The sequence below is a fragment of the Tauraco erythrolophus genome, chromosome 26 (genome assembly GCF_009769465.1).
Source record: "Tauraco erythrolophus isolate bTauEry1 chromosome 26, bTauEry1.pri, whole genome shotgun sequence".
Lineage (NCBI taxonomy): Eukaryota > Metazoa > Chordata > Aves > Musophagiformes > Musophagidae > Tauraco > Tauraco erythrolophus.
In genome coordinates this window covers 4,176,117-4,311,865 of record NC_141490.1, presented here as the reverse complement: position 1 = coordinate 4,311,865, position 135,749 = coordinate 4,176,117, and the positions used below count along the sequence as shown (strand labels likewise).

The 135,749-nt window shown below is 44.6% G+C and overlaps 2 protein-coding genes across 10 annotated transcripts; one reads left to right on the top strand and one right to left on the bottom strand.

The window, feature by feature from the left end:
* Nucleotides 1–20,275: 20,275 nt before the first annotated feature.
* SCN3B (sodium voltage-gated channel beta subunit 3) lies at nucleotides 20,276–25,659 on the top strand. Its single transcript, XM_086626990.1, has 5 exons — nucleotides 20,276–20,330; nucleotides 21,891–22,054; nucleotides 23,621–23,846; nucleotides 24,882–25,020; nucleotides 25,596–25,659. Exons 1-5 carry the CDS (start codon nucleotides 20,276–20,278, stop codon nucleotides 25,657–25,659), a joined length of 648 nt encoding a protein of 215 aa, XP_086483116.1.
* A 10,159-nt stretch (nucleotides 25,660–35,818) lies between these two features.
* GRAMD1B (GRAM domain containing 1B) lies at nucleotides 35,819–125,133 on the bottom strand. 9 transcript variants are annotated; one of them, XM_086626808.1, is made up of 23 exons: nucleotides 124,772–125,133; nucleotides 111,669–111,746; nucleotides 67,644–67,854; nucleotides 66,074–66,094; nucleotides 62,743–62,766; nucleotides 60,238–60,258; nucleotides 59,125–59,148; nucleotides 51,798–51,900; nucleotides 50,799–50,902; nucleotides 50,546–50,641; nucleotides 50,011–50,091; nucleotides 47,709–47,824; nucleotides 47,063–47,276; nucleotides 46,187–46,376; nucleotides 45,682–45,825; nucleotides 44,896–45,014; nucleotides 43,432–43,574; nucleotides 42,655–42,758; nucleotides 42,050–42,253; nucleotides 41,733–41,823; nucleotides 39,773–39,880; nucleotides 36,589–36,706; nucleotides 35,819–35,908 (listed from the first exon to the last, which is right to left on the bottom strand). In XM_086626808.1, the coding sequence occupies exons 1-23, from the start codon at nucleotides 125,131–125,133 to the stop codon at nucleotides 35,819–35,821; spliced, it is 2,766 nt and encodes a 921-aa protein (XP_086482934.1). The 9 variants fall into 9 exon arrangements, with proteins under 9 accessions (XP_086482934.1, XP_086482937.1, XP_086482933.1 ...); XM_086626811.1 differs by having other exon boundaries at nucleotides 47,063–47,219; nucleotides 51,798–51,882; XM_086626807.1 differs by lacking the exons at nucleotides 59,125–59,148; nucleotides 62,743–62,766; nucleotides 66,074–66,094 and adding exons at nucleotides 38,320–38,337; nucleotides 39,560–39,584 and having other exon boundaries at nucleotides 36,589–36,745; nucleotides 39,768–39,880; nucleotides 47,063–47,219; nucleotides 51,798–51,882.
* Nucleotides 125,134–135,749: the final 10,616 nt, after the last annotated feature.

The following is a 135,749-nucleotide window of genomic DNA, read 5'->3' as shown; positions in this document are numbered from 1 at the left end:
TGTGATATTTCAGAGAATCTGTACGTATTTAATTTTTCATTTGTATTTCCTTCTGAAACTCTATCCTTTAGCAATAATGGTTGCATTTGTGTCCTGGAGTAAAACTCAGAGAAGGCCTCTGGGGTGAGAGAAGATGGTCTTGAAATAGTTCAAGGTGTTACACAACTGGGATGTTTGAGCCACAATATGAAATTGCAAATAGTATTTTACCTGTGGAATTTGAAAATCACATGGGTTTGTACACAGCCCAGAGCAGTGTGAAATCTTGCCCATAGAGACCTTGCACTCAGCCTTATACAAAAAATTCTTAGGGTCAAGAAAAACTTGTTTCATATTTGTCAAAGCCACGTGAAGGAGCTTGGCCAAGACTTCACGTCCTTACCACCCATGCCTCTGCTTTGGTCCCACACCATTCTTTGTACTTGCAACTGAGTGTCTCGCTTCAGAGTCGCACAGGCAGTCCGAGATGTTGCAGATGGGAGATGAGCAATTTGGAAGGCAAAATGCAGAACTAGAGAAAGTGCCAGTGCCATGACATAAAGCCTTTGCACTGTGAGCATAAGAAATTCACAGTGCCAATTCTCACCAGTTTCTAAAAGCCCAGCTGTTCTGGTTGTGCACTGGTAATGTCAGTTACTTGTGCTTCTGCCGCGATACAGAAAATCACGATGAGAAAACTCCCCTGCCGCTTAGGTCCATCTAGAGAAAGAGAAAGATTTACGTGCTGTAGGTCTGTGTGCGTGGAGTGGTGGCCATAAAGAGGGGAAGGAGCCTTTGCACTCACTTCAGAGCCTTCCACGAAGCCAGCATGAGCAAGGCACTCTGCCTCTGCCTGCACCGTTGCCATCACCTCCCCGGACACCAACGCCGAGCGTGTCCCCGTACGTGGGCAGAGTTTCACCTTGCGCTGTCAGTCGTGGGGCAGCTAATGCTGGAGGAAAATCCAGCCTTACCTTTCACCTGCTTTCCTCTTGGGAAAATGCCCTTGACTTTGATTTACTCTGGGTATTGTTAGACTGCTGCTGAGAACCAGTCCAACTGCTCATTCGATGCAAATTAGAATACAGCCAGTTAAGTAAGAAATATAGAAAGTTATTGGGTTTGGGCTTGGCTAGCAGTGAACTTGACAGGTTTTCACAGTCTGTCGGAATTTGGAAATGGCTCAGGATAGCACAGTTAATGTTTTGAACAGCTATTCTATCCACAAAGAATGACACAAGTTTTCTTAGGTACAAGATGTATTTAAGTGTTTTGTAGTCTTGTTTTAGTGAAGCGTTTGTATTTAACAGTTTTGAAATGTTTTCTTAAAGAGAAAACGTTAGCTGAGTTTAGATTTTTCCCTGTAGCTCCTCTCCTTGTATAAGTCAAGTCTGTGGTATCCGTTTTCACTGTGCTTAGCTTGAGGAAGGTCACAGGACTGGGCCTTTTTAGTGTCATACATTTGTAAAATGCCCCTAGTTAGTGAGTAGTAACACCTATGAGTTAGGGTTGGGTTTTTTTCCTCAGTAGATCTAATAATAATTGGCAAAGGAGGTCAGGAGTATCATCTCCACTTTACAGATGGGGAAACTGAGTCATGGAGAGGAAGTGACTTGTATGAGATCAAGCAGTAAATCCAGGGTCCCAGTTGAGTACTGTGTCAACCTGATACAGCGTCAAAGCCTCCTCCTAAGTGCATTTGCCTGTCCTGTATCCTGACCGCCACCTCAAGCACTGATGGAATAGGGTGGACTCAGCATTATTGTGTAGAGTGCTGCAGAGAGGTCCACTGCTTGCTGGGGGCCATCAGGCTTGCTAGGGCTTTTGCAGCCGGTGGTCCTCATGATCTGAAGGCTTCTGTAGTGAAATCAATACTGGCAGTAGGGTCCAGTGAAAGGATGAGAACTGAGTTATCTGCTTGCTTGATTTTTGTGTGTGTCCCTTCTCTGTATAATTTGTTTGATAACTGCAAAGCATAGTAAGATCTTCTAGTACAAAATTGCCTAGGATGGGATACAGCTCATCTAATTTAACTGAGGCTACGCTAGTCACTTGGGGTGTCTTTATAGCCAAAAGGAAGAAGGAAGCACCTCCAGACAGCAATTCATCTCATTCATGTTAGGCGTATATAAGATGATAATTACCCTGTAGAGCTATGCTGTTCTCTGCCTGAATAAAGGAGCTGCCTGGAAGAATACTTCGGGTGAAACGCCTAGCTTTTAGTGGAGATGAATCCTGTCCTTAGGAACAAATGCATATAGATGAGTCCAGATGACATGGTTTGAATATTAGAACAAGTGTTTCCCAAACTTGCACTCTTTGGATTTGGCTTTTGTGTACAGACACGTCTGAACTAGTCACAGATTTGAGTGTGCATAGTCCTTGGGCTTCCTTTTAACATATTTTGCTAAGAGTTGAGCTTCAGTCGGTCACACTGATTTGCCATGGAGAAATATTTGCTATTAATACTGATTTTTACCAAAAGAGGATCTTGCAAGTCCCGTCAAGTTTTGCTTCAAGAGTCAATTATTTTGAATGCATCTGAGGTGATATGATTTGTGAAAAAGCTAATTATGAAGGAAAGTCTCCCTAGGTCATTAAATCCATGTTCAGTATGCAAATTTTTACCATGAGTAAGTAGGTGGTGGCTGAGGTCTATTGAGCGCTACATGCAGGTAAGCACAATGTTAGTATAAGTAAGCAAATAAGCTGAAATAACCAGGCAATAGCATGTGCTTTGGGCAAGAGGGAAAATAATTGAGTCCTTCTGGTAGTGGATCTGACCCAAGTCCTTCCCAGGACACAGGAGAGTGTTCCTCTCCTGGGACTAATGCCATGGGCTCCATGTCTTTCTCTGGAATTGGAAGAGAGGAACCAAAAGTGAACAAAGTTATAGGAGATGCTCTGAATTTAATAAGGCAAAGGACTGTGAAATGCAGCGTATGCTGATGCTCTTGATAACCGTGTGAAAAGATTGACAAAGCAGGGGATAACTGGGATGTTCTGTCAAATGAGCTTTATTGTTTCTTGCTGCTGTGTAGCCTGACTGCAGACCTGGCCTTTCAGCACGACTATCAGGGCCATGTGAAGTGTCGAACCTGAGCTTCATGCTTTAGAAGTCAGTTTTGATGTGTTGTGATACCCTTATCCCAGGCACTTTCCAGGACAGCGTGAGGCAGATGGGGGTGTTATGGCATAACTATACCCTGCAACAGGAGGCAGGCAGGGCAGAGATGGCTGGGCTGCTGGCAAATGAGCTAGCTCCAGAGCTGGAAGGAGCATAATCACACCAGCACTGTGCTGGTGTTAATCAGCTCTGCTGTATCATAGCGGTAATTGGTATTTGCATAGCACTTTGCAAATATGAAAGCATTGATTAAATGCAAATGATAAATAGGTTGGCTTCCAGACTGCGTGTGTAGCTTGCCCTCTCAGCTAATTAGGCAGTTAGGCACTTGATATGAATGTAAAATAAAGAACTGAATCAAATATCTTTGTTACAGTTTGGTTCTGATTGGATGGGCTTATTCCTCTTCCAGTGTGGAGATGGGCTGTGAAACTGTTTGAGCTTAGAAAACTGTTTGTAGAGGAACGCGCAGCATTTTGGGATCTTGATTGCACGGGGTGCCCTAAAAGCCAGGGAAACAGCTGTGCTTCTGGTTTTACTTAATGTGAGCCATTGTGTGATGAGATTTACAGTGCTTTGCACCATAACGCTTTCCATCCTTGGTGTCAATGTGAATTTAAATTTGGGAATGCGCGTAGCTTAGTTAGTGGCTTGAGGTTTTATTGGACACTAGCCATGTGCTTTTTAGCAATAGTAAACTCTGTCTTCTCATGTAATTGTTTTAAATTGTAGTGCAATTTGGGCAGACAGCGCAGTATACACGGATAATACATTTGGGATGACTAGAAAAGTTCCAAAACATGTTTCTATCGCCTCATCTATGGAAACTGTAATCATGGCAAATTAAAATACATGAGTTAGTATTTTCTTCCTTGGAAGTGAAGTCAGATACTGCGATATTTTACATGCATGTAATAATACTCTCTTTTTAGCTATTTCAGAACCCTGTAACTGCTTGGCAAAATGAGGCTTTGTATTCACAGCATGCAGGAGTTTAGGTTACTGCATGATTTCAAAATATATTGCTCTAACATAATGTATTTTTAAATTAATAATTTCAGAAGTTTCCGAGCATCCATTCAAGAGAGCAGCTCCTTGGAACAACGTCTATTTTTATCGGGTTATTGCACAAAATCAGCATTTCATTCAAATATTACTGTCTTGCATTGTCATCCTAAAGCGTATTATTCAGCTGCTGAAGTGATACTACAAAATGACTATTATTTTATCACAAAGTGAATGCATGTGAAACCAAACATCAGAAAGGAAGAATTATATGCTGTGCTAGTAGGAAACAAAGACTAAAATACAATAATGAAACAGTTTTGCAAAGGACACCAAAGTTCAGAAAGGGAAACAACATCATAAAGAAAATCAGTCTTAATAAATTACTGATCCTGTGGGAACCGTCTTGTACTCTGAAAAGTAGTTCTGTGTTTTCCTTCTCACCAGAATGATTAATGGACTGATTCCACCAAAGGTAGCATGCTTAAGCAAAACGTAAGCACTAAAAAATGAAAGTTCAGTATTTTTGCAGCTGCCCATTGTGAAATTGGGTTCTCTAAGGAAGAGGCACAAATTAGAATACTTGTAAAGGAAGCTGGACCATGAAATAAAGCAGTTTAATTTTGATCCATCACAGAAAACTAGAAGCACATCAGAAAGATATATTATCCCCAGATAAGTTCCTTGCTTATGCCCTCTCCCCCAGAATCATCTCAGCTACCTTAGTCAGTTGACTGTGCAATTAAAATTAGGAGCCTAGCCACTGCAGTTTTTTTCCCCTCTGAGCAGAGACTTGCCCTACTGCATTTGATCTCCTGTTCTGAATTGCCCCTTACGGTTTTGTCTTTCTCCATGGACTCTGTGAAACCCAGTATAGCAACAGGGTAAGTTTATCTCTCACGGTGGTTTGAAGGTGCTGCTGGTCAGCACCCATTTCACGTTTCTTCTGACAAAAATACTGTCTGCCTTTGGACACGTTCCTGTTTGTTATCATCTGCCTGACAAGCTTTCATGATAAGTTGCTGTATGAATTGTGCCCCTCGCAAAAAAGCTTTAATCTAGTATAACATCAGGTTTGTTAGCTGGAAATAGTTTGTCCTACCCAATATTTGCGCATACTGTTTGCCAGTTAAAAATTCTGAAGGCTGATTCCCTTTTGCCATGTGTTGGAGTGTCACTGCTAAAACGTTCAGTGTATGAGAGAGGAAAGCCAGGCATGTGTCCGGAGTTTCTAGGGGGATCAACCCCATTCCCATTAGCTTTGACGTAGGCAGTGCTTTTAAGTCACACAGGGGCTTTTCAGCTCTCCAGCCTCCTGCAGGACGTGTCAGTGATGGCCTTTTGATCTACACAAACCCTTACTACCCACAAAAAACAAGTTGTAAATCAATACTTGAGAAGTATGAAATGAATTAATCCCTTTTGAAGCAGGTGGCACATAAAGGTCTATCAGGTACACTGTTCTGGATCAACATATGATTTACATATGCTTGTCTTCCTTACAGAGATGAGTCAGAAGCCAGAGTTTCAGTCCAGTGAGGAACTGAGTATCTATTTTAAGTTTCTATACATTCTTCATTTTTCCTGAGAGAGATATAGCAGGGACTGAACATCTTGGCCGATATCACTGATATCGCAAATGATAATGCGTGAGATGGAGAGTATCAGGAGAGTAAAAATCACAAGCCTAGACTGCAGCAAGCCAACCAGGTAACGGCTAAACATTGCCCACTTGCTGCGGGTAGTAGACTCTGCTTCCCCTGCGCCTGGCACTGTTCCCATCCCTTTGGTGTGGTGTTCTCTGTTTTGCACTTCCTGATGTCATTTCTCTTTTTATGTTTCTAGCCTATTGAACACTCTTTAGCTGGAGGTTTTGCTTTGTAAGGTGCTCTGTTCACACAATGCAATATATACCAGTCTCTCAGTAGTTATTTAGGATCTGAAGGTGGGTTCTGAGTCTTTGAAACTGCCCATTGTGTAATTTGATTGTCAAAACCACGGGAGCGCCGCCTGTGTAAAACATGTTTCTTGCAATTGTGTATCTGCCTTGGCCATGTGTGTGCTGTGACCGTGCAAAGTCTATTAGGTGGGCAGAGATCCTTTTGCAGGCATGATAAGCATGAATATGGATTTCCTTATGTGCATTTTTCCTGGATTTTTGCTTTAGCAAAAATTTGCTTTACCCTAATACTAGCATATTGGGCAGGAGAAGGAGCTTTCACTTTTGGATGTCACAGCATTGGTTGTGATTAATTCCTTTGCTTTTGTGAGACTGTGGGGTGTCGTTGCATTAGAAAGCATGTTTATGGAAATAATCCACTTATCAGGCCATGAACACGTTCTCTTTCTGCTAGACAGCAAATTAGTTCTTTCATTACCGAGAGAGGTAATAAGGGATATTCTAACCCAGATGAACAGGGAACGGCATGGCATAAAGCTGATAAGATCAGAAACAAAAGAAGAAGCTGGAGATGAAATATACCTTTATTGGAGAATGGCTGCAAAATACAAGTGATCTACTGCAGCAACTCATTCATCAAGGGAATTTGGCCTTGCCTCACTCTAATCTAAATTGAATCTAATTTAGATTCCAAGCAAGGGATGGGAATCCTTTCCTGAACCAAAACAAGCCCTGCCACCTCCTACTTTTTCATTACTCATTCCTTAATTTGTTTGGGTTTGTTATGTAGGACACTCAGGAAGAATAGCTTAAAGCTGTGTGTGCCTGTGTAAATCTGATGTTATAATCACTGCTTCGCTGTACATTGGGTTGATTTTTGATGCAGTTGCAGCACCCAGAGATGGTAACGTGTCTCTGCCTGGGGCCCCCAGGAATTTAGGCATGAACGTCTCTGTCTTCTTTCCTGAGCTTTGAATTCCTTGCACTGCTGCTTGACTTAGTCTGGGGGAGTCCACCATGGCCTTGAGCTCAAGCAGTTTCTCTGTTTTTTTCATTCTAAAAAATCAGCTCTGCTCATGCCTACCTACGTGCATCAATCAAAACTGTCCTGGAAGAAGGGACTTGGAAGATGATTTTCCTCATTTTTGAGATATCGTGCTTGCTGACCTACTTTCTATTCTTGCATTATAGGTTGATAAAGAACAAAACTAGTTCTAGCCTCCTAGTCTGTGTGTGTTTGGGAAAACTAGACGGCATAATTCCTTTCCCGAGGCTTGTCAGGGCTCCCAGCACCTGAACTGAAGTTCAGACTGTGCTCAGGGCCGTGGCAGCAAACTGTCTTTATTCAGTACTCTGTTGCCAATTAACTCTTAAAATGTGCGCCATATTTTTTCTGAGACTATTTCCTGAAGATTGAGAGTAGAGGAGATTTGGGCATTGATTCCAGTAGAGATTTCTGTAACATGGGGCATGTCAGGACGCTGCCTTGGAGCATGTCCCAAACCATAATGCTACCTCATTCATAATTTTCAGACTCCCTGCCTGATTCTTTGACATGTGCTCCTCAGAGTCTCGCCTCCCTTCCTCCTGGAAACCCATCCCAGTTCTCAGATGTTTGCTTCCCTGTGAATACTCCACTGCCTTACGGAAATCTTCTGTGATCCTGTGGGTATGTGCTCTGGTCACTGTCTCAGTGCCATAAATCTTGTCATACCTACATGTATAGTTCCCACACAATTAACTTGTCTCCTGCTGATTCTGAACATGCCTAGATCTGAACAAAACGGTGCATTGAGCAGGTTGTTACGCCCCAAGGGCAAAGAGGTTAGTTGCAAGTTCAGCACATGGACAAAACCTGCCTGCAAGCAGCAAGAGAGAGCACTGCTTTGGGGAATGGGAAAATTGAGTGGCTAAACAGGGATGGTGAGAGTGGCCTGGAGGAACTTTGGAGGGAAAGAGAATCAAGTGATGGGATTAGGCAGGGTATCAGGATGCCTCTTGAGAATTTGCTGGAAGAAAAAGCAAATTAATAATTTCCCTGCAGAGTTGAAGGTATGAAAAGGGTTAAATATTTACGCTGAACCAGAGTGTATGGAGTTTATATATCTGAAGTCCTAACTGACTTGAGTTTTCTGCCATCTCTATCTTCATGCTTATCAGAACTGCACGCCCTATCTGAGTATTGTTTGCCAGTTTGTAGGTGCCGGCCTCCTTATGGAAAGTATTCTAAGCCATGCGAGATGGGTGGGTGATAAAATGCTTACTAGCATCCAGCCGGTAATGGGAGTCAGGATTGTGGGAACGCTGCTTCCTTCCCGCTTCCGAGAACTGCACCAAAAACAACCGCCTGTGTCACATGTGAACTGCACTCCATACCGCTTCAGGCAAGGGCTGGGAAGCTTTGTTCTGGTTACAGTAGGAAATTCCAGTCGAAACCAAGACTGGGTTGGCCCCATTAGAGCAGGACATAGACAGCAAAATATCTCCTTTCCCAAGATTGCTTGCTTGGTGCTGAGGTGAGTATGGGGGTCTGCTATTTAATGCATCCAGCCACTTTTTGTGATCCAGTGATTGTGCTATCTTCTACAACTTGCTTTAGTGATGCCTTGTACTCTTTCCTGATTTTTTTCTCTCAAATTTTCTCTCGGCTGCTGCCCAACGCTTTGAAGCAGTTTAGTACATATGTATCTGATGATATTACCATTTTATTACATTTTGAGCTAAAAAAAATTTGCAGTTTGGTGTTCAGGGAGATTTTTCAGGAATAGAGACACCCCATGGAATAGCAGTTGGTGGAATTGAAACTGACTATGTTTTTCAAATTCTTAATAATTACAGGGAGGAGGATCAGCATAATTTTTTATGACCTTTTTTAACAAAGTGGTTTTAAAAATAATTTTTAAAATATTTTTTTATAATTATTTTTTTTAAAAAATTAAAAAAAAAAAAAAAGAAACTGACAGTCTTAGCACACAGCTGATGAGCTTTTCTGTGTGCTTCTATAGATGGCAGGTAGTACTTTCCATTGCTGAGCTCGAGTTCTGCTCCAGTAGGCTGGGCCAGAGAAGGTTGCTGTCTGAGAGCTGTTTGTGTGGGCTCTTCGCAGTGAGCCGTGAGGTCTTTTGTTTTCTGTGATAGTGTTTCCACGTGACTATGAAATGCTGCCACTCTCAGCTGAGTAGATCCTTTTAGTGACAATGCCAATACCCAGACCAAAACCTGAACAAGTTAAGGACATGGCTCTTTCTTGCAGCAGGGCGTTTGTCTTGTGTTGTGTTTTCCAAATGTAATTGCAAGACTTGAACCTTCCAAGCCAGTGAGACTAAAATAACACACAGGAAAATCCATACGCTGCTGGAAATGTTCCTGACTGCATTAGATCTTTCTTATCAAGCTAAGCCTCCATTTGGAAATGTGCCGTGGATTCCCAGGCTGCTGTTCAGTGTTGCTGTTTCATGTTTGAGTGTGAGGCATGGAATGTCTATCAAGTTGACTGATATTTCAAGCAGAACATTGAGTTAGTTTATAGAGAATCGTAGCTATTTGCATATTTAATAATTTACAAATCATTAAGTGCAAACGACTTAATGCCCTGAGAAGGAAAAAAGTATGGGAAGAGGAAGGAAAAAAACATGAAACGTTTCATTCTGAGATATCACCAAGAGGAAAGCTGATTTTATTGCTGGATTTCAGCCCGTCAAAGACTCTCCGAGGTTAAAAATGAAAAACTCGATTTAGTCTAGATTTACCAGCCTAGTGTTCGTTTTGCTCCCCCAATGCCTGCAGTGCTAGCAAACCAGCACAGCCATGTCACCAGCCTTTTCCGTGAGAAGAGCAGGCTCTTTTCACTGCCCACTTCTGTTCCTGCCTTTCGTGGTGTTCACTACTTCTTGTACAGAAGAACCACGAGGGAAGAGGACCTCGTGCTGTGTTGCTGCACTGTCTGCAGCTGCTTGTGGCATTATCTGGGTGAAGGGGATGCTGCTGTCACCGGCAGAGTAAGGCAAAAGCTCTCAGAACTCGGAGCAGAAGAGACTGTAAAGCTTTGCCTAGAAAGGGAAATGAGGTGAGAAGGATCTGCTGAGCAAGATGCTAAGGGAAGGAGAAAGACTGTACATTGCTAAACGAGCCCACATGCAATCATGGGACAACAATGAAGGTATGGGGGTCAGCCATGGGGCGGAGGCTCCAGGACCTGGTCATTAAAACAGGAAACAGGAAGCCAAGGGCCCTCACCTCAACCCCAGGTTTAATCTGTGGCCTTAAGCAAATCACTTCACCTTGATCTACCTCTGTTTCCCCTCTTGCTCACGGGAGGGAGGATCCGACACCTCATGGGTTCAGGTGTTAAAAGACTTCTTTATTTTACAGAGGGATGTGTCTACAGTACCCACTGAAATCAGAAGTAGGTGCAGAATTGACCCGACTGGTCTATATTGCCTTTCAGATTCTACATTTATGGACCCAAAGTAGCTGGGAAAGGAAAATCATTCTTAATACTCTGTTGCAGTTTAGCAGCACTCTGGCATTTTAGAGAAAGCACGTTTCTTTCTAAACTGACGTAAGCTTCCAGCTTCTGTTGAGTGTGTGAAATTTTATTTCTGCCTCAGAAATAGCTTCACGCTTGTGCCTTCAGTACATCACACTGATGTGCCTTATTTCTTCATTTCTTAAAGAAATAACCAATATTGATACTTATTTGTGTGTTGTTGCTCTTAGATGCTGGGAAAGGGTGGCAATGTCTGTGGTATGTGAGAAAAAGACTATTTATAGAACAAACAGCTCCTTTGTTAGGAAGTGTCATTCCTTGTACGATTTACATCAGGATGGGTGTAGGAGGAGGTGCTTGACAAAGACTATTGTCAAAGCACAGGGAGTTGCCCTCTGTAGTGAGCAATCCAAACCCCGCTGAGCACCTTGCACCATGGCTGTCTGGGAGCGTGGAGTAGCTGCCTAGGGAGAACAGTTGCATGCAGGTGATGAGGACAATCCTTGCCAGGCAAATAGAGTACGTGTAAGTGAGCTGACCGAGAACATCTGTCAAGGCTCTGTTTTGCAGGGCACAGCTCAGTTTTTAATGTAATGAAATTTCTGGCATAAGGCTGACGTATTTTATAGAAAAAGTTAATTCTGCCTCTCCCCCGAAGATTTTGTTCAAAGGTGCTTTTGACAAAAAGTGGACACCCCATCATCATTTGCTCACCATGCATGAGGGTTCGGAGCGGTCCCTGCTTCCCTCCACCTCCCAGCTGTTGTTCTGCTGATCCTGCACAGAGAAGCCCATAGACAGTCTTGATAATATAAAATGTCTTGGGGTTTTAGAATGAAAACTGCTCTTGCAAATATGTTTTTAATCAAAGATTGTTTACACTTCATGACAAAAGTATTAGCTAGCTGCTGTAGATGCACTGTAAGCATCCCGAGTGCGTGAATTATTAGGATTTAATAACTCATGTTCTGTTAGGGACTGGTGGCCATGTGTAGTGCCATTGGAATGGAAATGATCATGCCACTGCTTAGTGGGTCACATAAGTAGCCTTTCACCTCATTCTTACTGGGCATTTGTGACCATGCTTCCAACATAATCACTTTTATATAGAGGGACGTATATGTGTGTCTACGTGGAATATATGTGCATAGTGTTCTTTTGTATAGTGTTCTTTCTCCAATACGATCAGCATGACTCCTTAGAAAAAATCAGTTGTTATCACTGGATGATTGTACCCGAACAAGGATCCTATGATGCTGAATCTATACAAATATGAAAGAAAAAGAGATTATAGTCCAAGTGGTTTCCTGTTTTGATTGTTCAAGTGTATGCGTAAGAATAGCAATAAGGAAAATGTTATGTAAGTTGCAGATAAAACTTAATTCTTTTCAGAACAACAAGCTTCTCTCTCAAGTATGAGTAATAACAAATATTTATTTATTTATTTATTTATTTTTTAATAGGAAGTGATATGCATAATCATGGCCTTCAGGAAGCATTGTGCTGACGTTTTGTATTTCTGATTGCATGAGAGTGATTGGGGAGTGCACATCGAGAGTGTCCATTGTTCTTGAGTTGGACAGCCCCATCTCCAGAACTAGAAGGAAACTGTTTCTGTTTCCAAAGTAAGTACCATGCAAAAAGCTGGGTTTGGTTTTGTTTAGTTTTGAGGGTGGGCAGGTAATAATGGCACCTGACCATTAGGACCAAGAACACTTTTGAGCTTGATTCATCCTCCATACGTTGCTGGCAGTTGGCACTAATTTTTAGTCCTTGCCAATACACAGACAAGCTGATGACCTAGTTTCAGCTGACCTTGAAATTAGCAACCTCTGTGACCTTCAAGCAATTACATGACTCAGGTAGCTGGCTATCCTGTCTGCTGGCTGCGGACCTAAGGGTGCTTTTGTTATGCTCTGTTCAAGGACTGCTGGTGGAACTGTATTATTCCCTGTGCTTTCCAGCTTGACTGATCTCACAGATGTTTTTTAATTTCTTATTCTTTTATATATTTTAAAGAACTGGCTGATAGCTGTCAGAAACACAGAGGTCTGTACCTGATAACAGTTACAGATTCGTTCTTCTCAGAGCACTGTGTTTTTTATTTATGGCCAAACCAGCATTTTATATAGTCTGTGGTTTCTTGTAAAAAGTACTGACCTACTGTAGTTGGTTACTGCGTGCAATACAGTCTGGTTTTGTGTAGTGTCCTCTCTATCAGTGTGAAGTACCTGATCTTAAGAGGCACCGTGGAGCAAAGCGTAAGCGCCCAGCAGCGAGAGGGGGCAAGGGCAGGTAAGGCTTGCCGATAATGGTACATGAGTTGGCAAGGCACAGGCAAAGCAGAATGACAGAGAAAGTAAGGGTTCTGTGGCAGGGACAGGATTCGGGCAGGGCAGAGAGGTGAAGCAGGAGGAGTGAGGGAGAGGGGGGAGGCAAGGCAAGCATGTGGAGAGGGGCAGAGTTGGTACTGTATGCCAGGGCTCAGTCTGGAGAGGATTTTCTGCATCCCCCTCGCTTTTACTGTGTCACAGAAATCTAATTCTGAAGTCCGGATCAAGATTGTGAGTCACTTGAGTCCTTCATGGCCAAATGCTTTTAGAATTTGACCGGCACCAACGGAAGAGCTATTCTGTTGCAGCAGTTTCAGGGTTTTGCTAAATCAAGAACTTCAGATCTTTGAGGTGAAAGGAGAGTATTTACACTTGCACACAAAGTGTTAAGTATTGCAGTTGATTGAGTTACCGTGTGCAACTTTAATGTAGGTTTGCACCCCTGTTTTTCCTAAGAGAATTGATGTACTTCTGTAGAGTTTCACAGCAACTGGGGAAAAGGTGTGAGGGATATACATCATCTATTTGTAGATAAATTAAAGAGAGTTTTAATAGATAAATTACTTTGTTCAGTCACAAGCTGGGATGCAGAAGAACTCATGGTCCTTAAATCATGGGACAGAAAGGCTACACGGAGCTCTTAGTCCAGTGTTTGTGAAGTGTCTCATCTGTGATGGTGACTCTCTGAGGTGAATAATTAACAGCAATAACATCAGATGACGAGCGGATGCAGCTAGAAGGACGAGAACACAGAAACAGTGACACAGTTTCTCCAGCTGTAAGATCTGTGTTGCCTGAAAAATGTCTCTGAACAGAGGAGCTTGGCTTTGCCTCTGGCGATGCAGAGGGGACAGCGCGATCTGCTGGATCTGCAGGAACAGTGCCATTGTTTTCCAGGCGTGTTTCACCTCCTGCCCACAACACACACACACCCCCCTATGTGCACGCGTACACCAGCACGCACATTTGTGTTCTGTCTCTCCTCTTCCCCCTCTGCCCCTCCCTTGGGATTTAGCCATGTAATCTCTCCTTTCCTGTACAGTGTTTGGCTTCTGGATGGAAACCTATGATTACTCTAAATTTGTTTAGTTTTTTTCTTGTTGTTTCTTCGTTTAAAATTAATAAAACAGCTACTAAGAGTAAGCAAACTGTAGCCAGGAGAAGGTGCCTGCTTAGACAGTGAAGTGCTAGCAAGGAATTCTCTTTGAAAAATGGTGGGTTTGAAGGAGAAAGTGACATTTTAGAGATTCTAAGCTCTCTGTAATTTCTGCCATTTTACACAGCACCTTTGAATTTGACCAGAGAGATGTTCCCTGCTGTCAGAAGACAAAAGACCTTTCAATTCTGTCATATTGAAGCTGGAAAAACTGTTTCTCCTTTCTCCTGTGTGATGTCTAATGTATTACATATGTGCTTGTCGTTTTAGATGAAAGATGATGGCAGTTGTGCTACTAGGAGGAGAAAGTTGGAAACCTACAGATGGGAGGTGTAGAATATAGCCAAAGACCAAAAACATTTCTCTTTCGCAATGAGAGACTTGATTCTGCAAGATAATAAGCGTATCTGACCAAACATCTCCAGTACAAAAAAAGCGTCTTGGAATCCTTTATATTTCCTGGACTCCTGCGAAAACCAACTGCATTTGAGAAGTAGCCCAGAACTTTCCTCTAGTGGACTTGGAAACAAACTTAAAGGTATGTGCCTGTGTTTATTGACAGCTGGGAGGAGATTGAGCCTTGTTCACCGTTTAAGGAAAAAGCAGCAGCTAGCACTTCAATCCAGCCAAGGTATCCAATCCAGACAGTAACGATTGCTGAAAAGGCTTTTCTTTACAAAAATGCGATCGTTGCATGGTGCTAAAATAATTGATGCATTGGTGTATTTTACTAGCGGTAAGAATTCAGAAATTAAATGAGCAAATGTGAATGAATATGTGTGGCAATCTGACACGCTAATGGGTTTTCATCCACCACTGAAGTGAATGAGCTGAGGAGAGGCCTAAAAGCATATCCGTGAAAGTGCCACCTCATTAGACTCCAGATTGGTAAAACAGCACTTCAGTTACAGCACACAAAGGCTTGCCTATGTGCATATGCACTACTTGATTTTGTTGGCGTCGAGTCCCAGAAAACAATGCCCCAAAAGTACCTGGACCAACACCAGGGCTTAGAATTTCCAGGATGTATACAGTAACACACCTCTAAATATGGCCTGTATTAAAGGTCTGAAAAAAGGTGTTTATTTAGGTGCTGACCACAAAGTGTTAGCAACGTGCAGGAATGCAGCTCGGTGCGTTTCTTGGACGCAGAGGGGAGAATTTTCAGGCCAGCCTTCAGAGCGCACCTGCTGCTCCAAGGGATCCAGGTCCCCAGACCCTGCCGGTCCTTTGTGCACGCGCGGGCTTCGGCTTATGGGAGAGCGTTCTGCAGCTGAGGAAGTCTCTGTCTGACAGGGAGCACCGCTGTGGAAAGCATTAAAGGCTCACAAACAGCTCAGGCACTCTGCTGGGCAGGGCGGTTACTTCTTGATCACAGAGGGGAGGACTCTCTAATATCCACTCCTTCCCATTCTTAGTTTTGAAAGGATTTCTCCTTTCGCTTCTCAGAGCCAAGGATGAATAGAGGCATGTTGAACAGCCTGTGTTTTCTCTGGAGATAAGGATGGCAAGGGGACTGTGCCTTATGGATCCTCAGTGAAAGCAGAAAGGGAAAGCAGCCGGCATTAAAGGGTCAGAATAATGTCCATCCAGAATAGAGCCTGGGAAATCATTTGGCCTTTTCCACAGGCATGAGGGAAGCCTAGCCAAGCTCAGGTAACAGCAGTAAATCAAGAACATGCCCAGTCTGCACGTAGTGGGAAGAGGTCCTGCAGCATGTCTGGGACAGAAAAGAGAGCAGTTGTTCAGTATGGAGCATAGCTCTCAGGAATCATAAGGGTACGTGCATGGGGAACCGGGTTCTGTTACATTGCACGGGGAAATAAATCTGACCAAAAATGATGCAGAGCAAACGCAGGCAGGTATTTGTATAGAGAGAGCACGTGAGATAGCACAGTCGCTCTGGGAACCTGCTTCTGAAGAGCATTAACAGCAATCTACCACCTTGAATATTGGGGAGGGGAGGGTGAGAAGGGCATGCAACTGGGGCCAGGTGTGCCTGAGGACTGCAGACCTAGTGCCCAGCATTGGGAACTGTGCATCTGCTAGAAACGCAGGTCTGCACATGCAAAGCTGTGTGAAAAGCACAGCTGGAGCTGTCTGTAGTGTCGAGTGTACGATGGGGATCCAGATGCTGGCAGGTACATGGAGAATGCGTTTTAAAACTTGAGTGTGAAAAAGAGAAAACTGAATGAGCTTCTGTAACCCTCCAGGCAACCCTGTAAATGCAACTGGAGAAGCCTTCACTTGCCACAGATGTCTGCAGAATGCTTCTAAAGTGCGTGGGAAGGATGCCTACCTCTATTGAATCCAACGTTTTAAAATTGGTGTACGTTATCCTGTATGGCTTTTCTGCAAACCGTTACTGGTTTCATACTGGCTAGAGGCTGCTCTGTGGGAGCAGCAGCAAGGAAGGGCGAAGAGTGCTCTCTTCCTTTTCCTGCTTTTTCTTTCAGCACTTGTGCATCAGGGGATTGCACCGCTGCTATTTGGTTGTTGCACAGCTCTGGTGGCCTTGGGGCTGGGATGGTTCCTGATCCCAGTGTTGGGTATGTGTTGGCTCCTGACAGGAGGGGCTGTGCAAGGAACAAGCTTAGCTGATGTTTAGCTGCACAATAACGAGGACGTTTGCACTGAAGCGAGCTGATGTGGTTGCGGATGGCAGAGGAAGATGCCGAGATGGCTGTCGCGGGGAGGCCAGACACTCAGGTTTTGTGTTCCCACTCCCACAGCCTGGTTCAGGGACTGTAAGAGTGAGGGATCATGAGGGATCAGTGGGGGCATGGTGCACAAATTATTTTTATCTCCTTGTCTTGTTGTGCCTGTGCAAAAGCGCCAGCCTTTCTTCCTTTTTCTTTTTTCTTTTTTTTTTTTTGGTTCCTGTGAAGCATTAACTGGGTGGGTTGCCATAGCAACCCCCGCATGATAAGTTGGGCTGCTTTCTTGCAGCGTTCAAGATTTCTCTCTCTCAACATTCAGTTCCCTTCACCATTTCTCCTGGAGCACCAAAATGGCTGAGGGCTTCGTGGTGCCGAGCATCCCATGCTCTGCCTGTGCTCCAGCCTGTTCTCTGGAGGCATCAGGGCTGTGCCAGGGCAAGAAGGAGCAGCTGTGCACCCTTGCGCTGGATGGGCTTTGAAGAATGAGTGCTCTCCCATCTCTTTTGCAGCACACCAGGGCTGAAAATTGGAACAGGCTTCCAAGGTGGCATCCTGTTTATTTGCAAGTTTTCCTGAAGAGGGCTGGGCTGTGTTTGTCACATGTTCAATACAGGCACATGGAGACAGTGCGGTGGTTCCCAGCTAAGCCTAGATCATAGCAAGAATGGAAGTACCTTATACTTTATTCTAAAAACATACAGTATTCCCTGAAAAAGTCCAGATAAGTTTTTCTTAAAATACTAGCATAGATTCTGGCAGTTTAATAAACTGGACTCACTACAAGTATGAATTTCACATCACCTTTGGTTTTGTTTGTAGCATATGAAGCACACTCTAGGTGAAGAAATAAACTTCTCCAGAGCTGGGGGAGAAGGTGTGATCTCCATTTGCTTCTCTGGCCTGTGGCTTTTTGTGTTACAATCCACCCACATCCAAGCCCAGTTTCACCAGAGATTTTCCTCACCTCTGGGTCCGATTTCCCTTCTGTAAATAGCAGCTGGAACATGGGTCTAGCAGGAAGTGCTTGAGGTCTGTACATGAGTGATGCTGAGGGACAACTCGTTACTTCTTTAAGGTGTTTGTGACTGTAATTTAAAGTGGTTGGCGGGTGAGCTCTGGAGTGCCTGGGGTTAGAGGAGAAAAAAAAAGTCTTCTCTTTCTACCTGGGGGAGCACCAAGGCACCTGACGGCAGGGCTGTGCTAAGGCAGGAGTAGAAAGAGTGAAGGGTCAGTCAGTGGCTGCTGACCGAGCCAGTGTTGCAGAGCTGCTGCTTCCTCTTAATCCGCTCAGACGCTCTCTCCTCCCTGGCAGGATTCTCTGTAATAGATGTAATTAGAGCAGCCATAGCACAAACAGTACAGCTCTGCTGATCCGCGTTCTGTGTTTTCTGGCAGTGCACCTGGCTTCCTGAGAACAGACGTGATTTTCACTGTAGTTCATGAAGCAGGTGGTTGTCAAATGAGATAGCTGGGGACATTGTCCAGTAGTTCCTGAGTCTATAAAAAAACCCACCATCAGCACTCATCTGCCATCCATGGGCTGGATTGTTCTGGAAGAGTTAGGAGCAAATCCTGTGGCTTATCCTCCCCTTCCCTTTGTTGAGTTGTTGTGACTATAGCAAGGGGAAATAGGAGAAGAGCATTTGGCTCAATGTAGGAAGCCACATCCTTCCCTCGTCTCTAGGTATTGTGGCTGCCATTTTGTCTTCCTGTGGAGAAAAGCCAGATTTTATGATTTGGATATTGATGATAGATGGCTTCTAAGGGGGGAATTGGTAGTGTGCTGCTGGCATCTGCAGCCACCAACTTGCAAGCTGTTTGTCTCCATAGTCACGCCTGGCTCTTGGGGATACATTAAACAGGTGGTTTATTTGATTCGTTTGCTGGTAGAGTGCACAGTAACCCCAGTACACCTAGGAGCAGAGGAGGCAGTGGGTGAAACCTGACCGCCAGCACGTAGGGACTGTCATGGCTTTGGTTAGTCCTTGCTGTAATACTTCAGGGCTGCAAAGGTTTCAGTGGTCACAGCCAGATGTGGGCTGAACAGGGCAAAGTAACTGTCCAGTCAGTAAAATGAAGCAGAACAAGGAATTAGGAAGATGTCCTTAGCTGGGAATTACTTGAAGTTGTCACAGTAGGCTATGAAGGATGACGGGGAAGCAGTTGCTCTGTGTGTGTGTGGTTATTGGCAGATGATGAATGCAGTTTGCTGATACAAACACGATGAGATGATGTCTAGGAAAAGTGTTGGCTGTCTTTGTGTTCTCTGCCTGCTCCGCCTAAGCAGTGTAGGGACCAGACTGCCTGTGTGTCGGGAGGCCGCAGAGCTGTGGCAGTGACCACGGCCGGCAGCGTTGTGCCCAGCTGAGTCCGTGCGTGGCTGAAGGGCTCGAAGCTGGTGCTTTCTGAGGGCTGCAAATTTCCTGGTTGGGGTGGGTCTCGCCGTCTGTGCTCCGAGCCGCTGGCGTGCCGTTCTCTTATGGCGTAGTGCAGGTTTAATTCAGTAGATTGTGCTGTTTGTGGAGCTGACATCAGAGCAGAGCACGTTTTACAAGCACTTCATTTTCCCCTCTCTGTCCACTGTGACCTTCAAAGTTGGAGCAGCCCTTCAGGGCATGGTGGCCCTAGTCCAAGAAGAGAAAGCCCAGCCTGCCGCTGGCATTAAACTCCTGGGAATCAGACTGGAACATGAGGAGCGAGGATTTCCCAGTATTTCCAGCTGTGACCTTCAGAGCCAAGCAAACGTTAGTATTAAACTCATTACAGGCGGAGGCCTTTCTGTGACCCCGCATGGATAACTCTCCCCCCGCTGTCCCCCCTTGGCTTGTTTTTGGAAGCCAGACAAACGATGCTGAAATCCCCTCTCCAGCTCCTCTAGCCAAGCTGCCGCGTCCGTGCCGCCGGGAAGGAGGATGCCCGAGGGCTGAGCCCTGCCCCGGCTCCCGGTTAGCTGCCGGCACGGCGGGGACAGCCGACCCCCGAGCTCCTTCTCCGCTGCCGGGAGGAGCCCGGCGCCGGCGGAGGGAGGGAGGGGGAGGGAGGCGGCCGCGCATGCCCGCCGCGGGCCGTGCCCCCCGCCCGGGCCGGGCTGGGCTCCGCGCAGACGTTGCCGGCCGCGGCAGGCGGGGAAGCTGCGCCCCCGCGCAGAGATGCGCGCTGCCCCCGGCCGGGCCGGAGAACAAAGGGCCGCCGGCCGCTGCCCGCCGGCCCCGCGCCGCGCCGGGCCGCCCTGAGCCGCGCCGCGCCCGCAGCCACCTGCTGCTCCGCGCCCGGCGGCACCGGCACCTCCCGGCGCCTCCCGGCGGGAGCGGAGCTGTCCGGGGCCGCGGCCCTGTCCGTGGTGCTGCCGCCCGCTCCGGGGGAGCCCAGCCCGTGCCCGCATCCCGTGCCCGCATCCCGTGCCCGCATCCCGTGCCGCGGGGGAACGGCGCCCTCGGAGCCGAGTCAGCCCCCGGCTGCCGCCCACCCTCGGCTCCCTTCTCACCGGCAGATCCGAAGCCACAGGCGCGGAGCAGTCGGCAGCCCGAGGCATCCTGTTGCGCCGGGGTCCAGAGCGAGGAGCGGGGAAGCGGCGTGTTTCCGAAGGAGCCTCTGCCCAGGTTGAGATTCGCTCGTGGCTCAGAACAATGGCTGCACTGCCAAGGCTGGTTTGTGCATCTTCGGTCGTGTTGGTGGTCTGGGGTAGGTGCTTCCATTCCGTGTTGTCTTCAAGCCAGGTTCTCTGCCAATATCTGGTGCTTGCCTCTTGCAGGATGCTTCTTTAAAGCACTGCTTTTCCTAGCAATGTTCCGTTAACACTGTCATGAAGACCAGCCTTCGACGTGGCTTTTTTGTTTATGAGAGGAGAAGGAAATGATATTTGTGCAGAGTTAGTATTGATGTAACGGAGTTAACGTGAGCAGAGAAAATGTGTTAATGCTAAGTAGACCTACGGCACAAAGCGTGTGCTTTAATACGTGTGCAAGTTCTCTACTGTTTCCTGTTTTGAAATTTGCCATGTAATTTAACGTTTAGTTGCCTCAGGGAGGATGTGCAAACTGTTAAGCAGTGCATGTTAGTGCTAGTTTTCCATGCGGTCTATATAAACTGGAGTCAATAATTCCATGGTGATTACGGTTTTTCTTCTGCAACCCCGAAAAGGTTGGTTGGTTCTGCCAGCTCAGCTACGTTTGATGTGTACATATACATACAGTTCTGTGGGTGGGGGCGTATCCGCGTGCGTGGATCTGATTTAACTGGAGTAATGCATGATCCAGTAGCTTCTTCCCTTATTCCTCCCAGAAACTTGGTGCTACCTATGGAGCTGGCAGTATGGGAGAATTGGAATCTGGCTATGTCCAGGATCATTCCCGGGATAATACGGTGCTCAAGAGAGTGGGTTAATGGTATCTCAGAGGCTGAGGAGGAGGGAGCAGCCAGTAAAGTCAGCATCTTCAGTGAGCTAAACTCTAGGCTTTGGAGGCAGGTTTGGACAGACATGAACCCAGCATTGTTTAGCCCAGGGGACAAATGTCAGCAGGGATTTAGTCTGAGATGTTGTGCCGAAGCATTCCTTTTCTTACCAAGTATTTAGCGTCACAGACAATGATTTCTGGCTTGTTGGGGACAGCAGTATTTTAGAGTTGCCAGTGTTAGCTCAGATCTGATTGGAAGCGTTTTCAACAGGAATGCATGTAAAATCAATAACTCCTCCCGCTGCCAAATTTACTTTAGTCCAAGCCCCTTGGTTCCCAATACTGCTTACGAAACCTAGAAACAGGAAGGGTGGCAAATCCTCCCGGTTTGTTTTGAACACATTGCCAGATTAAAACATCGAGACCTTTTAACTTAGCACAAAGAGTGAGCCGTTCCCCCACGCTTGAATTCTGGGCTTTCTCTCACAACAGGCTGGAATTGCTACTGTAACAGGAGCACGCTCAGCATGCATGGGAGAGAATGAACAATGCCTCTGAAGTGGCATTAATTACTACAGGAAAAATTAAAGTTGTGGCAAAGCAGATGCTGGAGAGGTGGATCTGCATGAAGCGATCACCCTCTGTTAATTATTATGAATTATTTATATCTCAGAGAGAGAAGCTTGGTAAAACTTGACATTTGAGACTTATCTCTTGTCTGAGGGTGCTAGTAATGAATCAAACCGCTTTCCATTGGGGATGATGTGGTCATAAATGCCAAGTGTGGATAACTGATGTCTCTTTAATTCTGTCTTAATGCTTCTTCTCTGCTGCTCCTTTTTCCTAGCTGGTTTTTGTTCTGCAGTATGTGTTGAAGTTCCATCAGAGACAGAGGCTGTCCAAGGAACACACATGAAGCTACTCTGCATCTCCTGCATGAAGAGGGAAGAGGTTACAGCCAGCACGGTGGTGGAATGGTTCTACAGGCCGGAGGGTGGAAAAGATGAACCTGTATGTATGTTTAGTAGCTGAGCCCTCACTTTCATAGGTCTTATTGTGAAACGCAGCCCAGTGAACTCATGTGGGAGAAACCAAAAGGTATTTATGAGAGTGTAAGTTTGTCCTGAGGCAGGATCCCCAAGGAAGACTGTATAAGGGAAGGACAGAGACCCAAACATGAACAAAAGCTTTCTGCCACATTCTTATTTCAAGTCTATAGAAATGGTCAGCAGGCTGTTTTCATATCACGGAGGAGAGATGAACTTGGAATTCAGCTCCAAGCTGCAGATGGTCACAATTTCTGCAGCATTTTCACCCAGAGGTTCCACAGCACCAATTTTGAGCAGTAACTAAAAGGTCTTTTCCTCACTTAGCTGATTTTCTCGCTTGGGCACAGCATGAACACATGGCTGGAAAAGCTAGAATCTATTGTAGAGTTCAAACATTTGGGGTCATACATACATGAATGTCAATTTCGAGTTTCTTTCCTTGGATATGGAAAGTTTAGTACATAAGGAAATCAAGAAGAGAAACAGAAGTATGGAGTGGCACCTGGTACCCTTGGCCAAGTCTCCCTTCTTGGGATGCTTCTGAATCCCACAGCTGTTCTTTGGAGGTTAAATCGGGTTCTGATAAATCTGCAGGGCAGAACTTACTACTTTGTGCCTCAGAGAAAGCAGGGGTATCCTGACTGTGGGAAGATCCCTGTGAGTTGTTTTGGATCCCTGTCAGGAGAAGGTAAAATTTGTTTTCAGAGTGAATCAAAATGGAAATTGTACAGACAAGGGGCAACTGGAATTCAAGAAAGAAAGGTCAAATGGACAAATGCAGGCTGAGTGCACACGTTTCTTTCTAGCTATTTTATCTGAGTACGAAGCATTAGATCAGTGACTGCATTTTGTCACAACTGAGCAGGGCCAGGCAAGATGACAAATATTCTCCTACTGCCTGAGAACCAAAGGGACCATGCCAAGGAATGAGATGGGAATTCGTTTTCCATGACCTGAGTGACACATTTGCCAGTGGCAACCCAAAGAATGCTAATGAAAGTGAGCTGGGGTGGGCAGACTAATGATGGGGGGCTGTGGTCAGCCAGAAACTTGCAAGAGATGAGGCCAGCTAAGCTCTGTTCTTCTGATGCACCGTTTTCACCTCAGTTTCAGAGGAATATCCCAGGGCTTAGTGAAAATGACTGTTTGTCTTTGCTCTGTTTATTCTGTGGTTCCTTTTTAAGATGATCTTGCGCGCCATGACCAACAGGCCAGGCACGAAGACTGCAGGATCCTAGTTTTTACTTCCACTGCTGATCTTTGTGTCGTTGTCCACATGTTTGTCTGGTTTTCTGTGCCTTAGTTTTTCTACCTCTGTGATGGAGATAATTCACTTTTCTGTAAAGTAGTCTGAGATTTTGAGGCAAAGAATGATAGGCTATGAATAGCTGCTGTTACTAAGGAAGCTGTAGCCCAGAACATACATGTGTGTAGCTGGAGGATGATGTTGTTCCTTGCATAATGCCGTGGTGTTGTCCGAGATACAAGTCAGTGATTAATCAGAACATCCCTTCACATTTCCTCACAGATCTACGAGCACAGGAAAAGGAACCACGAATTTCCAAGCCGCTTCAGTGGTCGGTTACAGTGGAATGGGAGTAAAGACATGCAGGATGTATCCATCACTGTGTTAAATGTGACCTTGAACGATTCAGGCATCTACACCTGTAACATCACCCGGGAGTTTGAGTTCGAGATTCACCGACCTCTCTTTACAAGCTCCAGAAAGATCCACCTCACTGTGGTGGAGGAGGGTATGAAGAATCAGCAGAACGTGTGTTGTGCCTTAACTCGCCATGGGAGTTGTCATCCAGGGATATAGTTTGTTGTTACATTGCAGGAGAAAGGGGTGATTGAGCTGCCAGATAATCATGTCTGTCTTTGCCAGCAAGAAACGCTACGCAGGGTTCAGGAGGAAGGACCTGCGTTTTTTTTTGTCAGCTGCAGCCTCTTTTTAGGCTCAGAGTGGTCGTGTGAATGTGGGAAGGTAGAATAAGTTTGGCAGGCTGGGACAACAGCTGGGAACAGCTGGGCAGGCACAAAAAGCGAGCAGAGGTTTCCAGTCTCTCCACTCGCTTCTCCTCTGGTGGCTTGAGGATGCTACAGCACAGCCCTTGCCAGGGTTCCTGCAGCGTCTGCCTCCCTGCTTCCACCCCCTCCCTCTTGGAACGACTCACTCTCCATTTTGATTTCAGTCTTTTGCTTCCACCCTCTCCCAATCTCTCCTTCCCTTTGCAGTGCTCCTGCACTGTTCTGTCCCTTCCTCTTGGTTTTGCTCAGTTCAGTGCTGAAATCCTGGCTTGTTAGAAACAGTGGGAATTCTGCTGTTCTCTTCAGAGAGGGACAAGGGCTTTTAGCCCTCATCTTTTTCTGCTGTGTCTTCCCTTCCCTTCTTCCCCACAAGCATCTCTGTGTTTTGATCTTTTTCAAATCACTGGCGGCATAACGCAGGTAACACCAGCGAGTGGGATGCACAAAGAGAGTGTGAAGGTGAGATAGGCTGACAGTGAGCGATTGTATGAATGTGTGGGTGGCAGAGAATGCAAGACACATGCCAGCCTGTGCATGTTTGATTCCACTGGAAACACGCAGTGGGATCACTGCTGCCATATCCTGTTGGCAGCCTCGCCTGTTCCCTCGTCTTCCACCCCCTCACAGCGTAGTGGCACCTGGGTATCTCTGGCAAGGTGGGTTAGGAAGGATGACATGAGGGTGGAAAGTGTCAGTGGAGCTGTTGTGCTCCAATAGCTGCATGTAAATGATCAGAGATTATTTTGTTTTCCTAACAGCTGGAGAAGACTTCACCTCGGTCATCTCTGAAATTATGATGTATATTCTGCTGGTCTTCCTCACCTTGTGGCTACTGATAGAAATGATCTATTGCTACAGGAAAGTCTCTAAGGCAGAGGAGGCTGCCCAGGAAAATGCGTAAGTGCGAAACTTCTCCAGATGCAAGCTGTTCTGCCAAGGTTCTTCAGATGTCTCAGTCCAGATCAGACTGCAAGAAGACTGTACTTGTGCAGTGTCTAGCTGATGTTTGCTGTGTCTGAAATCGTTGCAGTGTTCAGGAGTACCAAAAGAGGCAGCGTGTGTGCGCAAAGCACCGGGTAGGGAGTGTGGCCACAGGGCACAGTGTAGTTTGACCTGTGTAGAGATGCTCTCCTGGAAGGCCTGCTCTCAGAGATCTGACTCACAGATGCAGGTGACGCAGCAGAGATGTTCCGATTTTTATACTGGCCCATTCCCATCTTTCTACAGACTTGGCTTGGATAAGGGTGCTGGTTGTACATGGTAGGAAGGCTGTATGCATAGGGTTTTACAGTAGGGAAGACTCAGTGTCTTCTCCCAACTATGCTGAGGAGAGCTTCCCACTGCGAGCATCTTCTACAGGTGGCATTTGTTAACCTCTAGGCACTCAATGTCTCTGTAAGGGTGAAATGGACCCAAACTTTTTTGCAGTGTAGCACTTGAGGTTATGCTTTCCTCCTTTCCTCCAACTACAGGACAGACTATCTTGCGATTCCATCAGAAAACAAGGAAAACTGTGCTGTGCCTGTGGAGGAATAGCAGAGAGGAGTCAGCAGAACGAACGACACCAAGGTAGGAGACGAGGAAACAGTGAATTGCTGCTTGCATCTGCCAACCTTTCAGCCTCACCACAGTGGGTTATGTGTGCATGGGACTGGAGAAGAGGCAGATGGGAGACTCCTGGAGCCTGGCTGTGCTCCTTCTCTGGAGCTTCCCCAGTGACCTTAGAAGCAACATAGGTATCTTTAGGTGGTGGTTGTACTAATATCGCTTCAAACCTCTAAACAATACACACATTCATCTTCAGGCCACGGTGTAATTACTCTTCCTTTGCTCATTCCTGTGGAGTTGGGAATAGTCACTGTCCCTCGAGGGTGGGGAGCTCTGCTCAGGAGGAAATATAAGGGCACTGTCTCCAAAGGAAGCATCTGCTAGGAAGGACTTTGTGTGCAAAAGACCGAAATCTAGATCTTTTAAAGCCTTGTTCCCATCCTGTCGGTTATCATGCTAATTATACCACGATCCTCACTTCAGTACGGCCAAATGACTCCAAGAGGAATTCTCTGAATTGCAGGGGCTCTGAAGACAGAAGGACCACGCCATGCCAGCCAGGTTTGAAGGGGAGCTCTGCGCCGTCGGGAGGAAATATGGGGAAGTGTAAATTCTCTTCCATTTGCCTTGGACTCTGTACAGCCTTGACTTTGGCCTCATGACTCCATCCTGAGCTGCCAGCCCATTTGCTAAAGGACTCTTCTTTTTGAAGCATGCTGAGCAAAGGGCACAGGGGTGTGGGCAGCACCGCTCCTTCCCAAGTTTCAGTCCCATCATCACGTTAATGGCTTTGTAAATGTTAAGTGTCATTTCTTAGCTGCTGTCACCACCGCCTTTATTTGCTAAATATGCTAGTTCTCCATTGCAGAGGTAAAGGGTATGTATGTCATGTTACTCTGACCTGCAGGACTGGGAATGAGGTCATCTTTGGGTGATGTTCCACTGTACGGTACAGCCCAAGCAGTCTTATCAGTGTTAAACCAGGAAGGATTGAATTAATTAGTTGTAGCTCGGTAAGTTGCTCTGGACTTTGGGTTTGCTGGTGCGCAGGCAGAGTAGGACGAGGACAGTAATGCATTAGAATTGTTGAAAATGTGTAGTAGGAAGGATGAGTCCTTGTGCCATATTCAAACTTATTTCTGAAGGAGGGAAACTGAGGATACAGATCCTGAGGTACTCCTACTTTGGGAGGCAGTATGACGTAAGTACAAGAATCCCCTGTTACCCCTCCCCTTTTGTTTAGCAAGTGTCAAAATTCTTAGTTCCTTCCATTTACCTTGCATAGCAGGTTTACTCCTCGAGCACGCAGAGACACAGTGGTAGGAGTAACGTGCGGAGCCGTGTTCTGCAACCACAACAGGCAAGCCAATAGGACAAGGTATGCAGCAAACCTGTTCCTGGGGAAACCCCCGAAAGGAAGACAGCCTGATGCAAGCAGGCAAGCAAAGTAAATAGAACGCACAGCCCTCGCAGGAAAAGGACGCGCAGCTTTGTAACATGGTAGGACTTTTTATAGTGGGGTATAGTGTGGCACCACCTAGAGGAATAGAGAGAAAACGCTTTTCTTTTCCTAATTAATCGTAACTCTTTCTTGTGATCGTTAGTCACTGGCTTAAATAGTCGATAATCATCAGAAGTGACCCACGGCTGCAAAGGAATCACGCTGTAAATTCAGTGTTTCCTATGCAAACTTACCTTTTCAATTGTAGTGGAGTAAGCACAGCAAAATTTGTTTTCTGGCCTCAAATGTAGATCAGTTGAGCTCAACAACTAGGATTACAAGGAGAAAAAAAGGTGGGAAACATTGGCTGGAGTGGAACTGTACCTTAGAACAAAATGGGGAAGGTTTGTTTTTTCAGATAGCAGATGTTGTTACAACCCTGCTGCAATGGAGCCTACACTGCTTGCAAGAGTGGACAAGTTTTGCTACACTGACCGCTTCTAAATAGTTATAAAGTGCTTGTGAATTAAGGCATGCTTCCCACCTGTGGAATTTCCTCTGCTTTGTTCTGCTGCTTTTTATGTGTTGCTAAAATCACCGGAATTACTCCATTTGTAAGTCAGGCCCAGGCCAGATTTCTATCTGGCAGTTGTTCAAAATTCCTTTTTTAGAGTGGGTGCCGACTTCAGTAAACTACGACAGTGTAATCTTCACAGTAGGATCGCTCTCAAGTCCAGAGCGGAGTTTGGTGGCCTGAGCACATTTTCCAGATGAAGCACGCTTGTAGTCTGGGCACCGATTCCTTACAACCTAATACCCAAAAGGGGAAAAAGCAGCTCCTCTTCTGATTCATTTGGATGTCTTCATTGTCCCTAGGCCAACTTGCCTGGCTTCAGGGCAATTTTGGGCATAACCCTAGCTCTAAACCCACAGCAACAGAGGAGGGACTAGATTGTGACTCAGAGTTTCTGTCACTGACCACGGCATTGACGCCCACGGTGATTTTTAGGTAAGGACACGTAACCTCTCTCCTACTTCAACTCTGCTCCTCAGTCCCCGTGAAGCATTGATAACCCTCTGGTGTCACAATGCTAAGGCAAAAACAGAGTAAACCGAGGACTTCTCGAGAGCTACCTCGGGTGGTAAAGAAGGGCCATCCTGCACCCTCGGGTATTTTACGTGCATCTTCTTAAGATGCTTTTTTTTGGACACATCTTTCACTTTTCCAGTTCCTGCAGACAGATACAACTATTGCCCTGTGTTGTTCTAGGTAGGAGGAAATGGTGTGTAAATTTTGCTCGAGATTCTCCTAGAGGAAAAAAAAAAAAAATAAAAATTGGGATTTTTCAAGGGTGGTGTTAAAGGCAGGCTGTGTCCTGGAAGAGATGATCGTGGTTGGCCTCTGAAAAGACTCCCTCTGTATTTGGCAATGAGAGAAGAGACCTTAGAATAGGCAGGATAATAAAAAGAACAAAGCACTCACGAGTCGCTCTGTTTGTTTGATAGATTTTTTTCTTTTAATTTATACCGTACTTCCATTGTACTAGCTACTTTACATGAAGTTTTGGCTGCACAGCCTTCACAATTCCTAGGTTCTAGCAGGTAAGTTCCATTATCGTTTAATCGCGTTTTGCGCACAGCGCAAAGTTTACGACAGTTAGACAACTCCTAAAACAAAACCGCGGTTCCTCCCCCACCCCACCCCACCCCAGAGTTCACATCAGCGCTACGGGCGCAGCAGCCTTGGCCAACAGCCCCCCGCTTCCCAGGCTCCGGTGGCGAAATCCAGAAGGGATGATTGTGCGACCCATCCCCGTTCCTTGCTGACACGAGGCGGTCCCCGTTAATTTGCAGCTACGCACAGCAATGGGGGTGTTGCAGGATCCAGGGCCTCAGGTGGGGAGAACACGCTCCAGGTTTTTAGCAGCTTTATCCAGCCCTGGAGCATGCGATGGGAGATGAACCACCGCGAGAACGGGAACGTCCCAGAGGTGCCACAGCCACACGATGCCAGTCCTGGGCGGTTGTAACGCTGCCAACGGTTCTGCTGCTCCTCCCTCCCCCCGAGCGCATCGGCCGAGAGCCAGGTTAGTGCTTCTGAATCCGTTAAGTGCTATCACAAGGGAGGTGGGCTGTCAAAGGTGGGGAATGTGGCACAGGCTCTGCCTCTTTGCTGGATAAAGTTGCCATTTCACGACAGCTGCTCTCCCAAATCCTTACGCCACTGGGGCAGTTTGGGCTGAAACTGAGACGTGACCGAACGGCTCTAGAACCTGAGCTCCACATGGGTTTTATTCCTTAAGTGTTCTCGGAGTTTGGGTTGGGGAAGGTGGCCGTTTAACGTTAGCAATGGAATTGGCCTAAATGAGTGAGGTAACAGAAGCGGCCAGAGGAGGTACCTCCCTGAGCCATGTGCAAATATAATTCCTTCAGCAGAAGGAAGTCCTTTTCCCTACTGAAAAAAAATAAAACACATTCACTTAAAGAGCATACAGACTGCGGCAAGGAAAGGCAAGCAGGGACGGCACCAGGTCAGTCCATCTATGACAAAGGGAATGATTGTCCGGCAGCAAAGGTGTGAGAGGGGAGGGAAAAGCCATAGCAAGCACTGCACAATGTGTGTGGGAGAGGAGGGCATGGCACACCACGAAGCCATGCTGAGTTAAGCACATGCTGTCTGGCTAGATCGGGACATAATCGGCAGTCCATCAAGACACGAGGAGATTATTTGGCCAGTGTGCACATCTAGAAAGAGGAAGGTATTATGGCACAGAGAGACTTCGTGCTGTAGAGACTGCAAAGCATAGAGAGATCGGAGAATGCCAGGCAGGGGGAACGGGCCAAAAAGTCAGCACAGTCACGTCTCCAAAACTACACTGACCCAGACGTTTTGTGAGCCACTTACCAGAGATGCTTTGGCTTATGTTTCGAGTACAGCTTTAAGCAAGTCCCTGCTGGGTATTTTACCTAGTGCTGAGACCATCTGAAAAGACTAAGCCAGAGTCCACATGACTGCGCCACGAAACACATCAGTGGCAGCAAGCCTGGCAGAGATCCTGTCGGAAAGATCTCCTGGAGTTCAGCAGGTAGTGCAGAAAGCACAGGTCTGTCGAGCTGTGGGACGGTAGCAGCTGCCTTGACAAACGTGGCAGAATTGCCCCCCCCCCGAGCCAGGCACTGCATTTGTTACTGACAGTGTTTTTCCACATACTGTGGAGCCAGAAAGTCTCACCTCTAAATTAGGAAGTGGTTCGCTTCTCTCCTGGTTGGGAAGAGCAGATGTTAACCCACAGAGTGTGACCTGGTCAAAATGGCGAGTTCAGTACACGTAACAAATGCTGCAAGGACGTTCCATGGAGAAGTCCTCTTGGGAGCGTAGCTTCTCCACACCGATGGCAGGAGTACTCAATGTTTTTGCCACGCGCTATGACTGAGCCCCACTGCAGACAGAGCCCCTTCCTAGAGATGGTGTACCCCTGGCTACCAGCCTTCACAGATCAGTTCTTCAAAGGCATCATGCTGGCTTTATGCTAACTGCTCACGTAAATGAACCCAAGGGGAAGACAAGTCCCAAATGCTCCTAGTAGCACGGAAAGACTCATCTAACTAGCCAGGAGCAATTCACTGCCCTGAAACATCTGCCACTAACCTCTGTTTTGCAGCACTGGTGTTTTTAGGGTTGGAGACAATTTCCACCACTCTTAGTGCTGAATGATGTGAAAGCTGCAGGCTGCCCTCTTTCTCCTCTATTTAGGTGCCTTAGGATCACTGAAAGATGATGGAAATACATGTCTGAGGAGGCAAAGCTACCAGGAAAGGGAGAGGGATTAAGACCACGTGACATACAGCGTACTGTATTAACCAAAATCTGCGTGTTTGCACACCCTTCTGGTTAGCATTTTGGACATGCAGAAAGCCAAAGTGGGAGGTTTGCAAGTGTGTCTTTCACTCAGCCTTGGTGTATTGCGGGTGCCTTCCCGCTGCCTTTATATTTGCACAGCAGTGACTGCAGAGCATATCCAAAAGGTCTCATTTCAAGTACAGACGAGAAGTGTCTCCAGCCACTACGTGGAAAACGGATTTCTACCTCCTTGTATAAAGGTAGGAAAAAGCATCTTATGTAGGCTACGTGGTTTAGTGCTGAGGAGACAAGCAGAATAAAAACTCGTTCCTGTCTCCACCCAGGGGAGCTGAAAGTAATGAGGTCTGAGTGATAACGCAGTTCAGCGTGCGAGGCTTTCTGAGAGGGGATACGGCAATGCACGCGTCGTTATTTCAGAGGCAGTTTTGTGCTGGGGCTTTAAATCCAGCAAAGCTTCGTGCTTTGAAACCTTGCGTTTTGCAATATAAGGTCATATTTATCATAAAGGCATGTTGCATACCTCTTAGGTTTCTCTTTGTTAGATCTAAAGTAGGCAAGGGGGGTCAGGTGGTTGTATGGCAGTGTATAAACTGTGTCTAAGTGCATCCTCTATGTCAGCAGCGTAATTGAGATACGTTAGGGGAGATCAAAGTTGTGTCTTTTTTCCTCTTCTCCCAAAGGACTTAAGGGAGCCAGAAAGGATTTATGCAGAAGTTAGTATCAGTTAATGTCAATTAACATCAAAGCTTTCTGACTGAAGCATACCTTGGATGATGGGTTCGTTGTTGAGCACCCAAAAAGCATGGTTGTCCAGTCAATTCATAGCTAAGCTCCTATTCTTGCCTTTCTTTTAAGTGGAATGTGCAGACCCAGCAATGCCACCGTCTTGGGCACATGCTTCTGATGTTACCACCTGAAATAACCTGTGTCTTCTGGTCCTTTGTAGACTTTACACGCAGCTGCCGCACTAGATACGTTTGGTATCTACTTTCTGATTCCGTAGCATTTATCCAGGTCTCAAATTCACTTGGAGCTGGTCTCAAATGCCGTAACCCAAATGCCTCTTTTAACGTAAGCATCAGAAGGCATGCATTTATCAGAAGCAAGATTGTACCAAGCTAGGATTAGCCAGTATATTCTTCTCCCGTATGAACAGGTGAGATACGCAAACTGGCAAATTGGAGCCTTCTGTCCCTTCTTCTCCCTCCTCCCAATAGGTAGCATCTTACTTGGCAAGAATTAGGCTGCTAGCCGTTGGCATTAGTTGGCATGTTTGGCTGGAGAATTGCTTTTTTCAAAATCTCTCTTTCATAGCTGTTCAGATTCTGCAAATCCAAACCCAGCTGCGCTCACCTGGCAGATCAGCAGAGGCAGAAGAGTCAGAGAGGGCTTGGTGGGCAAACGTGTCTGCGAGGCACTACAAAGAAAACTGCCACTGGTGTGAGATTTCTGGCACAGGTAAGCAAGACAGAAGTGAAACCCTGACATGGAAGCCAAGCTACGACTTGGCTCTGCCTGCCTAGGGACAGCAGAAGTACGATCCCTGTAATGTTATTCAGGTTGCTCGGCCTTGCTCCTAGAAAGCATTGCTAATTTCTCTAGGAAATGTCATAAACTGACGGGTCCAAAATTGTGTATGGCTGCAAAAGGAATTATCTGTCGATTTGGACTCAACTGCAGTAGCAGGTGATTCTATTGTCGCTCTGTAAAGGAAGGCATCTAGGTGAAAACATGCTGAGGTTTTGTTTAAGCTCTCACCTTTCGTGCCATAGTGGATTTTGCCTTGAGAAAAAGACCTTGCTTTTTTGTTATTACTACTGTGATAAATTAAAAGGCAATTAAAGATCATGAATCCTATCAAGCTCCAAGCCAGTCTTACTGCCGAGTGGCAAAAAGAAAGTAAATAACTAGGAATCAGAAAAAGAAACCTAAGGCCTCAAAGAGAAACTTTCCTCAGTCTGAAGGGCACTGCATGTACAAGGTTCTGTTTGCTGACTGCCATCCTTCTGCTCTTCATGGAAGGATTTAACACGGCTCTGTGTCGGGATGTACGTCAAACGTGAAACCCAGTTAACGTGCGGGCAGAACGATCGTTAGTGCTTGAGATTGTTACAGCTGCCTCTGCGTGGCCTTGCACTAATTTAACAGAGCCGGGGCAATTCTGTCTCTAAGGGCAAGCCCAAGGAAGCCACGTCAGTGGGAACGTCCCAAACCTAACGTGACGGCAATCTGGAAGAATGCTGGAGAGGAAGAAGGATGCACGGATGAGCGGACCTATTTCTTGCCTCCGTAACTAGCAAGAGAATGTGAAATAGGTAAGAAACCAACTCTGATCACTAGCGTTTACTTCTGACACTCTTGGACAGGTGAGTTTCCCTGCCTTTCTCTGGGTTATGTCTGTCTATATATGAAACCCTCCCAGCCAGGTGGCAGAGTCCTCACATTCCAGGCTTCTGTCTCACGATGTAGCTTTTTTCTCTTCTGGCATGGGCAAGGTGGCAAGCACAGGACTTCCTCTCCATCTTCCTTCTTGATGCTTGGAATTAAATTCTGGAAAAGGGAAAGATGGGCAGCAGGGGATTTTTGTAATTGTGGGAGTGACTAATGGGGAAAGAGGACTCCTGGCTAGCGTGGCAAGTCACAGTGGGAAGTCGAGGCCCTCCTGTCCCGAGATGAGCCGCAGAATGCCCTTCCCAGGCACTAGCACCTCAGTTTCATTGTACAGTAGCCATTTCAGCAGCCTCCCTGGAAAAGGTCAGGGAGCAGTACAGTAGTCAGCAGCATTAAATCAAATAAATAGTCATAAATACACATTACTCTCTAGTTGCCGAGGCATGGTTTTCCCAATCGTACCTTGCTTCTTCACACGCTTAAAAGTCTTTTTGATAACCCGTCTTCATCCACGCTCTTTCAAATGTGAGTCTTCTGCGGGACACGTTGTGTTTAGCACTTGGTCATGAAAATTGTAGGCGGGTTGGGCAAAATCAGTGGGTTACTTCTACCTACGTTACCTTTCCCTAATTGGAATGCACAAGCGGGAGGGGTTTCCTTAGACTCCACTTTGTCACCCAGCTGTGCGGATGAGAGTTTCTGGTACAGAGATACGAAGACCAGTTACTCACCCTTATGTCCCCTGTTCTTTCAGTGCTCATTGGAGCTAGAACCGCACCGTTTGCCTAGAGGGGATACGCAGATGACACCCTCCTGCTGTTCAAAAGGTGGAAAAATCCTGGTGTTGAACAAGGTGGAGAGAGAGTGCCTTACATGTCACCTAACCTAAATCTACCTGGCTAGGTAAGGTGAAAAAGCATTTATTATACATTCAAACAAGCACCCTGCATCCCAACCAGTCACCGTGGTGTTTGGTACAACGCACAGTGCAGCGTCGCTACCCGTCTTCCTTGTTTGGCTGCTAATGGGAGCCAGAATTATCCCCCAGAACAGTGGAAATGCATATTGTCTTTGTAATGCAGCTCTACCACTCAACTTGCTTACAGAGCAAACGCTTCACTACCCAGCTTAGGAGAGATCCCAGTAAGCTTCTTCACACCATGGACACCCCTCCAGATCTATCCTGCCACCCACTGACAGTCCTTTTTTAATTTTATTTTCTGTTTTGGTCCCCATGACCCTTCCTAATCTCTCCTGGATTTTGGAGGCCTTGTTGCTACATAGATGCAATCATGTAAATATCCCAGTGAAGGAAAGGAAGTTGTTCTTTTTCTCCCTAATGTTTTCCGACAGAGTTTATAAGACAAGGTAAGGGCTAGGCAGTATGAGCAGAATGGTGTCAGAGATCAGGGGCAGGAGGGAAATTTGCTGAGCAGAGTAGCAGGAGCAGTTGCAAATAAATAATACTAGTTTTGGTTTTAAGTTGGGGTACTCTCCCTCTCACAGGAAGTCGCACGGGTAGTAGCCCTTTCAGCACCGATGTAGAACTTCAGCACAGGGATGGCTTAACGGCAGGGGCCCAAGCACATAGAAAGCAGAGAACTACAGAAAATGTAAAGGGGACACTGTCAAAGGGAATGGAAGTGTGCTTTCTGCAGTGGGGGCTCTCCTCCATCCACACACCTTGTAGGCAGATACTCCCCTCCCCACTATCTCCTTGGCTATTAATGCAGTATGAATTACAGGAGGCGGCGACCTAAGGGTTTGGAGAAAGCGTTTCAGCTCACTGACATTCTGTGCTTTGCTCTCTGAACCAGGCTGGCCAGCGTGACAGCAAATTGCATTTCTGCTCCAAGAAGTATAGAAGGTGATTGCCAGTGAGATCTGCTCTCTACAGACCTACAGCAATTCTTCCGGAGGCCTCCTCTCCAAACGTGGAATAGTTTTATAAGGGATTGATGGCGATTGCCAAAACCTCTCTGCCCTGAAGCCAGCAAGGTAAGAAAGTTGACAGTGTCTCCTTTGTACGTACAGATAAATATAGTCAATCGGGACCTTCATGCACAGGGAGGGGTGGGGGGGCACTCACTCTGATGCTTCCCTTTGAAACAACAAAAACAAAACGGACAGACAGACAAACAAACAGCTAGGAATATTACAGAGAGTGATGCATGGGCCCAGGGGAGCACACTTAGGCACACCCCTAAGCACATCTCGGTGCTGGGAGAGCACAGCCCTCACACACACACACACCACACTACCATCGAGACGCTCCATTTCAGCCAGTGTTGGAGGTCAATCCTTCCTCTTGATACATAGGCTTTTTTTTTTCCTCTTAAAATCTGTATATAATATATATATTTATATTCTGTATATATATATATTTATATATATTTATATATCCTATTTACACATATTGCACACCGTCCTCTGGCCTCCTGCATTCCTGCCTGTTAGTGGAAACGTTTCCGTTTCTCCTCTGGATCTGACCCGAAGTCCCGGGACCCGATGCCATTCTGAAGATTTATTAGTGAATCCTTCATCTGCAAGACAAGAAATTTCTCCACTGTGATGCCACCCCGAGAGGTAAGAACGCTTTGGGATTGCCTTCCCCATTGGTGCCTCCTTCTTCCATGTAAAGTATCGATACCATAATCATCTGTTTTTCAGGAGCGGCACGTCAGGTTGGGATACACTAATGGGTACTGAGAAGACGGGAGCCCGTGAGAGACCATTCTCCAACAGAGAAGGGAAAAGCAGAACGAGGTATGGGGTGAGCAGCTCTCTCCACAGGGAAGAACACCTTTAAGTTACAAACTATGTTCTAAGCAGCCTGGTGCACAACCTGCTCTTCAGGCAGCGGATACCCAAAGCCCTGGCTTTGTGCTCCTAAGGGCCCACACGGAGCGCTTTCCCTTCATCCATGCAAGCTACGTGTGAATCTGGGGTCGAGGTTAAAAAGTTTGCTTTCCAAACTGGGATGCCAGAGACTAGATATAAGATCTGCTAATACCAGGTTTCTGGCCCTTTAGAATTCTCTCCTTGGCGTGCATGGACGGACACCTATGAGGTGTCAGAAGACTCATCTAAAGGGAGCTGGTAGCGGAGGTGATGCATCTGGCGGACTACAATGGAACCGGGTAAGGCTAAAGGATTGCAAGAGGGTGGCTGGCAGGACACAGTGACCCTCTAGTCACAGTGCTAACTGGCCACGTGGTCTCACCTGGTCTAGAAGCATCACCGAGGATTTGATGATCTCACGCCATTTTTGTAGCTCTGAGTCATGATACTTCTGTTGAGATTCTAGTAACTGGGCCCATTCTGTCTGAGACTGGGGCAACCTGTTAGGCAGAATATGAGCGAGAGTGAATGTAGGGAACCTGAAGTCAAGGGGAGGCATGTAGATTGTATCAGGTTTTCCTGAGCAAAAGTGCTGTTAAATGTGCTTAGTATTTTCCTAAATTGGATACCAATGTTATTGTGCCATAACCCCTGGTAAGTAATTAATAGCAAAGATGTGCTTTTTGCAGAAGGTGGTGTAGTGTGAGTGGAACCAAGCAGGCATTTGCCAGAGAGGAATGCGAGGACAGAAGGCAGGGTGCTCTCCTTGCCTGGGAGACGTGTATACTGAAAGATGGCACCATGGCCATCAAGAGGGAACAATGCAACGTAACGTGGGACAGGTGGCCCTATACAGCTTCTGTGTTTTGTATTTTCCAGACATGCTGTCAGTCTTTATTGAACACAAGGCTTTACTCTGAGTAAGAGCAGCACTGGTGCTCTTTTTAATTGCAGGTACATGCAGGGATCACTCCCTTCCCAATTAATCCTCCAGAATAAGGCTGGAGGCTGCTGAGTGGAGCAGAACCAGGACAGCTGCAAGCACTCCAGGTGCTGATGGAGGATCACCAGGACTGGCTGCCCAGAGCTGCCGCTCAGGGCCATGGGAGAGCCTCGGGCAGCCTGGTGAGGAGGTGGAGCCTGGCTGGCCAAGGCAAGAGGATAAATCTCCGGCGAGCAGAGTGACGTGACGAGGAGTGGAGCGATGGCAGTTTGCACAGCAGTTGGCGTCGGCAGGAAGGCGCAGCAGCAGCACCCCACTCTGCCTGTTTCTCCTCAGGTACAGGTCTTTACTTTTGCATGCCCTGGGCTAAGCCTTGCTGCTTTCTAACATAGCGAGAAGTCCTTCGTACTTGGTCTTCTGCTGGGCTCTACTGTTTTCTTCTAACACTCTATGATTCTTCTAACACAGCATAGACGTCTTTCCTCCTTTGTCTTCTGGTTGCTGCTTTCTAACATAGCTGAATCCCTCCTCTCAGGCTACAGTAGAAGTTTTCAAGCCTCCTTTACAGAAGTTCCTGTGTTAGCAAGAGCTCACCTACAGCTAGAACTCACTTCTTAAGTAAGCTCCTCCTTTCTTCCTGGCAATGTAATGGTCTAACTTGTTCCCCTCTTACCTGAGGAGAAATGAGCAGAGTAGGGTGCTGCTGCCAACTGCCATTGCTCCACTCCTCGCATCGCTCTGCTTGCCAGATATTTATCCTCTTGCCTTGGCCAGCCAGGCTCCACCTCCTCACCAGGCTGGCCGCTGCCCGAGGCTGTCCCATGGCCCTGAGTCGCAGCTCTGGGCAGCCAGTCCTGGTGATCCTCCATCAGCACCTGGAGTGCTTGCAGCTGCCCTGCTCAGCTGGCTCCAGACCTGGAGATAAAAACAAAGAAATGTTAATTAAGCATGACAATAAAAACCAACACAACTTGAAAACATGGACCCACTCCCCAAGGTCAATAACCCTAGTCTTTAATAAAGTAACACTGTACTGCTACTAACAAAGACTGCTTTCCTTGTCTAAGCGAGGATTGGTACACTTGGTTTGGGGGACTGCTGACTGCCCCTGATACAGATACAGAAGAGGAGGTCTTCGGAGCCTCCAACTGAGTGCACCTGGCCTTAGACCCAGCAGATGGGTTCAGTCTGCTTCCACAGCAATCACAGTTGCAGGGAGGGGGGAAATACAGCTACCCATATAATTCCAGTACATGCACATTACAAGAAGCATACAAACACCACATAAGCCCTATACTCAAAGACTATATTGTAGTGGTCCAAATATATATACCAAGAGCACCAGAGGAAGATAAAGCAGGCAAAATCACTTAATGTCTCTATCCATGGGAAAGTAGCAGGGCTATGATGAGGAAAATAGTAATTCCCTTCCCTAAATGAGGAGAAATGTGAAAGCCTGTAACGTGAAACAAATCATGCAAAAAAAAGTCGTCATCATCATGGTAGCATGAGGCTTATGGATACTTAAAGTCAAACCCAAGTTAGCAAGGGAATAACTGTGACTGCACAGAAGTACAGATAGAAAGGGGATGTTAGGGGGACAAAAACACCTTAGCAAAGTAGATTTGGGATGTCCTCAGCCTCTGAAAATAGAGGAGAGACTATGCAGGCACGATACCTAGCATTTACATACATTAAAAAGCTTTCACCTAAAAATGCCAGAAGGAATTAATTAAAACCAAAATCACTGGCTATCATTATAAACAAACAACTACGGGACATCAGGTCGCCACTGTACAAGCCATCTACAGAAAGGTGCTCTGGAGCACATCCTGGGAAATGGCAGGTCTGCCTTTGACCCTAGACAAGATAGAGGAGTTTATATAATTAAGATTGATCCCAACAATAAATTCAGTGTGGTTGGAAGCTGCCAGCCTTCTTTCTGCAAAAGGAAACGAGGAAGCACTGCCACACAGCCTACAACTTACATGTCTCAGCACACAAGTGGACACTATACTGAAATAGGATATCCAAAAGCCTTGGACAAGATTCCATGGTACCAATTGTTAAAGAAACTAAGTTAATCTGCAATCACACTCCACTACTTACCATACAGTACTGCCAGGGAACGCTTAGGTTGTTAAGTTGTGCCCTGTGTCCTCCTAGTGATCTCTTCCTTCCTCCCACACTCTACTGACTTGCTGATATCTGGACCCACACCTTTCAAAACACTTATCTAACAGCTGATTGTGTGTCACAGGCCCAAATTCTCCTCCGAGTACAAAGGGCTCTTTCTAAGATTTTTTTGCTTTTCATCAAAGGAGTGGAGGTGACAACCTTGGCCCAAGATTGCAAAACATTCGTACAGCACCCTCCATTACACGGGATGCTGGGAAGACACAGAGGTTGCCTTAACTCGCTGTCTTCTGCTGCAACTGTTCAGCAGTTTCCAATCTGGAAATGCTGATGGCCCCACAGATTCAGCTAACCACCTGCTTCATCTGTTTTTACACAAAAAGGAAGCAATCTACAAGAGAGCCCAGGGTTTGAAGTTGTGGGAAAGCCTCCAACATCCATAGGAAACAGGCAAGAAGAAGCAAAGACAAAGCAGCTGTGACAGTACCTTTCCTGTAGCCGCAAGCCCTGCCATGCTGTGAGCGTCTGCGTAGTATATTCCAACATCCAGAGTTTGTAGAACAGCATCATATTGAGAATGACCAGCAGCACCAGACTGGAAATAAAGAAAACAGTCAGTTTACTAGGAGCACTTCATAGCCCATTGCCTGCCAGTCACACCTGGGAAAACTCCCAAGGCTTTAGGAAGGTGTCTGGGGCCCAGGTCCACACTGTATGTGAGTGGGAATTTAATCTGAGTAAGGGCTGGGTGCTCAGAACCCAAAATTTCACCTCATCAGAGAAAATTGTGAGCAAGGAAGATGGACAGACAGAAAGGCAGGGATGACGGATCAGACAGAACAGGTTGGATGAGTGGATGTGCTGAATGCAGAGAAAGGGAGGGAAATGAGAGAGTAAAGAGGTAAAAAAAGAGAGAGACAGTACCTGAAACAGATCCTAATGGGAGCAGGGAAGAGAAAAGACGGAGCAGCTGCAGGTTAGAAATAGGCTGACACAGAACAGGAGAAACTGGGCTGAGCAGAGAAGGCTCATAGTGCAGAAGATACATGGTGGGGAGGAGGGAAGGAAGGAACAGTGGGAAGAGAGGCAAGAAGGACCAATATCTTTATCCTCACCGGGAAAAGGAAATGCAGAAAGGAGCTCAATTTGAAAAGTAACCTGAGCCTACAAACCTTCTGCCCACCTCACTAAAAGGTGGCTGGAGCTTAAGAAAAGAATGAGCCCAAGTTCTGCCGTTCCTCCAGGGCTAAGAGTATGCTTCTGTTTCCCGAAGTGATGAAAACACCTGCCACAGCTGGATTGCTCCTTTAGACTGTACTGCTTCATAGCAGCTGCCCAGCAATCGCTGCAGCACTAACACATGAAAGCTACTGTCAGCCCAGGAGGCAGAGAAACAGTAAATACACCTGCCATTAGGCTCAAACACTGAGCCACAGGGATACCAGAGGCCTGGAGCCCATTGGTACACATCCAGCCAAGACCAAGACTAGCAACTGTGAAAGGTGGTGGCAGAAAAGGGATCCAAACCAAACGTAGGTCTTGCTGCTGACTAGTGAAGTCATGCCAATCTCTCTTGCTTCATGTGTTTCTACTCTATTTTGCAGAAATCGTCTCTAAACGGTCCAGCTTCTTTCTGAGATGGTATCTCTCATCAAAATTGCTGCCCAGGACCAGCCCCTGAGTAGGTTTTGCCAGACCAGAGGAAAGAAGTAACAGACAAGACTCCTCATATACACCAAGCCCTGTTGTGATCGCACAGTAACTCCCAGAGAGCTCTGCAAGGTTGTCTTTCATGATAACAGCTAGTTTACTACTCCCTACTGGAAATGCTGTCCAATAGGGAGGCAGATTACAGTAAATTACTTCTTTTAAAATAAATAAAACAAACAAACAAACAAACAGTTTCTAGATATCATTGAAAATCTCTAAACTGAGTCCCTGAAATATAAAAGACTCTACTTGTTGAATTTTTTCTCTTTTAAGTATAGACTCCTCTCTCCTGGCACAGCTGCCCCTTGCCCTGCTTGCCACTATCGACATTGCCTGTGTCCCAGACAGTATAGCTGAGCTGCATTGAGGACTCCCAGAAACATGCAGGTCTGTGAAGCCTGTGTTTGGTTAAAACGAGGTCAAAACTGAGGGGAAAGGAGAGACTTTGATAAAGTAACATCTAGAACCTACAGAGGAACATCAGTGGCCAGCTAAGTACTGGCAAAAGCTGGGATCAAGCCAGACAGAACAGGTCATGGGGCATTTGGGGGAAATTTTAATTCATTCTTTTCTGCCTGTCGTTGCTTCTCTCTCCTCTGTGCTGTGTGAAGTTTGGGACCAGAGGGGAATATGGGAGAAGAAAAACTGGCACAGGGGAGCACAGAACACCAGAAATACAAAAGGACCAGAGTTGTTAAAGGCTGACTGTGAAGGAAAGAAAAAAAGAAAACACTTACACAAAACTGATGACAAGGAGCAGCTTGGAGACACTCTGCAGGTGGAAGCCGCTGGGGCCCTCCTCAGGGATGTGCCGTGTCTGAGTGGAACCTGAGGAGACAGATGCATTTAGGCTAGGAAATGCTGTCCAACAGGGAGGCCAACCCTTTTCCTTCTATCCACGCCTCCATCTCACAAAAACAATCATAAAACATCCTCCTTGCCCTGGAAAGCCCTGGCCCCTCTTCCTATTAACCCTCCATGAGCGAAGCTCCAGTTGTTCTCCAGAGGCGCCCAGCACTCCATCCCCAGGTGTGAGGGGTCTGCAGTTCCTTACCTGCCACATGCTTGATTCGATGTGCAACCTCCTCGTCCGTGGGGGTGGTGACGGGACTCAGCACCTCCTCCAAGTGTGGCACCCGCAGATGGGCATGGGCCCGTTTCCTCCGGCGCACGGTCGATTGCTTGCTCACTTTGTCTTTGGGGGATTGTCTGTGGACCTCAGCCAGGTACGTGCTCTCGGTTTTGGTCAGTTCACTCTCTGCAGAGACAGCAAGGGAAAACATTTAATAGAAGTGGCGCTGGCCGTGCAGAGATATAGAAGTGAGCCCTCTAACGGCACAGCTGCTGGACCAAGCAAGTTGGCAGGGTCCAAGAGCCCATGCCCGAGGACACACTACACATCCCTTACACACCTTTTGCCAAACTCTGACCCCAGACTGCCTGCACTCCTGCCAGAGAGCAGGATTTGCTGATCTAATTAATTCCAGCAAGTGCTACCAATGCAGTGGTATAACTTTGGCTGGCTCCTTTCAAAAGCCGCTCCAGCCCAGTCGGCTGGCAGCAGGTATCACACACTGTCATGCTGCCCGCTTGCAGGGAGGCATGCATAAATGGCCGTTTGTGGGTCGTTACTGCAGCTCCAGTCATTGCCACTCTTACCCAAATGACGGAAATAATCTTCTAGGCCACTCCAAAAATTCTTCTCAATGAAGGACTTCACCAGCCCCCAAGGCTGTTTCCTGTAACGTAACTCTGTGGAAACCCTATGTGAAGAAAGGAAAGTCATTCTCCCAATTTTATTTCCTGAAGGCAATGTCAATTCACAATCCTTTGTCAGTGTAAACATGAGAAACAATCCTGCGCACTGTCATTTCTGGAATGGTCTCAGCCCTTTGTGTTTCTCGAGGAGAAGCACTGCATGAAAAGTCCTTCCAAAGGCAGTGGCAGGAAGCCCTCAAGAGAGCCTCCCCCAAGAGGATTCCCAAGACCTTCAGTCATGTGGCAGGCAGACATTTAGATTACTTAAAGAAGTTGAACACAAAGGCCTATAACTCTGCCTGACACCAAATTCCTCTGCTTGTCCCCCAAGCGCATCTCAGAGGCACAGCCCCTGGAAGTATGTCCTGTTTCTTATCACATGTAGTTGATAGTGTGTGACAACTGGCCCTGCAAACCACTGCTTCCAAGAAGGGGGCAAGAAAAGTCAATAAATCCTCTCCCTGGCTCAGCTGTAACTCCTCTGCATCAAGTCTATTGTTTGCTCAATGTCACCACAGTAGGCAGCTGCCCCTACAGCAACTCTTGGTGATAAAAAGTGTTCTGGCAACAGGACAAAGAAATAAGGCTAAGTTCTCCCCAACCCCTTTGAACACACCGAACAGCAGACCTCCCTCCCAAAGGTGACATCAGTAAAGCTTCATCCCACAAGAAGTGTACCTGAGTCGGCTTTTGTTTCTGGCAACACGAGTCAACGTGTAGCGGTTAATAGTGTAGAAGTAATCGTTGTAGGGGATGTCGTGAGTTAGCACCTCTGCATCTATGACGTAGCACTCGCTTTCTTGGCTGGCCTTGTACATTGTCTGCATAAAAGACAGCATGCAAGGCAACCATTAGTCTGCTTAGAACATGGCTCCGATAGACCGGCACCTTCACTAGCACTTCACAAAACCAACTCTACCACAGATAAGAGACCACGCCCATGCCCGAGCCCCATCAGCAATTTTTCTGTCAACAGATCACCTTTGAGGGAAAGCATACTCAAGTGTTTCACGCAGATGTTTCCCAAGGGCATATTTCAAGAGGGGCATTCAGATCCAGCAGCTCAGCCTCCAGCATTTTGTATCACAGATGTAGTTACGTACAATGCCATGTGAGGACCAGTTCTTTGGGACCTTTGCAAGTGTCACTTCTTTTCACTAAATTGATATCTGGCATGTCAGGGAGCAACATGATCTAAAATGAGAGGTGGCCCTGCTTTGAGCAGAGGTCCTTTCCAGCGTAAATTACTCTCCAGTTCTCAATGCTGTAAAAACATGTCAATTACTCTTTTTTAAGCTCTTCTGATCTGCTTCTAGTGGTTGACCCCAAACTCAGAACAAAATAGGCCGCGTCCTTGCTTGCCTGAAACTGTACTGTTCCCTTTACCCATCACTTTGCTCGCCCCTTTTCTTATCTTCCGTGTGCACAGTCTCTGCTCTGAACAGCACGCTTCATCCCATCCTTACAAGGTACACCTTGCTGCTGGGATCTCCTCTCCCTGAAATGTAGTGCTCAGACATCCCACCTTTTCTTGGCTCCCTCTTAGTATTCCCTCAAGCTAACTCTCAGTATTTACCTTTGGCCACCTGAACATATCTCTGGACACGGAAGGAGGCTCTTCCTCCCTCTATAGCTGCAGCCCCTACTTAGATACAGCTAGCCTGGCTCTTCCCAGTGCATTGCAGATGCTCCCCTTTTTTACCTCTTTAAACGGGCCATCTAATTGTCCTCACCAGTAATAAAAAAGCCTGGACATCTCTATCATAGAGCTGTGAGAAGGAATGACGGTATCTGACCTTCTTGTTCCTTCCTGCTCAGGAATAACACCTGATGGACTGACCACAGCTCAAAAACACCAGCATGGGTGACAGACACAGTTAGAACGTGCTGACTTGTTTACAAACTCATCTGCTTTTGCTGAAAAATTTGTGGTGCTTTTCTTGCAACGCAATCCAGTGCAAGTGTAAGATTAGCTACTCACATTTGCAGTGATACTGGGTTGCAAGTTGATACAAGAAAAACGTGTAAAGGAAAACGGATAGGAAGAACAAAAACATGCAAAGCAGCATGCCCAAGACGAGAAAGAAGATCAAGAGTCTGTTTCTCTGCAAAGCGTGACAGCCCTGCTGCCCTTTCACATACCTGCGTCTCAGTGACAGTGGCAGTTTTGGGGGCGAGAGGGTTGGTGAGGGTAATGGTATACAAGATCACCCTGGTCTGATTGCCATTTTCTTCCTTCTTCCAGGGATGAAAGATAATATCTGAGAGGACAAAACAACATTCCATTCAAGTAATTGGAGAGGGATCTCGGGTCAGTTCCCTAGGGAAAGGCATAGCCAAATAACCAAGCTCAGGACGGTATCTCCTTCCCCTTGGAAAGCTTGGCTGCCAAAGCAGTAGAGCTCAAATGAGTGTGAAAGAAAGGTCTCCTGTACTAAATGTGACTACTTTCCCCTTTTTCAAGTGCAGGTAAAAGGGGAGAGGCTAGGGACATGTGTCCTTCAACAAAACTACAGTTACAGGGAAAGGAGGACTACAGTGTGCCAAGGGACACTCTTGGCATCATCAACTGCACAGTCTGTGCCAGTGTCTGGTGTGGAGCTAGAAGAGCTTTTTCCTCACACTGTTAACCCTTGATCACAGCATCAGGCCTTAGCTGATGTTAAAAAGTAAGAGAGTCTGCTTCTTCCATAAACCTAGATCCAGCCCTTAGAAAATAAAACTAGATAGCCAAACAGGGCTGGTTCTACCTGCTTTTGATTACTGTTGGTACAGACTACAGCTGTCCCAAGATCTGCTCACAATATTACTCAGTCCCTCTATCATGAGGCCAAGCTACACCTCCAAGGCATGTGCCAAGACCTTCCTCTGTACCTTGCAGGGAACGCAGCCTCCGTCAGTGACTGGGTTTTACCACCAGCAGCTTACCAGAGAACCGGCGCTGTTCCATGAAGTCCCTCTGGAACTGGGAGTCCGTGAAAAGCAAGTCGTACAGTTTGTCCACACTGAAGTTGAACACTTCGTTCACATACTGACGGCCGTTCAGGTCCTCGTAAAAGGCTTGGACTTCCCCTGTGGGGAAATAAGCCCACAAGCCCCAGCCGTGATCCTCCGTGCCAACATCAGAGGCTGTGCTTTCACAGCACCAGGACCTTAGTATTTTATTTTGTGAAGAAGAAACCCAAAGGAGGTACTTCTAACCCTTTTCCTCCACTGATCCCACGACTACATAGTTGGAACGTCGAAAGGGTAATTAACTACATCGGTTATTTTAGGGTCATCCTTCCAAATACCCCACACATTCACCTTCCACGGCCCAGGATAGAAATTTTTGCATCTTCTGAACTCTTAAGGTCCAGAAATTCAATATTTCCCGCTCCAGTCCCCCACTGGAAAGGGTAGGAGAAGGATGAGACAGCCCTTCCCTGCATACCTTCATCATGGGTCTCTGACGAGTCACTGAGCTCAGTGGGAATGTCCTCGTTGTCATTGAAGTCCAGGGAAGGGGAGTTCACGGGGCCAATGATTTCTATCTTTTCTCCCATGATATTTGTAATGCCAAGGTCTTTTTCCACAGGACTTTCCGCCACTGCCTCCTCCTCTTCCGGTAGCACTCCATCAAACTGCAGCAAGGAGAGAGCAAAATGAGGGCAAGATCAGCACATGGAAATCGGAGGTTATTTCTGAAAACTTTACATCTGTGGGCCAATTTTCAAACCTTTGAACATTTGGCCTTGATGTGTCTGGAAATTAAATAATACAGAGAGGAGGAAGGTTACCGTATGGTGTTTGTAAAACACATGGGCATATTAGATCACCTCCTCTCAAAGAACCACACACAGTTCAAGCTTGAGACATACACGAGGCGTTTTGTTTGTTCAGACCAGCACACAAACAATACTGGTTTTGCCCCCAAACAAGCCCTACACAGCTAGAAAAATCTGAGGTTATATCTAAACAAGGTCTGCTTTGCCGTAATACTGTGAGGGCACGCACCGTTTCCGAGGGAGTAACTGAAGGCAGAGAAGAAATTATAACCCTTTTATCTCCAACACTCCATTTCTTTTCACCTGAAAGTATAGAAAGGAAAACGCCCTTGCTGCTGAGAGTCCCAGTTTACTGGCTTTTGGGACGGGCATGCTTTGCTCACTTTTCTTGGCCAAACGCCACGCTCACAGATATCACTGACTCGAGGACTGTGGTCAGCTGCCGTGGAAAAGGAGCTGCAGGTTAGACAGTTACCTTGTACCTTCGAGGATCTCGGAGAAAAGGACTACTGCTCCCACCGCAAGGGAGGACAAACGCTTACCGAGGCTGGCGCTTCACTGCTTCCCGTAGATGTCAGCGTGCTGGCAGTGACAGATTTCTTCGGCAGCTGAGGGCTAGCTTCTGGCTTGGCCTCCATGCTGCTTTTTGAGGAGCTGTCGTTGACTTCATTCTCTTCCACGGGGATTTCTTCACAGTAGCTGAGACGCCACAGAGAACACAGGTTTTTATGCTTACCCCTCTCAGTACAGCTACAACTGGACACACAGAGCAAGTAAGAATACTTCTATGAAGTTTCCAGTCTGGCCGGAAGCAGAAATGGCTCAGTGCAGGGAAAATCAAGCCCAAACTTTTCAAGTGTTTATAAACAGACTGACAAGCATCAGCACCTTCTGACCACGTAACACGCTTGACTGGCCTTGTGACTGCGATGCTTGGGCATTTACAGAATTGCTCACCTAGCTCAGCAAGTAGAGAGGCAGGCATTTCAGTCCCTACCAGCTTGCACAAGGAAATGGTGCACTTTCAGCTTTTTAGACATTACACATTTAAGGGCAAACATTCAGCCACAACCCAGAATCTCTCACCACGGACAAACAGCAGTTTGAGGTATGCAATATATCAGGACTCCTGCTCTCCTGAGGGCATCTTTTCTTTATCACAAGCAGATTTTACTCCTCCTCACTCACCCCATTGTGTTGAAGTCATCATCAGGAGGCACATAGTCTTCATCATCACTGGTTAGACCCAGCTCGTTCCCATAACACTGGTGGACAAAGTGCCAGAGCTCCTTTGGACAGAGAGGCTAAAAGAGGGAACAGAGAACACCACATGTTTTCACCTGAGAATATTAAAATACAATGAATTTTTGGAACTATCATTGTCAGGAATAACACACTTGTTGCCCTGAAAGTAGAAGTGAGAGATTCTGACAAAGCCCAGGGAGGTGAGATGGGAGGTGAGAGAGAGCCTTCCGATGGGCTCACCTCTTCTGAATTCCAGTGATGCTACAAAGTGGATTGTGTGTTACTGGCAGGCTGGCCCAGCTCCACGCTGGCTAAGGGCTGCAGGCGTATGTATCCTTTATGCCAAGCTGGCTTAGAGATTGCCCCCATCAAACAATAAGATGCCCTTTCACCAAGCCCAGGTTCTGCCCTAAAATCCAAATTTGTTATTTCTCCGTGACACAATCCCACATTACTTAAGAGCATAAGAAAGCCAACACGAGGCTACACCCAGAGCAGCACACAAAATGAGATCTCTCACTACTACAATGCTGCGCATGTAATAATGTAAGCAGTAAACCTGCATTTCCCTCCACACGTGTTTTCCCTGCCTCTTCTGCTGTGCCTCCACTTAATGTCTCCTACTATACCAAACTCCAGCATCTTGCAAGGATTTTTCCTCTCCAAGTTTGTTTAAATTAAAGCTGCCTAAAGAATTACAGCTGCAGGGAAAATGATCTAAAACAGCAACAAAGAAAAACATTTCCTGTTGCAGTTTAAAACCAAAAAGAGTTTGTCTCACCAAATACTATTGTGAAAAGCTTGTATATACTTCCAGCTAAAAAGAGAAAATAAATTATCAAGACTGTTCACAAAAGCTCAGCTTTTTAGGGATGCAGGTCAGCTGATTACCATATGACTGCGTTCTGAGGTTCTCGAGAAATGGGGCAGGAGAACTTGTGACTTAAATATGTGGTACAGGGATGAAAGGGGATGGATTTTTTTTACCCATGAGAAATTTACGAGCAATGACAAAGATTTCTTGGTAATGAAGGAAAACAAAGCCAGTGAACTTTTTCTGAGTTGCTGGCTCCAACTTCTTCCCATAGTTACTGCATGGCATAAGGCAGGAAATTTTTAATCTAGCTCCCAAAAGTAGCAATCAAAAGCATGGGAAAAAAAACTAACGTGAAACTTTTATCCAGAAAAACATCTAACTCTGTTTCACCTTCTTACCACATGCACTCTCCAGAAAAACATCTAACTGTTTCACCTTCTTACCACATGCACTCTAACTCACATGTCTTAGCAGGAAAAATGGGCTAGGCTCTTTCTCCCTCTCTCTTGCCAGGCATGGATCCTACATTTGGAAAAAGAGCTCTGGAAGTGCTTCCTGCCTTTATCACTCCACTTCTCAGTTCCCATTTGCTTTGACCTTGAAACCAAGGGCACTGAATTTTGTTAGGAACTTCAAAAGGCTGATCAAATTACAGCATACGGTAGCAACACAAGCTGCTCAAGCCAAAGTGATCCTTTTGAATACTAAATACTACTCCAATTTTCAGGACAGGGTATTCTGGGTGCTTAAGCCTTCCAGAACGGTATGAACTCAAGCCAGAACATCTCAAAATGCTCGTAGCACTGTAAGATCAGTTCATGAGTCTTACTCCTGCAGTGAGGCCAGAAACACTTAACAGGCTGTGGAACAGATACTCGGATGAAATATAGGATATATGGGGCCTCTGGCATAGCAGGTGCACATCCCCGCTTTATTTTAAAATCCAACCCACTGAGCCCTTACCCAGTGCACCCCGCACCTACCATTGTTCTCATTTGGTTTTGGGATGTCCTCAACACATGCTCTTTTGCTGTCCTATCTTGAACTCTACACTTCCAAAGCACAGACTTACCAAGAGCTTTGCCTGTGCAGTGAGCTATTGCTCTTGCATTTTCGACTGCTTTAGTCTGGGCTGTTTCACTTGAATTACAGACCTCAAAAAAACTCCTTCCTGAGGCACATGCTCCCACACATCAGCAGAGAAAAAGTGGCATCTGCTCTGTGTGCAAGACATGCCTGTATGTAGACAGAATTCCATGTGAAAAGAGAGAATTGCACCTGCAGTGACGTACCTGCTCTGCCTAAACACATGTGCTTACTGCCCCTACATCTTTTTATTCATATACACTAGTCACAGGTATTATCTTTCTGCATATATTCATCACTTCCTTTTCATCCCACCCCAACATTAGGTGCTGGTCTCTGTACCTTGTCAAGGAGAGCATTCTGCCAGAGTCTGAACATCATCATGTACGTCCTGTCTCGAGCCCCAAAGGAAGTAAAAAAGTGCTGAATGGGAAGAGACAAAGAGAAACATCAGTTCAGAAAAGGCCAAAGAGAAGAAGAAGAGACAAGCCTGTTTGGATCACTTTCCAGCTACAGTTCACAGAGGGACTAAGCAAGCTATACAGCACAGTGCTCAGTTCTTGGACACGGACTGAAGCTCATGGAGGCTTCACAGAGAGGCTGAGTGCCTCTCACCCAAGGGAGCAAGTCTGAGCACAGAAACAGTTCTGTTAGAGATGTGCTACTATATAACCCAGATCTTCTACCTGGCCCCACACAAGCTACATGTGTTCCAGACTTAGCTCAAGCCCAAGGGCTGCAGAAGTTCTGCACGCTTCTTCCCAGGCCCCAGGTAGCACAAGCAGTCAGTTTGGAAAAATCCTGCAACACACCTATATTCCCCTGTCCCTGACAGTCGTAAGGCGTGGCCCCAGAGGTGGAGGCTTCAAGGATGTACCTTTTCAGTGTCAGTGCAAACTTGGATGGCATTAGGAATGAGCCGTGCTGTTTTTTCCTTGGTCATCGAGCAGATATCCTTCAAGCGAACTGTCAGCTACAGTCAGAGCCATGCAGGAAGGGGAAGGTAGAAAAAGAACACGGGTAAAGAGAGACACTGGTGAGAAAGACAATGGAAAGAGTGCTTTTAAAGCAACGTCAGCAAATACGCTGACATAAAACACATGCTCAATGCAGCAGTCTGACAGCCTTACCAGTGTCTCCCAACGGAAGATGTTGCTGTAAAAGCAGATCCAGTTTTCTGAGAGGTAGAGGCGGCCCTGCAGGAGAATGTCTCTTTGTAGCGCACATGAGTAATCTGTGGGTGGACAACAGATGATAATTTAGGAGCAGCAAAACCAGAAGACAGGACCGCCTAAAGGTGAGATTAAGCGGCAGCACTAAGAGAAGCAGCTACTCAACACAGTCCTGCTGAAAGTCAAAGGCAGAGCCAGAAGGAACTGAGCCACAGCTGCTGCTCTGGCCACTAGGTTATGATTCCTCCCAAGGGCACACCACTGACATCTCTCTTACTGACTGATGATCTTGCCTTATTAGCTGGTCATTCTGTAGCATCCTATGTACTATTTCCAGATTTTAATCTTTTTCCTTTTCTCCTTCTAGTGCCATTGTTCATTTCTCTCCCAGTTTAAGCATCCTAAACAATTTCTATTCCTCTACTAGCATACGCATCTTTCAAAAGTATGAGACATGGTATGAGATCACCAGTTACATAAGATAAAAGAACAGATGCAATGCACTAGGCAGTCACTAATTAACTGCAAGGCCAAAGCCTAAATGGATACGGGAAGGGCAGTGATGTGTGAGTCAGGAGCACTGGGGACGTTAGAAAAAACAGCAGCTCAGTGGTATGCATGTTGAGACATGCAGCTCTGACAAAATGAGGAAAGACCTCAACCACTAACACACTGTCAGGCTTCAGGGAGCACTGTGCAGGAAAACATGCTCCTCAAATCATGAGGGAGCAGAGCCATAGCTGATACGCATCAGCATTACTCTCCTTGAAGCAAAACGAATTAAACTCATTAAAAGGGGTGAGGAGGGGTTCCGTCTGTGCACAAGACAGACACAATGGGCTTGCTCCTTGGTGGCAATCTCGCTGAAGAAGAAACAGCTGCATGCACGTGTGCTGGATTTCCTCCCCAAACCATGGGCCAGCATGGCAGAGCACTGCACCAAGGGGCTGACCTTACCTACGATGAGGCGCTCCGTGTCAGGAAGCTGTTTGAAGAGTTTCCTGAAATCTTCGTTCCGTTGTTTGTATGTTGGACTCAACACCTGCAAATAACAGAGTGCCTGTTAAAGAGAGGGGCAGGCATGAGTACAGAGAAACGGAGCGGGAAAACAGGAACACCTTGGTTAAGGAGAAGGGGGATCAGATGCACTTACAAAGCATGAGGCTAGGAGCTCCCACCACAGCAGACACAGACAGGAGAATTTGGGATTTAGTGCGTTAAGTGAGAAGAGGAGGAGAACCTGACTTGGAAGAGACAGTACAGAATAGAAGGGCCATACTCATATCTGCTAGGCAGCAAAACAGAATTGCATGGAAGCTGCGGCTGCAGGAGAAATCTCTTTTTCTGCAATCCCAGACTGTACAAGGTCTGACACATGCTCTGATTACAATGCATCAGTTAGCTGCCAGTCCCCAGCTCTCCCAGTAACAGTGCAGCAACACCAGAAAATAGGCACTTTAGTACAGCTGCAGCCCTGCCAGAGGAACTTGAACGATCTCTGTCATCAAGAGCTCAGGAACAGTGCAGTCATCCCCGTTCCTCTCTCCATTAAGGGCTCCACCTGGCAGTCAGTGAACACACAATGACCCACCGTACAGTCAGAACACTTTCCTGGGGCTCAACAGAGGCTCTCACAGGGACTCAACCATGGTTTGCGCTTATTCTGCAGACGTTTGGCCTCATGGAAGGCCTCAGAGGAAACGGTCCTGTTGGCTGGAAGGAGGTCAGGAGCTGGCTTCTCTCTGGTGTTTACCAGACTCTAACTCCACATTAGACCACCTCCTACATACCATGCTCATGCTGATACCTGCTCCTAACAGCCAGAACAGCCTCTGAAGGCAGAGCTGACATAAATAGAGGCAGGTGCAAATTCAGGAGGACCGTATCTCCTGTCTAGTCTATCATGTTCTTTCTCTCACAAATGTAGGGAAGGCGAAGCAACCTAGGGTACAACCTCTTCCCTCCCTGTCTCCGTTTCCTCTCCACAGCCCTCTTCTATCTTTTCCAACTGTGCAAAACAAATCTCCCAAAGCAGAAAGGTGGGCACACCTCAGAGCGTCCCAGCAAGGGCCCCAAAAATCAAAGTGATTATAGAAGGTAGCTCCTGTTTGAGAAGTGGTGGTGGCGGGGTCACAGGGGTGGGAGGAATATGAAGGTTACTTAGCATTAGCTTTACAAAATTGTCAAATCAAAGAAGGCGACGCAGACAAGACACGCATCCCCACCCCAAAAGCACTTCCTCTTCCTCACACCAATTCAATGAATTAGAAACAATATTTTTTAATGTCAACTCAGCACTTCACATATTTGCTCCAGTCCTGTGGGCCCAAGGAAAGTATCTTAATTCTGAATAAAATCTGCTCACCAGCAGATGATAGAAAGACGAATTCTACTTACCAAACTTTTAGCCTGAACATCTGGAAAAGAGCTTGGGCAGAGATGGGCTCCAGCAAGAGCCCAAGCCCAAGATTTCCTGGGACAAGCAGACAGGATGGGAAAGGAGAGGGGAATAGAGATTATCATCAGCTCTGAGCTTTGGGTTCAATGCATAACAGCGACCCAACTCAGTAGCAGAGTTCCCATGTGGAGGGCTCCTCCACTCCCTTCCCTGCAGTAAGGGATGTTCTGACCTGCCTAAAACTGTAGTACAACAGACGCTTCTCCTTAGCACCAGAACTTCTGTTACAGTGATAAACAGTTCCATTTAGAGACACTCACAGCTGGAATTTCATCTGATCCACAGCTGACATTTTCTTGCGGTAAATCGACAAGCCCCTCCAGGTCCCACAGCAGACATGAGAGCTCTTCATCCAGCACAAGATCCCAGGGAGCCTTGTGCTCCAGCAAGGAATCCATAGCGTTCCCTCAGCACTTCCACAGCTCCCCGTGTTCTCGGTCAAACTCAGTTTTTCCTGTTCCTGCCGTCACCGCTTCTTGTTTAGATCCAAAGTCGACAGAGATACAGCAGCTTGGCAGGAGTTTACGTGCCTTCCCCTGCTTTCCCGCTCACATTCAGGTCATCTGCCCTAGCCGCCTCTGTACATCTGAGAGCGGATTTGCCCTCCAGAAGACTTTGAAAAAACAGTTTCATTGGGGTAAGCGTGCTAGCGGGCTCTTGGTGCTCTTCTGCTCAGTCTCACCAGCTTCTCGCTGTGGGCATCCCCTAAAGCAGCACTGCAGAAGTGCCGACAGCCCGAGCAGTCCCAGGCAGGTCTGTGCAAGGCATCTGCGACTCCGCACCGGGGCCCAGCGCCCAGGACTGTCAGAGCTAGCAACTGAAATAGCTCTGGCCACCAGGAACCCACCGGACCAGCTGGAATTCACAGATCTAGCCGCACTTTCCAGGACTGAACAGGACGGTAAACAGCTCAGAGACTCCAGCTGCTTTTTTTCCCCCTTTGAAACCAGAAAAGCAGTTATTCTTACTCCTTTAGTGCCTGCCTCAGGCTCTCCTCTCTCGTCCCTCTCTGCTCTGAAAGGCAGCTTCAGTCTCTGTTAACGTTTCTCATGGAAGGAGCGGGTGGGGAAGATACCAAAATGACTCGCACATGCTTTAAGTTACTATAGCTGGGTAATTCTGTCGGCCAATGCCCTGCAGTAACCCAGGCTCAGCCCTGCCTCCAAGCAGATGTTTCCTGTAATGGAAAGTTGCTGGACAGAGTGTGTTGGGGGAGGCGCGAGGGGTGTAAGGAAAGATCAATCTAAAGAATATGGCTATGAGAAATCAGCCATGTGAGACCCACACAGTTAGAAACCTTAAGGGTTCCACTACTCCTATACGTATCTCTGAGCCCCCTCAGAAAAGGATGGGTCTTTCTAGGTTTCATGCATTAGTCAGGTCACTTTGGAAATGAAGGGCAAGGGCTTCCTTCAGGCTCCAGCACATGAACTCTCCTGCAGGTCCCAGGAAGAGTGCTTGGTGCGCTGCAGCTCCCTGCACCCGTCTGCCCTTAGTCCACATCCATCTCTGCGTTCCAGTACAGAAGTGCACAGGTAAATGTCCACACCATGTCACCAGTGCTGCTCAGCCATGATGCTGGGTCTGTGGAAACTAGACACAACTACACTGAAGTAAAATCCTCATTCTTCCTAACAAACTGGGCACACAGATCTCAGAAAAACAAAACCAAAAAAAAATCCAACCAAGCCTCTGCAAAGCCACTGTTTCGTTCCAGGGCCAGTGACTGCAGTTTGCTCAGGGACAGGAAGAACTGACAAGTGCTCTGTCTGCTCAGATGCACCACAAAAGCATTGCTGGTGCTAAAAAGCACACTAGTCTCTATGTTTAGCTCAGTTAGAAGGAAGTAGTACAATTATCCGCCACCCCAAGATGAGGGGACAACAAACAAAATTTCTGTAGCCTGGGAAGGACAAAGAATTAGGATTACAGACCTCTGCGAGGTACCTGCATTGCTTTACTGAATGGCTCTCTTTGCTGGAAACTGCTTATGAGATTACTTCAAAAAAAAACACCCCACCAGGATGCTTCTGTCTACACATCCACCCACCTCCCTTTGCAGGGCTGAATGGCACAAGTGATCGGAAGAGCTAACCCGGAGGTGGAGACAGCAATCATTAACCCTACTGCAAACAGAGAGAGACAGGACAGGATGGCACTGCAAAGGGAGTAAAGAAGAGGCTCAGTGGGGGAAATGGGGAGAAAAGGGTGACCCAATGGTAAGATCTCCCTGTTAACGCACAAACAAACCCTCTGACAGGAAATTTAAAGCAGCTGCTGCTGGGGGATGGGATAGGACAGGGAAGTCTGACAACACAAGAACTGAGAAAGGTACAGTCTTGTACAGCACCCGGCACAGAAAACAGGTGATGTGAAGACATGGCAAGAGGCAGAGAGGAAAGGGGGAAGGAAAATCTTATCCAATTTGCATGACTGATGGACTTGCTCTTAATTCTTTAGGGAACATTTACATTGCTTCTGGACAGAACAGGAAAACTACTAGAAAAGAACATAATACATTCCTGGCTTGTGTAGGAGTTTAGACCCCACTGACAGCAGGACTGCTATGCTGATTAATGCCAGCAAAGAAACTGGCCACCTGTCCCACAGCATTTCTTCCAAACTCTGTCTGGTCTCTCGAGTTTTTTTCTTCTTTCTCTTTTTTTTTTTCCTCCCCCTCCTTTTAAAAGGGAACAAACAGCAGATGAAGCTTCAAAGTAATCATTGGCCATTTGGGGTGGTAAGTGGATTTGAATTCCTCATCACATGAGCTTGCACCAAAAGCTCACTTCTAATTTAGTGCCTCTACGCCACAGTAACTGTGCCAAGCCTGGTAACCCATACACTTAAAATCATGGAAAATCTGAAGGGAATTGCCTACGAAAAACATCCAAAAGACATTGCTCCAGAAATAGTTTGACAAAATCATTACTGGAACTTACAAGATGATTGCACTGATTTACAGAGAAAAAGGCTGGTGTTCAGCTCCTTACTAACTCATCACGGGGCTGGGATTTTTGCAATAAATGATTGCTATTGCTGAGTCAGACTCAGGCTGCCCCTCATCAGAAAGCTGTTTCTGAGGTTTTCCTTAAAATTATGCATAATTTCTGTCTTTGTCTGTATAGGGAAGATTTTTCCTTTCCAACAGCTGAGCTTCCCCCTCCATTCTGGTATCTAAGAGGTCTCCAAGACAGTACTGCAAGAAAAAAAAGACAGCACAATGAGACCAGCAAACGCTGATTTCTTAGCTTCAGTCTTATGATCACTTGACACTGTTCTTAAGAAGCTGCAAGAGCTGCTCAGAGGTCTCCACAATGGAAGGCCCTTCACAGCATCACAGTCTGCCATGGATGCTCAGCCACCTCCTAACCCCTAGTGCACAGGCTTTTGTCACAGTTTTCCCAACGGAAGACCTAGGGCACTCTCCGTTACATGGCTATCTACTTGCATTTGACTGGATTTATTTTGGAGACTTCCACCTCTCGCAAGCCAGGCTGAAAGTCGCCCTGTGTGCACAGCATTTGTTTGCAGAACTGCAGGTGCAGCGCTCCTGTCCCACTCCGTGCGACCCTCAGTGTGGACTTTGCCCTCCCAAAGACAAGCGGGTGGAACTGAGCTCCTGTTGACTTTTTGGGACTTACTAGGATCGCAAATGTTTCTAGCAGTATTTAGGAACATTTGAAAGAGACAATTAGTGTATTTTCACTGTCATTTTTTTCCCCACTAGCCAGTCTGAGGTTATTCTGCACATAGATGGAGAGGGGATGGTTCAGGTCAGTTACAGGGAGAAGCTCTAAGAAGAAAAAAACTCAAGCATGGTTGTGAAAGAGAAAGCAGTGAAAGGAATGCATGTAGATAAACACAAAAGAAAGGAGTACAGAGTGGGGCAGACCTTGGGATCTAAACAGCAAACTGAAAACTTCATGGACAGATCTCACCTCTTCCCTGGTGCCAACTCTGTTTGCTCTGACTTTTCAAGATCATCTTATTCTCTTTTCTGGGAGTATTCTCTGCAGGTTCTCCTGATGCCTAGTGTCTACCAGCACAGGGACTACAGGAGGCAATTTACAGAAGCAAGCCTTGCTACAGAGTGGCAGCTAGAAATGCTGTGGAAAATTGGAGACATACAGCCTAATTTACAGACGATCAGGGAAGTAGAAGGATCAATAGTCCTTCCTAGAAAGAGAAGTAGGCAGAAAAAAACATGGCAGACTTGCTAGGCTCAGTGCCTCAACTGTACACTGACCTCAAGACACAAACACTGAGAGCTCCTCCATGAAGGGAAATGAGTCCCTGCACACACAGCCCGGAGAGAAGGAGAACAAAGGAGATAGCTTTTACTCTTGGCAGCAAAACACCTCCAGTTCATCTCTCATTTTAATGGCATGCTGCGTGACAAACTCCTACCAACTTGTGGAGCTCCTGCCACCCTCACAGTCAGTGCAACCTCGTCCTTCATGTCATCAGGCAAGTGAAACACAAATTTCCCACCTCTCTAAGCACATCAGGTCTACAGAGTTAGTCGCATCTCTGCTTCAGTAAACAAAATTATGAAGAAAGTTTGGTTTTGAGGTAAATTTAAAAATCATTTTTAAAATAATAACTCAACTAACAATAATTCAACATGCAGGCACACAAGTTCAAAGCAAACGCACGCAAACTGCATCCTGATGGCTAAGCATAGACAGGTGGGAACTAAACCACAGCTGACCAACAAACTTGAGTTTCACTCTGTAAGAATAACAGTTATTCTAAATCAAAGTCTCCATGTCTGTGGTTCCTCACTAAAGGCATGAGAAACACCTCAGGGACTTTTTCTTTCCACTGCTAGCCACCTCAGCCAGCCCTGTGACGGTCTGCTATTCCACCATGAGGACACGAACACAAAGCAAACCCCAAAAGGTTGAGTGTATTTATTCTCAAAATGGTGTTCTTTTCTAAATCTCACAGTGCACTAGGACCAGTTTACATTTGTCCTCTGGAAAGTAAAGCACAAGACCAAGAAGGGGCAGGTCTGCCAAACCAATCCATGACCTTGGTTCACCTCTTTTCTCCCATTTCTCAATCTGGTAGGGATGTCAATCCCAAAAGGCACTGGTAGGATCACAAGGTGAAGGCACAAGATGAGAGAAGTTGGTAGCATCTTAAGGAAAAAGTAGAGGAAAAGGAATCCAGGAGAGGGAAAAGTAAGGGTTCCAACTGGCAAAAAGGGATACAGTGCTACAAGGACAAAAAGACCAGTTAAAAGCAGCAAAAACTGAAGTCATCTTAGAAAAATTCTGACCACCAATGCTCTGGGGATCTTTGAGGACTGTGTGCTCTTTGAGGAAAGGACTATATTTTTGGTTTGTGTTTGTACAGTGCCTGGCACCCGACGCTGCTGAATCGACACAAAGAACAACGCGGAGGGTGTTTGCTCTGAGCATAGTGAAGTTTACACAAAATGAAAGTGGGGGGAAGTGAGTAAAGGAAATTGTAAGGCTTCGTGAAGGGGTAGCCTCCACAGATTCATTTCTACAGCTGCTCTCAGTGGGGAAAGGAATAGAAGGATCAGAATGGTCCAAATGCCAGAAAAATTCTGCCTGGAAGGAGTTGGCAAAGAAGGGAAACTGTATCAAGGAGAATGCATTAGCAAATTTTTAACGGCAGTAATACTGCCAAGTAGGACTGACTGCCTTCCTGGAGTTTGTGGCCCATCTGTACTTCCACATTGCTGCTTTTATCTGGCCAGAATGTCTCTACTAACTAGAACATGATTTTTGTTTTTTTTCCTAAAGGAAAATTATTGGGAGGGAAACTACAAAAAATGCAGCCAGTGCTTACTCTCCGGATGTATTGTCTCTCATGCTGAAAATATATGGAGGAAAAACAAGAGAACAGAAAGATAAGATAGAGAGGACATGAAAACACAAGAGACCCACAGAAGCAGACCACAGCACAGCATCATGCAGCAGGATACAGATCTCAGCAGCTACAGTCAGAAGCAGCTTTTGTGTAGTAGCAAAAGTCATGTTTAGCCATGGCCACAGATTCACATTTTTGCAGCAGCCTGGTGGGGCTTGTGCATCTGCCCAAGCTGCCACACTCCACATTCCTTTATCTGCCACTTCTCCACTAGTTTGGCCTACCATGGTTTACAGTTCATTCTTAATGCCATTGCCTCTATGCTTCTGTCTGCTTCTGAGATCGCATCTTTTCCTGTCCCTGCTGGTCATGTCTTATCCTTGTCCTATCCTGGTGCTGAATATTATATACAGCAAGTAAATAAGTCTGCCTCTCGTGCCTCTCTCAAATCCAACCACGCTGTATCAGCCAAAATCACTGGTGCTAATGTCTTAGGCTGCAGGAAGGCAGGAACTGTTGCTGAACATGGAATGCCTGCTGCCTTTGCCTACAAAATCACGGTACTGCTGGTATCTACCTTAGAGCGCTCAAGGGGTGGGGGTTCAACCACTGCAAGGTGACACTGATTGTGGAAATCTGCACACCACCAGCTTTGTACTGAAAACACCGCCACTCGTGCTTGCAGAACGAAAATAAGGTTGAGGCAGAAGCAAAAGATGGTTTGTCTTTCTGTGAGGTCAATAGAAGATAATTCCTCTCTCATCCCACACCACTCAGAGATGCAAAGGGTTTGCACGGTGGCACCTCTGTTTGTCACCACATCAGGACCAATTCTGCTGGGAAACCCGAAGGTACAGGACGTGGAGATCACCAGAAGAGCGACTGAAAAGATAAAGCTTTTGCTCTCTTATCTCTGGCATCCTTTCCCTCAGGATGTCAGTTCTCCTTCAACAGATCTGAGCCACTTCAATCTCCTCTTTTTGGAAATGGTCAGTATGCCCCAGTGCCACTGCAAAGCCCCTTTGCACCTTCCCCCCCACCCAGGTACCCAGACCATATCCACCCAGGGACAAGAGAAACGGGAGTACTTACATTATACCAACTCTGGCTTTTCTGTAAGGACAAAATAAAAGAGAAGCATTAGTTAGCACAGAGATCTTAGGATCAAAAAGAAAGATGGACAGAGAAACTAGGTCCAATCTGGTTTGTATAATTAGTGAAGCGAAAGTGGAACTAAACAGAAGATTTCAATGGATTTCACAGTGTGGTCTAACACAGTTATTCCCAGTTACAGGAACAAAGAACAAATCCAGAAGCACGAGTCCATAATAGGAAACGGTTCAGGCTAACGTGTGCATGTCCACATGCACGCACACAGACACACTCGCGCGCGTGCTGCAACCATCTTTGCAGAACAGCAGCGCCCGCTAGCAATGGAGGAGCTAATTATAATCACTGCCAGCCATTTCTTTTAGAGGCTTCATTCTTCCACGTCTGCTGGCTGGGTTGCAAAAATCACGTTGCGTTGAACGGACCCTGCGCAAATAAGCCTTGGAAGATCTACCAGGAGGCAGGGACACAGTTTTACTCACACAAGCCATCTGGTAAGACTTTCAATAGCATTTTAAATTTCAAAAGAGAGACACACACAGAGCCAGGAAAACTGCTAAAGAAAATCACTACAAAAGCTAAGCAAAACAAACAAAAAAAAGGCTGGGTTGTTTTGTTGTTTGGGGTTTTTTTTTCAGAATTTCAGCGCACAGTGTTTTGCATCATCTGCACATGTGATTTTTCTGTCCTTATCATGGCATTTCAGATGGTTTGAGAGGACAGGCCACATGTCACACTGGGGCGTACGAAAAAGCTAGCTCAGCTTGGAAAGCCACACTTGGCGATGTTCAGCTGGAGGTGAGAGTTATCTGCACAGAGACAGGAAGAAATAAGCTTCGCACTCCCACTCCACTCAGGCTGGCTTCCCAATGTCAGGACACTGAGCAGAACTGACGGCAAGTACAGGCATCCCCTGTTTTAAGGCGGATTTGCCCCAGGGCACTGAAGCGTGCGGGCACTGCAGCCTTTCACCACTAACAGCGGTCAGCTACAGCGCGGACCGGACCGCCAGGCACCTTGTGTGTCCGCAGCCTCACAGCTGAGCCCGTCCCGCTCTCCCAACCAGCAATGGCATGTCTACATTACACGTGGGGAGCTGAGCCTAACAGACAAGGACAGAAGCAATATCGCACTGCGCTTCTTTCTTTGAAGCCATCTTGCTTCTGACCTTGGACTGGGAGTATTTTTCGCAGTTTTATATCCAGTCTGGAATATGAAGGAAAACATACTGTTCTCCAACTTGTAACAGAGCCTGTGGAAGTTTCACTCAGAGAGTTAAGTTCATATTCACAGAAACTACCTGCATTGGGATAGCCCACAACAGGACCAACAACATACAGGATGTTTACCACAGGAAAGTAAGTGCAAAGTGTTAATGAGATCAGATTGGACCAGAGATTTCTGTGAAGACATGGGGTTGCTTGCACTGCTCTTTACCTAGACCTCCTTGCTTTCCATTTCCTATGCTCCCTATATGCCACTCCGGTAGACAACCTTACTGGCATCTGGATCTCATTCATAGAGCCAACGTTTCTGAAGAACCCCTTGCAACCCTGGGCACTGGTCTCTAATGAAAACCCCCACAGTAATACAGCATACGCCACAGGCCAAAATACAAAAGTTTGATATTAAAAAGAGCAACACCCCAAATCCTGGAGAAAGGATATGAACTGAAGAACTAGATATACAGTATGGCTCATCAACTAACTACAGGAATTTCCTCTTACTTCCCACAGTTTTCCATACTTGGTCATACCCCCCATTCATAAAGGGCCTAGGTTGAAGTCATTCTTTTCTGCAAGTAGGACATGGAAAAAGGCCTTATGCAATTCAGCTATACTAAAAAAAAAATCAGGAGAATTAATCTTAATCCATGTACACAGCACCTTATCCTGAGGAGCACTGGGTCTAAGATGCAGTGATTTCCCTGCAGATTTGTTTTGCCATCTGTCTGCCTTAATGAGCAAAAGGCATAACTCAGAAATTCCTGGGGGAAAAAAATTCATAATCAAACTATAATTGGCATAGAGAAAACAGAGACACTGCTGTCACTGTGTCTTCTAAATCAGGGTGCACATATTGTGGTGTCAGCACCCTGCAACAGGATTTCATTCTCCTCTGCTGCATTAATTGCAGTAACTCTTTTTTCCCCCCTCACATTTGAATTTCCCCAAACAGCAGCTCCTCCTTTCTTAAGCTCTTCCACACACTTATACTGACATCCAAGCCTCATCTTTTGCCTCCACCAAGCATTCTAAACATGAGGAGATTCCTTCCCCCTGACCCTTATATTTTGCAGGTAGAACAGATTACAGGTAGTCCAAAGAGAAAGGAGACTATCTGAGTCCTTTAACCTATCTTCAATTTTATTTGCCTTTTTTTTTAACTCATTGAGAATCAGAATATAGGGGGATGTGAACTGTGAAAATCAAGAGACAGTATAATGGAGGGGAAAAAAAGAAAGAAAAAGGAAAAACATATTCTTACTTTGAGCAGGTTAAGTCTGTCATACTGGAAAAAGAAACCATAAGCATTAGAACTGAAAAGAGAAAATAAATAAGTAACAGAGGAATGGAGTTGCATACAGAAGTGGAAAAGATGTAACTGATTTGCAGAGACGATGCTATAGGAACAGATACCAGAGTTCATAGTTAGATGGTGGCTGTAACCAGGAAGAATTTAGGAGAAATTGAAGAAGGTGAAAAAATGGAGTATTTTCTCTGAGCCTTTAATATAGTGTTGTCTCTAAATCTTCATGGGTTACTGATCTCATATTTGCATATACTGTCATGGAAGATTACAGCTTTATAGTGCAGATGGGAAGCAGTGGATCACACACAGGAAGTTCAGCCTGCTAACTTTATGCCAACAGAAGTTTTCACCTTTTAGCATTACTGGGAGCAGGATCACAACTTGCTCCTACAGTACTACTGCTTCCAGGGGAATGGAAACCTTTTGCCAAGTGAACAACATGACAAATAGCTCTAGAAGTATCCCTAAGTCCATTTCACAACTGAGCAAACAGAGGCACAGAACCAGGGTGAGGGGCAGAGCTCAGAACAGGTTCCAGAGCCTTTTCTTCTGACCTCTGTACTTCCAAAATCTACACTATTCACCTGGCTTCTAAATGCCCATGGCTAAATAACTCAAAGAAATTGATGGCTTTTATTTCCAAACCCCTCACCCCAGTCCAAAACAACTAGGATTTCATGACCTACTACCTAAAGGGGGATTATATCACCCAATGGGAGGGGTAAATGAGAAGACACAGCCAAACTCTTCTCACAATCGCACACTGAAAGGACAAGGTGCAACAGTCATAAGCTGCAGTAAGGGAATTCTATTTGGATGGAAGGAAAAAGCCTGTTCACAGCAAGAGTGGTTAAGCACTGGAGCAGGGGCCTGACAACGCTGCGAGATCTCCAGTCTTGAAGGTTTGCAAAACATGGCTGGCCAAGACTTTAGATCAACCTCATCTAATCACATCAGCCCTGCTTTGAGCAGGGGCTTGGACTAGGGACCTTCTGGAGATCCCTTCCGACCTAAACTGTTCCACAATCTCCAGGGTCTATAACAAAATTCATGTCTTCCCCTAACCTGATACTTATCCTCAGTATTCCTTACTAGCTATAGACAGTAGGAAGAATCTGAAGGATTTGCAATGGAGACAAAATCGCTTTTATCCTTGGGCAAGAGCAAAAGAGTTAAAAACACATATTTCATTGTCGGCTGCTAGCAAAAAGGGGGGCTTTGCCCAGTTGAGAAAGCTGTTTCAGAAGCAGCTGTGTTTGCCAGTAGAAGCGTAAGGCTGACGCAGGCCTATAAGTGGTTTGGTCCATGCCACACCGGTGGACAGCATGGGAAAGCAAGCTCCAGAAAAGATTTCCTACAGATGTAATCCAGTGCTTAAAAACTCCTGGTGAAGCACTCCCTCTGATGGCAACACTGCAGCACGACAATTCACACGACAGACAAAAGAGGTCAAGGGACTTCAAGCAGATCTGTCAGCAATTGTATAAACACAGCATCAAACTCATGGGCTCAAGCTGTTTCATTTCATTACCAAGACAGGTTGGAAAATCAGACCATTCTTCTTGCAGAAAAGGGGTGGGGAGAGGAGAACTGGCTGAGAAAGATTTAAAAATCTTTGTCCTTAAGTTCTTTGCCCCTAACCTCTCTCTGTCTTGGAACAGATACCACCATCATCATCTGTGGGGAAAATCAGGGGGCTTATTACGCTTGAGATTCCTCACTTGTAGCAGAGAAAGCCACATTGTGGAGCACAGAAGAGAGGTTCAGCCTTCACACTGCTTTAGGCTCATGCTATGCAAAGACAGTGGGTGAGCAGGGCAGGAGGCTCTGACGCAGGCTGGCAGAGGTCATGCCTGGGATTCCCTTCCCTCTGTGCATCAGCTTCCTCACACTGGAACTCATCTAAGGTCCATTTCCCCCTTGTTTCTGTACTTATCTTAAAGTTGGTGAGTTTTTTCTCTCAGAAGAGCAAGGGGCTGGCTGCAAGCACATCACAGTACCACTACACAGGTTTTACGCGTACATTGCTCTCTACCAATGTTCTTCCCACCAGTCCCTCTAACAAACCTCTCCGTAGCTTAGGCAAAGCATCTCCAGCCTACCAGAGCCCAGCCATGACCTGTCCTAACCCATATACCTCTACTCACCAGAAATCCTTTCAGGACTCTCTGCTATTCCAGACCTGCATTTTTCATAGAATTTCTTTCATACCTCACCTGAGACATTTGTCTCGCAGTCCTCCTTTGCAGTTTTCCAAGCTACAGTAACCAAGCACGAGAAAATCTGTCTTAAAAATAGACATGAAGAAGCTTTCAGCAGACACCAGCAATCATGCAAGGTTAGGCTGATTACAAGAGGCATTACGACCAAGGAAAACCAGTATTGCCAACACTGTGGACTTCACTGCTCTCTAAGAATCTGCCTAGAATTAAAACTAAGGCATCAACTGAGGAAAGGCCAAGGCATTGATTCTGGGGATTATGAAGCCATCCAAGCCATTCTAGTTTTAATTTTACTTGTATACATGTGGAAATGCCAACAGCCTGGCACTGTGTCCAATGAGCATCCCATCTGCGTTTCTGATTTTTACACTCTTCTGAGGGTAGCATACAGATGTGAGATCAGATCTCAAATGAGCTTATCTCCATTCCAAGCACCCACAGAGGGATCTTCTACTTACTACCTTTCAGAGTGAGCCCATGAATTCTCACAATTCATTTGGGACAGGTCTGTTCTAACTGGTTTAAGCTGGGTTCATTTGAAATCACTGATCTTTAATATTTACATCACACAGGGAAGCGTGCAAGGGCGGCAAGCTGAGGTCACTGGCCACAAAACTACTATTCATCATAAAAAGCAGGCAAGAGGTTACAGAGATCAACTCTTATTTCAGAAAGGCATAAAGTAAGAAGAGAGAAAAAAGAAGGGATTACGGCACTGTTGAGCCTACCAAAGCCAGCAGATTTCTCCCTGCAAAGACAGCAGCTCACGTCAAGGGAGAGGGAAAGCAAACCTTAAAACAAAGGCTAAAATTATTTGGAAGTGATCGAAGGAGTGTGATGAACAGGGCAGTTCTCACACCATGTGAGCAAATATTAATGAGATCCCAGTGATATAAGTGAAACCAGCTTCTCAGCTACAGGCATCAGGCTGAGCTCTTGCTGACATTCTCACAGCTGCACCAGGAGAATGCCTTACTGGGGTCACCGCTCAGTACCACAGGGAGGGTTTCTGAGTGATGAGACAATTCTACAGTGGGGGACAGGAGAGAAAAAAGAAGGCTTACTTTGGAGAGGCGCTTGTGTGACTTAATCGGAGAGAAAGCATGCAGGAAAAGAGAGAAATTAAGGAAAGAAGAAAAATTACCTCGCAAATCAAGAGAAGGAAAACCCACAAACCCAACAGAAAGCATTATATCCCCCCCCTTCCTTGTGAAAGGCACCACGAATTAAGGTCAAGCTTTAGCAGTCACCATATTGGTAAAAATCACACTCCCGTGGCCTTAAACAACAGCACTTTATGGGCCAGGGCAATGCAACTCATCTCTGTAATTCCCCCTTACCAAGGATACCATTTCCCTGACAGAGCATCCCCCAGTGTGGCTATAAACATAGCATGCCCTGCATCCTGCCTGCCTCCCAGTTAGCTCCATGGCTTTTTTGGGGGATAGATTGCTGCCAGCATAATGCATAAAGGTGTCAACTGGTCATGTCGCCTTGAGGCAGTGTTTGTAGGTTACTGTGTGCACAGGAAGCAAGTCTGACCTCAAGGCATCCTCAGAACTGGCAGGTCTCAAATAATTCATCTTGAAAAAACCCTTTGCCCTCTCTTTTGAACTCACGCACTCTCCCCTTAGTGGCGGGAGATCCGTTCAGCCCAGTGAATGTAGGCCAGTGAATGCTGTTTCCTCTGCTGACAGTGACCACAAAGGGGAGTGGTTGAAGACTTCTTGTGTGCATGGCACAATCCAGCAATAAATCAGTCAAAGATCTAACAACTCGTTTCACACAAGCCATCAGAGTTATGCCTGTAACACCATGAAGCTATTCAGGCTGAAATATTTCACTTCAAAAATCTGGAAAATCACAAGTGCTCCTGACAGCTGTCTTACAATACATCACTGACATTACGGGTATAATCAAAGGTTACGTTTGGCTCCCAAGGCTCTCACGTGTGTTTCACCAGGTCCCACTGCTCATAGAAAATCAAGAGTCACCAAACCTGAAACCCTCTTCCTCAGTACAGCAAAGACAAGGCTGTTTCTAACATGGTCAAAAGACACAACACCTTTCTGGGGAAAATATCACTACCCTGGCCAAGACAGTCGTGATACTGCACTGCTAGGAGGCAATGTGCAGAAGATTGGCAAGCTGATTCTGTGCAACTTGAACATCATCTCAAAGCAGTGCTTAAACAGGACTGGAGAAGCGCACGCGCCCTTCGCATGCTGTCCGCACAGAAAAACCTTCATCTGTTCCATAACCTTTCATGATCCAGATGATAAAAAGGAACTGAAACAGCTTATTTTCAAGGTATTTCCCAAAACCACAGAGCCTCCTAAGGAAACAGGGCCTTGACCGCAAAAAAGTTAGCCTACATAAGCCGTCATGGAACTGCAGTACAAGCCATCAGCAACTCATGGACTCAGGCCACTGAAAGGATGACAGAGTTGCTCTGAAGTCTGACCTATGCAAACGGACCCCAGTTAGGAGAATTTTCAGAAGTATGATGGGGGAAGAAGGAGGAAAGTTAGCCAGAGACAAAAAGGCACAGGACAAAGTCGGTGCACCATGTTAGAGAATTCAGAACTGGGGACACGTGCACATCTTGGCCAAAGCCATTTGCTCGCTCCTTACCTTGGAGTTCTTGGCCCCACTGCGGCCTGACTGAGAGGAACAGCTACGCTGCACACCCTGCTCCGGCGTGGAAGGGGATTTGTCTGACGAGTGGTCTGAGCCTTTTTCCACCATGGCGTCTCCTTGGGAGTCCTGTGGTGTCGGGGAGCGGGAGCGCTTGCGCAGGATTGGGGAGCAGGCAGGCGTGCTGCGGTTAGAGTTGCTGGCGGTACTGCAGAGAGACAGAGAGAGCAGGGTTAATGATCTCCAGCTCGAAACTGCACCCATGCCTTCAGGTGGAGCATTACCCGCAGATTTCTCCACTAGCACAGCGGACAAATCTGGCTTGAAGCAATGCACCCAACGCCACACTTAGGACTTATGTCCCCAGTAAAATCAGGATGTAGACAGTTACCATTTACCAGTGGCAGAGGGAACTGCAACGGCCTGCCAGTGTCTTCCTCCACCCACTCTTTAACTCATCTGACCACAGATGAATGCCTACGAGAATGAACTCATTCTCTCCTGTTGGCTCTGAGAGTTTAAAATAATGACCTGAGCTTAGAAAATCCAAACTTGCACTCAAGAATGAGGGAGATGTCAGTGTGTTCACAATACAGTCTCATTTTGTCCCTCCTTTATTTTATTTCAGCAAGTGTAACTATTTTTAACAGGATGCACAAAAATGGAATCACATCTTTTGGGAAACACTCCACTGAAGATCATCAGAAACAACAGGGTGCTGGGAGGGCAGTCATGATGACAGACAATGCAGTCATGATTTCCTGTGTCAAATCATCCTTTCGCACACCAGTTATAGAGTTGGGCATGAAAATGTTTTGCTATAACATAAAAGTCTTCATGATTTTTTTTTTTAAATGGGAAAAGCAAGACCTTTCAGAGTTTTATGGAAATTATTAAACATTTAAAGGAATGGAACTTCTCATATCTTCAGCAAGTACCCTAACACCTAAATCAGAAAGCCAGTTACATATATATTTATATAGAACAGGAAATCTCATATTTCCTCACTGTTCCTTCTCTTTTGATGCCTCTTCTTCCTGCCAGACTCTTCAAAATACCACACGCTACATCCATTTTTCCCTGCATAACTCACTTCCTTCAGCAGTCAAGTCTACTTATGACCAGCACAAACATCTTTGAGATCTTTCCAGCTGGTGCTGTTCAACTCTGCAACCTGCAGGTTTACAGTGGAACCTGGGCTGATGCAAGGATGAACTTTGTGCTAACTCTGCCATGCTGAGTTGCTACGGCACCCTGTTATCTTCTGGGCATCAGAAAGCAGGCCACATCTGAGTGACAAAAGAGCAGGCAATAGAAAAAGGACGAGGGAATTACCACTGTAAGGGACTGAATTAAAGAAGCTAGTACAATCAAATCTTAAGGGCTATAATTTAAGCCCAATTACACATAGCAAGCTGAAGTTTGCTTCTCACAATGGGATGTACATTGAGGTAGCTAAAACGCATCATTTCCTTTCTGAAAATCTAGAAAAGTTGAATACATGCCTGAGGTTTCATTAATTCTTAGATAAAAATCACATCTACCGCTTACCTCTGAAGACGCCAAAATCATTTTACAAATATTAGTAAGTAGATACGGGTAGATAACATAATACACCCCTCCTGTAGTTATCAGGTTTAGTTTGGTACTGGATGAACTGGTCTCATAAATTATCTTCTATTTGCTCACTGTTTGTGTTAACGCACAAGTGATGAAACTTTCCCTAAACAATTTACAACAAAGTTGCTTATGCAAACATTAACTGAATCGAATTTCACACTTATACACACAACGAGCTTGCAATTGGCAGGAACAGTAGCATGGCACTTCGCAGAAAACCCTCAGAAGATGTTTTCAAGAATATAAAGTGTGGAAGGTCATATAGATAATGAACAGGCTAGAGAAAATGGGTTTGTAAAATGTTCTGTTAGCAGGAAGAAAGATGGATTAAATTACAGTCTCCGCTCTGTTTCCTATTTCTACTTAGTAGACTGAGAATCATATAGATACAGAATAATAAAAAGCTGCTTGCTTGAATGCCACCTAAACCTCAAGTTAGCTCCAGTGTGAAGACCAGCAGAGTAGCTCCCCCCCTTAGCTTGTTGCTTCACAGTTCACACCCAACAATGGCACATCTCAGAGCGTAATATGCCAACAGCATACTGTGTCCTCCCTTTCCCTGGTCGAGACACAGGAATTTTGAAATCTAATTACATGTACACCACAACTGTAGCAATATTCAAGCTTTAATCCCTCCAAATCATATTTGAAACAAAACAAAAGACTGAGCAAAAGATGATCTGGACCATTCTCCCAGCAGCATTGCCCGCAACAGTTTAGGTATATTACGAAGTAAAATTATCAGGGTTTTTTTAGCTTGTTGAAACGTACGAAAGTACCAGGTTTCTTCAGACTTTCAGCTGATCCAGTTAAAATGGGTGTTTCACCTTTTCTGTCCTCCTGTTGCTGCTTCTCCTGGCTAAACTCAGGATGTAGAACTTTTATAACAACGCAGCATAGCTGCATCTAGCGTACTAATTGCAATCGGCAACTACGTGTGTGTGCAGGAGGTGCTGTGCAAGCGGTACTGAGACTTGAAGTTCATCAGCAATGCTTCCAGTTGAGCTGCCATTCCTGCGGTTCAGAACTTTAAATTCTGAGGCTGTATTGCTCCTGCATATGCTGTGTTGTTGCCTATCTGGCATTACATCGAATTTCCTAAATCTTGCCCCCAGCATGCTTGATTAGAGGTAAACTGGTTTAAGTGAGAGGTCCACAGAAACACAAGGCAAGAATTTGAAGCCAATGTTCCCGAGCCACATATCACTGCACTAGATTTGTTTGAACAGACGTACTCAGTTTTATTCTACAGCTCTACGAAACCTGAGTTTAGCATGCACAACCTCCTTCTGGGTTTCAGTTTATGTGAGTTCATACTCCTAAGTTTCACTTTCACTTTTGAGTTCTGGCTTCAAGCAAATCTATAAAGACCAAGTCAAATTCAGTCAAGGTTCTGCTTGCTTCCAGGTTACAGTTACGAAGGAGCACTGAGTTTTTACTGCTTCTAAAGTAAAGCACAAAATAACCAGTTCAAAGTTCAGTACTCTTTTACTCAAATGGTAATCAAATGAGAAATGAGACAAATTTCGCCTTTTGGGGACAGCAATAAATACACTAATAGAAGCTCCAACATTCACTCACTCACACACAGGCATGGAATCACACTCTGAGCACACACGTGCTCCAAAAACGGGCTTGACATGTCTAGCACAGATACTGCTAAGCAGTGTGCAGCTATGGAGGCTCATTCAAGTTCATCACCCAAGGCCCTACACCAAGCTCCTCAGGTGGGTTTTTCAGTCACAGCTGAATAACCCACGCTGCTGCAGCTACCGTAGGAGCAGCATCAGCACTAACTAGCTTAAAGCTGGCTACGTGTTTGTCCAGGCTCAGCTCACACTACAGTAGCCATGCATTTTGGTGCTAGCTCTTCCAAGCACAATCTCAGGCAGACTCTGGCCTCCAAGTTTGTTTTCGAGTCACTTAGCATCTCTGGCATGCTTTAAAAAACTAATTCCATACATACATATTGTGTTAGGTATGTATGGATTATTATCTTTGCAGAGATAGGGGAAAAAAGATAGCTTCAAAGGTGCCTTCTTAAGCTCTCCCTTAAGCCAGTGGCAGAGAGCTGATCGAATTCAGGAGGTCTGAATCCACCTCGTGCTACCTGATGACTGAGCAATGCTGAATATTTCTCACATAAAGGACTCCATGGGTGCACACGGAATGAAGAACACGAAGAGCCTGTTAATTCAGCCTTTAATCTCTACCACAAAGAGGATGGGCACAAAAAACACAAGCCTGTAGCTCCGTCCCACTCACCTCCCCCTGCCCTGAGCCCCTCAAAACTCTCGCTGTTCCTGCTCAGTCCCTAAAGTTTGAATCCAACCCAAGGCACAGCCATGACGAACGCTTTCTGCAGTTGCCATGGTGACCAAGGCCTGCAACTGAACCAGGAATCAACGCCTGAAATGCCAAAACGGCTTGACCCACTTTGAAAAAAAATAATAGTAATAAATAATGCTTTACAGACCTAATTGACCAGAGAGCATTCAGGGCCTCACATACCCCTGCAGTGTAGCCTTCAGTAGACGCAACAGATGAAGTCAGGGACAGAACTCAAACAAGCCCACCTAAGCAGCAGCCCCTGGCTCCTAGGTAAAACCCCTGCATGGAGTATAGGAAAGCACAGAAGGCAGAGTACCTCTCCTTGGTTTGTGTTCATATCGTGCCTAAAAGAATCATTCATCTTATGATTGGAGCTGCAGTAAAAATGACATGAGCAAGGGTGATGCAGCTAGGAAGAGGCCAAACTCTGTCCAGTCACGTGGAGAACAAGCCTCGATATCTGGAATAGCATAATGAAGTACTGAGCTTTTCTTTAGGTGATGGAAAAAGAACGAACATTTGGCAATGCACAGACAAGCTATCTGGCCACACCCTACTCTGGACGCTCCACAAAGCAAGGACACAACGCAAGATGTGAAAAGGCCAAACTTCCTCCTCCAACAGAGTATTTTCTGTAAAGATTTGCACCAGATGGTGAACAGAGACTTCAGCAAGCAGTGGGTTTTGGGAAAGGCTACAGTCGGTACTCCACAAGGTAAGCTTGGGCTTCTTACAGCTATAAAGGAACCCTGAGCACTCTTTGCAATGCTCTAATGGAGAGCTCAACAAGAAATCTGACTTTGTTCACGTCTGTTAAATAAATTCTGCATGAAGGACATTCAAACAGTCCTGAATTGACATGAAAGTCTGTCCATCCTATGAGATCTTCTGAAATAATCACTCTGCCTGCCACTACAACTCATCCATCCCTGTACTTAAGACAATCACCGTGCAACACTTCTTCCCAAATCACACATGCCCCAATAGCCAGCAGCCATCCTCCAGACACAACAGCTTGCAGAAGAGCACTGTCACAGCACCTGCAGCTATGCTGTAGAACAGCAGCTTGTTGTTCTCCACTCAGGTAGTGATACACACAGATTAAGATGACACAAATCCCTTTGAATCTGCCAGTTGCAGGAGGTGAATTAGAATTTAGCCAGAAGTAATCACTATGTTACCAAGAGTACCAAAGGATTTGTAAGGAGGGCAGCTCATCTAAACAAGTGGCAGCTTCAGGCACACAATGCTCCTACCTTCATTGTGATCACCAGCTTCTCAGACAGCAGAAAGAGATTCGAGACACCATTTCCTGCAGTGCATTTCTAAACCCCTTGGACTTGCTCAAGAAAGTCCTGATCTGGAAGGCTAATCGCCAGCCTCCAAGTCCGCCTCAGTTCTCGAAAGAACTTGCCTTACAAGAGTAAATCTGTTGAAGTTGCTCGTGTTTCCCTGCAGCCCATAGCACCCACCTGATAGTGAGCTCTTCAAGGCCCAAAACTGTGGTTACCAACAGCACTGCAAACGTTGGGCTTAATTCCGGAAAGTGCTAGCACTACGTCCCCACACCAGCGAAGAACTGAAGTACACATTTAACTCTATATGTAGACCCACTGAAGTCTAAGCTGTGCAAACAAAGTCAAGCCTGTGCTTACATGCTTTCCTGAACAAGAACAAAGGAGATCCTCAAAGATAAAACACATCTCTACCGATACACTCTTGAAAAGAGCAGAAAAAGCTACAAGGTCAAGAAGGTACCTCAAGCTGGCTAGAGTACAACAAGAGTTAATTCTCCTCAGAAAGAGCTAGTAAGGGGGTTAATTAGACAGCTACAAAGATACTTTTCTGTGAGGCAGCCTGACATCAGTGGGAAAAGATGAGATTGAGAAACTCACTATGCAGTCTACCAAACAGCAAGCAGATGGTAACAACTTTTGGTCATCACCAACCTACACTCCCTTCAAATTGACAATCCAAGAATGAAAACCTCCATATATCCTCAAGCAATTCCTTGGGCTTGCCATTGTTCTACAAGTAATAACAAAATGCTATACTTAAATTACATCTCCCAGTAAAAAATAGAAAAAAGAAAGCATTAAATTAAAAAGCAGTGATACCTGTAGCGCTGTACAGAAAACAGGCAGTGTTTCATGACAATTGCTGTAAAAATAGTAATAAGAACAGTATACTTTCTGCATGTTTTTTTAAACAACTAGTTTTTAACAGAGAAGTCCATCCTTGTCAAAGATTTACTCTGATTATTTTGATGTTTCACAGAATGGTGCCCTCCTCCTATGACATTCAATCGCATATTTACATATTCATGAGATAAAATTAATGCAATTATTATGCGTCAGGGGATTAGCAAATCACTGCAAGCGTTAGGAAGGAATTTGCCTTCCGCCCATATACAGCACTGCAAGGTTGGTGAAATGCATTATTAACAATGCCATTGTCTTTCCCTGAATCATCTGATACTGGTTACCACTAGAGACAGACGATCAACTCTGATGGACAAACGGTCTGGTATCTTACAGAAACTCCCACTGTGCTCTGTTTGAAACAATCCCTCTGCCACTCTCTTCATGCTTGGAGTTATTGCAAAAATCCCAAGAAAAGGTTGGAAAATGCTTTCAAAATAGAACGATACAGATCTTAATAATACTGCCCAATAACATGACAGTCATAATTTAGAAAGGATCATTAATCTCCAAAGAACCAACACATATTACAAATCATACGTTAAACCCCTCCATCACTCACAAATTAATAAAATTCCATTTGCTCTAAATGAAGCCAAACCACATGGAACAAAGTATGATGGATAATACAATGAAATCTGGGAAGCAATAAAGGGGAAATAAAGCAAAATAAGACTTTCACATCCCTCTGAAGCTGACAGCGTGTCTGTTTCAGACAGAGCCCCAGTATGGTCACCTGCAGGTCACTCAGTCTGCGGGTGTAGTTCCAAAGGAGGAACAGATACAGGCTTTGTTTCCTCTCCTCCCCACCACAATGCCAATGGCTCTTGTAATTAAAAGCAAGAATTGCAATATCTGATGCTGTCTTCAAAATCTCAGAGCCTGGAACTTGGGACAGAACAGAGCTCTTGACAAAGAGCTACTGACAAAGAATTGTGCTTGTTTTGGGATGAGCACATAGGTGTGATACAACTCCTAGATCACACCAAGAAGAGCGCAAGCACTCTTTCTTTCTGCCCATCTCCTGCTGTAACTGCAGGAAGACTACGAGCATCCCAGGGCTTCATCCCCAGCACACGTAGTGTCCCCTTGAACACATTCCAATCTTGTAGCAGGGGTTTTACACACCACAGATTAAATGTCTAATGAAGCCTTACACCACATCTTATCAGCGACAAAGTGGGGGTGGACAGGGATGTTGTATATCTCAGGAGTAGAAGACAAAGCTAGAGGCTTTACATCTTCCCACTCACTCCTGCTGCTCATCAGCATCAGCTTTCATAAGCTAAAAGCTAACGGGAGATGCTGTGATCTTCAAAGCTGAGATCAAATCAGTTTCTTTTGCTCATCCCTTGATGTTTCATCCCTTTACCGTTCTGAAAACAGCAACATGACAATTTCACATCCCCTCACTCCGACACCCTCCACGCAATCCCTCTCCTTTGCTCTAACCACGCAGCAGCACTGTCCAGCTGAAAGCTAAAAACAGAGAGGGCCAAGGGCTGCATCTGATACTGGGAAGAGTCACACAAAGGCCTTTGTCCTGAGGACCTGCTTCAGGCCTAGTCCCCCCACATGACATATTCTTTCTTGCTTTATCCAGCTTCCTGTTTTTCAGTGGCATGGGCAGCTGGGGGCTTCCCTTGGCAGAATGTCAGGCATCCAAACTTATTGCACTGATGTAAAATACATCTCTGAGATTTGTCTTGAAGTTTCCTTCCATCCTACCGAAATCACAAGTTCTGTCCTAAACCTACAGAGTATTCCTGTAGATGCATGCAACTTAATGAAGCAAGGAAACAGCAATATATCCTCTTCACTGAACCAGTGATTTCCATGATGGACAGGACAATGCTAGTCACCAGTGATCTTAAGAAAAAGCAATTTTTTAGTGAATGGGGATTCATCAGATTCTCACTGCATATAAACACGCGCAGTGCAACGAGCCCTCATCTCCTACTGCTCTCCTCTAACAAAAAAAAACCCAAAAACACCAAAACCACCGGTATAGACTCTGGAGAACAGCCTGAAAAAGCAGCACAAAACAATTTCTGTCCCTCCCCATCACTGCATACATACAAACACACAGAGGAATGCCAAGCAGAACCAAGACATCCGTGTGCACGCTCCGAGCCCTTTTAAGAGCGAGGGAGCACATGGGCAAACAAACACGCCGTATTTCTGCAGCAGCTCCAGCTGCCCTCCTGTGACGCATTGCCAGTTCATCGAACTTCAACCCCCTTCTGCCTCTCTCCATATACCCAGATGTTATGAGAATAATAACTGCCCCGTCGGGGATGGGGGATGGGGGAGACAGTAGGCGTAAAGGGAAAAGGAGGAGGGGCGAGGGGAATTGAAAGCTGAAAAAACAATCAGATTTGCTCATCGGTCGTTTCAAACAATCGAAAAGGCTGCTTTAGCAATTCCACGGCAGGAGAGGTAGGGTGCGTGCACGGGGGAGAGCAAGGAAAAAAGGAATCAGCCCGTGGAAGGGAAAAGAAACGAAGCATCTCTGCAACATGATGTCACGCTGTCTGCTTTCAAGTCCCCCGAACAGAAAGGAGCACAGCAGCAGCAACCAACATGGACTCCAGATTTAATCTGCCTTGAAAGCGTATGTCTCAGAGGGTAGATTCGCTCAGCAAACCTACACTGAGCACAGCACGCACAGCCCTCAGGCTCCGTCCTTCGCACACACACATGCACACGCGTGCACACACGCTCGGAGACGGCAGACAGCACATACACACACGGAGGAGCGAGGAAGAGAGGCATCAGCAGAAGGAACAGGAGAGTAACACTAACCTGGTAGCCATTAGGGACCGTAGGGACCGTAGTGCAGCGTGGAGCAGCTAGGCATTCATTCATTCATGCGCTTGTGCGTGGTGGGGGAGAGCGAGGGTGGGCCAGCGGTGGGGTGGGAGGGTACTCACCTCCTGCACCATCTCAGAGCCCTTCCCGAAGGGAAGAGGCAGCAGGGGGTGCCTGGGGCTCCTCACAGGCACCCAGAGCCCCCTGTCTCAGCTGCCTCACACACTGCTCCGGCTCCTGCCATGGCTCAGCCTCTCTTCTCCCCCCGCCCCGCTCTCTGTGGTTATGATGGTTCGTGCGGCTGGACGGGGCTCCGCGCGTCTCTCGCCCTCGCTGCCAGCTCTTTCACACACGCTCCTGCACGCGCACACGAGCACACACGCGTGCGCGCACGCAGCCTGTGGGCTGCCGCTTTACATAATGCAACCCCCTTAATGCCTTCATTATTCAGTCCACCAGAGGAAAAGGGGGGAGGGGGAGCTCCTGCGGTTTCTCCCAAGGTCCCCTGATTGTATCTGCCACTTCTAGACGCCGTTCATGAAGTTTGGCAAAGCCTACAAGCTAAGATCCTACAGGTTGAGGAAATCATATTCCTCCTCCCTCTGTACGCACTAGACCGTTCGCACACGTAGGAGAAAGTTTTGAAACCTGTAAGCATGTCAATGCACAAACAGCCAGGAAAATTAAACCCTAATTAACTGGTAAAGTGGATTATCCAAACTGAACTAAACACTGTGAAACACACTCATTCAGAACTAAGGTGACCTCAACTCAGTTTAGCTTACTTCATCTAGGAAGCTAACCTGTTTTCATTTTTCACAGCTATCCACGTGTAAACAGGCCTGGGATTTTTAAAGAAATGTTACCAAGCAAAGTTCGCAACTCCACAGCAGCATTAGTACATGGTGTTTCTTTGGGCAACATACACGCCACTGCATCCCTACACACCTGCTCATGGGCATCTTCCTGCCAGAACAAGGAGAAGGGTTCCAGTCCCTCTCAAGGGCTCTCACAGTACAACATAAATTGCGTAGGCTGAAGGATGAAAAAGAAGAGAGCAAAACATCAACTAGCTTGCACTTTTAATGTTTAACGAAAATGGCATGTAACATACAAATTTTCCTGTCCCCTGTGTCCAATGCAACCGTACCTCCATATCCAAGGATGGTGTGATTCCCACTGAAATGCTATGTCTAGGACTGTATCTAGTTTAAACACGTGAACAATGTGGATAAAGTGGACAGCGTTCAGATCAGAGCCACAAACGATAAAGGCAGTGGCACTGAATCCGTTCAGCACAGACCGGAGGTTGAGGAACGGTAAGCTTTAAATGACCACCTGGAACACAAGTTTCATAATACTGGCTAACAGATGAAAGTGCAACAGTACCAAGTGCTGACAGCTGAACCTAGACAAATTCTGACTAGACAAAGAGACACACATTTTTGGAAGTAAACACAACTAACCACTGTAACTAATTCAAGGCTAGATTATCTATCTGTGGCAAGCAGTATTATGCAAGGTATTGTGTTTTCCTAAATACTGTTCTGTACCTCAGTCAGAATCCATTCAAGGAAGTCTTATACCGTGCATTCAACAGGACTTAGAAGAGATATCTGAATGGTCTCATTTTGTTTTACAGGTTATGAATCTTTCAGCGTTTTTTTTTTTTCTTATGGCATTCAAAGATGTATGAAAATAGTTGGAAGTGTGATTCTCAGCCTCTACAACTTCTGGTATGTTTTGTCTGAATAACTATTAAGGCTTGAACAAGAATCTATTTTTCAATAGTCACGAGAGCTATATTGACCCAAAGGCTCTAATGAAATTCAGTATAACAGCTACTTCAGATCTAGAACCATGTAGAACATGCAAAGGCTCAAAGCAGGTCATGAAACGGTAGGATAGATTCAATTCATGAGTTTAAGATCTACCCACTCTTCAGACTGTCAGAAGAGAAGATGAATCAAACACAAGTTCTGCTTCCAAAAGCACTGTTAAAAGTAGTAATAAACATGCAAGACATACTTAGAGAAAGGATTCTTAAGCTTATATGGGATGGCGTGCAAAAGAAAGTTATGGGTGATTTGAAAAAAATCACACGACACCTTAAATGCTTTACAAACTATCAGATGTGCAAAATTCAACCCAGAATTCTCAGAAGGACAAATACTCTTGTCATGTTGCTGGGTCTTTGCAGCACCATTCATGTCACTGTGAAGACAGCTTGATAATACTGCACTGAGAAAAGGATCTTCAGGGGTCTTTAAGGAAGCTCTTCTGAACGTAAAGCTACCATTTCCTGTTTTGCTCAAGAGCTGCAGAATGTGTTTTATGTCAACTGGGTTTCCTTGCACCTGTGTCTCTCTCAGCCCTTGCCCTGGTACTGGTGTTGAAGAACTAAGACAAGCGCTAGGGCATTATTTCATATGTGAAGGACAGTTTTAGGAGGGCTTGACAGCTGAGCTATTCATGGCACGACATGGTCACACACCACAGCCTGAACACCACAGGACTACCAAACCTTACAGAAAGGTGGGAAGTCATACATCAGGAGCACTCCCTCCAAGGATGCTTTAATTCAGAGCATGCCTATCTGTGGCAGGCTCTTCAGTGTTCATGCAGACAGCACGAGCCATGTCTTTATTGTCTGCTGGACCGAGTGGCAGGGCTGGTTTTTGCTCTACTGCCTCAGATCCAGCAGTAACACAAGCATACTCATAAATATTGCATCTCTCAGGTGAGAGGAAATGATGCACTGTCCAAGTGATTAAAGCCTGGGACTGACAATAAACACACACAAGACAGTCCAGTGCCTGAATGTCCAAGCCTACAGAGCAACAGTGGGTTCGAGATAAACTCTGCACGCAGCTAGAGCTATCTTATCCTCCCTGTAAACCACACCAGTGACACGGAAACAAATGGCAGTCTTTAAAACTGTCTGCAAAATGTCCGGGAACAGTGAGCACCTGGATTTGAAAACACATAAGGTTTCTCATTTCCCCTTCCCCAATGTGCCCTTTGTCCACTGTTAATACGATCTATTTTGAAAACTTGAAGCTATTGAGGCAGCTATTCCCCAACACCTCTACTTTTCAGCTGAGTTCAGAACAGAACCAGGAGACACTTCTATTTCCATACTACTTCCAGCCTTGTCTTCAAAAAGACATATAGAAAACGTCAAGAAAGCACGTCCTCAGGGAAAACTCAGTGTAGTGCTACAACCTCAAGATCTGCAAGTAGGATTAGCAGTAGTGGGTAACTGGCACATCTGGATGGTAATTAACATCTTGCCATGTTCAATTTTTTTGCTCATACCACTGTTGGAGCATAGAAGCTGCTTTTCTCCTAGTCATCCTCTTTAACTATGAATGTACGGACTCTGCTTTTGAATACACAGCACTGTACAGGCTGAGTTCTCCAACAGGGACACGTGGTCTTGTTTGCTAGCTTCTGCTTAAACCATGGAACATCCTTCCGGTCTCCGGCATACAAAGTGGATGCTACTCTTCAAATTCCACAGTATTCTCACCCTATTAAGCAATAAGGAGCATTGCCAAAACTCTTCCTTCTCCCTTGCAGAAAACGAGCTCCTAGACAGGTAGCAGATCAAGTAAAAATCGTTTCAGAGGACTCTGAACTGACAATAGCATTTTCATGAAGCACGATACAGTGGCTGCTAAGAGCACACAGATTCCTACAGTAGTGGGGGATGGAGGAGGCAGGCAATCATGTGCTCAAAGGCATGGGGAGGAAGAGGGGGAGGAGAAGAACAAGGAGAGAGAGAACAAAGTGTCAACATCTTAACTGGGACACACAAAGAGCCAGTTCTTAGTAAGAACTTAATCCAGGATTAACAAGAGGTCAGCTACCTCTGGAAGGAGACTGCACTAAAAGGAGCTAATTAGCTCTCCTTAATTGCACAAAAGAAACCACACAGAATTAAAGGCATTCACAAGTAGCAGATCCCACCTCACCCAGGAAACAGAGCCATACCTGTTGTCCTCAACAACATGCTCAAACAATCAGCACGTGGAAAGCCAAAAGCAGGAAAGGTGAAACGTTGCTAGGAAAGAGGCTGCAGGAGTTAGGCTCAGCCATAGACTGGTGAAGTATTTGAGAGCTGGAGCCTACATCGTACAGGACAAGCATTTTTAGCATGGCCAGTACCCTTCTAGGCAGTTTCTTCAGCAACCACCACATGTGGAACTGCCCAAGATCCCTACAGTAATTACAGCTACCACCTTCGTAAACAGTATTATCCGCAAGCATATTTAATGCCGTTTTAGCCCTCTTTAATTCAATGTGATCTCTGAAAACGAGGAGGAAGGACAGCACAAGGGGAATCAGTCAATTTTGCTCTGTAGGCCCAACTCTGCCCTATAGGTTGAGACTCACAGAATCACATCTCAACATGGGTAGGCATTGCATCCTGGTCAGGATGAACAGAGAGCAGAAAGCAAATGCATCACGGATCATGGACAGGTAATAGCTCCCAGCCTAGAAACCACCAGTTCAGGATAATGCAGTGGAAAAGGCTGGCTGAGCTGACCTCCCACAAATTCTCTGTCTTGAATTTCTAATCCTATATTACAAAGACACTTACACATCCTTAAGTTCCCTGCCAACTTCCACTTGATACTAAATCCATCTCTCTTTTCCTCTGAAACCATTATATGTTCTGTTCTAGTGCACTGATGGTAAGCTGGTGCATATTTTACCCCAGATGCGCTTGTGCTGCACTGACAGATAATGTTATCGTACTCGAAAACAACAATTAACAAGCACATCAATAATGCTAACAGACGTCTCCGAGATCACGCGCTAATAAAAGTTCCTCCTGCACTTATTTGCTTTATAGCACCATGCTGAGGGCTGGGCCCTCACCCTGAGGAGCTTACAGTGCAGGACTCTTTATATGCATAAAGAAAAATAACAACAGAAACAGGAGACCACCCATTAATTACAGATCCTTGTGGAATCATTACAGTGCTGCCTCCATTTTCTACGTATCCTTCTTTTTTACGCCTTCAGGACAGAGTTAAGTATCACGCCATTGTACTGTCAGGTACACGGTGAAGGTAGCCACCAGGCAACAAGCAGCAGCAAAATTTCACCTCAAACCCAACACAAACGGTTTACATTCTTTAGATACAACTCTGAAAGCCACATCCCCCTCTGCTCCCAGTAACTGGGCAGCAACCCTCATATATGCTGTTCCTATGCAAGCTCAGCACAAAGAGAGAATTCCCTGACATCTGGATAAAGCTTCAATAGCTGCCATTGGAGACAGCAAAATGCACATCAGCTGTTCTGTGCCAGGGGCTAGGCTACACACAGTCTCCTGGTACAGACATTCCCCGCTCCTTCAATCCCCTCCACCACCACCACCCCTCCACTCCCTATTCCACCCTGCACTGAGCTGGAACAGCGCCAACCCGTGAGTAGGTTTATGAAGAGAAGGAGGAGGAAAAGGGCATTAAGAGGGTCCCATCTCTTTCTTTAGCACTGGCTGGCGCAGTGTGCGCTTCTATGTCATAGAATACAGTTACAGCTTTGGCAGCTTCTCCATTTCTCCAGACTGTTCCAATCTGTTTATCCCAACCAAAATCAGCCTCCTAAAGCCTTCCCCCAAAGCACTACTCCAATCTTTACAGACTCCTCCTGAGCCACCTCTGATTTTCAATCCCAATACCTAATCACAGAATTAAATGTATCTAATGTATCTCCACTCTCACTGATTGACTTTCTTAACCTTGCTTGACCCTTTCTTCCAGGATGGTCTCAGATTCCTGTAATCTTCTGCTGGTCTCACCCAGAAACTCACTAACAACACTAAACAGCTACTCAGTCCAGCCCCTACTCCCTTGAAGACCAAATATTGCTCCATAAGAGTCTTGCTCAGCTTCTCCCCCCACACCCCCATCCCTTCCATCTCGACTTAGATTTCCCAGTCAAACTCTCTATATCTCCATCCCAGCCCTGCACTGCGTCAGGGCATCCTTTTTCCTGAGGAACTGCCTGACTTCACAACACACGCATGAACACAAAGGAACTCGCATCCACAGGAAGGAGCCCTCCTGCCTGCCTGGGAGATGAGAAATGAAGAGCTAAACGGCTGCATCGTCACCTGTTACCGCATCGCATTTCCCGGGGTGCAGCTGCGTGTCTTCCCTGCTCCTCTGCTCGCCGATTCCGAAATCACCATTTAAACTGCAGACAGAAGCAATTCTGCTGGGAGACAGATCATTAAACCATTCAAGAATCTTACTGCTCCGATGCATTTTATGCTCTCAAAAGTAGTTGACAAAAAGATTCCTCGCTCTGATAACAGCTTGGCATGGCTGAAACAAAGCCTTCTTTGCAACTTGCTACCCAGCTCTGGCATCTGAACTGGCTGCTGCCCACTAGAAAGAAAAGCACCCACTGTCTCTTTAAGAATGCCCTGTAGCCCACATCACTGGAGCTCTGTTAACCCTGGCTGCTCCTTACTCCATTCACTGATGACAGGTATGAAATTTCAGGACTTCTTTTCTTCTCCTGCTCTTACCTACCTCTTCTGCCCTGGTACAGCTTCTCTGCGTTGTTGCACATCCCTGGCATCCACATTTTTGCAGGAGCACTTTAGCAGAGCTTTATTAAAGATCCCTATACTTTCCACTATAAAAACCACCAGGGAGTACTTCTATGACGACAAAGGTGCAGTGCAGTCAGCATGGACTTAAGAATCCCAGTTACCTCTGAATTCAACTTCCTCACTCCCACACAAAGCATTCCTCTCTGGCTACTTAGTCATTTCTACAGATAGACTGACTCTTCATTTTGCTGAGCTAGAGGGACGACGATCCCTTCTCTAAACCTTACCAGACACAACACAAACCATCTACTTCTCTGATACAACAGCAGGCAGCACAGCCAGCAACAGGAGAAAATTTGTCTTCAACACACGGGTATTTCCAAATACAAACTCTTTGGAAAGGCCATCTTCTACAGAGAGGTTATAAAACACAGAAGGTAACAACGTGACTCATCCTGAAAGTGTATATAAATGCACATACAAAAACCTGTCTCCCAAGAAAAATAAACAGACTGACTGATTCTCTTCTGGGCAAAGCATGAAGAACGCTACCCTACCACTGTTCTTGATTTTGTACCTACTCCAAACAGGTATAACAGAGGAAACAAAGTCACATCCAGCAGTTCAAAGAACTGAGAAAGCAAGAAAGCAGCGCAGCACAAAGCAAATTAGACATGTTCCTGCAGCATGATATAGGAGCAGGAAAGACCAACGTGATTCAGAGCTGCATAGTCTGATCAATCGTACCTCATGGAAGCTGATGGATGAAATATTTGCTCTGTATGATCGGTTAATCTGTATCAGGAACTTTATTATAAAAGTGCCATATAACCAGAAAGATATTCTTACAGAGGAAAAAGTTGACAGGAAAACAACAAAAACATCACAATATTCATGAGGCTCATTTATGAAAAGAAACTTGAAGGGTAAACGAAGTGAAGTCATCAACAAATATTTGAAGAATGTAAATACCAAAGAGAAAGAGAAGCCGTATTAAAAGGTTTTATAACAACAAGCAATGCAATTATATTGAGTTGAGGGAAAAAACTAGACTGAAGTCAAATCCTTGCAGTTAAGAGCATGAGAGAAGTGGTATAAACCCATTCACTTGCCATGTTTATAAACAGCATTAGGTAACCACTATGAAAGACAAAACAGGGAATTGTCCCACATTGGAAGGAGCGTTGATCAATGCCTCAAATTCCATCAAGTCTTCTTCTGTTCTCTAGTTCCATTTTCCGTAATTTTGAAGCAATGATGTAATTGCTGTAGGCAAGTTCAAGTAGGCTGTAGGCCTTGAACCAGCCACTGAATATTCCTCAGATTCTCTATGCTCCAACTCATAGACACATATCTTCTTTCATAGCCTACAGCTAAGACAGTTCACCTCCCAAACTTCAGATTGCAGGCCACCACGTGAGTACACCATTTCTTAACAGCTGACAGCTCTGAAAAAAATAAATTCCAGTTGTGAGGGCTGCACACCCACAACTCAATCTCCTCATGAGCAGAGGGCACTTCTTTCAGACCTCTATAGCTGCTTTATTTCTATTCCTACAGCGTCAGAAATTCAACAAAATTACAGCTCTAACTTTCCACCAGCTTTCTAAAATGCCTCCGTCTCCAGTGCAAACCTTTTAACTCGCAGCACTTCATGTGTCATCACCACACAAGTAAGGGATGGGACCTTGCCATCTCTTCCTCCTATCATTTAAACACAGGCTTGTTTGCTTAGTACTTCATTAAATGAACGATTCTAGTTAGAGAGAGCTGTTCTTACACTAAAGATAAAAAGGTCGTCCTTCCTCTCCCTCCTCCCCAGGTAATTTGGTGCTTTATATTATTGCACACACATGGACATTTTTTTTCTGTTACCAAATCTTTGCTACTCCTGAATATACCTCCTTCTTCCCCCTCTAAGTCTTTTTCATTCAACTAATTTTCTCCTCCATTTTCTTCTTTCCAGTTCCAAGGTCTGAAATTAGGTCTCCTCAAGCCACATTCTTCCAAACCTAGTATTCCAAGTGTTTGAAAATGATTCAAAATATATACCTCAAATATACATCTCCCTCTCCCACCAAAAAAAACTTCCAAATTCCTCCTCCTCCTCTACTCCTTTGCCATATACGTAGAGCAGCTGTGACATCATCAATGAGAAAAGCAGCATTTACATCTCGTTGAAAAAAAGCAGAGCGTCTACCCCCAGGTCACTTGGCTGTGACCACAGGTAGCCACAGAGAGCATTCTGTCCAGGAAAAATGGTTATGGGGAATAAACCACTGGAAAATGTGAAGTATAATCAACAGCACAGACCTAAAGCTGGCCAAACGGAAAACTTTAGTAAAAGAGAAGCTCAGAGAACATCCCAACATCTTGTATTCAGCATGTGGCTTTGCAAGAGCACACGGAAGTTACAAAAGGAAAAGAAAAGCTGCTGATGCATGTGCACGCTTTGTTTTGGTCTCTCCAGATCCTGAACTTAGATATTTTATACTTGGATACTATTGTTGCTATTATATCTCAATTTACATAATTTACTTTCATCAGACTCCAAACACCGAAATTAGCAGTTACCACTCATAATAAGCATCAATTATAATAATAATGGCAGTCTGCCATTAAGATGCACTTTCTAACCAGGACTGAAATCATGAGGCATGCAAGGGAAGATTCAAGCATAAACACAGCAGCTGCTTAATCAACCAAAGGAATACCACTAACTAGTTTAGAATAGAGAGTGAAGAAAAAAAAACAGTTCCCAAGGGGAATTTCAGTTGACAAACATGATTAAGCAGAACAGATCTTGACCAGGACACAGCGATTCCTGCATAACGTGCCACAAGAGCTTCGATGGCAACATTTGGCTCTTTCAGACCTGGACCATGCCCACTTGCTGAGCAGAACAGCCCTGATCAAGCAGAAATTTTAAGTATATGAGTGTTTCCATTTAGTTCAACAGAACTATTAACACACACAGGGTGAATCACATGCTTCCAAATTGTGGAACGTTGTTCAACACACCCCTTCTAGCACTTGTCACGTGTAAGTATCAAACTGCTCCAGCAAGAGGGAACACAGGGGAGAAGGAAGAGACAAATATTACGCCTCATTTTGCAGACAGGGAAACTGGGGCAGAGGCATTATGATGATACAACTGGTCAATGACAGATCCAGGCATAAAAATGGCCTCTCGTGACTTCCAGCTCCAACAGCCAGGACCTTGCTTCTCATCTGAAGGGACCAAGCAGTTAAACAGCACACAACAGTCTCAGCTCCACACTTTGAGGGAGAAAAAGAGTATCTGCTAAATTTTATCCACAGCCTCTTCTTGACCGAATTTGCTTGCCTGTGCTTTTTCCTCCTGCATACGTGAGGAAAAGCATCTCTGGAGAAACCTCACTGCAGCCTCATTCATCTCAACTTAAGGCCCTAAGCAAGCAATGGCTGCAGAATTCCAGGACGGTTCCAAGCAGTTTGCCCTTCACTTGACATTTATGAGGCTGCCGAAGTAATAGAGAGACTGCATGGTGATTTTACCATCTGATAAGCAGAAAAGGCAATTTTAGAGCCAAATAAATGATTAGGATTAAATTAGCCAAGATAATCTGCAGCCCAAGGAGAGATCTGAAGGAGAGATTCTGGGTGTCGACAGCAAGCTGCAAAGCGCAGTTATCTTCATGGTGTAAGTCAAAGAACTCTTCTGTCTAGCTGCCCTCAGACAGGTTTCAATAAGCGTATGTATATTAGAGAATAAAATGATGGATGTTTATCCAATTTTAAATCAAAAATTGATGCCAAAACATACCACGTAACAAGAAAAAAAACACTAAAGGGGTACTTTTGCCAGTCTATCATCACGCAAAGCTACAGCAAAGCAAATCTCAGATCAAGGGCTTCACAATGACTCAGTCAGTTTTTCTTCAAATAGCCTCCTTCCACTGTCTTTTTATTTTTTTTTTTACTAAAATAGTCATTTCACTTGGATTTTATACCATATTACCACTGAAGGTATTAATTCAGTGTAGCAGAGTGCAGTCCAGGAAAAAAACTGGTAACCAGCCGATCTTGGTTCTATTTCTGGCTCAGTTAGTGACTAGAAGCACAGCCTGGCCAAGTGAGTTGCGTGCAAGATTTCTCCTTGATATTACTGCACTTGGATTAGGCCCCTAACTGCTTATTATCACTTCCCACTACTGAAAAGTCCAGATAACTTAGCACAAAACCTGCAACTAATCACTCCATTGTACTATGAATCCAGTTACAAAATAAATCTACCAGTAATGCTCAAATTTGTTCTTCAGGTCACCTTACACAACATCATAACATTTCTTCCTGTTGAGAGAGAAAGGACAGAAACTGTACTTTATGGACAGAGGTTCAGTCAAAATGTTCAGAATATTCTGGATGCAGGGAGAGATGACTGACTTATTAATATGGTTTCCTCTTCCTACCACATCCACAGCAAGCAGGAACATTCTGATTGCTAAAATCCATTTGCAGAATTTATAAGGAGCGAAACCTTTTTCTTTCCAAAATGCTAGAACCATATTTATATGTATGTGGGTCATCTTTGAAGGTTTTTAGCAGAGCATTACCAGCACCTATTTATTCCTTTTGAATAAAAAGCACAAAGAAGGAAGATGTAGACGCAGAAGAATCGATGAAGGAAGAGAAAAAAAACACCACTGAAACATAACATTTTAACCTGTAACGTGAAGGTCAAACAGAACAATATTCACAACAGAGCAATTGCGTAACTTCGACAGAACTATTGTGCCAGCCTTTTCCAAAAAACTGAGGAAGAATTGATTCAGAAATTCATCTTTCATTTGCAATGTGATAGAACAAAGTTCGTTTTCACTGCACACAGTAGCTCTTTAGGTCTCTGCAGTATCGATACGAAATTAAAAGTGATTTGAACAGCTTCCCTGTTTCACTGTGTAATTAAGGAGGCAGGAATCCCAAACACCTACGTTTGTCACCTTTCTGTATTACAGCACGTACTAATTCTCCAGAGCCGAGGGCAGAACGCTTTCCTCCTGTCCCTTTTTCACTAACCTGTTATTTCAGACTTCGAAGAAGTCGCAAGACTAGACTGTAAGGACAGAACTAGACAGCTTATGAACCCCTCCCTCCCCGCTAACGTACTTGTGGCCCTGAGCCCCTGACACAGCCATTGAAAGGGCACGTGTCATTCGCCTGCTCTAGATACAAAACACTCCTGAAGCCGCAGCCTTACAGCACACACAACCGAAACTGCCTAACGTTCATCTTCACTGTTCCTTACATCAAACAACTTCTAATTTTAGCTCTGCTGTTCTGTAACCCTACCTAGTTCCCATCCCACCCCCACAACTATATAATAGATCCTTCCTTCAGATAAGTAGGGTGTTGGAACATTGAGAGTTTTTTCTCACCCACAGGCACTAGCAGAAAAATGAATTACAGATTTATTTTTAGGTTGAGCCTTTGGCCCTTATTTTCTCTATGGGTTCCATATAGCAGGTTCTGTGGCTCAGAAATATTCCAATCAGCAAATCAGCACAAACAATGCAGAAGGAACCACAAAAGAAGGAAAATCAGATGAGCAGAGGGTTGTTCGGTATCCCATTTATGCAACATCCAGTTCAGCTATCAGCTTGCAAGATTCCCTGCAAGATTCCCTACAAGATTCCTCGGTCATTTGATTCTTGTTTTTCATAAAAGACCCAAATTAGCATCCATCGATGCTGGATTATGAGCTCCCCAAAACTCTTAATAAGGAAGAACGCTAACAGTGAGCAGTGCTGCCTGAGATTTGAGGGGAAGGAAAGCCTGCCTGCCCTGCTGTTGTAGTTTCTGGCTTTTTGAAATTTAAAGCTCAGGGCCTGGCCCATTGTAGTCCCTAAGGATCTATGAGATAATGGTGATGTAAGACTGGGAGCGAAAGCTCTCTCCTGCAATACGAAGTCACAACGTAAAGACATATGCAATGGTATTAAAATATTACCCTGTGACATGAAGATGACCTACTAAACCAAGACACTAGGCCCTAACGAGACAAACGTATGTTGTCATACGATAAAAACAATGTATGAGAGGACTGCAGCATGGTTTCTGATACCAGGATGTTCTACCATAAGAGTGCTGCGCTGGTACATCAGGGCCTTGCATCATGATACAAGACAGTCATGTTTTGATGTCACAAAGCTCTGATGGTTGTTGTACATCAGGATTCTGCTGTACTGCAGCACACTGTGACCACCTCATGCCTCCACAGTATGCAGCTATACTGTGATATGACACCAGATGGTGATGAGATCATTTTGGGCAGAATTAGGTGGCGTACTGCAAAAACGCATGACATCGTATTAGAGATGAGCACGTTGTTTTGTGCCAAAAGGAGCTTGCACTGAGACTCAGAGTGGCCAGAGGTTCCCTGATAAAACGTGCTACGTTATTTCGGGCAGTCTAACACCACGAAATGAACAGCCGGCTTGAAAACGGGCAAGAGCGAGTCTTCTTCTAGTGGTCAGAGCGGGCTGCTCCTGCTGACAGCATTCTGTCCCTGTGCTACTGCCCTTCCTGGTACAGAAAGAAATCATGTGTCTTTCTGAGAACGGCTCCATAAGGAAATCTGCATTAACCCCAGCAGCGCCATGTAGAACTGGAATCACCACTGCCACAGCGAGGACGAAAAGATCTGTTTGTATGCCAGACAGCTGATGTGTTTGTTTCTTTAGACGAATACTAACCCTGTAAAGCCATTTCCCTGCAAATTCTAGAGGCTGTACACCCCACGTTAAAGTACCCTAATCGAGTCTGACAAACAGCAAAACGCAGGGAACTCTGTATTCTGTACTTAGATCTGTACTCCTCTAGAACCATACCAATCGGTCCAGTAGCAACAAACACACATACTTCGGTGAAACAGGACTTGAAATAACATCCTTAACTCCCCCTTCTGTGCCTGGATATTGCACACAATCAAATAAAACTGCCTGTAAACATCCTGGAGGGGAAACAGAGTAACCACTACAAAGATCCAAAACGCTGTATACTTTCATTAAATAAGGCAAGTGATCAGAATATTTGACTTGCTTCTCTTTGGGATTCAGGGGAAGATGAAGGGGTGATGCTGAAGAGGCAGCCCAAGCAGGGCTTGGTTAGCACTCTTCAAGTGTTTCCAGGAGAGCCAGGGCAACTGGTCAGGACCTTTACTGCACTCCCCACCAGAACACACGCACCTGGAACAGCACAGTGCCCCTAGGACCCTGCAACAGAGAAAACTCAGAGGGAAGAGCGTCACCTACTGAAACACCGCTAGCTTTCCATCCGGCACATGAGTAATCTTCTTAGGGCCCCCATCCAGCCCCTGAATCGACCAGCCTTGCTTGCTTAGCTCTGAAGTCAGACAAAATTAACAGACTAGCTTCAACCCTCATTTTGTTATAAATGCTGTGACAGAAGCGGGCATGCAAAAGCGCTCTAAGTCCACGTTTAACAAAAACGTCCAGTGTTGCTCACGGAGAAGTACAGAAAGGAATGCAGCGGGGTGCCATGTTATTGCAGATACACACGAGCACGGCATTTATCACACACGCTCTGCTCTCCTGGTAGTACGCTAAGCTATTATGCAACTCACCAGTCCAACTACATATCACGTAAAGCAGCAAATCAGTGCAAGAGTTGGGCTTTTTTTAATTATTTTTTTTAAAAGAGAAAAAAATTGTGCAAAATTTCCAAATGCTAACAGCTGTATTGTTTGTACAGTCTATGTTACGCGAGGCCATGTACACACAGCAAAATTTCAAATTCTCTCAGTGAAATGAAATAAAAGATAAAATTACAGAAATTAGAAAAAGATATGACCTATTGAGTCATCCCTGGCTCTAGCTCGTCCCCTGGGGCCCAGTACAAGATGCTTCCTAGTGCTCTGCTGTAGCGCTGTTATTTTTCACACAGGAAAAAAAAAAGAGACAATAAATAAAACAGCAAATAAAAAATAGCTTCACTGTTTTCTCACACTATACAGGCCAGGATCTCAAAGCACTAAATTCATACTGATGCAAAACAGCACACTTGAGAGGAAGGTTATTTCTATTATTACTTCTTTTTCATTACAGAGAAAAAATGATTAAGAAAAAGAAACAGGCCTTCACATTGCTCTTGTGATCCACTTTGCAATTTCAATTCAAATTACAAAGTCACATTCCACTATTAACTATGGAACTATTCCTATCTGATAAAGTTCTGATTAAAGCAATTTCATCACAATAATTCAAATACTGTTTATTCCAACTAAGTAGCTTTAACATACTAAAGATTTAAAATAGTTTTGATATACTCAAGATTTTGTATAAATCTTTCTTGGCCAAGTTTGTATTAGATATACATAAATTTATGTTTATATATGACATACATATATGTTTACCTACTCACATAAAATACAAACTTGTCCAACAAAAATATTTACGGGCAAACACAGATACACACACAGTGGTGATGATCGACTTTTGCCCACACGACGTCTTCTTTCACTGCCCATTTGTCCAAACCGCAGTTTTCCCCCAAAACACCCAGGAATGATCAAAGAATTAAGGAGCACTTTGGTACCTCCCAGGAAGCTGTTAGTTCCCTCAGCTCCCAACTCTCACATGTTACATTACAGAAACATGCCAAAGGTGCATCCCTAAAAAGCAGCTGTTTAAAGGACAAGCTAAGCAGGAGCCATTGCACGCGCAGAGGATTCAAAACGTTTTCTCCACCTCTCTCCAGAAAAACCCGCACATGCTTATTTTCTCCAGATGCAAATAGATACCGAGTCCAGACGCTCAAGGGTGCGCGCACACACAGATGCAAATTCATGCACAGCCATAGCGAAAGCCGGGAAGAGGAGGAGGAGGAGAAGGGGTGGCGGCAGGAGGGAGGAAGATGCAGCCAGACCAGAGGGAGGCTCGCGGCATCACAGCCCTGATGCAGAGATCCCCGGACAGGAACGGCCCATGGCCGCACCTATTCCCGATGACTTCCCCGGCGGCTCCCGCACCGCCGCAGCCCGGCGCTGCCCCCGGCAGCCCGCACAGCCGTTCCCCCGGCGGTGCTGCAGCGGCCCGAGCCGCGCAGCGCAGGCACCGGCCAACTTAGCGGAGAGCATCCTCTTCCTCCGCCGGCCCCGCCGCCCCCCCCCCCGGCAGCACTGCGGCGCGCGGCGGGGCTGGGAAGGACGAAAATTCCGGGAAAGGGGGTGATCGCATCGCCCCCCTTTCCCCAGCGCTCCGCTTACCAGGCGAGCTTGAACCCTTTCATTAGTACAGTCACGATAATCCGATGCCCGTGTCCTTGTCTGCCCACTGACAGCTCCAGAGGTCCCAGGACATATTGGAGGAGACGCGACCGCCGAGCGTCCCCCGGGGAGCGCCGAGCCCCATGCACAGAGCCCCCCGCGCCGGGGCACGGCCGCCTGCCGCCCCCCCAGACCCCCGCCGAGAGGCACAGGGCTCCCCGCACTAGCAGCGCCAGGGGCTGAGCCGCCCCGCTCGCTGCTGAGCATGTGCAGCACGGGCAGGACAGCGCGCCGCGCAGCATGCCATGGCATCCGTGCCCGCCGCGCCGCCCCGCCGCCGGCCCCGCGGGGGCGGCCCCGCCGCTGCGGCGATGCTCCGGGACGGGACGGGACGGCCGCTCCCTGCGCCGAGCAGCCAGAAAAAGGGGAACGCGCCTTCCTCCTCTCTTGTGCCGTCCCATCCTTCCCTCTTTCTGCCCTCCCGGCCCCCCTCCTGTTCTTTGCATGGGATTCATTATCCCACCGCTCCCGCTGCGGAGCGTGAGCAGGCTCAGGCTGAGTAACAGCCGCTACGGAAAGTGAAGGGAATTCTCAGAGGCAGAAAGCACACTGGAACTGCTGTAGGGGGTAAGGTCTCATGCCACCCACTGCCAGCATGTGCACAAACTGAACAGGAGAGTCGTTTTTGCAGCATTACTTGTCATACTAGAGTCAAGCACTCTTCCCCCTACACGACCTTCTGCACCACGACACTCAGAGGGTTGGGCTGCAGGCAAGGCCTGACAAAAAGGGGGGAAGAAGTGCCAGTTACTGCATCACCCCCCCCCTCGTTTGCAATACGTTACACTTTCCCTGGGCATTCTTCTATTTTTCTTGCAGGATCTAAACACCCTACTGGCTCCCACTACACAGGGAACACAGATGTATCTCTCAAATAACCTGTAACTCCACTATTTCTTAGTAAAGGATCATCTAAACTACTTCAAGAAGTAAAGCTTGGGACAGTCCAAGGGTAAACAGACACATGCTCTCACCACAGAGAGCTCTGAAGATCTTTGGTCTTGGGACAGAGACAGTCTTGCTTATGAATCCTACAGGAATTCAGCCATTTCAGTGGTGGGAGAGGAAAGAAAGCAGTCAGGTATGTGACATGTGAAATTAAAAAGATGTATCATCTGGAAGGTTTTGGGGTTTTTTGCAATCTGTCATTCTTTTGCACCCCAAATCAAGGTCCAATATACTGACACATACACCCCCCATCCCACTGACTGCAGTTGATGTCTCCAAGGAGAATGATATAAAAATCTTGATCTGTAAAATGACCACCTCCGTTCTGTTCACCTCTCAGAGGACAGGGGATGCTAGGAGCACTAGTTCAAAGGCTCTGTTCTGGTTTACAAAGCTTTCTGGGAAGTTTGTCCTCAGTGCCTGAGGAAACATTGATATTGTGATGCCCACATCACCTTTGGGAAGCAACAAACAAGTGCTTCTTGACTTCCATATTTTGCTTAAAGGTACTAGATCTTTTTTTCTGATTCTCCTAAATCTTGAGCAGATAGAAGCAATATTTCAGTTCTGAATTCAGCAGGGAGTCACTTTTGTAGGGCTGTGGTCATTCCAGGGCAGATAAAAAGAAACAAGATCTTGGCAGCAGGTCTGAAGATTCAGAAACTGTGCAAGTAACATCAAAATGTCTGTCTGGAGAGTTGAGTTGCAAAGGGAACACTCAGCTCAGTGCTAACTCCTTTCAAACAGCTTCCCAAACATTTGTGACATGTTGCACACACTGCTTCATTATTAAACACCATCATGCTTCGGTGCCTGCTGCAGCAGGAAGCAACTAGTGTGAAACTGCATCCTGTGTAGAACTGTCTTCCACTCTGTGAAAGTGATGGACACTGCCCTGCAGGAGAGTCCCATACCAGGCAGAGATATTTGAAACACCCGCTTTTAGAATTGTTTCCAGACTTTGCAACTTGCTTTTTTTATTTATTTCTAGACAAAAAACATTAGCTTAGCCATAACACCGTGCACATGCATTTCCACATGACAAACAGTATGGGAAAAACATTCAAATCTCACCCCACAATCCCAGATTCAGCCCTCATTAGGTCCAACATATATCAAATGCCTGCTTGGACTCAACTTTTCTCCATGAGACGCTTTGCATCTGTGGCCTGCAGGTTGTCAAGGAGGGAAGCAAACCACAAAGCTGTAAAATGGGTCAGGAGACCTGCAAGCTTGGCAAATCTGGGACAGACTAATGCTGCAGAGTCACATGTTTAGAAATCAAAGTTCAGGCAAGAAAGGTATTAAGAGATAAGCAGCCATGTACTATGTTTTGTTTTTTTTTTTTTTAATAACGTGAGGGTTAGGAAATTATCAAAGGGGACAGACCACTTAGAAGACGACAGTGTCTGTTTAAGCTGGCTGGCACAGCCATCTCTGCCACAATTCGGTTGGGGTCTGCTCTCTGAAATCCTTGCAGCAGGAATCTTGAATGAGACTGTTGGTCATCACCATCTTCAGTGAACCCCAAGCAAGTGACCTCCCTGTCACTTACAGTCTCAATGTCACATTCACTTCACTGATCCATCTATGTCAGCTAATGCTGCATGGGCAAGCCCTTTCCTTTTCCTCCATCCTCAGCACATAACCACTCCAGAGGAAAAAAGAGATATTAAATCTTAATATAAGGTAACAAAAGGGCATGTAAGTAGGTATCAAGACAGAGAGGCTACACAGCTTCTCTGTCCACCTCCACAGTGCTAAGAATACTTAAGTCACACACAGGTTGAATTCCAGATAAATTATCTACCTACTCCATCCCAAGCATCCAGCCCACAAAACAGGAAAATGGAAAAACTGGCTCTGCTACAGGCCCCTGTTCTGAAAACAGGTAAGTCCTAAAATCCACATCTTCTCACTCATCTGTGGAACTACATGTTGTAATGAGACATTCGTTATGTGGTTGTAATAAGCATCACCAACAGATTGTTTTGGATTGTGTTAATGTAAGTGACAAAACATCTTTGATGATCATGTTTTGAATCCAAGTTTTGAAGCTTTCCCCAGGCCATTGTGATTTCAGTAAAAAAATCTTTTATTTTCTGTACAAATAGTAAAAACCATCAAAAATTGTAATAAAAGCACAAACATCCATTTTCCTTTTAGTTTGTTTCCATGTTTCATGAAAACAAGCATGACAGTTGAAAACAGTGAAAGATTTGAGACCAGGTGTCTTTCTGGCCAACATTAGCAACCACAAAATCCAGAAAACACCACAACAAGAGTCTCCTTTATGTCTCTCCTACCATAGACTCTCCTCCCCCTTGCCTAACCAAAATATCTGAATCCAACAACAGCTACTTGATACATACAGAGGTGCCCTTCACTTCTACTGAGAAAGGCAGTAGTCTCCAAAGTCCAAATGCTTAACTAGAGCACTCGGATCATCAAACAGTTAAGAATGCCTACAACTTCTGTAACCCACTTCGCCACAGTCCTTCCTCCCTCACCCACACACCTATGTCTATACAAGATGGTGCAGTTGTGGCTCTCATGGCCCTCTGTTGACTGTCACCTCTGTGCCCACATCGAAACTGCATCTTTTGCCTCTTCCTAAACATCACTTCTCTCTACACCTGCTCCTACCACCTTCTCCTCTCCTTTCCTTCTTTGTTACATATTCCTCCTCCATCAGCTATTTCATAACATTGTTGACTGCTTCCACATCTTTGTGTCGTGTTCTGTTCTCAGTTCCCTTTAATATCTCAGTCATCAGATCACCTTTTTAACTCCCCTCTCAACCCAGTATTTTTTCCATGATTTCTCCCACATCAATCTCCTCCTCTGTACTCGTTTGTATTTGACCTATTTACAGAGCTATACATATATTGTCGCCAATGGCTGTTTCTCATACAGGATGTTAGGTCAGATGTTCATAATTTTGCCCTTCTAGTCATAAAATCTGTAAGTCAAAGTATTTGCTTATTGCAATAGAATTCTGATTGTTTGGGAAAGAATATTTTAATTGCAAAATATTAGGTACATCATTTGCTAAGCATGAAGAATAAATAACAGTAAGACAGGTTTACATGGTGTCTGTTATCCCATCTCATCCTCTATCCCTACCCCCCCAGGCAAAATTCTCATAAACTTCAACAGGGATTAAATAAGATAATTTGGATCCTGGCCTACTGCCAGTAACATTTTGAGTACTTCTGGTCCAGAGCAAGAATACCATGAATACAGCTTCCCTTGTGGCTTCTGGCTGCTTCCACCACCAGTCAGGATGAAGTCAAACAGCACACACAAATGCTAAAAACAGCAACAAAGTAAAAACCATGCAGAACTTTCTCAAACTGAAGAAATACTTGGAGATTATGAGTAGCAGAAAAAAGGAGTTAGAAAAAAGGCCGGATGTTTTCCTGACCTGTAGCTATAAACTGTCAAGGCCACACGAATTTAAAAAAAGTTAGGGCTGTAATAGACCAAACCAGTGGTTTGTTGTTGTGTTGGTTTTTTCCCTGACCTTCAACTTGGATGAAAGAAATACTAAATGGTACTGTCCAGATGGGACAGTGCTTTACATGCCCTCTGCACAGACAAGAACATCTGTACAAAGTGACAGACAGTAATGAATTAGGTCTTGGTGGTCCCTTGCATTCCAGTCAAATGGCAAGAAACAGGCAATTTGTATGCAGCATTTTTGCCACCTCCTTTGTCAGGGCGTGGACAAGAGCTGGAAGCACAGAGGCAACTACATCAATTAAGAGTCATATAACAGTATTTGATATCTAGCACTGTTTTATTCACATACCAGCTATTGTCCTTTTCCCCTTATACATACTTCTCCAAGCGATCCCAGCCTGAGCAAGTGCTATCTAATAAAAGCCAAGAAAATCACCTCTAAGCAAAAGCTCTGTGGTACTGTAAATAGGCATCTTTCCCAGCTCTGCTCACCATTCCTGTTACAGCTCATAAGAGGAAAACATTTCCATCAAGATGGAACAAGGAAATCAGGTGCTTCAATATCTGCCCCCTCCCCCCCCCCCAAAAAAAAAAAGTCCGAGGACCTTCCACATATGTACTTGCAGCACAGAGAACAAGAACCTTCCAGCACCAGGGCAATGAAAGGCAGCTCCCTGATTTATGTTCGTCATTTCCACTAGTTGATTACCTGGAAAGTGATTCATGCTTTCCCAGGAAGCATTCTAGCTTCATGTTGGCCTGATTTTTTTTTTTTTCCCCACTCTAACAGGTTAACTACTGCTTCACTTAGCACTCAGCAAGGAGCAGGGACAAAACAACCAGGGTTCCTACTTTCATCAGGGCACCATGTAAGCAAAGCTCTTCGGTGACACAGCACCATGTCACAACCCCAAAGCAAGGTGCCCCATAGCATACAAGGGACAAACACTTGGCCGATTCCACTGACAGTTCTGAAAAGCCTCAAAATGAAGATAAACATTACCCTGGAATTAAAGCTAAGGCTACAAAAATAGTAAAAGCCACACCCTTCTATTTTTAATGTGCTAAATACAGGATCATTCTTTGGCATGTCAGGAAACACCAGTTCTTGAGATACCCTGAAAGGTACCCCAGCAGAAAAGGAAGCAACAGTGCAACACAATGGAGAGCAGCCATGGAAATAACTAACATCCTGATATTACATCCCATGGATGCTTTTGGCATCATCTCAGGCTGAGAAAATAAACCTGTTAAACTTTCTCAGTTCTTTGTTAGCCCAGGCTAACCCCAGCAGAAATTAAGCAAAATTAATAGCATCCCTTGGAGGCTCCAAACCAACCGTAAAAAGGGTAACTGACTCAAACTCAGAAAAGAAAACATAACATGGAAGAACGTTTGAGTTTCAGCAAAGAATAAGGAACTAAACATCAGCATTTGCCATGGTGTAAGTCCAAATAAACCTATATGCATTCTAGTAATATTTACATTATAACCAATTTCCAAGTTGTATCTGGTTTTAGAAGGTTCAAGCTAGACTCAATTTTTCACTCAGGATACATTTTCCTGAAAAGATAATTATGTTCAGTACATTCACACTAAGATAGTGCTATAACACTGTAGATGATGTTTTCCTTTTAATTGAAACCAAGAAACTAGAAAAAACAAGTACAGACAAACAATTTTAAAGTCAGTTTGTTGTTCTTGTCTTTGAAAGTGTCTGGTTTTCAACGCAGAACAGCTAGAGTCCCCCAAAATGCCACAACAACTAAAATGAAAGTAGAGTGCCATTTTCAATTGGCTCCCATGCCACTGGCCCTTCAGCATTCTCAGTGGTAATTGTTTTTTCCAAGCACTATAGCTGTAAGTGGGTTTGCAGTGACAGGCAGTTGAAGCTAGAGCAAATGTGACAGCAAGGATGACTTCACCTTTATAAAGCAACATTTACCCCGAAGTACTTCATACAATTTATTGACAGACATGAAAAACTCAAAGCCTGCACTGACATGCAACCCAGTCCTGGGGCAAAACAGGGCAACTGTTCACCAGTGTCACCCAGGCTTCTGAGAAATGGAACTGAAAAGTATACAGTGTTTAGCAGAAACAAAATGTGAAAAAGGAAAACTCAAATTCAACTGGAATTCTAGCTGAGACATAAGAATAAGGCCTACAAGCTGTTAACAGCACCACAGAGGGTTTTTTAAACCATGGACTTCTACCTCCAGGTAGAATAGTTACCTCCTGGAAGCCAGCATGCCATATCGCCATGCTCGAGCATCCAGTTCAGTGCAAGCTCAAAAGCAGGAGTTTTATAACCAGTAATGCCACTTCCCACTCTCTCCAAGCTATGGCTCTTTTCAACGATGCTTAATTTCAGACCCTGCTGAGATAACAGCACAAGATACAGTTTGCAGACACATTCCCTGCACGTTGACCTTGTTCTGATGCCAAGGGAAGTCATGCTGGTGACAGATTCATTCTAAAAAACAAACCATTTGCTATGAAGACACAATCAGTGGCTCCTGCCATGAGATACAACCACCCAATGGTGAGACAGTCTTGTGCTTCCCAGGTCTCACTGAACCATGCTGAAGACATGCACAGTATACACAGCCCCATTTCTACTTCACAAGCCCATCTCGATCCATCTAGTTCCATTCCCACAGATCTGCAGTTTGCCAGCCCACAGGAAAGCAGAACCTACCACCTGGTAAAAGCAAGCAGCACGGGCAGAGAAGCCTCACAGAGAAGGGCGGATACAACTATAAGCTCGAATTACTGTCTCAGTCGGCACTCCCCCGAGATCCTTTCCAAAAAAAAGAATTAAGCCTGCCAAAAGGCATTTTCTACTCACACACGAGTCCCTGGGAGTGGGAAACCTGCCCCTGAAGCACCCTCTAGTGTCACTTTCTCACACAGCAGCAAAGCAGGCTTCTGCCAGCATCCCCAGCTTCATGGACCAACTGCCCCTGACAGCAATGCAGACTCCCCTGTTTCTCTCCCACCCACTCCCCATCTTCGTGCCTAGAGCATCAACACCAAGATTTTTCTCAAATCTTAAAGCAACCTATAGAGACTGTGACCACAACGTAGCTTCCTCCCAGAACCTGAATCCCATGATCAACCCCAGCACTAGTACCACTCCCAGCATCAGGGAAAAGGGTCAGGAGAGAGTAAAACAGTTGAGAATTTAAGAAGTTGCCAAGCGAAACCACTTACGCACAGTGAGGCCGGCAGCATTTCCATCCTACCTTTGCTGTTGCCATATCAGACGTCTCCATGTTTTCTGCTTGGCCTATCAGTAAACAAGGGCATTGAAGGAGAAAGGAGAGGAGAGAAAGGGAAAGTCAAAAGAGGATGAAGAAGAGAAGACAACTTGACAGGAGGACAAGAACAATAAGAAAGTCACTTAAGAGCTAGTCCCAAGTTTTCCCTCCTGCCCTGCCCAGAGACAGGCAGAAAAAGCATCTCAAGCAGATGGTCCCAATTTAGATACTTGACTGGAGTCATTGCCATCCCACCCCCCAACAACTCCTGCCCCTGCCATCACCCAAAGGTCTAGTAGGATGCTAAGGAACAGAGAGGACCCTCCTCCCAGCTTCCTTTTGAAGTCTGAGCTTCTGCAGGGAGCAGGCAAGCAACCCATCTTCTGGACATGCTGCTCTTTCTCCCTCTTGCTCTCTGGGAAGAGGGAGTGACACAACCAGCCCCCCAGACAAGTACTTTTGAAATCAGAAGAAAGGAAGAAAGCAAGTGGCTTCTGGGCAGTGCACAGGTAAAGGATCAGACATGAGGATGGAAGTAGGGAAGGAAGAGGCAGCTTCTGAAATTAAAGAGTGAAAGGGGTCAGCCAGACAGGTGGAGAAGCAATGGTGCAAAATAAGCATACCAGAGACAGACCATTTAAAGAGAGAGATTTACATGTGCAGAGAAAAATGCAAGGTGGAGGCTAGTCATCTGCACCCTACTGAGAACACTCACCTCAGAGCAACACTCAAATTATTAGGCCTAAACTAGGAACTGTGGTGCACAGTCAGCTCAGACTGAAAATATCAAATCATCACCTACGGTGAAATTCGTCCCAGCATCAAGAGGCATCCGTAGCTGCCACAGGGCTGAGGCCGGCCCTGATTGGCGCAGCAGAGTGACTTCATGCCACCCCATTCATCACCCAGCCTCTCCCTCCCCGGTCCTGCAGGCTCCTCCTGCCCTACTTTACTACAGAAAAATCAGTCTGGAGCCTGTTAGCCAGCCAGCCCAGGAACCGTTGCACGCAGCTGCTCGCAGCACTCCGGCACTGGCAAACCAGACAGACGTGAGCAATCCTGGCTGGGAGGGAGGCAGGAAAAACACCGCAGAGCTCAGTCAAATTAAGAGCCTCTGAGGGCTCGAAACATCACGGCTTGAAAGTGCTTATTCATACAACGGTGCAGCACGCTGTGCGGGGGCACACGGCAGGCACCTCAGTACGATACACAGACACCAGGGGCACAGGCAAGTCATTTACACACACTGAAGGGCCGTTGTGCAGTCTCAGCAAAACCACACCACTGCTGTTCCCTTGTGCACCAGCACACACAGCTGCCCGTGGAGCAGACCTACTGGGTTTCATTAAGTGTTTTGTAGTCCGGCCATTAGTATGCACTAGAACACATGTAATAGATGTCACTATCATGATAGTGGCATCTATTGTAACAGTAAAGAGGGCCCAACAGTCCACTGACAGACAATATTAAGCACTCCAACCACCTCTAAAAAGGGTCATCAGTACACAATATACACAGAACACTTGCACTAAGTCCTGTCTTGGCATACAGGAAAAGTGTATTTCTGGTATGTCTCTGTTGTGATGCATTCATGCAGTCACCTGCTTATACAAATCAAGGCTGGCACACTTCACCTTTTTATTCAGCATATTCAAATACACCAACATAGCTTCAACGTACCCGATCCAATGCCACATAGGAAAAATACCACCACGCCACTTGAGTTACACTCACTAGGGTAACAATTGTCATTCTTGCTGCACACTAGAGGGACTTCCAAATGCCTCCTTTGGTATAACACCAATAACAGTAGTCCAAAAAGTAACCACGAGACATTCAGCGCAGACAAAAATACACAAAGAACAAATGCACACACTGTGGACAAACTACTCCCTAATCTCTCTTTTATGGAGCCACCAAAGTTCCTTACTGGCAGTCTACTCACTCATGTGCATTTTGCTACAAGTGTTCACAGCATTGGGGGCAGACAAGGGGACACACAGTCCATGAAGGACCTTCAGCAAATTCTAAGCTAGAGAACCAGTAAAGCCTAACTTTGCAATTGAGAAAAAGCTGAATTCCCATGTTGCAATCTCTTTACAGAAGAGGCTATCTGTCATTCTAGCAGGGTGCAATAGCTCACGAACTTAAGGGCAAACAGGAAACATGTCCTGAGGAAGTCCACTTTTCCAAAGGAAACAACCCACTCTGACACACCTGAGATCCGAGTAAGAATTCAAAGCTCTAACTACAGAAATAGTCACATTAGCTCAGGGTTTGAGCATGTAATTGCCTCCAAAAAGATAGCTTACAAATTAGAAAACATTGCTTGTCATAAGCACTACCCGTAAGTGTCACTGCCCCTTCAAATAGTCACATACTTACAACTCACAGCCATTAGGGCATCCTCTGTGTAGATACACCATTGTGGCTTTACTACTGCCTATTGTTACAGTTCTGGCTTCACAGTAACCAGAGTAGACTCACCTCAAAGATTTGTGGTAACTGAAAAATTTACTTAATCAAGTACCTGGCACAGTGGAATTAAGGGGCTTAGAATGCTCAGATTAGTTCACTAGGAAAGCTGCGAGAGCTGCAGGCACAGAATGCAACACACTGTGAGGCACTTCAGCTACAGTTTGATTCTCCCATATGGAAAGAAAGGAAAGGCTGCTGAGTTGGGAGAGCAGCAAAAAACCCAACAACCCTGTGCATCTGTGAAACATGCATGCAAAACAAACCCCATTAGTAACAGAAGCAGCGGGAGGAAAACTAGAAACAAATCAGGAAATGTTAGTAGGAGAAAGATCTGCTAGAAAAATTGCCAGAATGTAAGGAAGAGAGTTGAATTGTTTATGCACCTTGGTGTACAGGTGTACAGATCCTGAGAAAAACGTTGCAGATGGATAAAGTCCTGATTTCTTCCTGAAGTCAGCAGTGTTCTGCAGCTCTACAGCCTCTACTGTCAGAGAAAATCACATGCAACCACAGCATCTGCAAGCTAGGGCACACCTTCATTTCCCTGGAAAAAAAAAATTCTCAGAAAGGACTCTGCTGCAGCAGCTGGGAAGTCATGTGAGACTTCAGTTGCAGACAGTAAATACGCATTTCACGCTCTGGGCATCATGGGAGCTGTAGTCACACTGCGTTCCGAACGGAAAGCGCCTCTAAACCATTTCTAAGCCATGTGAATGCAGCATTTGTCGTGGCACACAACTTAGAGCTCAGGGTGTTGGAAAGGAGAGCAAGGCAGAACAGAGGAAAAGCAGTACCTTCAGCTCCCCTCCATCAAAAGGTGCCGAAAAATAATTCCCTATAGAGACTTCAGAAGAGGAAGAATATCTTTTGTAAGGAGAAAGAGGGTCAGTATCAAGAGGGTGGAGAAACTGGGATGATTGCTACTGCTTTTCTTCAGCAATATTATGACAAAAGAGGGCTGCTGCTTTCACAGAATCTTTGGGTCTTTTTCCCCTCATTGTCTTGCACATTTGAACTCTTAACCTTCCATTTGCTTGAGATGGTGCAATAACCTCTCCCACCCCAGAAAAAACTCACTCTTAAAAGGGGCAGGCTAGCAAAACTTCATGACTCATGGCATGCTTCATAGAGAAATTCCTCCTTGATTTGAATGTGCGAGGAAATTAAAAGCCAACTTCTCATTTTTACCATCCTTTGCAAATAGCTTGCAGCTGCCAGTGAAAAGGCAGTAAGACTTCATTAACCTGTGCAGAAATATCATGGCCTGATCATCTCCCTTTTCATTTGGATAAAGATATTCTTGAAATAACTCATGGTATGAAATTAGTCACATCGCACAATAGCCCAATACTTTGACAGACAAGATTTTCACTCAGGATAATGCTGCACATCTGGTCTCAAAATCTGAGTATTTTAAAGTACCTAACAGCAAAGACACCTTGGATCCTTTGTAACTTAAGTCTTTCAAGTATATCGAGCTAAATCGTTATATGGAGTTCAACAACCTTCAGTCTTCAGGCTGGCACTGCCTCAGGGGTAATCCATAGAGATACATAGGTACCACACTACAGAAACAAAGCCTTCTGTACTCATCTGCACCGCTAGGGTGTCTAACTACCCTACCCTGCACAAAAAACTAACCTCATGTGTTTCAGATAAATGGGTGAAAACCTCATCGCAAGAACATACACCACAATATTTTGGCTTTAAGAATAAAAGCCCTTGAAGAATGACTGCAAACTCAAGAGGAAGAAGAGAAAGGTCCTGGATCCTTCATTTCCAAAACCTGAGACAGAAGAAAGTAGCTAAAGCAAGGGCTGAAGACCCAGGTCAAACAAGCTTCCAGTTTGCAGGCAGTGAGGCGTTTCAGATGAGCAGTGAAAGCCTTCTGCAGCCCAAGTCACTCACTACCTCTTGGATGTTCACAGGGTCTTTTGGTAGCAGTGGCATCAGCACCAGGGTAGAACAAAGGATGGCAGGATGCAAACAGGAATACAATAGAGAGGATGCCCGTTTTCCCACAGCATCACGTACCACAAAGCTACACTTCATTGGGGCACCCAGAATAAAGATTCTTGAGTTTGAGGGGACTGATATATGGGAGCTGCTGCACAAAGCAACACAATGTGTGCTTTATGTGTGCTAAAGCTCACATAAAGAAGTCTGAGCACTTACATATTTAAGTCTGAAGCAAAGATTCTTTTCCAGAGAAGAGAAATAGCAAAATCTTACAATGCTGGAAACTTTTTAGTTTCCTAACTATTTAAACTGCCATTTAAATAAGAAGAGGAGGTCAGGGAGAGAGAACACATAACACAGCATACTACAACCAAATATTTGGGATACGGTACTTAAGAGGGAAGGGAAAACAAGCAGCAGAGCAGGCTTAAGGAAAAAGTATTAGGTCAAATTTGCAAGAGAACAAGAAAAAAGCAGAGAAGCTCAAGGACAGACTTTGGCTAGTACCATAACAATGCCTGACCTTGTTATGATGCATGCTGCCATCTCATCACCAAAACACAACAAATACTCTGCAAAGGGCAAGACAGAAATGGATGGGAAGACAGACAAGGAAAAAGGAGAAGGAGAAGACGACATGCAGAAGTCAGTGAGCACTCACACGGTTACAGTCATCTGCAGAAATGGGGAAGTCTGTCCAAGTGCCAATGTGCTCCCAGCAATCTGAGGAAGCGTCACTTCAGCAGCAAGGGAGCAAAGCACTGTTGAATTGAAAGAGGATAGAATCCCAGCTTATTTACACACACACAGTAGTTTTAGGGAAAAAGCAGCAGAGTGACGACCTCAGAATCCACTGTGGAAAGATGGAATGTCACCATTGAGACAGTTCTAGGACAGCTTTTATTGATATTATTGTAGTCACTGCAGTTTGGCCCCAGAGGAAAGGAGCAGTGACTATGCTGATAAGAAGGCAGAGCTATGGAGAGATCCTCAAAGAGCTTGATCTGCACAAGAGGCACTGGTCTCCTTCCTCTGCTCTCAGATTTCTTCCATCACAGGCAATTTAATTTTAAAGGCACAGGCTACCTTTAAGTCTCTGCCAGATATGCTGCTGCTATGAGAGGAGATGCAAAAGCCTCAAGAAAATTAAGAATTCTCTGTTGAAACAAAAAGAATTTGAAGTTAATTACCAGAACGAAATTCTCAAGGCCAGAATTAACCAACTACCACATCTCAAACTAGACTGTCCATTACCAGGTGGAAGCTAACACAGCTTTTCCCAAGTCACCTGAAACAGGGAAGAAAAACTGGTTTGACCATCAACATCACTACCAGTTTCCTTCTGGAAGCCAAAGAATGGATTCCAGGGGTAGCATCCATAAAAGGATATCCCAAGCCCAGCTGTCCCATTACAAGAAACTTCTGCTCTTTGCCTTCTCAGCCAGGATACTGCATAAATGGAGCAGTCTGAGCTATCAGGTCACCCTGTAGACTTTCTGCTTGATGATTAAGGCGCCTGGCTCCCTTGCCTTTGTCTCACCAACAAACCAACACCAGTTAACACTTCTTCCCAGGGACACACAGCTGAGCTCCTCTTACTATGTCCAATGCTTTGCTAAATGGAGTTTGAATCTCAGAGTAGAGGTACATAGAAAGAGGCAGGTAAAAAACAAAGTTACAGGGAACTCTTTGTAAGGTACAGAACTTTCAACTACATCTTACATTAAGTAGCTATTCTTCATGCACAGTGTTTGCAAACAGCATCCTATTTCCTATGGTTATGGAATGTAGCAATAATTAATTACGTACTTACCATCATCATACAACTCTCCTCCTCCCCACCCCGTGTTGTTTCTGTTTCTTTACTGTGTATTACACCTCACTTAATATGCTTGCTATTTCTCTATTTAGACAGCCAACTATAAAGTGTAAAAACACACGTATTTTCCAAGGTAAGCATTGCAAATACTTACAAATGCCAAAAATATACAGCACTAAAAGCATGGAAAAGGCCACAATAAAGTGTATATGTGCTAACTGTAAAGTTAAGAAAAAGCTGATTTGTTCAGGGACTCACATTGAGAGCAATCTGGACAATAGCAGCTATCTTATAAGAGTAGGAGGATGTTTCACCTACCAAACCCAAATTAAGTTAAATTCCCGGTTCAGACAAGTGCCCTTCAGTTTTCAGGGAATTCTTCTGTCCCTACAGAAAATTAAGAAACATTCTGCACTGAACAGCCGTTTCAGAATCAGCTGATGACTGCACTGTAAACGAGGGCCTGTAGAGATGCCCTTCCACCACTGCTATAACCTAGCAGAGTCTCAAGGGAAGCTGAGGCAGCAGCATTACAGGTCAACAGCACTTTCTCCACCAGCTGCAGTCTGAAGCTTCGGCAGAATGATCAGCCTCCTTCTGTGCATTCAGCTTCCCTATGCTTTCATCTAGAAAGCCAGGGCTGTGAACAGCAATGCCAGCTCTGATTTAGATGTACTATCGTCCCAGGTTCTTGAAAATTTGAGGTGAAAACTAAAATAAATCCTGCAAAAAAAAATAAGCCTTCATTTTCTACCCTTCAACTTATGCCAGTCTTGTCTGTCAATTTATTGGCTCAACAAGTTGGTTTTAACTCACTTATCCCTGCAATACTCCTCCCCATCTAGGCACTTAAGCATTTATCACCTTTTCTATGCCCACTGCATGTCAAACAAGTCACTATAAATCAGGAGATTTTACTCCATCTCATCTCCAGGATTGTTCGGTAAAGCTTGAAAGCTTTGAGCTCTTACTAACAATTTAGGCAGATTACAGCTGTAGCAACTCAAGTGGCTCCTACCATGAGACACCCTCCTCACTCCACTGCTTGGAATACAAACCCCTGTACCAGGGGTGGCAAAAGAGATGCTATGTGCTCCTTACAGACACCACAGTCAGCAGCTCTACCTGCTAACTCCAATAGTCAACAGTAACACAAGCTGAGACACTGTACAGCCCTCTCTTCAGCTGGGATGTCTGTCTGGCATCGTATTTTAGTCTTATTGTTGATTACTAAGTAAATACACAGGCCTCATTTCCACTTCCCATGCAGTATTCTAGAGAAGGAAACACCCCTTTCAACCTGGCTTTTTGGCTCCACACACCACAGAGAAGCTAAAGGACAAGTTCTGTAACCTATACTATTTGTCTTCTCTATTAACTGACTGTTGGCTTAGATTTACAGTTTGAGTTCTGTGCAGCAAAAATCATCTTTTGTTTCCACTTCAATGGCACACCAGGTCCCAGACTATGACCAGGGATCCTAGACATTGCTGTATGCAAATAATATTAACAAAATATTTCAGTAACACACAACAAACTAGATGTGCAGCTATTTTATCTGGGAGGAAAAAAGAGGAAGAGACCTGGTTAAAGACTGAAAAAGTAACAGAACTCCAGAATGACATTTTGAGATGTACTTTTTTTGGTGTTTACTCAGTTGATTTCCCAAGGCAAAGAGATTAGAAAAAGGGGACCTGAAGAGTTGTACACCATCCCATCACGTTTTATTTTAGCACCACCTTTGTGCAAGATCACTAGTGCAGTTAGAATTCCCAGACCCTTCAAGTTTGGGCATATGCAATAAAATTGGAAGGAACATCACAGCCTCTAGATGTGTCCCAGGCCACGCTCCAGCTTAAAAAGGCATCCCCATCAAAAAGAGGTGTTCTACAGCTCAGGAAACTCTGGCGTAGAGATTTCAAGTAGAAGTCCACACCACAGATTCTACAGCAGTCACTCTCTGCAAAAACCTGGCCACTCACTCACTGAATCACACATCAGACTCCCTAGGAAGACCCTCACTTCTTCCCCATCTTTGAAACCCCCCAGTTCCAGCTGTGAAAGGGTAAAATCAGTTCATTTCTGAGACTCTGATGGCTGATTTTATAGCAAGATTGAAGTTTTAATGCTTCAACAGAAGCCCATGATGGCCTTGTCTATTGATCTTGGCCTTTATCTGGTCAACAATTGAACTGTTTTCAGACCATCTCAAGAGGCCTTAAAACAGGCTTAATGCCAACACTTTCCCTCTCAGAATGCCTTCCTTCTCCACATTTGGTATGAAACGGAAGGAGGTGCAAGCAGAACAAATCTAAATTAGTCCTCTGAACAACCAGCCTCGCTCTCAACAGCCAGTTGGCATCTCACAGCAGTGACTACTTGAAAAAACTCCTGGGTAGAACATGCAAGCAGAAAAAACAAAGCTAGAAGTGCGATGCATTCTGCATCACAGCCACTGCTTCACTGCAGCATTCGTTGGTAAAGGTGAGTTAGCAAAACCTGAGTACCTCTAAGGCAGCTAGTTACACCAGGAAACCCTGTCCAAGGAGCACAGGGAAACATCTTCCATGAGCTCAGACCAAGCTAGAGGCACCAGCATGCTCTTCAGCATCCAACTGGTAGCCTACCTCCCCCAGACCTGCTGTTAGCAACACAGAAAAGGCTCCAAGGCACAGTGAATGCATTGTTGCGAGGTGAAACCATGCAAACTGCTCAGCAGCTGACAGCACACTGCACAAAAAAGCCTGCTGACGAGGGCCAAGGAGGCTTATGTACGGAACTGGAGACCGATGAAAGGGGATGGTTGATTATAACACATCCCAGCCTCCTACCACTTCTCCGCCACTTCTCCACACGCTTGAAGATACCTGCTGTAATATTCTGAGAATCCCAGTGCTCCCAGAGGATACAGAGCTGATGGGGTGACCATTACTTAAGGTCTGCAAGCAAAGTACAGTTACGCAACTGAAACTTCTGCTTTTGGGAACAGGAAGGAAGGGTAGGGATTCTGCCCCACGTCTCAGATGGGAAAAAGAGGGACATTAAAACGCCTCTTCACCTCCTCCTCATGTTCCTGAGCATCACGAGCTAGTGATGCAGCCATACGCGGTCTGTCAGACCTCCTCTGCAATCAGTGATATGCAAGGCACATTGGGGTTTATCTAATCTTAACTGTCACTAGTCCAGTAGAGACAGAACTGATTAGGAAATGGGAGAAGCAGGATACTTCTGCTACTCAGGGATTTGACTAGTAATGGGGCCCCTTCCTACCAAGTACTTGAAATACAGGCATCCCTTTACAGCTAGCACTGTTGTAAAGAGCAGTGAGCTAGTCTCCTCAAGTTTTTCACTCATACCAGAAAGCAGCAGCTGGCTTCTACTTAATCATCACCTTTAAAACAGCATCCGCTCCCTTTTACTCCAGTAAGCTTTTCTCCTTAATAATGCAGGAAGCTTGCACCACGCTGTGTGGATTGGCATAGCTCAGGTGACAGCAAACTACTGTGCTCCATTCCTTGCAGAATCACCACATCTAGACATACAAACAAGGGTCCCTGGGGTCTGTCAGCCGGTACCCTCCCCTTTCAAGGGCAGATCCAGTGTGCACAGCCATGTTTTACTCTCAGTTCTCACCTGTCTTCAGCTGCCCCAGGCAACAGGAAAAAAACCCTTCCACTCTCCCTGAAGCTGCAGAGGCAGCAATCTTTGCCATGCCTCCACTTGCAGGCAAACAGGAGCAGAGTACGTTAGTGCCAACTTCTTTCTATCAAGGGGAAAGGGACACAGGCCAGCAAGATGCAGCATAAGCAAGCTCTGGGTACATAAATAAAATATGGAATTTATCTTAACCTCACACACTCCAAGGATGTAAGTTTTGGCATATTTTCGAAGTTTGACTTCCTGTCTGAACTTTACACAAATTCCAGGTTAGCTACAACTACCAAGTGCTAAACCTGAGCCAAACTCTGCTGGGATGTTAATTAGGTCTTCAGGGTCAGGATGTTCTCGAGTCAATTCCTCAGACACCTACTCAGCTGCCACTCAGTTCTTACTCAATCCATTGGCCATTGACATCATAGCAAGGAATATGAGTTCAGTAAGCATTTGGCCTACTATGCAGTTCGTAAGAAAGACTGCTCACCTCAGAGACAGGTTGTGTGGAATAACTGAGTAACAGACCTGAAACTAGATCTTTGAGGTCCCTTCCAACTCTAACTGTTCTATGATTCTATGAAACATCCTTCTGAGGGTCCATGCCTGGACACAAGCATGCAGAGTAGCAGACATTACTGAGATGCTTCTTGTAATCCACTACACAGCAGCACAAAGGAAGCAGTTCCCAAATCTCAGCATATGCCCTCCTGTGGGCTCACTAGAACTCACAGTCACAAGATTAGCAAAGTAAAAATGCAACTTAACTCCACTGTGCAGTGCAGTAACAAAAGAACAGAAATTTCGGAATCGAAAGTCCAGATGTAACACCAGACCCAAGGATGTTAATAGGTAAACAGGCCTGGAAGAGCTGGCCCAGGATGGATAGGTGGCAGTAGCTCAGGGCTCATAGTTCATGGAAAAAAAAAAAAAGCAGTTTCAGGCTCAGAACAACTACAAGATACAGCAAAACTCAATTCACATGGCTCTGACAAAGCAACAATAAGTCACAGAAAAATAAGCTTTCGTTTTGCAACAGCTTTTGTGCCAATGCTGCAATTTGAATTGGTCATTAATCAACGTGAAGAAGAAACTTAAGTTTCTTGTACTGGAACTTCATAGCAGCTCTCATCCAGTTGCTACACAAGCTCTAGATCCATCAGGACTGTCACAACAGCTCAGAAGTGAAATAAAACAGCCAAGCTCAATATTGACTTTGCTGAGGACAACAATCACACATGAAATTTCCCTTGTGTATTTAAGTATCAGAGCTGCTAAACATCAATAAACAGCAAGTTTGATGGAGCTATCTACATCAGCTACAGTTTTGGGGAAACAAGTCTCAAAAGAAAATGCAAGCTACTTCAGGACTTGGATGCACTTGCACCACAAGTTCTACTTTTAAATAAATGGAAAATGCATCGGTTTAGACATTGATAAGGTCAACATAAGTTACACGTCTTGTTAAACTACTCAAATACAGGGAAAATAACTAAGGGTCTCAAGCAGCCCGGGCCATGCAATTCCACTGAGTGATTCCAGGCACTCCCCAGTTCAGCCACCACCAGACATACCTGTCGTCACGCATATGAGGGCTCAAGAACCGAGATGAGTCGTCATCGTGGCTGCTTTGCTGGCTGCTCTGCTGACTGCTGCAATACGAGACAGGAAAACAGAAGCAATTAGGTGGATTTGTGTAAGTCTATGAAACACTCTGGTTTAAAGCCAGAACAAGAAAAACACAGTTCATAATTCATATGCAGAGGTGCAAAGAGGAAACAACAGAAGACAGCAAGTTCCAATCTGATTTACTACAGGCATGACTCATTTGAAGCCTCTTAACCTCACTTAATGACACTTTCCTAAGGACTTCCCGAAATACAGAAGCGACCTTGCACATTGCCTACACGAAATGCCTCATCATGCTATTCCAGAACAGTTTTACAGCTTCGCATTCAGATACTCAATTGCTGCATATTACCCGCACTTCTAGGCAGCAGGACAAACCAGCAGTTAAAACAAACTTAAAAGACCAAGCGGCCAACCCTAAATTTCTGGTGGAGACTTGCGTGCTGAGCCCACGAGATGTCACTCTTCCCCTTTAAATCGATGGCTTGGAGTTCACTTTTTTTTTTACCCTGCACATCTGCTGTATGGCATTAGCCACATTCCCTTTTAGCATCCTCTACCTGCTCCAGGGACTCACCAGGGTTTCTGCTTCTCATTTTTATAGCCTCATTGCTTTGCAAGAGCTTTCCTTCTGAGCAGTAGATATGTCTGATTCTGCCTTCAGGTGACAGATTAGAAGGCAAAGATGTTCCTGGGCCAGCTCTAATCTACTTCACCTGGCTACCACTGGCTATGGAGTCATGGCAACACAGCTTTAGCACAAACGGCACAGTCCCACCTGAGACACTGGGTACACTTGCCTGAGCAGACAGGCTGTGCTAAAAATGCTGTGGGCTTCACTATTGGTAGGACCTAAAGTGTTGAAATCAAACTAGTTCAGGTATACATACACATGCTCACAATCACAGCTTCTACTGCACTGTACACAGATCTGCACATCATATTGCCTGCAGGCTCAGAAATACACATACAGTGTCAAGAAGGACAAGATTGCATCTTTTCACTCTGAAGAGCAATAATTCTCAGCCAATAATATATATTTTGGGGGGAAACATAGTACCAAAACACTGCAATGATTTTTCCACGAAGTCAACTTGTTTGGTTTGGGTTTTTCACCTGGCCTTGATCTTTTTAACCACTATAAGGAGGATCCTATCTCTTGGAAGAAAACACTTGCTTCTGCTGTGCAAGAAGCATTCTTTCACTTCTTTCTATTTCCACAATATTCTCCCTCAATTAAGTTTTCAAAAAGAACCACCACAGAAATGTTTTTTCCTCTGTAGGTGTACTCTATGCTTGCATAAAGAAGTGATAGCTACTCTTACCTACACTAACACTTTACAGCCCAACTACAGAAAGGACACTTCAAACAGTAGCAAGTGTACTGACTTGAGTAAATCAAGTCTCATGCAAAAAAAGATTACCTTTACCACCATAGAATACTAATAGAGAAAATACTTGAAAAGGTTTAGAAGTTTATAGATAATCTTGTCTTCATACTTCCAAGGAATGGCAAAATACAGCCAAGCAGACAGGGAAAGAACTAAAATCAGTTCTCAATGACACACGAGAACTACACACTCTGGTACTAAACAGCATTTCTTCAGCAAATATGTATAAATAAATAGCTCTAACAAGCCTGTATGTTCACTTTTTAGGGATCTGAACCCTAAAATTCCCTAAAACTTGTTACATAGATAATTTATGTAACATAAAATTTTAGGGATCTGAACCCTAAAATTTTATGTTACATAAATTATCTATGTAACAATTTAAGACCCACAAAGTATTTTTCCAATTAGTTTTCTTGGAAGAATGTTCATAGTTTTAAGTTGAGTATATTACAATTCTTTAACATGACCATTTCCTTTTATATTCAAAAAAAGGAGAAGGGGAGGGACTTTCTCTTCCCCTTTGAGATAAGAGTTTTTGCCCAAGAGGTTCGTAGTTTCCTCTGAAACAAAAAAGCCAATAAGTCTTATTTTTATTTAATATTTTCAACCACCTTGATTTTGACCAACCACTTCTCAGATCTTCAAGGACTCCATCTTACTGAACATAACCTTTCTGAAAAACACAATAGCTGTCTTGGGCACCCACTTAACATTTAAGAGGTCACAGTGCTACACCTGGCACCATCCACCATTTTTGCTGCTTGTTCAGAACATGAGGCAGAAAATTGTTCTTTACTGTTAAGATGGAAAGGAGAGCAGGCAGAAGCTTTCAGAATATAGTAATTAGTGATAGGTGTTTATAAAATCCTCAAGTAAATAATATAGAAATTAGCCTTTGTGGTTGGACACAAACCCACAATACTCATGAAATATTCACAACTTTCAGCTACAGATTTAAAGTATATGCATCACATTGAAGTCACAGGTATGCATCTTGTGTGGGCACACACAATCCCACAGAGCATACTTTGTTTCCCCATTGCACAGCATATAGTTTTACCATCAGAGCCAAGACAGGTAAACATTTTTGCAAAAGCCTCTCAGCAAGGGAACAGATTTAATTTCATGCTCCCACACCTACATACTTAGTCATTCTTTTCTTAAGTGTCTCACAGCAGAAAGCATAATCAGAATAAGCACTCTATATTAGCTTCAAGGTATAAGTCAACAGCTGGGTAAGACCAATATACCCCCAAGAGCAAAGAAACATCTTTCCTGTACTTACAAATTCAATTATGGCCCAGTGAACTTGTTTGGAAAGAGCGCAAAAGGAACTCCTAATTTCCCTCCTAATTCAAAGGAATCACCATCATTTTGATATGAGAAAGTATGGCAGGAACTATTTCTGTAACTACTTGTTAGATATAACAAAACTTACCAGAGGAGAACACTCAATCACAGCTCAACAATAGCAGCTGCAACGCCAGTAATCTCATGTGAGAGTTTACTTTTGGACAGCTATACAAGATGAACCTTGAACCTTCACGTGCTCACCACCCCACCATCGAATTTCTCCTTCAGCAAGTCCTCCAAATCCAGGTTTAAAATTTAATGGAATCCAGGTATTGCAACACATTGCAGTACAACATCTTACTGCCTTGTCACTGGTGAACAAAAGATTGCAAGCAATGAAACCCAGACCAGGAGAGAGAAAACAGTTTACACCTACTCGTACTTTATTTAATGGTATCCAACATGAACCATGTTTCACTACAACAGTGTTTTTGCACAGAAGCCTTGCAAAGGTTTGTGGGATTTTCGCACAAAGAAAAATCATTTCAACATTCTGGATGTTAGACAGTGTGGCTGTTAAATTTCCTAAAAAGCATAGAGCAGCTGAAATGCAGAGCCTATTGTTTTATTATTCTTCTCAGTCCGGTTTAAGTTGACCTACTTTTAAGAAGACAGTGTTCCTTTGAGATGGTATAACAAGTTACTGTGTTACACCAGAGATAATAGGAGGAGATAAGGAAGTTATGATTTATACTGGAGAGTAATATGGGGGGAAGCTTTTAGATACAGTCATGTCAGTTTTGGATCTACACAGGAGGCTAGTTAAAAATCTCAGGAAACCAGCAAAACAAGCTTATCTCACACCAAAGCTCAGCAACAATAAACTTGAATTTAGACAAGGCTTAAATGGTTGGGTACACAGGCCCAGCATGCACCTTTCTTATAACTTCAAAGACACTAAACATTAAGACTTATGCCCTGTGGTTTCTCCTCAATTCTCATGCAGACTCATAACATTACTTACTACTTTAGAAAGTGATTAAGAGTTTTAAACACAGATTAACCATGCCTTTTAACGATTAAATCTTTGAAGAGTCTACTTCCACTGCTCCTCCATCTCATTGATCCCAAGCAATTTACCCAGGTAGCCCAAGTACAAAAGAAGCATCTATTGACTGAAAAGCAAGTGTTCTGATCACACACCTCCCACACTTTCTTTGAATCTAGAGATGAGAAAAAAGTCAATTTTGCACTATTTGCAAGACTTCTGTATACTGAAGAAAAATAAGTAAATTTTGGAGTGAAAGAAGCTCTGTATCATTGGACCAACAACAGTGTATCTTGATAGGCGTATAAAGGAAAACAAATCTTCAAATGACTTCAAAACTGGATTTGTATTCAATGTTTTATTTCTCATTTCCTTAACAATATCTGCTCGCTTTGCCAGTTCATCTTGCACCACATCGGAAGACCCAAACACCACTGTTCTACAGAAATATTCCCAGGAATGCTTATTACCACCTTTGTTTTCTACCATCTGTAGTTTGTTACAAGCCTTAAATAGTTTTTATTGACTTCATGACCCATGTACTTCGATGAAAACTCATGACACAGTTACATAAAAGAATCAGCTTTTCCAAATCTTGCCAGAAGTGAACATGAACAGACTGCAGGTACTAAAGAAGTGCAAAACTTGCTTTTATATCTTAAATATTTAAGGATTTCTCTCACACTTGGTCTTGGGAAGTTACAAGCTATAAACTAGATTTTGTACTGTTCTTATCATCCTGCTTTTTTTAAAAAAAAAGTCTCATTTTATTCTGAGATTTCAGTCTCTGAATGATAAAGCAGGGCCAAGATCTCTTATTTTATGCATGAATAGGCTTTTAAAGCTAATCAGGTCTTCTAGAAGATATTTGTCCAGACTTTACAAAGTTCAGACACTCAGGTCAATGTTTGCACACTAAGAGCCTTCTGGGACTCCTGTACCCTCCAGATGTGGGTGAAAAGTCCACCACACTTCTGTATCTGCGTGTGTGTTTGACAGAGTTTTATTCAGAGGAAATTTTTTCAACAGTTATGAATGAACGGGGCAAGCAAAGAAATGGCTGTATCCTGGCAGACAGAATGAATTAATGAGCTGGGAGAATTATTCATAAAAATCTGTGGCCTTCAGTAGGCTACTGTTATCCACAGCTATTAGCTAAGTTTTCAGGTCTGAACCCAGGTTAGTATTTTGTATTTGTTTTGCTTAATTAACCCCTGTATTCATCAGGCCTTGGGTTCAGTATTAAGCATTTCAAAAAGGAGAATAGTAGACAATTGTCAATCAAGTACACATATATTCTTCAATTATGTTCAGCAACTGTGGCAATAGTTTTTAGAACTAAAAGCTACTATAAGCTACTATTTATGAAATCTTACAATACATGAATATTTTCATCAACAGATTTAGGAACTAAAAGATATGCAGGTTAATCAATAGAACAGTAAACTTGCATCAAGTTAAAATTTACTAATCTTTTTGGCTATTTGAACAACTACACGGTTCTTCTCATCCTCACAGCTGCAAGCACAAAGACTTGAATCTACCTGCCTATCACAAAATAATTAGGATGTCTGAAGAACTACCACTAGAAAATGTACAGCAGTACCAATATCTGGTGTGAGTTACGGTTACTTCCAAGCTGGCAAAGAAATTAAATACATCATGCCTTCTAAATGGTATATTTATATGGCCAAAATCCATTATTTTAAGCAAAAACTCTTAATTAGGTCTAAAAGATCTGTAATGAAAATGGTATATTTTAGACAGTGAATTCCACCATGTGCAAGCAGTCTTCATTTGAAAACTCTCCTGGCAAGTGTTCATGCCCCTTTCCTTTGCAAATAAACACAGGATAATAAAGCTAGATTGAACTTCAAAGCCTCAGGTGTGTCACAAAAGGTCCCTCTGCACCTTTTCCCCACAGAGGGCTTGACAATACAACAAATTGATCTTTCAGTTTCACCCTCCTGCTCTGCTCATCCTTCCCACGAAGTAGTCCCTTTCATATTCCTCATGAAACAGCAGAAATAGACTTCCCAGCCCCAGCTGCCTAACAGCACCTCCTTGTCCTTGGCAAATTAAATTCCTGCCATCAAAAGCACTGTGTTACTATGGTTGCATGGATACATAAAGGAGGGTAAGGGACATGGATGGGTAATCGCTGACTTAAATTCCAAGGGATAACAGTCTCCCCCTTTATCAAAAAGGGCTGTCCTTTTAGGAAAGACCTAAAGCTATCAGTGTGCAAATTAAAAGCCAAAGCAACTTCAGTGATATGGCTTTCCCACAAATTTCCACTTCCAACATGCAAGCATAAAGTTGTCAGGGGAAACATGCCCTTAACACCCAAGGCAGCGAGCTAACACCAGCTTTTATTTAAAAGTTAAAGACTCATGTTCAGCAAACGACAATTGCTGAACCTATACCAAGCCCTGTGGGAGGCAGATATCGCAACATTTCTAAGGATCACAGCACCCGTTCTGTATACAGCTCCATCTAAGGACTCACTGTGAAAGAGTTCCTTCCAACAGGTGGCAAGTACCCTGTTTCCGTGTGCGTTTCGCTGAAGTTGAAATGGGGATACGCAGAGGCAAGAGGAAAATCTGTACCCAAGCTCATGCAGTGAATCAGTGCAACAAACAGAATGCACAACTGGAAAGTGAAACTTCCAAGCACCTGTTTTAACCTAAACCTAGAGCATGCAGGCAGTATGATAGGCTCCAGGTAGTGCATTCCCAAGAACCAAAACAGCACTTCCTACTCCAGACCTTTGTATCTTTTTAATAACTCAGTTTCATAGACTGGGAGGGGCTGCAAAGCAATGTTTACAGTATAAACCCATTAGTAGTGATCAAAAAAGATAAGGGCCAAGTGCATACATCATATAGACCATGGCCATAATTAGCACTGTGCTCTTTGCAGTTGCACTCGGAGTTGGAGAGCCACAGTCCGAATCTGCAGCAAAGTCATCTTCTCTCCTTGCTGGGAAGGGTTACAAGGGGCAGGACAGGCAAGTTCTCTCCTCTCACTCTATGCTTTCACCACAGAAAACACTAACCTTCACAGCTGTCAAGGCAAGCTCCTTCGTCAACATCATATTCACCCAGGAACAACAAACAGCTCAAATTTCAAAACATAATCCAGGGGAAAACAACTGTGGTAACGAAAATGATGATTAATTGTTAAATCCCATTGACAGGCACAGTGCTGTGTAAGACAAGCAATTCAGACGGTCCAATGGTAAATATTTGCTGACTAGATAAGATCAACAGCATGTAAATTCCAGGCCGTTTGTAAATTAGCCAATTTTGATACTCTTGTGTGGCTGGTCATCCTAAACCACACAAATACTGAAAGGCAAATATTTAAAAAGAAAACCACAAACTACTGCACAAAGGCAGTAAGATTCAGCCAAAACAAATAGAGTTGGTGGGACTCACAACCACGTGGCACACATTATTACAAGCAAATGACAAACCTGGAGTCACAGCAAACAGTACATCAGTACTCTCCAGAAGAGATGAATGCACCAATTTAAAAAAATATCAGTTCACTGGAGGTATGAACTAGTCTTTCAAACTTGAGGTTCAAAAAGAAAAAATTACATTGGTAACTGAGTTGCTACTACGCTATCATCGATGCACTCTCACATTTCAGATTAGAAGAGAGAAGCACAAACTTCCACTTATGTGGTATGGACTTTTCAAAGCCACCAAAAGCAGAGAAGATGGGCTGTACAAGAAGATCTATATACAAAACCTTTTCCTGTTTTCACTTTGAAGATGCGGAAGAGTACGAAGAAGAGCTAAATACCCAACTGAGTATTCAATCCCCAAATTCAATCCGTAGGATATTCACAAATCACTCACATTGCTTTGATTTTCTTCAGAAATTAGTTTTAAACATAGTTTAAGATATTAACAGGAAGAAACATATTCTGAAAACTTGGGACAGTATTAAAACATGTAACAAAATAGTTTCTGCCAACACCTCCTTACACTTCAAAATACATCATGTTTGACATTTGTCCTCCCAAAAACTTCAATTAACCAACTCCAGCTACTAGGAGAACATGAAATAAATGCAATCTATTTGCCTCTTCCATTGTGAAATCCCTATGGAGCTGTCAGCTCCTCACACAAATCAGATTTCAAGAAGAATTTTATCAAAACGTGAAAAAGCAAAAGCAATCGCACTGATTATTCGCACTGATAATGTCAGTACACACACATCTACTACTTCCTGTACTTCTAACAGAGGAGAAGTCCCACTTCCTCTCCTCTGACCTAAAACTGAAACATGGAAGTTCATGAAAGTCAGAAACAGAGAACTACAAAATTTACAGTTACTCATTTTGCACATGTTGGAATTGTATGGCATGAAGCCAACACCACCTTAGTCCACCATGCCTTTGTGGTCCTCTCTTCGGTCACAAGCAGCACAGGGCTTTACCAGTTTTCATCAAGTACTTGTTCCAAGGTTAGTAAACACTGCCACTAATATTAAAGGCAGTAATCTTTTTGGATCATATTTCCATGATCTGAAAGACTCTATAGCCTTCACTCTTGTAGCTTTTTGGGTTTTTTTTTTTCATATTTAGCAGTTACTTCATAATGTGATTTTTCTCCCCTATCTCAGGCATTCATGAGAGCTTTTTCCTCTAGAAAACACCACAATATTTTTCCTAGGTATGGGAAGAAGAAAAAGGTGAACAATGCATTAATTTATTCCCAGAAATGGAGCAAATTTCTATTTTTTTAAGGAAAGCAAAAGCATTATGAACTACTTGAAATTAAAGATTCATTTATTTTTATAAGAAAACTCAATATCTAAAACACTAATTTGGAACTTGTGCTTAAAATATTATTTGTAACAACTCAGCAGTTCACTGTTAACTGATTTATCTCACTAGGGTGACCAAGAGACTTCAGAAGTGAACTTTTACCTTAAGGAAAAATAGAAATTTTGCCTCTTTCTGCAACAGAACATGAATAGTAGCAGCCACACAGCACAATGCAGAACAGTGCTAAAGACTGTCCTAATGGGTGATTTGTTTCATGCTGTCAGATAAGCTATGATGATTTCATCTGCAAAACCTGTATGGTCATGTGTGTGGCAGCTCAGGAAACCTCCATCTCCTCAGCACATACCCTTTCCAAAGATAAGATGAGCTGGAATGCTTCCAATAATATACTTCATTTTCACTAACTCACATTAAAGGCATTTTAGGATATAGGTGAGTCTTTCCCTTTAGCTGAACCTGTCATTTAGGACTTCGGTAAGTGTCAGTTTCCAGCAGAAGACAAAACTGAGTACACTCATCTTTAGAAATGTCAAGAGCTATAGCACAATCTATTATTGACCACTGATCCAACAAAATCCACCATGAGTTTAACAATTCTTTGGAGCACCAACATTTTGCATTTCCTTATCAGCTAGTCTGGATACTGTGAATGACCAAACAAATTTATCTTTTGGAGAAGCATTAACAGAAGACAAACCAGGTGATCTTGGAGAGCTCAAGGGAAAGGGACCTCCAAGAAAGGACTGCAACCATCAGGACAAGTTTCCAGGACCTCGTGCAAGAGCAAATTCAGCATGGAATAACAACGAGTAAAAGATAATTCAAACCTTTTACCATCCTTGGCATTCTGGCTTATTCCTTCCCACAGCAGGGGAGCAAGTTCACATTACCACTAGTATATAGTATAATCTTTTCCCAGCATGAATGCCTCATGGAAAACTGTTTATGAGCAAAAGATTTACCATAACTCAAATATTACATGTTGAGCATTCCCACAGGAACCTAAGGCAGGCAATGCTAGTGCAGGGCCCTCCTATTCACTCTCAGCTTCTGCCAAAAGAAGAGTGCAAGCACAGGATTTCCCATCTCAGGCCAAAAGGAGAGCAACTCTAAGTCCTCTAACCCCTCAGCAGTTCCTGCCTTACACAAGAATTCCATGCAGTTCCAGAGATTACTAGCAAGGTGGCTTTAACAAGTAAATAATAAATTGAAGCAGATACACTCTCATCCTCACATCAGTAACGCACATTCATTACGCGCATGGCAAAATGCTAACAGATTGCATCTACTAGCCTGTAAGGAAAGAAATATCATCATGCCTTAAAAAATTCGTGCACTTGTGTGCAGGGCTCACACTTTATAAAGCTGGATGCAGGTAAATAACTTCTATCATTACCTGGGTAGGAAATGATGGATGAGGAGCATAGGTAAGAAGCTGTCTGCATCCCTCATAAAACCCACCCTATTAGTCATCTGTGTAGGCACCCAGAGCACCAAACCTGCAGTTTGGATTATCATGCTTTTGTACAAGGACAAGTCACAGGGAAACCTCTACCCTTGAGAAACGGCTTCTTCCTGCTCTGTCACCTTGAACAACACTGTCATAGGCAAGCAAGGCTCTTACGTGCCATCTCTACGTTTAACGAAAAGAAATAAACAGTCTCGTGCTCCCAGTATCAGCCACCTAACAGCTTCTAGAGAGTCAGCAGTTAAGCAAACCTTGAAATTACACAGTCTGTTAAAAACTAACCAGTGATATAGAAAATTTCCTAGGCTAGAGTTTCCGGATAAAAAAAAACAGCCAGTGTTCATCAGACCTGGTGCATTACAGACAGCTTTTCGAGTCCTAAAAGCAGTTTGTTTATTCACTTGGATGCTTACTGTATGCTAATGGTCACAGAGCTATTGCTCTTGCTCAGGGGCATGTGAGCAACGCATGCATCACTGGAGTAAGCCGGCTGGTGCACAGTTTGCTCTCTCAAGTACCAGCTTTCCTGGGAAAATCCTGCCATACAAACAAGGAGGTATTTGGCCACATAATGGGGGTATAGATTACCTGATTCCAAAAAGAAAAAAAATCGAACTGCCTGACAACAATTTACTAGAAAGACAGAGTGACTGGAAGCAAACTGCATTCATTTCTCTGGTGGGAAGCACATGCTGATGTCTGCTCCCTTTCCTTAGTGTACCTGCACTCCCAGCAGCTGTGTGGCACATTGACCATGCTGAGAGCCCTTGTTATGACCATGTTACAATTAACTAGCTGAACAGCTCAGGCATCATCGCTGTAGCTCAACCCTGAGACAGGGCTTGGTGGAAAATCTGCTGGATGAAGCATTTCAGCCTTTACTCTAGTACAGTAGTCCCTGTTGCCCTTAACTAAATAGCACAGTAAATCACATCACTGGCATCTGTTACAAACAGCTACATCATAACAAAACAGCTTCAAGAGAGTCAGTGCTCTAGATGACCAAGTCTAAAGTAGGTGAAGGTAGACAGGCAGTATCGGTCTGCTTCACAGAAAGCCAGTTTCCTGCCCTGCTATTTCAGAAGGTTTCATATGCAACTGCCTCAGGGCATAGTAAGGTTTACTACACCCCCAACACCCACCCCCCCTCCGATGCTAGCTGCTAGTCTCTTCTAAAGTAATGCCACAAAATCCTTTAGGATTCACCACTTGCTGTAACTAACTCCCCACAGATCCCGCTTTCTCTGTGTTCTTTCCATCCTTGCTGTGTTTTGGAAGTCCAATGACGATCTTTGCATTCTGCAAGCTCAGAGGTTCGGCACAAAGTGACAGGCAAACTGGTTTTCGATTTTCTCTTGACTAGAAAGGGAAAAGTTCCATTTGAAAACATGTTTCCCATTGCAAAAGGGATCGTTTTGGAGCCTGCTACATAAGAACAGAGGATCCATGCTGGCTTTGGTATGCTAATGCCACCTAACGCATCAACCACTAGCTTTTTTTCCAGTCACTGCTTCAAAAACATAACCAGGGTTAAGGAAGAAATGTCTTAATAAGCAACAAGCTGTCAGCATAGCCTTGGAGATACCGTGTACGGGAATGAAGTAAGATTTCTTATGCATTCACACCTCTGTCTAAAACACATTCACCATCAATAAATCCAAATGAAATCCTTCAGCTGAAAAGCCATTCTCTTGAACTTCAGATCTGATGTTTCACTTTAGCATACACCCTATACATTTTCCTTCCCCTGTTTTCTGTGCTATAACTGAATCACTACTTCTATCACCACAGCTAAGTGAAAATCAGTAATATTTCTTAACTAAGACATTTTTCAGTGTTAACTTTTTAATAGAGGTGTTATCGAATCCTTTATGGCATGCATTTATTGATGAAACTTCCCCAAAATTTAATAAAATGACAGATTGACTTTGCTAAAAGGACCTCATGAAACAAGAATTACCACATAATCAGAGTGGATATTAGAAGAAAAAGTTCTGTCCTATAAACACTCAAGCAACACAGCAGACAACTTAGTATGCTGAAGGCAGAAGCAGTTAAGAGAAGTTTCTTTTTTTATGGAAGTGCCATACATACTTTCAAGCATAAAACCCACCCAGGCTGCATGGGAGTTGCAAATTGAGAAAGGAAAAGTGGCCCCACACTAAGATAGTACAAGGATTTACAATGCACCAATCTCTCAGAGAAGCCTTTAGGATGTCTTCTGTATTTTCAGTTTTCAGGAAAGGTAGATTGTTCCACTCTGCAGACTAAACTACACTGCATGTTGCAGACCCTGATTGCACCTGCATAGAGTTACTTAAGACATAGCTTTCTTTTTGTATGGCCACAAAATAACTCCTTGGGCATTAATTTTCCTGCGCTGACAAGCTCTTGGAGGTCTTTATGAATTATTTGTCCCCTTTTAAGCCAAAAGGCTGGGTGACTTTCAGGTCTGGCAAGCAGCCAAGAACTGAACCCAGACATCTTGATATGCAGACCCACCTGCCAGCCACAAGGCTGCTTTGTTTCCCTCTCTTGTCCTCACATACTCCCAATGTCAGTAACTGCAAAAAGGACTTTGGAAAAGGTCTCAGCAGATAAGAATGAACATCACCAAAGAAACACTGACAAAGGTTTGGCATCATCCACCTCCGCCCCGGTAATCCCAGCAGAGGTCACCTTCTCTCTCTCAATTGTCTCATCTTAATACCTTAATGAGGTTAACTCTTATCACCCACTCTTTCAGGACAGTCTCCCTCACTCAGAAGGAAGTTCTTTCACCAGCTCTGTATTACCTGCAGAAGGTACAGAGGACCAAACTAGCACTGCTGTTTCTAACATACCTACTGTTTGCACCTCAGGATTGGGCCATTTGGTCTGGCATTGACAAGTCCAACCAACTACATTGTCCTCGCCTGCTGGCTGGAATGCGTAAAGTCCCAGGGAGAAGTACGCCAAGATTTCCAGGGGAACAACAGACCCTATCTATTGTGGACAGGCTCTTCTTGGAAGCAAGGAAGGGAAAGTGGCCAAAAACATACCTGCTCTCACTGTATTCCTTCTTCTCTCTCACACGCAGCCACTTCCGAAGGAGGAAGCGCTTGCGCCGCGGGGAGGCACTGGGTGTGGAGCAGTTGGACCACGGAGTGTCCTCATCACTGGAGGGGGTGATTTCAATGGATGGGAGCTGCAGGTATTCCTTGCTGGAGGAAGGAGAATCCTGATACCTGCTGGCCTCCAGGCTCTGCTCCTGCACGTTCTTCATCCGCCTCATCTTGAAGCGCTTCCTGCGCAGGGTTGGGGTGGACGAACTGGACCAGGCACAGCCACCCTCCACCACCTGCTGCTCTGGGACTTGCAGTGCTGGGAGCTGCAGGGTTTCTGTCATATTGGCAGCTGGCATCAGATGCCCTTTCTCTTTCTGCTCCCACCCCTAGGCACACTAGCTCTGATCTTGGTGTAAGCTACACCACAAAACCACAACTTGCTTTCCTCCTCCCTCACCCAGTCCAGTACTGCCCTCCCTCTTAAGCAGGAAACCTCATGCTCTTCACGTGCTTTCGTTTAACAAACAGCAGGGCAGGGGGGAGGGATGTTCAGGACAGACATGCCACAAGGGAAACCAGTTTCAGGTTTCTTTGCTCCTTCTCCTCTCTACAAAACAAGGTCCGTCCCCTGCCTGGTCTAAGCAGTAGGTTTAGCAAGAAAGTCTCCTGGGGCTGCAGTCTTCTCAAGAGACGAAGCAAGCATGGAGTGGAGCGGCGTGGAGCTGTGAGAAGGTCAGAAAAAGAAACAAAGAGAGGCAGGGAAGCAACAATACTAGATAAAGTCAGGAGAAAGTAGGAGGAGCAGCATGTTCTTTTTCTGTAGCGGGTGAGACATACACAGGCAGCTGTTGCAAGCATAACTGCACTCTTAATCCAAAGAGGTAGGGTTTATATTACCAAATATGCTGCTGCCACAAATCAACCAAACAAAAAAGGTTAAGAAGGTACAATAGCCTGCTAGAGAAGTCGATTGGACAGGCTTTCCCCTTGTTCCATCCTGCTGCTCAGACAACTCCGCACTACACAGGAAGAGCGCGAGCCAACTCGTACTTTCAGCCTTCCTTCACAACTAGGGTTTTTTTTGTCCTCATTGACTGCTCACAGAGGAGGAGGATTGAGGAATAGCTAAAAAGGCAGTAGCAGCAGGTGGCACCAGAACTGGGAGACTAGTTGATTTTTTAGCTCAGGTTCACAAGCGAAAGCTCAGAGTTCTTGGAGGGCAATGCTGCTTCCAAAATGACAGTGGATGATGGGTGGTCTCAGGTCCAGGAACCAAAGACACCACATAAAGACAATTAGACACACAGAACAGATTTTAGACCAGGACACAGACATGAAAAACTTCCAAGCATTTAATGCTTTAAGGAAAGCTTTACAAAGGGTCAAGCACTGGGAGGAAGAGCAGTCTCAGGACAAGCCTTGCAAAACTCTGGTAATGAAACCAAATTCAGGGAAAACAATGTGACAGATTCTCCATCAAGATACCCCGCGTTTCATTGAATGCTCCTGAACAAAGCTGTATTTTCAGGTGGAAAAGTTACATAGGAACTTATATTCTCTAAGGAAATGACCAGAATTCAGCTGTGTGAATTTCAAGTGCAGTCAGAAAAAAGCCATCTCTAAATCAACTTGACACAGCTTTAGTTTTCATTGTTCAACAGCCTGAATCTTTAAAAATATTAGTTTCAGGTTAGAAAATATTTGTCAACCCAAATCAAAATAGTTTTTCTTGCATGGACTGCCTCAGTTTTGTTTGAAAATAAACTTCACAAGAACTTTGAACATCAAATCCTGCTATCTAGGACATACGTAACTTGTCAGAAAAGGAAGATTTACAACAGCAGGAACAAGGGGAAAGGAAACATTTAAATAATATTTTTTTTTAAATCCTCAATTGCTATATTCTGTGTTGTACTATCCTTTATGCTCTGCTCATCCTGTAACTTAATATCTTGAGCTATTTTTCAAATCAATTCCTACAGCTCCTGTCACCTTGGTATCTATGCATCAGGTGCACGCACACAAGCAGAATGCTGTCTACACACACACTTAAATAAAAAAGTCAAATAAAACAGCTTTTTGAAGTCCAAGAAGCAAGTGTCTATAGATTAGACAAAACACTAATATTCTATATTTGAAGGCTTGCATGAATAGCTGCGCTTCCTCCTGTGCAATACGGAGAAACTTGAACCTGAGTACTTCAGCCACCTGTTGCCATGATTTCTATCATGTCACCACACATTTAGAAGCCACCTGTACATAGCATTACTGGCTATCTCTTAACATAGAAAATTAACTTTCATCTTCCCATGGCATCTGTGAATCAATCACCCAGAGTATGTGCAACTTCAGGGAAGGTACTAGCAGCCCTTTGGAGGCTATCATAAACAAGTTTTGTTCCATGTATTTATGATCTTGATCTCCTGTGGAACCTTGTATCCACTACGCAAGATTCATTTAATTGCAGAAATAAGTGCAAGTAAGAGTCAGTTTGCACTTTTGCATGCTTTCTTTAGTAATAAATTGCCAAGTGGACACTGCAAATCCTCAAAAACCCCACAGGTGTTATCTAATTAATCAACACAAGACTCCTACTACATTGCTCTGGGCAGTGGTAGTACTTGGTTATCTCTTTCTTCAACAAGGAAAAACTGGCCCTTTCACCAGGCTGCTTTTTTTTGCTATGGCCATGCCAGTACAGTTTCTTCACCCCTAACCTCGCAGAACACTAGTAGAACTCACTAGGAATCCTTTTCTACCCCTTTCACACATATAAAACTGAAAATAATTCCCTTGGGCTGTGCCACGAGAATCTTTCCACTTAGGACAGGGTACACGTGCACAGAGACTATCCCTTTCATTTCAAGTAATTCACTGATTAGTAAGCAACACTTGCACTCCAACACTCTTGGCACATTTTTATTTTGGGGAGAGGATGCTGGCCACCTGTTTGATGCTCTTAGAAAAAAGAGAGGCTATGTAATAAGAGAGACAGCTCTAACACTTGACCCACAAAGTGAAAAATACCAGCCATGATCGAGCACTATTTCTGTACAAATCACAACAGCACAATTTAACTGCTTCCATGAGAGCATGTCTGTTGCTAGATCCTTGTGTTTAATAACTACTCCTGTAGTTTAATGACTTATCTAATGATAGATTCATTAGAGCAGCAAACAGTTGTCAATGCTTCAGGTTGATCAACAATCTCTCTGCCTTTCTCCCACTCAAATATTGTAGGTTTTCCGGTATCCTCAAGAGAGAACTTATGAATTAAACAAAGAGGAAAGAAAAATCCTCTGAAAAACTACTTACACCTTCCCTTACTGAAGAATACGAACTATTGCCAGCCCAGATTCTTTGGCAGTCCTTTTCATAATAGCTTTCCACTGCATTTAAGGGACAGTAAAACATCATCCCTGGTAGAGGAATAGAGATTGGTAGATGGCACTGGCAGTACACACCAAGAGAACAATTTATTAATTAAAACCTGTTACTTTAAAATGCAGGAAATAAATAGAACTTATTCAGAAGACTAACAAAGTCACTCAGACACAGTATCTAGCTACAGAAGCTCTGTCAGGTCAGGCAGGCAGATGACTGCACTTACAGACTTGGAAAAATTCAAGCCATATCTTGCCATTCAAACTCCTCTTCTCCTACAGTTCAACAGCATGTTTAACTTACTTTCTTGTGCACACAGTTGAAAAGTGGCAGTTTCTGCATGAGAAGCCTGCTATGCCTACAACAACAGACCAATCCCTGCTAGATCAAAAATCTGATCTTCAAATTTTCTAGAACTTGCATGTTTCTTTTTGTTTAAATTCTAGAGTAATTTTGTGAGTTTAAATGAAAAACTAAAATATTTAACTCCATTTACTTTTGAATTCCAACAATTTTTTGCAAGAACAGTGACATTATCTTTGGAACTGGAATGCTTCCTTACACTAGGGCTTCGGCTGTCCTTAGGTCTTTGCATATTAAATTGGAATGAGGTGTACTACAATTTGACAACTTGTGAACACATGCAAGGAGGATGTATTGGCCATTCTTACTTTAGTGCCCCACAGGTCTGTCCCTTTAAATCACACACTACCAACCAGCAGTTGCTATCATTTGAACATACACAGTCCATTTTATTTTGACTATGTGATACTGGATACCTGCATGTGTTGTTCTCTGAAATTCAAGGACTATGTTAGAAGACAGATGACAAATTTTACAGGCTGCAGGGCGAGAAATACCAGCAACAGGCTGATACTTCGGTGTATTACAAAGCAAGATAGAGGCACTCCTGTGGCTCATGCATTCCCTGCTCAGTACAGTCATTCAGGACTTGCCACCATCTCTTCCACAAGCAGCCCACTTCAGTCTTGCAAATTGTTTAATGACCACAGATCCTGATTACTTGGGCAAAGCACTGTCTCAGCACCTCTTCCTTCATCTCCCAAAAAGCATGCTATGAAGGAACATAAACACACTTTTACCCTGAAGGACCCCATGTCCCTTCTGTGCCACCTGACCAAAGAACAGAATGGTTTTCATTTGTAGTTTGACCAAATAGAATTGCTTTCAATCAAGCCTACAGTCAGTGAGAAATCAACTTGTGGATAATTCACTTAAACTGCCAGCACCAAACACAACTCGTGGAATACCTGTTGTATTACACATTAGTTGCTGACCATTTTAACAACACTTGAAGCGGAAAACAAGGCCAATTCCAACAAGGCTTTCTGCTTAGAGGTTAACCTATTCTATTTGTGCCTGCTCTTCCAAAATAAATAGTTGTGTTATGTCAGCAATAACCATTAAAAACTTCAATCTGTGAATTCTTACTGACAGAGTACCATGTATAACTAGGCATTTAAATTTTGGCCTCATGCACAGAAGCAAACCCCAGATTCTTCAGATACAATCCAGAACTCCAGAAATTGTCAAACATGATTCAAAGAGCATAGCACATTACATAATTTTTTTCAGCATTAAGACAATATTTGCTCAGTTACTTCCTTCAAGTAGTGCTCTTTCTCCAAATGAACGGGGACAGTTGAGCCAAAGATAGCAAGCAAAACAAATTAAATCAGTGTCATGATTTTGCAATACTAATTCATCAGAAGATCGAAACAGGGCAAAGGTTCCAGGGACCTTTTTCTCCGTTTCAGTTTTCTTTGCAATTTAGAACTCAAGTGAATTATCTGGCATTGCTTATTTACACTACTCAAGACCTCTCACTTGAGCATCTGAAAGGGAAGCTCATTTCTTCTTGTAAGTCTAATGGAGATCTAGAGTTGGTCAGTTCAATTCAGTCCCTCACAAAACACTGGGCCACCCGTTAGAATGAATTTCCACAGGAGCTTGGCATTTGGTTTGCACTATATTCATTTCACATGGAGGAAGCAACGGGACTGTCCAAATGACTTGGAATTCCTATATCTGTATAGTACTTACCCAACGGGTCACAGCTCACAGCACATATCATTAACCACAGGAGAACAAGTCTCTAAGTACAAAAAGTCTCTGAACAGTTCATTCCTCCCTACCCAGCTAAAATACCTGCTTCACTAGCTCAGGTCAGTCAAGTTTGCTGTATTTAACACAGATCTGCACACAGAAACGTGCACACCAGCTCAAAGGACCCCAAGCACACTGAAAAACTTCACTCAACTATTTGAGAAGATAAAACATTGCCTACACACGTGAAACACTCAGTTCTCATGAAAAATTTGAATAAGCCCAAATTTTATTTGTCTCAAAAGCAGCAAAATTAAGATTAAAATGAACCCTTGCTTCCCTCCGCTAAACCACATGCAAGAAGCACCAGAGATGGATTCCAAATCACACCCTAACGAGTGTTCAGCATCACAGTAATTAGGCCTGATAGCATTTGTGAGCAACCCAGCCAATACTCAAACACAAGCAAGAAGAGTTAGACTCTCCACTAAAAGCAGGGCTGAAGAAAAAGCTAAGCAGCATACTGCATTGCTCACCACAGGATAAGTGTCCTCACAGGTTTACACAAACATTCACCTGGATATTACAATACAATGTATATCCCTCTAAAGCAAAACGTTTGGATCTTTTTTTTTTACTGTGTTATGTTCAGAAAACAGTTTCAGTAATAACTTTTACCCCTCTTCAGTTTAACCACTGAAAATTAGATGAGTGGCTTAACTCCCAGCACAATGCACTCAGAATTTTTACCACTTCTGGTTTTTGGACAAAACTGAAACAGTCCCTTTACTTCAACACTGAAAATCTGCACCCAGCAGATAATTCTGAAAAAAAGCAAAATATCTGCATGAAAGAATGAAGAAGCTTCCACAAATAAAAAGCCCTTCTGATCAAGGAATCACAGACTGCAAAGTACATGGTGTTACTAGCTGAAAGGAGAAAAAGATTTGGTGTTCATAAGAAATAGGACAAGCAGAAGTACAGAAACAGCAACGTTTTGGTATTTGCTTCCATTCTGCACCTGGACAAAATGAAAAGCTTTCAAATAAAATGAAAGAAGGAACTATGTTTTGTTACAGAATACCTTATACCAGGGATTGAGACTCTCAACATTACTCATTTTTCTTCTCATTCAAGGAAGATGCTACTAATTACTTGTACAAAAAGCAGCAGTCTGGAAAATCACAGCTTTACCCAATCAGAACAACTCAGACTTGAATCTCAAAATCCTACACCTCATGCAGTCCCCTTCCTTTAAGTAGGGTTCATGTCTATCTGCTTCCCACCTGGGCCTTTGTTTTAGCTCAGAAAGGAAAGCACCAAATGTTTTATCAAATACTGTATTGTCTTTTCTGGGACATTTTTATCTGGCTAAGTGCTGCAGTTCTCAGCTTAAGACTTCAATGTGTTTTGCATGACTGATATTTCTTTGTCCTACAAAAGTACTGTGGAAAGGAATGCCTGTCAGAAAAAGATTTGAGTCTTTCTGCTCAAGGCCAAAGAGAGACCACCAAAATTAGCTCTGAACTCTTAAGAGCCACTAAAATGACAGAAGAACAGAAAAGGTTCTTTCCTATAATAGGTAAACTCACTTTTTAACAAACACAGAAATTGCTTTATATATACCATTCCTGTCCACCTCAGCTATCCACAACTGCAGTAGCAAGGCTGATAGAGCCCATTCCTTCAATTAGAGGAATGCTTTAAAACAACTGTCATTTTTCATGGTCTCTAAAAGAGAGCTATTTGGAAAATACTTCAGGGACAGTTGAAAAACCATCTCCTCCAGCTGGCTTTGCCATTCACACTTACAATCTTGCACTTGTTGTTGTGGAAATGAAGCCAGCCAAGTGCACTTCACTCCCCAGCACATATACAACATATACGTATGATAGAGACAGATCTCTCCATTGATGTGTATCACATGCCTTGATGCATGAAATATGCACAGACCACAAAACTCATACCCATGTTTCTTGTTTGCCTAATAGAGCACATGGAAGACAGTACATGTACCACATCTGCAGCATCAGTGGGTAGATATTACAGTGAATGAGTAGGGAAGAGTTCTTTACATTAAGATCAGAGCACTGTCACATAGTAGATGCCATGTTTACCACATCTAAGCAGAATGCACTGAATATGTCCCCAGGCAGAAGTTTTACCCGACTATGCATGTACAGGTGTAAACAACTGATAAATGCCTCCGAAATACATTAAGGAATGTAGCAGCTCCTGTTTATGTCAGAAACAGTCATTACACCTATTGTCCATACACAACAGACAACGGCCTCCTAGTTACATCTCCCTAGCAGCAATCTGTTACTACATTTTCATTTGCTAGGGCTAGTAATGCCTTTGCTGCAACAGCATAGGTTACACTGCTAACATAGGTTGTAAATAAGCTAAATATCCACACAGTTTCAAGTGCCACAGTCTCCCTCACCTAGTTCCAAACAGTTGCTAAGGATCAGTCTAACAGTCATCTTTTAATGAAATAGCTTAGTACTGCCAGGTTGAAGTTTAGAAGTTATGTCACAATTGCCAGAAGTCTGCTTCTTGTATTTTCCCTACAAATTATCATCATGCTCTCGTGAGACTTGGGGAAAGCAAGGTCAAACTCTGCAGAGGCACACCATCAAGGTAAGAGCCAAGTACTTTGGGAGGAAGCTTCCACTACCAATGCCCAGACTGTGCTCTATTTCATCTATCCTCAGAGCTACAAACACCAGTAGTGATTATAAACTAAAAGAAATTTTCATTCCTTCGTCTTTTTATACAAAGTAGCAACAGAAGCAAACAGGTGACATTTCTTCAGCTGTCTGAGCTTTTAAGTCATGTTGAAGAAATCCTATTTTTATACACCAAGATTTTTACCCACCAAGCATGTTAGATTTGACCAACACTAAGAGGTTTTGTGATCTGTGATCAGAGGGCAGGGTTTCTACCACACACCACCTCTTCTACCCTGTAAATAGTCTCTCAGCAGTTCTCACAGGATTGCAACTAATGCAGTCTTCCTCAAGCAGAGCTATCTGAAAATGCTTTATTTTTCCTTGAAGCCAGGGAGATGAGGCATAAGATAAGATTGTTGCTGAGACTAGATACTAGGCTTCCTGGCATACAATCCTACTTCTCTCTTTTTGTGCTCTAGAGAAAGCCATTTCACATTGTCTCAGTTTCCTTGCAGACAAAATTGATACTAAGTCAACCGTCTGATGTGTTAGAAATGTGTAAGTTTAATTTAAGTATATAAGTCACAAGGTAATCTTCAAAAGACAGCCAAAACGTACAGTCCACGAGATTTGAAGAAGTTATCTGAGCTGTAAGAGCTGAAAGTTTCATGTCCTGTCACTGACAAGAGCAACTGCTGTACAAAACAAGCATCCATTTCAAGGTGGTGAAGAGAAAACTAGTTCATTATTTCTCTTTCCTGATTCAGAGCTAAATCGTGTATTGGAATTCAACTGCTTGTGAACTAGAAAATCTGTTTTGCTGAAGATGAGCAATTCTTAAGTATGACAACCTTACTGTCCTTTTTTTTCTTTGTGAATCTTGGGCAGGGACGTGCCACTGCTATTTGCTGAGCTTTGATTATCAGTTAGCATCTCCAGTTATATTATGTGTGATGCCAATTTCTCTCCTACCATGTCTGAACTATTACTCAGAAGTTGCAAAAGACAGGAAAGCCTTCTCGAATTAAATGTAATGCTGAATACGGTAATAATGCGCCCTCTGCTGTTTGTCTCTGCTTTCCATTTACAGCTCCTACTAAATTTTATATCTACTGCCACGTACTTACTGTAATCTCTAGTCACGAGTGAGTTCCAAACTGCAAGGACACGAATTTATGTTGAAAGTCCTTCTTAAACCAAGGGCCAAGAGGGCTGCAATGTGATACTATTGCATGCAATACTGTCTACATGAAGAGAAGAAAAACAGTCAAAAAAAAATTCAAAGCCAGCTACACATAGCAGCACCCAAAGAACCAAAAGATACAAACTACTTTAAGGGCTACGCACTTTCTCCTTCATCCAACTAAATGAGGCTCTTATATGTCACCTAATTAAACTTTAGAAAAAGACAGCATCCTAAGTTCCTATTCCATGTCTCACCATCTGAACTGTGATTTAAGTGGAGCACACACACTAGATCAATTGTCCAGCCTGAGGTTTATTGGAGGTGTCAAATCCCTATGAGATGTGTAAACACCTGATCTGGGTTCCTATTCCTGCCTTCCGAAGTTCACAGCCCCACAGATTCTCTGGAGACCAAGTACAGCAGAGGCAAAGCAGCGGCTGCCAAGGGACCCTTTCCCAGCGGGACCCTGCTGCACTCGGGTGGCTGAGCAGCTGCAGGCAGCTGGACAGCCTTGCTCCTACTGTACAGTCTGCAGGAGTTGGCTTTTTACAATGGTTCCTCGCCTCTACAATGCTGTGATATACAGGTACACAGAAATTACTTTTAACATGATATCACAAGTGTTTGAAGTGGTTGGCTGCCACTAAATGTTGCCAGACACTTTCACACCTAACAGTGTTACTCTCTTGTGAAGAGCCCATAAATTGTTAAGCCATCCACAAAACCGTCTCTTTAACACCAAGAAATCTGTCAACCAGTTCATTGGACAACAGCAGAAAGCCCTGGGGTGCAGCAGAGCCTTAAAGCAAGGCAAACACATCACCCATAAGCCACAATGTCCTCTTGGTCTCCAAGAGCCAGAACTGATTTCCTGTTGATCCTAGTCAACCACTTCAGGAACCACACTGGAGTTCCTTGGCATTAGACTTTTTCTGTTTCAAAAACCAGAAACAAAGAAAAAACTAAAAGGATTTAAGCTTTAACCCAAAAATGGAGAGGGTTGTCAAAAAAGTTTCTCCTTCTTTCATAGCTCTGCTAAGCAAGTAAGAAAAGATAAATGTTGTGAAATGTGAGAACAATTACTAAAAAGAAGCAAAGCACATCAGGACTTCAGCCTTTAGCTTCAGTATCTGTTACAGACTAGCTAAAAATTCTTTGGCTAATCACTGTAACTGAAGCAGATCTTTCAAAACTGTCAGCATCTCCCACTTCACCCAGTCTATTGAATTTAGAACAAGGGCTCCTTTCTCAGAGCAGACTGTTCTGGACATTAATATTAACTGTTGCTAATTTTAGAAGTACATGTAAAGTCAGAGGGATAAAAGACAAAGTGTGGGGATACGTGTGTGAAAATACTGTCATTCCAAGACATTACTGATTTGAACTATTTGTCTGTCTTGAAAAGTTTGTTTGTTTTGTTTTAGTTGGTTGTTTTTTTTGTTTTAATTTCTACATACAGCTATGCAGTTCATTTTAAAGACAACTAAATTTACAAGCAGAACAGCATCTTATTCTCTGGGTCAAATTCCAGCTGTAGTGAGAAGTCAGGGAAAAAGCCAATTCCAGCAAACAATGTCACTACATTTGGAAAAGAATTGGAAAGCAAGCAGAGACGAAATCTTTGAACCATGAACGTAGTTTCCAAAGTTCTGAGTCTTAG

Coding starts and splice junctions, on each gene's coding strand:
- SCN3B (XM_086626990.1), top strand. CDS start 20,276: ATGGCTGCACTGCCAAGGCTGGTTTGTGCATCTTCGGTCGTGTTGGTG. Junction 22,055..23,620: donor AGGGTGGAAAAGATGAACCT/GTATGTATGTTT, acceptor ATTTCCTCACAG/ATCTACGAGCACAGGAAAAG. Junction 23,847..24,881: donor CCTCACTGTGGTGGAGGAGG/GTATGAAGAATC, acceptor TTTTCCTAACAG/CTGGAGAAGACTTCACCTCG.
- GRAMD1B (XM_086626808.1), bottom strand. CDS start 125,133: ATGCCAGCTGCCAATATGACAGAAACCCTGCAGCTCCCAGCACTGCAA. Junction 66,095..67,643: donor GTGGGGCCAAGAACTCCAAG/GTAAGGAGCGAG, acceptor TCTCCGATTAAG/TCACACAAGCGCCTCTCCAA. Junction 45,015..45,681: donor GGAACAGCGCCGGTTCTCTG/GTAAGCTGCTGG, acceptor TTGTCCTCTCAG/ATATTATCTTTCATCCCTGG.